This window comes from Suncus etruscus, chromosome 19 (assembly GCF_024139225.1).
Source record: "Suncus etruscus isolate mSunEtr1 chromosome 19, mSunEtr1.pri.cur, whole genome shotgun sequence".
Lineage (NCBI taxonomy): Eukaryota > Metazoa > Chordata > Mammalia > Eulipotyphla > Soricidae > Suncus > Suncus etruscus.
The window spans coordinates 9,325,150-9,456,515 of NC_064866.1; the positions used below are offsets into that span (position 1 = coordinate 9,325,150).

The 131,366-nt window shown below is 43.7% G+C and overlaps 2 protein-coding genes across 3 annotated transcripts; both read left to right on the forward strand.

Moving 5' to 3' along the window:
- The first annotated feature begins 40,315 nt into the window (after nt 1–40,315).
- DENND2C (DENN domain containing 2C) lies at nt 40,316–96,235 on the forward strand. 2 transcript variants are annotated; one of them, XM_049765671.1, is made up of 18 exons: nt 40,316–41,118; nt 50,253–50,389; nt 50,797–50,909; nt 51,702–51,872; nt 63,215–63,311; nt 65,792–65,836; nt 68,849–69,036; nt 73,205–73,314; nt 75,523–75,592; nt 75,934–76,011; nt 78,710–78,850; nt 79,726–79,874; nt 81,926–82,103; nt 86,328–86,369; nt 89,525–89,630; nt 90,600–90,836; nt 93,260–93,346; nt 96,152–96,235. In XM_049765671.1, exons 1-18 carry the CDS (start codon nt 40,316–40,318, stop codon nt 96,181–96,183), a joined length of 2,784 nt encoding a protein of 927 aa, XP_049621628.1. In that variant the 3' UTR covers nt 96,184–96,235. The 2 variants fall into 2 exon arrangements, with proteins under 2 accessions (XP_049621628.1, XP_049621629.1); XM_049765672.1 differs by lacking the exon at nt 51,702–51,872 and having other exon boundaries at nt 40,334–41,118.
- Nucleotides 96,236–101,669: 5,434 nt separating this feature from the next.
- BCAS2 (BCAS2 pre-mRNA processing factor) lies at nt 101,670–121,100 on the forward strand. The gene is made up of 7 exons (XM_049765805.1): nt 101,670–101,782; nt 102,506–102,598; nt 107,548–107,618; nt 110,034–110,195; nt 113,492–113,542; nt 116,121–116,201; nt 120,786–121,100. Exons 1-7 carry the CDS (start codon nt 101,690–101,692, stop codon nt 120,910–120,912), a joined length of 678 nt encoding a protein of 225 aa, XP_049621762.1. The 5' UTR covers nt 101,670–101,689; the 3' UTR covers nt 120,913–121,100.
- Nucleotides 121,101–131,366: the final 10,266 nt, after the last annotated feature.

Genomic DNA, 131,366 nt, shown 5'->3' on the forward strand with positions numbered 1-131,366 from the left:
AATGTATAGGTATGTTTGAGGAAACTGTTGTAGTCTGATATTATATGTTAGATCATGTTATATGTTATATGTTAGGGCTAGGAAGATAGCTTATTGGATGGCATGCGTGCTTCACATGAAGGATTCCTGAAATTGCTGAGAGGAACATCCCCCAACCCAGCACTACCTCTGGCGTACCTCCTAAATGTCCCTCCCAACCCAAAACAAAATAATTAAACAAAGCATATTGCAGTCACATTGGGATCACTTGAGATCCTGGAAAATAGGGACTGAAGGAAAAGTGTAGGCCCTATACTACCAGGGGTCTCTGTACAACATTTTGTGTCCCTGCCCTAGAGGAATCTTTTTTTGTTTTGTTTTGTTTTAGTTGTTTGGGTCACACGCCACAATGTTCAAGGCTTACTACTGACTTTGTACTCAAGGATCACCCGGACTTTGCCTCCTGCGGCCCCCAGGTAAATTGAGTTTGAGACCCCTGAAGGGACTTAGAATCAACTCCTGCCTTGCCAACTCAAGGTTACCAGTTCAAGTCCCACTGTCTTCCATGTGCTGTGTCTAGTCTTAGCTTCTCTGCTCTTAGAGCCTGAAGGTTCTGCTCTTTGTGATCTCCTGGTTTCAGCTGTCCCATGCCTTACCTTTCAATTTTGGGTCCTTACATGTTCTCACAGGGGTGAATACCAAAAATAAAGGGGTTTCACCTTCCACGGCCCTGCTGGTCATCCCCATTAACTTCGACAACTAGAGAGTACATGTGTGAGCCCTTCACGAATCTTCACCCTCTTTTGCCCACAATCACAGTCATGACCTGCTCTCAGCTAACAGACCTGAGATGAAACCTGTGTGCAGGCCCCACAGCCAGAGTGTGCAGAACAAGAGAAGAAGCTGGGGAGGGACTAAAAATTAATTTAAATGCTTAAAATTACTAAATAAGTTAATAAATATGGGGTTTTAGTGACTCGTTTTGAATGATAATTAAGATTTGAGGGCTAAAGAGAGACCTCAAAGTTAGAGTTTGGGTTCGGTCCCCTTGTATTGCAAGGTCCTCTAACTACCTCTGAGCAGCTCTGGGTGCAAACTTCAGTCATAGATCCAGAAGTAGTCCCTGAGTACCACCAAGTGTGGTCCTCCAAAATAAACCAAAACAGGAGCATATATATATATTGTTGGGCAAAATCTTTCATGATAAAATATGGGTTTGGCACTATAATACAATGAGTAGGGTTCTTGCCTTGCATGTGGCTGACCCATGATCAATCCCTAACATCCCATATGGTCCCCGAGCCTGGGAGGAGTGACCCCTGAGTGCAGAGTCAGGAGAACTCTGAGCGCTCCGAGCACTGTTGGATGTGGCCCCCCAAAAAATAAAAACCAAAACACTATAGAATATGGCAGTAAGGGTTTTAAGATTTTGAAGTGCAATATACATTATAAAACATATATAATAGTATATTGTATAAGTATATAATACAATATAAGCATACAATTTAAGTAGATTTTAAGTATATAATATACACATATATAATAAAATATCATTTAGGTAAAGAAAAATTATAAGTCAGAAAAGGTGAAAAAGAAATCTGCAGTTATCAACTAATGAAGAGTCTATATATTTTTATTTATTTGCTTGAAGGGCAACACCCACAGGTCTCAGGGCTTACTCCTGGCTCTGCACTCAGGAATTACTCTGGGTGGGATCAGAGACACATAAGGATGCTGGGGATTGAATCTGGGTTGGTCACATGGAAGGCAAAAACCTTACCCCCCAATCCAGGACCTAAGGTGGTTGGTTTGAATCCCGGCGTTCCATATGGTCCCCCGTGCCTGCCAGGAGCTATTTCTGAGCAGTCAGCCAGGAGTAACCCCTGAGCACCACTGGCTGTGCCCCCCCCAAAAAAAAATCTTACCCCCCTTTACTATTGCTCCAGCTCAATTCTTTCCCACCCTTCCCACCAGCCCTATTTTTTAACTTTTTTAACCTGAGAGGAACGTATTTATTTCCATTTTGAGCATGCTGAGTTTGAAGTGGCTATGGAGCCCTCAGATGGAGGTGTCAAGAGAGAATTTAGGGCCGAGAAGAGAAGGCTGAGATTGATGATAAAGATTTTGGAGTTTGGAAAATGTACACTGGTGAAGGAGAGGGTACATTGCCTGACTGAAATGCAAACTTTGTAACTATGAAAAAATAAAAACCCAACCGTGGGCTGGAGAGATAGCACAGTGGTAGGGCATGTGCCTTGCATGCTGCTGACCCAGGACGGACCTGGGTTGGATTGCCAGCATACCATATGGTCCCTCGAGCCTGCCAAGAGTGATTTCTGAGTGCAGAGCCAGGAGTAACCCCTAAGCGTGGCCAGGTATGGCCTCAAAACAAAAACAAACAAACCAACAAAAACCAACTGTATTGTAACTGATTTTTAAATAAAGTAATTAAAAAAGAAAAATATTCTTCAATATTAAAAAATATTAGTGGTGTTAGCCACTAAGTGGTCATTGAAGCTATAGGAGCAGAGCAACTGGCAAATTTCAGGCTCTGTTACCTGTGGCCACTTATAAAATTTGTGATAAAGGAAGAGTTTATGGCCCACATATGAAAGAAATCATTCTGTGTTTGTCCCTCACTCTCAGACAAGACCCAAGAGACCATCTATCGAGCTAAATTTATGAAGGCGGTGGTGAATGCAGTACCTTGGGACATTGGTGGAGAGACACTGAAATACTGGTGCAGGGTGTGGTGTTAGGACTTGGTATACCTAAAACTCTGTCCTCAATAGCGTTGTAAATCTTAGTGCCTTGGTAAATAATGGGGCAAATATATATTTTTTGTTTGTTTGTTTGTTTGTTTTTTGTTTGTTTGGTTTTTTTTTGGGCCACACCCGGCAGTGCTCAGGGGTTACTCCTGGCTGTCTGCTCAGAAATAGCTTCTGGCAGGCACGGGGGACCATATGGGACACCAGGATTTGAACCAACCACCTTAGGTCCTGGATCAGCTGCTTGCAAGGCAAACACCGCTGTGCTATCTCTCCGGCCCCCCCTCCAAATTTTTTTAATACAAAACAGAGATTACTAAACAGTGGAGAAAGGGAAGGAAAGAAATGAAGGGGTGGATTAGAGATGACATTTGGAAATTGGTGGAAGGTCTTGGGCAGTTTGATGTGTGTGTGTGTGTGTGTGTGTGTGTGTGTGTGTGTGTGTGTGTGTGTGTGTGTGTGTATGTGTGTGTGTGTGAAGGGTCAGTAACTTTGCTCATCAAAACCATTCAAGTTAACACTATTGTAACCATTTTACCTAAATACATTAATAACTTTTAAGTACAAAAAACAATTATTGCCATTTTATTATTTCCCACCTCCCTGCCCTTTTCTATTGTGGTGATGGTGATGGCTGAAAGGCTTTGGTTATGGGGTTCAAAAGGGGGGGGGGGTCATGCTTTAGTTGTGCTACTAGGGCACATGTTTTTGTGAGTGCTTTCCAGGGCCAGAACAATTTGTGGTCTCAAGGTTCAAATCTTGGGGTGCTTACCAGCATCGTCCACATTTGGCTGTGGTGAGCTGGAGATTGGCTATCTGTTGTGGCCTCAAAGATCCCAGATCTTGCTCTCTGCACCCAGGATGGAATTCAGTGACCTTCCACTTGCAAGGTAAAAACTTTTTTTTTTTTTTTTTTGGTTTTTGGGTCACACCGGCGGTGCTCAGGGGTTACTCCTGGCTGTCTGCTCAGAAATAGCTCCTGGCAGGCACGGGGGACCCTATGGGACACCGGGATTCGAACCAACCACCTTTGGTCCTGGATCGGCTGCTTGCAAGGCAAACGCCGCTGTGCTATCTCTCCGGGCCCAAGGCAAAAACTTTGACACTGAGGTATATTCCTTGACCCCCAGTTTTTGTTTTTTTTTTTTTAGTGCTAATTTTGTTTCATAAATTGTGATTGTAAAACAATGCAAGGTTTACTAAAAGGTCAAACCAGCTCTACATCCAAGTGAATCTCTCAAGTTCATTTCTATTTTACCTCTCAGACATTCACTTATTCCAGAAGAGTCTTGATTGAAGTATACTTGCTGTTCTTTATTAATTTTTTTTTGGTAAAAGTATGACAACACAAAAAAAAAAAAAAGTATGACAACACATTCCCAGGCTCACAAGAAAGGAGAATTTCTTTTGCTTTTTTTGTTTTGTTTTGTTTTGTTTTTTGGTCAAACCCTGGTGACGCTCAGGGGTTACTCCTGACTGTTCGCTCAGAAATTGCTCCTGGCTAGGGGGCACTATATGGAATGCCAGGGATTGAATCCAGGTCCGTCCTGGGTCAGCGACGTGCAAAGCAAACACCCTACCACTGTGCTATCGCTCTGATCCCAAGAAAGGAAAATTTCTAACCTTGACATTTCTTTTTTTCTTTTTTTTTTTTTTTTTTTTGTTTTTGGGCCACACCCGGCATTGCTCAGGGGTTACTCCTGGCTGTCTGCTCAGAAATAGCTCCTGGCAGGCATGGGGGACCCTATGGGACACCAGGATTTGAACCAACCATCTTTGGTCCTCGATTGGCTGCTTGCAAGGCAAACGGCACTGCGCTATCTCTCCGGGCCCTAACCTTGACATTTCTAACCTTTCCTCCTCTGTCCTGTCATGACTATGTCATATGTACATAGTCTGTTTACCTTGAATGAAAGTCTTAATGCATGTGATGCCTTTCACTTGCTCTCCTTGGCTAGTCCTTGGGCAATTGCAAACCTTTGTTTCTGTTCAGCCCATGAAGGTACCTCTCTGCCTCTGTGCCTTTTCTTGTTTTGGTTTTATTTTGTTTGTTTGTTGGTTGGTTGGTTAGTTTTTGGGCTACTCAGGGGCTACTCCTGGATCCTGTCAGAAATTACTCCTGGCAGGCTCGAGAACATGGAGGGAGGGACCATATGGGATGCTGGGGATCAAACTCCAGTAGGCCGCATGCAAGGCAGATGCCCTACCCTCTGTGCTATGGCTCTGACCCCTGTGCCTATTTTTTTTTTTTTACAAAATAACTTTGGGCTATCATAAATTTTAGATTACTAGTCAGTGTTTTCTGATGTTTCATTTGAGTAATCAACCTTATTCACTCCTGACTCCAAATTTCTTAATCTCATGGAGGTAAGGTGTTTGCCTTGCATGCAGAAGGACAGTGGTTCAAATCCCAGCATCCCATATGGTCCCCCGGGTCTGCCAGGAGCGATTGCTGAGCGTAGAGTCAGGAGTAACCCCTGAGTACTGCTGGGTGTGACCCATAAAGAAACAAACAACAGATTTCTTTTTTTTTTTTTTTTGGTTTTTGGGCCACACCCTGTGACGCTCAGGGGTTACTCCTGGCTATGCGCTCAGAAGTTGCTCCTGGCTTCTTGGGGGACCATATGGGACGCCGGGGAATCGAACCGCAGTCCGTCCTAGGCTAGCGCAGGCAAGGCAGGCACCTTACCTCCAGCGCCACCGCCCGGCCCCCAACAACAGATTTCTTAATCTATTCCCAAATTCATGTTCATTTTCAAAGAGTTAAAGTTTGATACCACTGAGAAGCTCACAAGAATATAGAAGAGCTTAAAAGCTTTTTTTGGGGGGAGGGAGGGACATTCAATGGTACTCAGGGGTTACTCCTGGCTCTGTACTCAGAAATCACTCCTGGCAGGCTTGGGGGACCATATGGGACCATATGGGATGTCAAGAATTGAACTCAGGTTCGTCCTGGGTCAGCTGCGTCCTACAGCTGTGCTATTAGTCCAACCCTGCATAGTACTTTGCTGCGCCCAAGCATTGAACTATCCAGACCTTATCTGCCTTTTATTTCTAGGAGTGGTCCTAGCCTACTTATTCATTGCTTGGGATCTCTCTACCCCCAAATTTCCCAATTATTAATAAAAATGTGTCTAATTTTCTAGGGTAGAGAGTAGAATATTTTTTCTTCAGAAGACCAAATAAATAACAGAATCTGTGTGCCATCCACAGTCTCTACCATAACTGCTCAGTTCTACACTCAAAAACCAGAGATTATATGTACTTTTCTGTTTCAATGAAAGTTTATTTATGGGCACTAAAATTTGGATATCCCATAGTTTTTACATGCCACAAAATAAATACTTTCCCCCCACCCCCGATCACTGCTGGAGATAGAACCCAGGGCCTCAACATACAAGTCAAATTAAAATATTAAATAAATTAAATCAGATTATTATTATTATTATCAAATTAAATAAAAAATAGTTAAAGCCAACAATTTGCTCAGAGGCCAAACAAAAGTAGGTGACAGATGGGTCACTGTTGGTCTACAGGTTGACTATAGTGCAGACCCTATTTTGAGGGTATTCTTAGGAGTACTTGGGTCTGTAAGTTTAGTTTTTAAAAATGGTATATATATATTTATTTTTTGGTTTTGGGGTCACACCCAGCAGTGCTCAGGGGGTTACTCCTGGCTCCACACTCAGAAATCACTCCTGACAGGCTTGGGGTACCATATGGGATGCCAGGATTTGAACCAATGACTTTCTGCATGAAAGGCAAATGCCTTACCTCCATGCTATCTCTCCAGCCTCTAAAAATGGTATTTTAAAGTTGCAGCTACTTCCAAATTTTAGTACATTTCTTTTTTTTTTTTTTGGTTTTTGGGCCACACCCTGTGACGCTCAGGGGTTACTCCTGGCTATGCGCTCAGAAGTTGCTCCTGGCCTCTTGGGGGACCATATGGGGCGCCGGGGGATCGAACCGCGGTCCGTCCTAGGCTAGCGCAGGCAAGGCAAGCACCTTACCTCCAGCGCCACCGCCCGGCCCCTTTAGTACATTTCTTTTTACTTGTTTTTTTGTTTTTGTTTTTTGGGAAGGGGATACCTAGTGTATCAGGAATCATTCCTTGCTATGCTCTGAGGTGCTTGGGATCATCCATATGCAAGGCAAGCACCCTACAGCCCAACTGCTGCACATTTTCATTTATCTTTCAGTTTTCATGTGAAGGCAATGTTTTGAAACATGAGGTTGAGAAATAACTTATTCTGTACAATGTCAGAGTTGCAAATAAGTTTGAAAATGTGCTTGAATCTTCAATCATTGTGACCTAGCAAGTAAAATAATGATTATTTTGCTCCAGTGAAAGTGGGGTCATTGAAAGCTGGGAGAAATAAAAGCAAAACTTCAGGGACAAAGGGTTGAAAACCGGATGGACTCTTTTGTCTTGTTTTCTTTTTGACTTGAAGGAATATTTTTATCCAGAGGAAAATAAAACATTAATTTTTCTTTGCTCCATTGGTGTTACATAGCAAGTCATAAGATTAGGGGGCCGGGCGGTGGCGCTGGAGGTAAGGTGCCTGCCTTGCCTGCGCTAGCCTAGGACGGACCGCGGTTCGATCCCCCGGCATCCCATATGGTCCCCCAAGAAGCCAGGAGCAACTTCTGAGCGCATAGCCAGGAGTAACCCCTGAGTGTCACAGGGTGTGGCCCAAAAACCAAAAAAAAAAAAAAAAAAAAAAAAAAGATTAAAGGATTAAGATAACAACAGTGAGATAAGAGAATGCCATTTAAAGGACTTTTTAAAATGTAACTCTGGGCTGGAGAGATAGCATGGTGGTAAGGCGTTTGCCTTGCATGCAGAAGGATTGTGATTCGAGTCCCAGCATCCCATATGGTCCCCCGAGCCTGCCAGGAGTGATTTCTGAGAGCAGAGCCAGGAGAAACCCCTGAGCGCTGCTGGGTGTGACCCAAAAACCAAAATAAATAAATAAATAACTCTGAAATATTGTTGCTCTTTTTTTTTGTTTGTTTAGTTTTGGTTTGGTTTTTGTTTGTTTTGGTTTGAGGCCACACCCAACTACATTCTGGGGCTATTCCCAGTTCTCTGTTCAGAGAACTAGTGATGTTGGCAGGCCCAGCAAAGACAGGAATTGAAACTCAGTTTTGAAGGAGAAAATTCAAGATTAAAAACAACAACAACACAACAACTTAGATTCCTGGAGACTAAGACTATATCTCAGAAGTACATGGTTTAGGGCCAGAAAGATAGCACACCAGTGGAGCGTTTGCTTGCATACGGCCAATCCAGGAGGGACTTAGTTTGATGCCTGGCATTTCATATTGTCCCTCAGCCTGCCAGGGACAATTTCTGAGTGCAAAGCCAGGAGTAACCCCTGAGCATCGCTGGATCTGGCTCCAAAATACCAATCAATCAATCAATTTAAAAAAAAAGTTAAAGAAAAAAAGGGGGGGGGGCGAAGCAATAGCGTAGCAGCAAAGTGTTTGCCTTGCGTACAGCTGACCTGGGTTCGATCCCTGGCATCCCATATGGTCCCCTGAGGCTGCCCGGAGCAATTTCTGAATGCTGCCAGATGTGGCCCCCAAACCAAAAATAAATAAATTAAAAAGAAAAAAGTATATGGTCTGCATGTGGAAGCCCTGAGTTGGATCCCAGGACCACATGGTTGTATGGACACCATCAGAATTTACTCCTAAAGACTTGGGTTAAGAGGAGCCATTAAGCCAAAAAAAAGTTTTAGATTTCTGCTTAGCCACTTTTAATATTCATTTTAAGGATTAATCTGTGTGTATTACATAAAGGATTTTTGTTTATATTGTTTTTGTTCCCTTTTTTTTTTGGTTTTGGGGCCACACCCAATGGCCCTCACTGCACTGCATTCAGAAATCACTCCTGGCAGGTGGGGGACTATATGGGATGCTGGGAATCGAACCCACGTTCATTCTGGGTTGGTCACGTGCAAGGCAAACGCCCTCCTGCTATGCCATCTCTCTGGCCCCATGTTTTTTTTTTTTTTTTGGTTTTTGGGCCACACCCGTTTGACGCTCAGGGGTTACTCCTGGCTATGAGCTCAGAAATCGCCCCTGGCTTGGGGAGACCATATGGGACGCCGGGGGATCGAACTGAGGTCCGTCCTACGCTAGCGCTTGTAAGGCAGACACCTTAGCTCTAGCGCCACCTTCCCGGCCCCCCCATGTTTATATTGTATTTAAAAATGTTAATTTACTGACTTCCACAGCTTTGAGTGATGACAAATCTTTACAGTATTAGAACATAAGAAAATGATTCATTTTCTTCAAATTTTAAATTCGTATTTGTCATAATACTGATTTTTTTCCCCATGTGGCTGTTAAAAATTAGGGTAGTAGTTCTTTTCTTGTTATTGAAGAGAACTTTTATTGCCTCTTCCCATTGTCCTAAAATAAAGCCAAAAAGAAAAAAAAATCTCAGTGTTTGGGATATTTTTGAATTGGTTACTTAGCAATATGAAACATAAATTTATATTTAAATGTTTCTCTGTATTCTTTGATACTCTGATTCAATAAAAGCCTATTAAGTTGATAATAATAGGGCCAGCTGGGAGGATATGGCTCAGTCTGCTCCACCAAAGTATTTATTGCAAATCCCCTTCTCCCTAATCTCCATTTAAACTGTCAGGGGAAACATGGAACAAAAGAGGCAAATGAGGTCAATGAGAAGAATGATCCATCCAGTCATCATCATCATATGACAGTTACCATTACAGTTAATTTATGTTAATGTAATTCAAGGTCAAGCCGACTCTAACAGAATTTTAGCTGCTCCTTGTAACAATAGGGAAACACTGGGTTTTATTTTTTGAGCTTGAAATGAATTCTTTGAGTACAGTATGTGTGGTGTTACAAGCTTTGGGTTTGTGTTTTTTTGGTTTTCTTGGTTTCTGGCAGCGCTCAGTTCCTCCTAGCTCTATCCTCAGAAATCACTCCTGGCAGGCACAGGAGACCATATGGGATGCCTGGATTCGAACCACCACCCTTCTGCATGCAAGGCAAACGCACTATCTCCATGCTATCTCTCCAGCCCCTTGGGGTTTTTTGTTTGTTTGTTTTTGGGCTACACCCAGTGGTGCTCAGGGGTTACTCCTGGCTGTCTGCTCAGAAATAGCTCCTGGCAGGCACGGGGGGACCATATGGGACACCGGGATTCGACCAACCACCTTTGGTCCTGGATCGGCTGCTTGCAAGGCAAACTCCACTGTGTTATCTCTCCGGGCCCCCCTTGGGTTTGTTTTGATTGCTCCTGGAAACCTTGCTCTGCAAGACCTCAAATTTGCAAGGCAAGTGCTCTGCCCACTGAATTGTATGTATGGCCCCAGATGTAATGTGCAGAGCACAGAGTAGGGAAGGTTTGGATTACATTTGATGGTGCTCAGGGGTTCTTTCTGGATCTGTGTTGAGGCAATCTGTGTCACTTCTGGTGGTGCTTGTGCCCAAGATGGAATCCAGATTGGCCAAGTGCAAGGCAAGCACCTAATTAAAAATAAATAAATCGGGGCTGGAGCAATAGCACAGTGGGTAGGACATGTGCCTTGTACACAACCAACCCGGGTTTGATCCCTGGCATTCCATATGCTCCACCGAGCCTGCCAGGAGCAATTTCTGAGTGCAGAGCCAGGCCTTAGTGTCTTCAGTTGTGGTCCAAAACCCAAAAAATAATTTAATTGATTCAAAACTAAACAAACAAGCAAATAAATTATTTAACTGAATCACTATGAGATACAGTTATAAAGTTGTTCATGATTGAATTTAGTCATAAGATGTCCAACACCCTTCACTAGTGTACATTTCTTGTTACCAATATTCCCAATTCTCTCTCTCTCTCTCTCTCTCTCTCTCTCTCTCTCTCTCTCTCTCTCTCACACACACACACACACACACACACACACACACACACAAGGCAAACACCTTAATCACTTCACTATCTCTGATTCCCCCCTTTCAAAACAAAACTATGTAGGTTTGGTTTGGTTTTGATAGTGCTGAGGAACAAATGTTCTACCACAAAATGTGCATTATTTGGAACTTCAACAGTAATTGTTCTTGAAGTGACCCAGAAACTTCTGAGCATGACTGGGGGGGGGGCATCTCCCCAATTAAAAAAAAAAGTATTTTTTAGAGTGCACAGATATTGTGTCTTTGAATTTTGATAAATTCAGCAGAAAATTTCAAAGTATTGTCTCTTTGTGATGCTCTGCCTCTGTTCTGTTGTCAACCTGGGACACTTCAATGATGCCTTTTTATTTATTTATTTATTTATTTATTTATTTATTTATTTATTTATTTATTTATCTACCTATTTATTTTTTGGTTTTTGGGTCACACTTGGTGGTACTCAAGGGTTACTCCTGGCTTTGCACTCAGAACTCGCTCCTGGCAGGCTCGGGGGACATATGCGATGCTGGGATTTGAGCCACCATCCATCCTGGGTTGGCTGCATGCAAAGCAAATGCCCTACCACTGTGCTATCTGTCCGGGCCCTCAATGATGCCATTAAGAGGGTTAGTGTCAAGCAGATCTTAGCTCAAAGCTTTTAGTTTGTTCAAGCAAAATAATAATAATAATAATAATAATAATAATACGGACTAATTTTTGTGTTGTTTCAATATCACTATAACTATTTGGGCATATTTATAGAACTTTTAAAGAGAGTGGCTGATCTTCATGAATCTTAAACTGGGAACATGTCAAAATACTTTTGATAATACTTTTCTTTTTTTTTTTTTTTTTTTTTTTTTTTTTTTTTGGTTTTTGGGCACACCCAGTGACGCTCAGGGGTTACTCCTGGCTATGCGCTCAGAAGTCGCTCCTGGCTTGGGGGACCATATGGGACGCCGGGGGATCGAACCGCGGTCCGTCTCCTAGGCTAGCGCAGGTAAGGCAGGCACCTTACCTCGAGCGCCACCGCCCGGCCCCCGATAATACTTTTCAATAATAGATGATAACATAGTAAGTGTGATTAGAAAGCAAAGGGCTGGAGCAATAGCACAACAGGTAGGGCGTTTTGTTTTGCACAATTCCCAGCATCCCATATGGTCCTCTGAGCCTGCCAGGAATCATTTCTGAATGCAGAGCCCCTGAGAGGTGCTGGGTGGGGGCCCCTAAGACTAAAACTAAAAAGTCAAAGGCTTCAATAACAGTGCCTCCCCAAGTTCACACTTCTTTTTTAATTGTAGAGTTCCTCAAAATACCTTCCCACACATCTAGTAATTAAAGCCAGTGAAGCAATATAACTAGTTGTGCCACATACTCTTGTTTCTTCTTCCTTTTTGGGGGGGAACTTAGAGGACAGGTAGAGTTACTATTTTATATATTGTAATGCATTGACATGCATAGACAAAGCTCTATTTCATGAATTCTTGAGTTATTAATTCTTTAGAGTTGCTCATTCTACTTTGGTGGCTTACTGAATAGCCAAGTTGGTTTTGGTTTTTTGGGCCATACCCAGTGATGCTCAGGGGTTGCTCCTGGCTATGCGCTCAGAAATTACTCCTGGCTTGGGGGACCATAGGGGATGCCAGGGGATCTAACTGTGGTCCTTCCTAGGCTCTGCGCCACCGCTCTGGCCCCTGAATAGCCAAGCTAAATATATATGTATGTGTGTGTGTGTATATGTACATATATATTTTTTTAACCTTACTTAATTTGTTTATTTATTTATTTTGGTTTTTGGGTCAGACCCGGCAGCACTCAGGGGTTACTCCTGGCTCTACGCTCAGAAATCGCTCCTGGCAGGCTTTTGGGACCATATGTAATGCCAGGATTCGAACCACTGTCCTTCTGCATGCAAGGCAAATAAACTCCCTACCTCCATGCTATCTCTCTCGCCCCTTAATTTATTTTCTATGTGACTTTTGGGCCAGGCCTTAGGGTTGACTTCTGGCCTTGTACTTGCAGGTACTTGAGGAGGGGCAGTTCTGGGGATCAAATTGGGCCTCCAACATGCAAAGCATGTGCTCAGCCCAATGAACTAGCTCTCACCCAATTAAGCCATCTCTTTGTCTCCTTAAAATATTTTATTATTAGGGCCAAGCAATAGCACAGAGGGTAGAGTGTTTGCCTTGCGTGCAGCTAACCCAGGTTCAATCCCTAGCACCCCATATGATCCCCTAGAGCCTGCCAGGAGTGATCCCTGAGAGCAGAATTGGGGTATAGACCCCCCAAAAATTGTTATGACTAAGTTTATTACACTATTTGCTGTGATACAGCAGTTTGAAGGGTAAGTTATAAAGAACTATTCAAGTCATATGGCATTTAAATTTTTGCAAGTTGAAAAGTAATCTCATTTGGCAGGTATATTCCGAAATAAGATTTGCATACTTAGCTGATATTTTTGGCAGCCGAGTGAGTGAATTCAATTTGCTTCTAAAAGACATTGTTGTGGCAAATAATATTTTTGCTCTAGGCACTTTTCAAACGCTGTTGCTACATCTGGAAGAGATTATTGTAATGAAGAGAAAATGTGGAGGAAATGTAGAGGAATCATAAAATCTCATTTCTCTGTCTTCAGACTTAAATGTGTTATTTTCCTGTCCTTGTAAGCATGAAACATGAATTTTGAAATTGGAGACATTAAAGAAAAACGTAAAGCTAAATGTTCCATTTATTTGATGTGAATAATTGATTTCAGCGTGTATTCCAAGAAGAAAATGAATTGTAGTTCATTCAATCTAAAGAAATGATTACATGACATGGCTTATCATTTTGTATTGAGACAAAAGAATTTCCATTGCTACAGCGGAAGAGTGTGGTACTATTTTTACCATCTACAACAGCTTATTGTTTCCCCTAGGTTTTTCAACCCTGACCCAATTTAAAGTAAAAGAAGAAAAAGCCTAGAGTGAACTTGTTCATAAGCGTAGAACATTGGAACACTGGACAGTGATAAATCTAAGTAGTTTCCAGATAGGAATTAATTCAGAAACAAAAATTGCCAATTGCTTTGTATTAAATCTTTTACAATTTATACATTATTTTTGAATATTTATTTTTGTATATTTATTTTTGAATTATAAATATATTTAAACAATGGCAAATCATATTTTGATGTTAACTTTTGTTTTACTTTATTACACGTAGTAGGGCTGTTTGTCTCATGAGACTTTCATTTATTTGTGGGCATGTGTGATGTGATTCTGGTTTGTTTGGGGGTTGCACTCCCATCTCTGTGCTTAGAGGACCATGTGGTATTGGCGCTCAAACCTAGAACCTCCAGCATGTAACACATATGCTAAGCCTGTTGAGCTACACTTCTGATCCTGAATTGTGATTTTATTTTTTATAGTTTGGGGAAAGGATTAGCGAGGGGAGGCCTAATGATGCTTAGCAATTTCTCCTGGCTCTGCATTCAGGAATCACTCCTGGCAATGGGGATATGGGATGTCAGGGAACAAACTCTAGTCATCACATGCAAGGCAAATGCCCTACCTGCTGCTCTATGACTTAGGCCCAGTATTGTGATTTTATTTATTTATTTATTTTGGTTTTTGGGTTACACCCGGCAGCGCTCAGGGGTTCCTCCTGGCTCTACGCTCAGAAATCGCTCCTGGCAGGCTCGAGGAACCATATGGGACACCAGGATTCAAACCACTGACCTTTTGTATGCGAGGCAAACGCCTTACCTCCATGCTATCTCTCTGGCCCCTGACTTCATTTCTTTAATGTTTTAATATTAACAGTTCTTATTCATTTTACCTCTATTATAGACATTGAAATTTTCTAAACATTTTTGTTTTATTTTTAGGACATTTTTCCATCCATTATATTTTTGATATACTTTATTTTTGTTCTAATAGCCCCGTACTACTAGTCTGTTCTCTACTCTTAATCTGCTTTTTGTTTTCTTCTCATCTTCAGATTTTTTTCTCTTCTCATCAGAGAGTAAGAAACTCTTTGCTCAAAGGGCGGGTAGTTTGTGTACAGGAAATCTATCCTTGCTTTTTTTTCCTCCACAATACTTATTTTTAAGCCTTTTTTTTTTTTTTTTTTTTACACTTAAACCATTGGCTTTTCCACACAGTTTATTTTCAGGGGATAATTGTGCTTGTCATTTCAGAGAAAAAATAGAAACTGTCAGAGAGGAAGTTTATCTTTATCAGAGGGGAAGGAGAACCTCTAAATCTACAAATTGACCTACATTCACTCTCTTTTTTTTACTCCTGATTACTTTTTTTTTTTTTCTTTTTTGGGCCACACCCGGCAGTGCTCAGGGGTTACTCCTGTCTGTCTGCTCAGAAATAGCTCCTGGCAGGCACGGGGGCCCATATGGGACACCGGGATTCGAACCAACCACCTTTGGTCCTGGATCAGCTGCTTGCAAGGCAAACGCCGCTGTGCTATCCATCCGGGCCCTCCTGATTACTTTCTATCCCAGTGTAAAGTTGCCCCACTGTCAACCAGTGATCATTCCCTTTTCTTTTCTTTTTTTTTTTTTTAGATACCTTTATTTAAACACCTTGATTACAAATATGATTGAGGTTGGGTTTCAGTCATGTAAAATACACCCCCCACCCTTCACCAGTGCACCATTCTCATCACCAATGTCCCAAATCTCCCTCCTCCCCAACCCACCCCCGCCTGTACTCTAGACAGGCTTTCCAGTTCCCTCATTCACATGGTTAGGATAGTTGTCAGTGTAGTTATTTCTCTAACTGCACTCACCACTCTTTGTGGTGAGCTTCATGTCGTGAGCTGGACCTTCCAGCTCTCCTCTCTTTTGTCTCTGAAAATTATTGCAAGAATGTCTTTCATTTTTCTTAAAACCCATAGATGAAGGAGACTATTCTGTGTGTGTGTCTCTCTCTCTCCCTCTGACTTATTTCACTCAGCATAATAGATTCCATGTACATCCATGTATAGGAAAATGTCATGACTTCATCTCTCCTGACTGCTGTGTGATACTCCATTGTGATATGTACCACAGTTTCTTTAGCCATTCATCTGTTGAAGGGCATCTTGGTTGTTTCCAAGATGAAAATAGCGCTGCAATGAATATAGATGATCGCTTTCTTTTCGATGTCCTTTTCTTTCCCTTTTAGGACTTGCTTTCCACACTTCTTTCTTTCCTTCGGATCTCTTCTACTAGTGTTTACACAGTCTTGTGTTTTTTTTTTCCCTTTATTTAAAAAAATTGACAAAACTTTCCTGGACCCCATGTTTATTATCAAATTCCTGTACAGCTGCAATTCTGTTGTGAACTTGCCTGTTTGGATAAACCCCAAGAAAGGGCAGCTTACAGTTGCTGTTTCCATTATTTTACCCATCTTTTTTTTTAATTCTGTGGAGGGGATGCCCTCACACAAGTGATGCTCAGGGGTTACTCTTGGCTATGCACTCAGAAATCACTCCTGGCTTGGGGGACCATATGGGATGCCGGGGATCGAACTGAGGTCCATCCTAGGTTAGGGCATGCAAGGCAAATGCCCTACCGCCTGCGCCACCACTCCAGCCCCTCCCAATAACTTTTTTTAAAAAGGTTTCCAGATAGAATACAGTAGGGGGGTACTTAGGTACTTGTTTTACACACAGTCAACTGTGGTTTGATCCTTGCCATCGTATATGGTCCCCACCAGCCAGTCCAGGAGTGACCCCTCAGCACAGAGCCAAGAATAAACCCTGGGTACTGCTGGGCTTATTCCTAGAGATAAAACCCAGGGTTTACACAGTCAAGATATGTATTCTATCACTGAATCGAGTTTCCAGCCCCTAAAATGATTTAGAACAGGGGTCTCAAACTCAATTTACCTGGGGGCCCCAGGAGGCAAAGTCGGGGTGATCCTTGAGTGCAAAGTCAGTAGTAAGCCTTGAACATTGGGGGGTGTGACCCAAACAACTAAAACAAAACAAAACTAAGAAAGATTCCTCTAGGGCAGGGCCACAAAATGTTGTACGGAGGAACGCAAACGGCCCACGGGCCGCAAGTTTGAGACCCCTGATTTAGAAGATCAGTATGCACTGTTGGAATTAAGTTTTTCAACCCCCCAAAAATAATAATAATAATTCAAGACTTAGGAATTATCTCAATGGGTTGACTATATGCTTTGTATGCACAAGGTACTTCAATCTCTGGTGCTACAAGTTCCCCCAGCACACAATTGACATTAGCTTCAGGTATGTCTCGAACCAAAAAGCAAACCAAAATATTACTAATACAAAATAAGTCAGTGCTAAACAAAACTTATGATGAATCCTCTTTTTTTTTTTTTTTGTTTTTTTTGTTTTTTGGGTCTCACCCGGCAGTGCTCAGGGGTGACTCCTGGCTCCATGCTCAGAAATTGCTCCTGGCAGGCACGGGGAACCATATGGGATGCCGGGATTTGAACCGATGACCTGCATGAAAGGCAAACGCCTTACCTCCATGCTATCTCTCCAGCCCCTGAATCCTCTTTTATAATTAATCATGATTTAAGTTGATTAAATATAGGAGAGGGGCTGAGGAATGTGGCTTAATTGTATAGCTCATGCCTTGCCTACATGAGGCTATGAGCTCAATCCCCCACTTTGTGTCATATCACTGAAACCCCAATATCGCTAGTATGATCCCTGGTGTCCAACCCCTGACAAGCTTGAGAGCCAAGTGTCTGGACTTCCAGACATCATCATAATAATAGCTGGATGTATTAGTAGGAACTACAAATTATCTGGAAGCTATATTTTGAGGATGACCTTGCAGAAATACAGGAGACTGTTTGGAGAACAGATAACAACTTCAACTGCCTTTTTTCTCTTGTTTATTGAGGGGCTTTGTTTTTTCCTTTAGGGTTTTTTGGTTGGTTTTTTGTTTGTTTGGGGGGGCACACCCGGTGACGCTCAGGAGTTTCTCCTGACTCTGCACTCAGAAATCGCTCCTGGACAGGGGGCCATATGGGATGCCGGGTATTGAACCTAGGTCTGTCCTGGTCAGCCATGTGCAAGGCAAAAACACCCTACCACTGCCCTATCTTTTTGGCCCTGATTTGATTTGGTTTTTGTTTGTCTGTTTGCCACACTCAGCACTGCTAAGGACTTTCTTCTGGCAGGGCTCTGGTGACCATATATGGTGCCAGGAATCAAACCCAGATCAACCTTGTGCCAGGCAAGTACCTTCCCTGTTATTCAAACACTCTGCCCCCTCTATTGTTTTTGCGTGGAAAAAAAAAAAGTCTTGTTTAACCAGCGTTGGTTAAGCTACCTTCAATTTTTGTTATCTGTTCCCTAAACTTAGGCTGAACTGAGAAAGTCAAATGGTCACAAGAGGTTCATTTTCAAAATACCCCTTCCTCTCTAGTGATGAATCTAAAGACTGTCCCAAGGAAGCTTGGCCCCATTCTCATTTCAGAAAAGGGGGTTAGACAGCCAGTAAGAGTTTGTTGTATAGTTTGCAAATGCACTTGATTGTAAGTTCCTTCCTTCCTTCCTTCCTTCCTTCCTTCCTTCCTTCCTTCCTTCCTTCCTTCCTTCCTTCCTTCCTTCCTTCCTTCCTTCCTTCCTTTTTTCCCACCTTCCTTCCTTCCTTTTTTCCTACCTTCCTTCCTTTTTTCCTACCTTCCTTCCTTCCTTTCTTCCTACCTTCCTTCCTACCTCCCTTCCTTCCTTCCTTCCTTCCTTCCTTCCTTCCTTCCTTCCTTCCTTCCTTCCTTCCTCCCTTCCTTCCTTCCTTCTTCCCTTCTTCCCTCCCTCACTCCCTCTCTCCTTCCCTCCCTTCCTTCCTTCCATCCTTCCTTCCTTCTCTTTCCCATACCCAGTGGTGCTCAGGGGTTATTCCTGGCTCTATGCTCAGAAATCACTCCTGGCAGGCTTGGAAAGACAATATGGGTGGCTGGGGATTGAATCCAGGTCAGTTGTGTGCAAGACAAATGCCCTAACCACTGAACTATCGCTCCAGCCCCACTCACTTTTATTTTCTGCATCTTTCCCTAGCTGTGCACAGATCTCTACCTCGTCAAACTTATTGAAACTTGCATGGTATCCAGTTCAGATATTCTGGTTTTGAGTAATAGTTTGTGTATTCCAAATAGGTACCCAATCTGGGATGAAAATCCAGATGAAGGTTTGCTTGTTGCTTCTTTTTGCCATTTTGCCTCTTCCCAAGAAGTGGCTAACCTCTCCAAACCCTACTCTGGTCCTCACAACTCACACCCACACCCCCTTCACCCCTTATCATTTAAGCTGTGCCCTTCATTCAGCACGGGTGCTAACATTTCATGCTGGCTGCTTCCCTGTGGGACAACTCTCTTCCTGGTTTGCACCCACACCTAAAACTCTGCGTCTGTCTTCTTATCTGCTCTAGAGTTCTGGGCCCCTGTGACTACATAGCATAAGATTTGGAGACCAGTTATTTATTTATTTATTTATTTATTTATTTATTTATTTATTTATTTATTTATTGGGCCACACCCGGTGATGCTCAGAGGTTACTCCTGGCTCTGCACTCAGAAATCACCCCCTGGCAGGCTGGGAGCTTATACGGGATGCCAGGAATCAAACTGGGTTCCTCCCGGGTTGGCCACATACAAGACATATGCCCGCCTACCACTGTGCTTTCTCTCCAGTCCCTGAAGTTTAAATTTTGGTGTGTGATTTGAAAACCTGAGAGCTTTGTCATCTAACTTTGTAACTTTAGATTGAGATAGGAACTTAGCTTGAACAAAGCACAGGAAATATTTTTTTAGGAAGAAGTGGTTAAGTTTGTAGTTTTAAATTCTTCAAAGGTACATCTTTTTATATAATACTGAAAAGGCAGGATACAATTATGCATACACTGTAATTGAAAGTGTGTAAAAATATGCTTATGAAAATAGGAAGGAGGAAATGTACCAAATATATCAGGACTGGAGGTGGTAGATTTGTAGGTATTTTCTATATTTTCAAAAATTCTAAAAAAATATATCTATATTAATTAATGACTTTTAAAACTCTAAAAGATTGGATTTTTTACATTTTTGTTTTGCTTTCAGTTTTTGAAAAAAAAATTTAACTTTTGAACTTGATGGAAATTAAGAATGTTGTTGCCTTCGTGTTTTAATGTTTTCTTAAGAAGCACTTAGCCAAGTTTGAGTGTGTGACCTAAAAGCTAGGTTGACCTCAGTTTTATTTTACCTCGGTTTTAAAGTTATTTGAAACTATTGTAAAGCTGAAAAGTTCTGTATAATTGGGTACCATTATTTTGTAGAGGTTTTTGAAAGAAGAATTTTATCAGAAAAGGGTAAAGTAAGTTTCTCTTTTATATAGATGATTACTAACATTTCTTTTATGTAATGTAAACTTCCAAGTTTCATACTGTTCTTTTACATCTCGTTTTCAGAACTGGGTCATTTTGTGAAACTTCCTCTTAGGATAAAACATTTCTCTGGACTGTTATACCTTAGTAGTTTTCAGAACTTAGCTATGAACGAGCTCTTTTTTATCTCCCTAGCTAGGACGCATATCCCTCTACTTCAGGATGTATTTTAAGCATGGGGTGTTTATCTTGAGGTTCCAGGCTCTTGGCTTGAGGTGGGTAGGAAGTACCTCACTCTTTTTTTTTTTTTTCATAAAACAGAAGGCTGCACCCTCTGATTTCTTTCAAGAGGGCCTTTCTGTTATCCTGCGCAATCCATAATAATTAATGAATTGTACTTTTCAGAGAGTCTTGACAAGAAGAATGAATTCACGATGGCCACTCCAGTTTATAAACTTCGCACTTTTCTTTCAAAGAAGGAGGTATTTGACTCCTATTGTTTTTTGCTTTGGCCTTTGAGGTCTCTGTTGCAACTCAGAGAAGACAGGAAAAGTTGTTGATGACATCCTGTTGTAGAAGCTGATATTATTGTTATGTCTATAAGGTGGGACTTACATTCACAAGCTTTGCAGTAAAATAGAACTAAACCTACTGACCTAACCAGTTTTATTTCAGCTTCCTTCTCCCTAAGAAAATAAAATGAGGGGCCGGGTAGGTGGCGCTGGAGGTAAGGTGTCTGCCTTGCAAGCGCTAGCCAAGGAAGGACCGCGGTTCGATCCCCCGGCGTCCCATATGGTCCCCCCAAGCCAGGGGCGATTTCTGAGCACATAGCCAGGAGTAACCCCTGAGCGTCAAATGGGTGTGGCCCAAAAACCAAAAAAAAAAAAAAAAAAAAAAAAAAAAATGAATAATAACTATCTATCAAGCTGTAGGAATTAAATATTATAATATATGTAGGAACTGAACCCAGGTCTTGGCACATGCAGTCATTAACTAGTAATGATTATCATTTAAAATATCACACTGCTGGGGTCAAAATTATAGTACAGCAGGTAAGGTTTTTGTTTGCCTTACGTGCAGCTAACTTGGGTTTGACCCACTGAACCCATAAAATCCTCTGGACCTGCCAAGAGGGATCCTTAGCACAGAGCCAGGAGTAAGCCCTGAGCACTTCCAGGTATGACCCCAAAACAAAACAAAATAAAATAAAATATCACACTTGTATACAAGTTTACCTCTTCTGCGTTTCTTGCTTTCGATAACTTTAGGTTTTATTTACTGGAAACATTAAGTTCTGATCATTAAAAATGTGTAAGGAAAATAAATGAGTAAGAAGTGGGTTAGTCTGTGAGAAATTCTTTGATCTCTGTCATGCTTTTTTATTTTATTTATATATTTTTTTAAATTTTGGGCCATACCCAGGGAACTCAGGGGTTACTTCTGGCTCTGAGCTCAGAAATTGCTCCTGGATTGGGGGACCATATGGGTCGTGGGGGATCGAACCAAGGTCCATCCTGGATGGGCTTCATGCAAGGCAAATGCCCTACTGCTGTGCTATTGCTTCGGGGCCTCTGTCATGCTTTTAGCTATTCTTAACTTATAGACTTCTTCATGAAAGAGAAGTGGTGATGTAGGTAATAAATAACATCTTTTGGATAATATCTTCTTTGGAAATATCTTTTAAATTTTTATATCATTATTTGTCCAAATACCCTCCTAAATTTATTTTTCTTTCTCTCTTTGGGCCATACCTGGCAGTGGTTAGGAGGCCCATTAACCTATTGGTGATTTCTGACCATTCTATGCAAAGACCAAAAGATTAACTGCTGCAACCAGAGCAGTGGTGCAAGTGGTAGGGCGTTTGCCTTGCACACACTGACCTAGGACGGACCTTGGTTTGGTCCCCCGGTGTCCCATATGGTTTCCCAAGCCAGGAGCGATTTCTGAGCTCATAGCCAGGAGTAACCCCTGAGTATCACCAGGTGTGGGCCCCCCCCCCAAAAAAAAAACAAGATGAACTGCTCAGATCCTGTAATACTTGGAGGTGCTCAGGATCTCTAGGGTTCACCTAATAATGTTTGAGTAAGACACGCACCCCAATAGCTGTATTGCCTCCTGTGCCCCTTTATTGGTTGTTGTTTGTGGTGGTTTTATCTGTTGGTCACATGCAGCAGTGCTCAGGACTTATTTCTAGATCTATGTTGAGGGGTCATGTCTGTTTGGACTCAAGGGATCATATAGGGGACCAGGGATTGAACCTGGGGAGGCCTGTATTGTCTGTATTATCGCTCCAGCTATTAACCCCCCCTTTTCAATAATGTAGATGTTTATCCTTGTCACCCAGTCACAAAATGAGCATTATGCTAAGTTGGGCCCCATCAACTATTATCCTCTCATTAAAAATAAAACTTAGGGGGGCGGGCAGTGGCGCTAGAGGTAAGGTGCCTGCCTTGCCTGTGCTAGCCTTGGATGGACCACGGTTTGATCCCCCGGCGTCCCATATGGTCCCCAAGCCAGGAGCGACTTCTGAGCGCATAGCCAGGAGTAACCCCTGAGCGTCACCGGGTGTGGCCCAAAAACCAAAAAAAAAAAATAAATAAAAATAAAAAATAAAACTTAGAGGGCTAGAGTGATAGCACAGTGGTAGGGTGTTTGCCTTGCACGCCAACCCCGACAGACCTCGGTTTGATTCCTGGCATCCCATATGGTCCCCCAGTGGCCAAGAATTGCTGGGAGAGGCTGCTGGCTCTGAGTACCAGTTGGGAGGTCCCCAAATTAACTACCCAAAGTTCCCATGATGTATTATAGCAATGGCTAAAACTGCAAAAAAAAAAAATTTTTTTTTTTGTTTTTTGGGCCACACCCGGCGGCTCAGGGGTTCCTCCTGGCTGTCTGCTCAGAAATAGCTCCTGGCAGGCACGGGGGACCATATGGGACACCGGGATTCGAACCAACCACCTTTGGTCCTGGATCGGCTGCTTGCAAGGCAAACACCACTGTGCTATCTCTCTGGGCCCTGCAAACATTTTTTGAAGAGTTTTATGTAGTGCTTTGCAATGGAGTGCTTGAAAAGTTTGTATTGTGTGTTATTCATAATAATAATGGCAGCCATTTATAAAATTAAACGTTTTTGTTTCTTCGCTGTTTTGGAACCATTTTTAGTTACTTATAAGGCTGTTTCCTCTGATAGCAGTGAATAAAAGGCTAATATCCTGTCGATGCTTGCTTTGAAGATTTGTTATTTAAAGAACAGACAACTAGATAAAAGTTTGAAAGGTAGAACCTTTGGACACTTGCTTTTTTCTTTATTGATCTACTTTTTGTTTGTTTGTTTGTTTTTGTTTGTTTGTTTTTGAGGCCACACCCATTTGATGCTCAGGAGTTACTCCTGGCTAAGCTCTCAGAAATTGCCCCTGGCTTGGGGGGACCATATATGACTCTGGGGGATCGAACGTGGTCCATTCCTTGGCTAGCGCTTGCAAGGCAGACACCTTACCTCTAGCGCCACCTCACCGGCCCCTGATCTACTCTTATATTAACCTAAAATATCTTTAGTTAAGTTCCTTAAAGTTTTATTTATTATTATTAATATTATTTTATTTAATTTGGTTTTTGGTTCACACCCGGTGGCACTCAGGGGTTATTCCTGGCTCTATGCTCAGAAATCGCTCCTGGCAGGCTCGGGAGACCATCTGGGATGCCAGGATTCCAACCATCATCCTTCTGCATGCAAGACAAACACCCTACCTCCATGCTATCTCTTTGGCCCCAAATCCATTAAAGTTCTATGCAAGATTTATTCCAGTAAGTTTTATTAAAACTTTGTCCAGAGACTTAACAAATTAAATGCTTAATTACATAAAGATAGGGGTCCCGGAGTGATAGTACAGCAGTGAGGCAACCTAGGGTCGATCCCCAGCATCAGAGTTGATTCCTCACGCCCTGCTCAGAGTGATTCCTTAGTGCAGAGCTAGGAATATGCCCTATGTACAGCCAGGTGTTGACCCCCATAAAAATTAGTATGGCAAAGTAAATAAATACAGCATTGCACAATGCTTTATAATTTACACTTTGTAATTGGCTTGTCCCATTTTTTTAATTAGCATTATTGACCATATATATGTTTGTTTTGTCATTTTGTTAGTGTTGCCCGGCACAACACATAGTAGCAAGGCTTAAACATTTAAAATATAATTAATGGGGGAGCTGGAGAGATAGCATGGAGGTAAGGCGTTTGTTTGCTTTTCATGCAGAAGGTCATTGGTTCGAATCCTGGCATCCCATGTGGTCCCCCGAGTCTGCCAGGAGCTATTTCTGAGCATGGAGCCAGGATTATCTTCTAAGCACTGCCGGGTGTGACCCAAAAACAACAACAACAGTAAACAAACAAACAAAAATATATAATTAATGGGGGGGGCAGAGAGATAGCACAGAGGTAGGGCATTTGCCTTACATGTAGCCAACCCAGGATGGATCTAGGTTCGATTCCCAGCATCCCATATGGTTCTCCAAAGCCAGGAGTGATTTCTGAATGCATAGCCAGGAGTAACCCCTGAGCATTACCGAGTGTGGTCCAAAACCTCCCCCTCCCCAAAAAAGATATATATTATTAATGAGGAAACAAACTCAACATTGAGGAAATTATGCCTACTTATTTAACTTATTCTTTGGGGTATATGGTGTTACTCAGTTTTGGTAGCAAAACCTAGGTTTTATTCTTGAAAGTTTATTGTTCTTTCAAGTATATTTTGATAACCACCTTAGTAAATTATAGAATACTATGAAAAGTTTTTAACTAACTTGTGGTTTAATATTTATTTATTTATTTATTTTTGGTTTTTGGGCCACACCCGGCGGTGCTCAGGGGTCACTCCTGGCTGTCTGCTCAGAAATAGCTCCTGGCAGGCACGGGGGACCATGTGGGACACCGGGATTCAAACCAACCACCTTTGGTCCTGGATCGGCTGCTTGCATGGCAAATGCCGCTGTGCTGTCTCTCCGGGCCCAATATTTAATATTTTAAGTCAGAATATTATATTGCTCTGGCAACAATTTGGGGGGGATTTGCTACTGGAGGTAGGTAGACCATGTAGAAGGCTTTTTTTGAGGGGAGGCCACACCCAGCAGTGCTCAGGGGTTACTCCTTGCTCTATGCTCAGAAATTGCTCCTGGCAGGTTCGGGCGACCATATAGAATGCTGGGAATCGAACTCGGGTTGGCTGCATGCAAGACACTCTACCCACTGTGCTATATAGCCCTGTGTGGGAGACAGACTTTATATCGTAATACAAGAACAACTCTAAAGGTTAAGTTAAGACTGCTGTAATGGGGATAGAAAGCAAGTGACATTCAGAAGGTGAGGTTAGTTTTGTTCATGGTTTTTGAGCTTTGTATCTACATCCTGCTGTTCTCTGGGCTTACTCCTGGTTCTGCACTCAGGGATTGAACTGGGATCAGCAAGATAAGCACTTTTGGTGTTATATTGGATTGAGTAGCATTATACTAGCACCCTAACTCAGATATATTTTGGTTTTGGGTCACACCCAGCGGGGCTCAGGGATTACTCCTGGCTCTGCGGTCAGAAATCACTCCTGGAAGGCTCGGGGGACCATATAGGATGCCGGGATTCGAACCACCATCCATCCTGAATTGGCTGCATGCAAGGCAAACGCCCTACAGCTGGGCTATCTCTCTGGCCCATAACTCAGATATCTTTTTTTTTTTTTTTTGGTTTTTGGGCCACACCCGGTAACGCTCAGGGGTTACTCCTGGCTATGCGCTCAGAAGTTGCTCCTGGCTTGGGGGACCATATGGGACACCGGGGGATCGAACCGCGGTCCGTCCAAGGCTAACGCAGGCAAGGCAGGCACCTTACCTTTAGCGCCACCGCCTGGCCCCATAACTCAGATATCTTAATTGTGAAAATAATGTTGTAGCTGTTAGTGGGCACGCAACTTTGCACAATATAAGTTATATATTATTGTATCCTTCCATGAGTTCTACTTACCAATAGTCTATTTTGACTCTATTTACAATAGTCTTGATCTCTTGATATTATATATATGTATATATATAATATATAATATTTAAGGCTTAGATTTATTAATTATTTATTTATTTTTTGTTTTTTTTTTTGGGGGGCCACACCTGGCGGTGCTCAGGGGTTACTCCTGGCTGTCTGCTCAGAAATAGCTCCTGGCAGGCACGGGGGACCATATGGGACACCGGGCTTCAAACCAACCACCTTTGGTTCTGGATCGGCTGCTTGCAAGGCAAACGCCGCTGTGCTATCTCTCCAGGCCCGGCTTAGATTTATTAAGAGTATTGGGCCGTTCCACTAGATAAGTTGTAGATAGTTGACTTAAGTTCAGTGATTGGTTCCTAGTCTTCGTTTTGTGTACCATGTTATATCATGATTTTTTTAAATAAATTATGTATTGTGGCTTCCCTTTTTCTTTTTTTTTTTTTTTTTGTATTTGGGACACATCTGACAGTGCTCAGGGGTTACTCCTGGCTCTGTGCTCAGAAATCACTCCTGGCAGGTTTGGGGGACCAGATGGGATGCTGGGGATTGAACCTGGGTCCGTCCAGGGTCAGCCGTGTGCAACCTAGGTTGGCTGCATGCAAGGCAAACAGCCCTACCGCTGTGCTATCTCTCCAGCTTCTTTTTTGTTTTTATTTTAATTAAATTTCTTTATTTCAAATGCTGTGTACAAAGATGTTCATAATACAGTTATTTCTGGTTTTCAATCCCATCCAATGTAATATTCCCTCCACCCTTAACGTTAGTTTCCCAACTTTCCCAAAGCCTGTCCCTTGGCAGGTACAAATAATTTACTTTGTATTGCTTGGTACAAATAACTGGCAATGAAATTATCCAAAAAAAAAATCTTCATTAAAAATAACTTTGTTGGGCCTGGAGAGATAGCACTGCGGCGTTTGCCTTGCAAGCAACCCATCCAGGACCAAAGGTGGTTGGTTCAAATCCCGGTGTCCCATAGGGTCCCCCGTGCCTGCCAGGAGCTATTTCTGAGCAGACAGCCAGGAGTAACCCCTGAGCACCACCGGGTGTGGCACAAGGAAAAAAAAAAAAAACTTTGTTTTCATGACTGAATCCCAACCACAATCATGTTTGTAATCAAGGTGTTTAAATAAAAATATTAATTAAAAAATAACTTTGTGAAAGTTGTGTTATCTTGCAGTGGAATCTTCATTGTCTGAAAGTCTGCTAAACTTTATATTGCCAGTAAAGCATACTTTTTTGTTGTTGTTTTTGTTGTTCCTATTTTGGTTGATTTTGTGTGTTGTGCTTGTGTAGCTTCTGTGAGAATTTCACGTTTAAATTTGGTGTCTATTCCTACTGGGTTCACGCAGTTCGCAACTTTGAGAATCTTTAGGCTTGGACTAAGGCTCACATATGGGGACAGTGTTAGTTTTGTGGGGACCCCCACTGTGATCAACTGTGAGGCTAGTATGTCTGTTTGTGAGTTTTGCCAGCCAGTTGTGCCTCTCTTTGGAGAGTTAGATGAATCTCTGGCATTGGCCGCTTTCGCAGACAAGGCAGAAAATACTGGATCATGACTGTGGCTGCGGGGACTTCTGGAAGTACAGAGACATAGAAGGAGGTGGCCTTACTTGGCTCCAGGCCTGGCTCCAAACTGTAGCCACAAAACCAGCATACCTGGAGTCTTGGCAGCTAGAAGTCCCTGCAGAAACTAGTGGAAAAGCAATGAAGTTGTGCCATTGGCATGGAGACAGTTGTAGGGTGAGTTTGTATGTTTTAAGCCCACAAGACTTGGTCTTAACCTGAACATCCCACATGCATAGTGTTAAGCTAGCTCTCTGGCCTCTACCAATGTTTCATAACATACCTGTTTCTTTTTGTTTTGTTTTGTTTTGTTTTTGTTTTTGTTTTTGGGCCACACCCAGTGACGCTCAGGGGTTACTCCTGGCTATACGCTCAGAAGTTGCTCCTGGCTTGGGGGACCATATGGGACACCGGGGGATCGAACCGCGGTCCGTCCAAGGCTAGCGCAGACAAGGCAGGCACCTTACCTTTAGCACCACCGCCCGGCCCACTATTTTATTATTAAGAATACAGAAGACTTGTACCATCTTAACAATGAAGGCCTTTTACCTTTTTAAATTAATATTGGCAACGATTTATCTTAAAACATTCAGAATCAGGAAATAAAGGCGGTTGACTTTTTTTTTTTTTTTTGGCTTGAGAAAACAATTAGAAATCTCAGTGGATCTGGCTACGATAGAAGAAAAACAAGTTGAAATAGACTTTCAAGATTTTAATAGTAGCTCTGATATAAAAGAAAGCCTTGTAAGGTTGGTCATTTGGTCTTCTCTTCGCTCAAATATTCTTACTTAGAAAAATATGCCATAAAGCTGGAAAGGACAGTACAGCAGGTAGGGTGTTTGCCTTGTCTGCAGCAAACCCAGGTTCTATTTCTGACACCCGTATGGTTCCCCAAATTCCCAGGAAATGACCTCTGCGTGTTGAGAGCCAGGAGTAAGCCCTGAGTACGGCTGGATGTGGCCTAAAAAAACAAATAGTGCAATAATATTTATCATGGTTGTTATAAGAATAAGGATAGGAGGAGTTAAATAAGTGAAAATGGTTTGTAATAGAAAGTGTTATGTAAATTTATAAAATGTTTTAGGTTTTTCTTCTTCTTCTTTTTTTTTTTTTTTTTTGGTTTTTGGGCCACACCCAGCGGTGCTCAGGGGTTACTCCTGGCTGTCTGCTCAGAAATAGCTCCTGGCAGGCATGGGGGACCATATGGGACACCGGAATTCGAACCAACCACCTTTTGTCCTGGATTGGTTGCTTGCAAGGCAAACGCCGCTGTGCTATCTCTCCGGGCCCTTCTCTGGCATTTCTTATGGTATCCCAAGCTCACTGGGACTCATTCCTAAATGTAGAACCAGGAGTAAGCCCTGAGTATAACTGAGTATGGCCCCAAAGTAAAACAAACGAAAAAGATGGAACTGGCAAGATAGTACAGGATACTAAAGAGTTGATCCCTGGACCATATTCAGTCTCCTAAGCAAGTATGGTCCCAACAAAGATGATTTGGTTGATTCATACTAAGAGCAAACTTTTTGTTTGTTTGTTTGTTTTGGGGTCACACCCAGTGACACTCAGGGGCTACTCCTGGCTCTGTGCTCAGAAATTGCTCCTGGCAGGCACTGGGGACTATATGGAATGCCGGGATTCGAACCACCATCTGTCCTGGATTGGCTGCGTGCAAGACAAACGCCTTACTGCTGTGCTATCGCTCCAGCCCCAAGAGCAAATTTTCTGAGTGTATTTTTGTTTTATATCATCTGCAAAAATTCTGTAAAATACTTAAAGAAAAATTGTCTACTAGGTAGGATTTTCTGTTTTGTTTTGGTTTGGTTTGGTTTGGGGCCATATCTGGCAGTTCTCAAGGTTACTCCTGGAAGGGTCAGGGAACCACCATATGGGATGCTGGGAATCGAACCCAGGTCACCCACTTTCAATGCAAGGGCCCTACCTGGTGTGCTATCATTCTGACCCTGCCAATTAATTCTAAAAAATGTATACATTTATGTATTTACCATTCCACTGGAGAAATAGAATTTTGTTTTCCAAAATGTACTCTTATATTTTTAGTATTCAGCTCCCTACCCTCCTGGTTCTAGTCAGCCACAAATTTACTTTCTTTTATTACAGATTAATTTTGTTTGTTCTTTAATATTTTATCAGCAGAAAAATGGTGTCTGTACTCTTTTGTTTCATCAACATTTTGAGACAGTCATGTTATTATGCATATCACTTGTTCCTTTTTTATTGAAAAATAACTCTTGTTATTTGCTTGGGGAATTTTGCTTGTTGACAGTTTGTCACAGTTTCAGATTAGAGATTTGGAGGGAACTCATACCCAGCTATACTCAGGTCTTATTTCTGACTCTGCGCTCAGAAATCACATCTGGCAAGGCTTGGGGGACCATCTGGAATGCCAGGAATCAAACTTGGGTTAACACGTGCAAGGCAATCGTCCTATCCATTGTACTATTATTTCTCCGTTATCTGTACTAATATACTACCATCCCTCAGATTTTTTTTTTTTTTTTTTGGTTTTTGGGCCACACCCGTTTGACGCTCAGGGGTTACTCCTGGCTATGTGCTCAGAAATCGCCCCTGGCTTGGGGGGACCATATGGGACGCCGGGGGTCCGTTCCTTGGTAGAGCTTACAAGGCAGACACCTTATCTCTAGCGCCACCTTCCCGGCCCCCATCCCTCAGAATTTAAAAAAAATGAAACTGCCTATTATTCATGTAAACGAATGTGTGTATGAACCTCTGTCTTCCTTTCCTATGGGACACAAGTGAAATCACTACATCATCTTGCAGTCATAGGCTAATTTTCCCTTCCCTTCTTTGTTGCTGCTGCTAATTGGATGACTGATGGCAGTACACTCCTTTTGTTCTCAAGCTCACATGTTTGGTTTGGTCATTACACAGACATTGGTAGCAGTATCTGTGGAAGTCACACCCTTTAGTTGTGGAGTTTGCACATACATGTTTGCAATGCACTGGAGATGGCCCCGTGGTTGGGCTGAAGATCACCAAAGGCAGGTTTGGGCAGAGAGCTAGAATAAGTGGTTGGATTCCTAGCACTCCAGAGTGACTCAAAAGAAAAAATAAAGTGTGAATCATACCCAATAAGTGGGGTGAAGGCAAGAATTAAACCTGTGGCCTCATGCCTGCAAGTGTCATAGTCTACCGTTGTGCCATTTCTTCAACCACGCATGTGCGGTTGTTTAAAAAATTTTTTTTCATGGGTTGTGAAGGAAGGAATCTTCACACTTTTTAGGGAGTGATTGTGGTACAGTAAGTAACATGTAGCCCTGAAACATGAGAACAATTGAGATCATGTTGAAACATGAAACATGAAATATGTTGAAACATGAAACATGAGAACATTTCAATACATTGAAAAGAGACTGGAGAGATAAATAGTACATAAATAGCTGGTTTGGTGCTTGCCTTATACATATCAACCCAGGTTTGAGTCCCCAGCATTTTATATGGCCCCTCACATCCCTCCAGAAGTACCTGAGTACAGCCAGATGTGGTCCACAACCCATCCCCTTCCAAAAAAAAAAAAAAAAAACCCTGCCTAATGATGTACCATATTACACTTGGGTAGTTTGAAAACATTTAGTAGTGATGTTATAGAAACCCTTATGAAGAGTTCTCAGAAAAGTAAGAACAGGGGCCGGAGAGATAGCATGGAGGTGGTAAAGCGTTTGCCTTTCATGCAGAAGGATGGTGGTTCGAATCCTGGCATCCCATATGGTCCCCTGAGCCTGCCAGGAGTGATTTCTGAGCGCAGAGCCAAGAGTAACCCCTGAGCGCTGCCAGGTGTGACTCAAAAACAAAAAAAAAAGAAAAGTAAGAACAAAATTGCTATACAACCCAACAAATCTACTTCTTGATATTTAATCAAATATTTAATTAAATTCTGCACACTTTTGAATCAAACAAATCATCTTTGTTTGGGGGCTATACCACCAGTATTTATTTTTAAAAACTTTATTTATTGATTCATTGATTGATTGGTTTCTGGCCCACACCCAGTGGAGCTCAGGGGCTACTCCTGTCTCTGCACTCAGAAATTGCCCCCGGCAGGCTGGGGAGCCATACGGGATGCTGGGAATCAAACTGGGTCCCTCCCAGGTCAGCCACATGCAAGGCATATGCCCCACCACTGTGCTATCTCTCTGGCACCTACCCACCAGTATTTAGGGCTTAGGATAAGACTATACATGGTCCAGGGATCAACTCTTTAGTATCCTGTCCTACCTCTCTAGCTATATCCATTTTTTGTTTGTTTTGCTTTGGGGCCGTACCCAGTTGTGCTCAGGGTTTATTATTCCTGGTTCTACATTTAGGAATCACTCCATGAGCTTGGGGGAGCATAAGGAATGCCAGGGATTGAACCTGAGATCAACCCCCATTCATTCAAAAGGACATACACACCATGGTTGCAGCAATTAACACAATAGTTAGGATGTGAAGTCAACCGTATGTCCAACGACAGATAAATAGATAATAGTAATGTGGTTTATATACAAAAAAATGTGTGGAACAGTCTAGAACTTCAAGGAGGGGCCCGGAGAGATAGCACAGCAGCTTTTGCCTTGCAAGCAGCCGATCCAGGACCAAAGGTGGTTGGTTCGAATCCCGGTGTCCCATATGGTCCCCCGTGCCTGCCAGGAGCTATTTCTGAGCAGACAGCCAGGAGTAACCCCTGAGCAATGCCGGGTGTGGCCCAAAAACCAAAAAAAAAACAAAAAACAAAAAAGAACTTCAAGGAAAGACAAAATCATGAAATTTGCAGCATTTGGCTATTTATGTTGAGTGAAGTAAGTTGGAAGATAACTTCAGGATAATCTCACTTATCTATGATATGTAGAATAAAAATAGGAAAAGAGAGGGGCCAGAGCAATGGCGCAGGCTGTAGGGCATTTGCCTTGCACATACTAACCTAGGACAGACCACGGTTCAATCCCCTGGCATCCCATATGGTCCCCGAAGCCAGGGGCAGATTCTGAGTACGTAGCCAGGAGTAAACCCTGAGCATCCCCGGTGTGACCCAAAAACCAAAAAATAAAAGATAAAAAAAATAGGACAAGGGAATGCAAGATATCAAAACTGGGGTTTATCTAGATGACTCCTGATTCTAGATTATAGAAATGAGAAGGAAAGGGAAGAAATGAAATCAAAGGTGGGGCAGGCAGAGCCAAAGTCATGCTTGAGCAAGTAGGGCCCTAGCCTTGCATGTGGCCAACCCAGGTTCAATCTCCAGCATCCCATATGGACCCCCAAACCTGCCAGGAGTAATTCCAGAGCTCAGAACTGAGAATGTATGACAGTTGGACTTGGACACACCCCTTGGATATCCCCACTGACATGACTGTTGAAACTGGACACGCCCCAGACATGTCCCCTTAGGAAGACACCCCTGTCATGCCAGGTATGAAAGAAAAAATGTGGACTGTTGGAGGGAGATAAAGCATCAGAGAGATGCTGCCAGCTTTGCAACTATTCCTCTCTCTCTCTCTCTCTCTCTCTCTCTCTCTCTCTCTCTCTCTCTCTCTCTCTCTCTCTCTCTCTCTCTCTCACACACACACACACACACACACACACACACACACACACACACGGGTCAGCACAAAGCCCTACCTATCAAATTTGCAACACAGGGCCCTGGCAGCGTTGGGTCTCTGCAGCCTGCAGCCCTGGCAGTTTTGGGCTTCGACAAATGCAGCCCCTCAGCCTTGGCAGCTTTGGGCTTCTGCGCTGGAGTAATCCCTGAGCGCCATTGGGAGTGGCCCAAAAACAAACAAAAAGAAATGAAGGGGGGAAGTAAGAGGAAGTGAACAGGAAGGAGCAGGACAGGAGTGAGAGGTCAGGGTGCTGTAAAGGTGTCATAACAATTTATCTAATTTTATCTAAACAGCCACAAAGCAAGAGAATCAAACTTAAAAATGTGCCCACCAAGGTTGGCATGGGAGGGAATCTGGGGACACTGGATTTCCCTAATAAATGTTGAGTGCAGAAATTTTCTCCCTTAATTCAGTTAGATGTCTTTCATATTTAGACCATGGTTTTGTTTTGTTTTGTTTTGCTTTTGGTTAGGAGTCCAAATTTTTCTCTTTTTTTTTCTTTAAATGTCATGGTTACAAGGTTGTTTATACTACAGTATTTTATTCTCACAGATAAAGTTTTTCGTTTTCTTTTTCTGATTTGTTTTGGGGGACCATATGGGACACTGGGGAATCGAACTGCAGTCCGTCCCAGGTTAGCATGTGCAAGGCAAACGCCCTATCACCTGCGCCACCGCTCCAGCCCAGATAAAGTTTTTCATGATTGAGTTACAGTCATGCTGTCTTCACCAATGTGCATTTATCACCACCAATAAACCATGTTTCTTTTGGCCAGGCAGAAACTCTTTAATTTGATGTAGTCTCATTTCTTTATTTTGTTGCCTTTACCATTGGCATCATATTATTTGAAGAAGCTTTTGAGAGCCAATCTTGGAGCATTCTACCCATATTTTCCTCAGTGTACTTTATAGACTCTGAGCTGAGCTCAAGGTCTTTGGTACACTTTTGAGTTAATTATTGTATAAACTGTGAAATATAAACCCAGTTTTAATTTTTTTTTCTTATACCTGGTTGTCCAGTTTTTCTAGGATTTTTTTTTTCTTTTTGGGCTACACCCGGTGACATTCAGGGGTTATTCCTGGCTATGTGCTCAGAAATCGCTCCTGGCTTAGGGGACCATATGGGACACCGGGGATCAAACCCAGGTCCGTCCTGGATCAGCCGCATGCAAGGCAAACACCCTACCGCTGCGCTATCGCTCCATCCCCTTTCCAGCACTTTTCAATCATTAGTTGAAAAGACTATCTTTAGCCCATTTCATGTTTTCAGCTTCTTTGTCCAAAATTAGCTGACCATTTCAAGGGTAAGAGTGATAGTAAAGCAGATAGAACTTTTGCCTTGCATATAGATAGTTTAGGTTAAATCTTAGGTACCCCATATGGTCCCCCAAACCTTGCCAGGAGTGATTCCTGAGCACAACAAAGTACTCACATTAGTCACAGCAAAGTAATTACTGAGCACAGTAAGCCTTGAGCACCACTGGGTGTGGCCAGAAAGCAAATCCCCCAAAATTAGCTAACCCCAGACATGGGGATTTCTCCTTGGATATTCAATTCTGAGAGTCTATCCATATTTTTGTACTATAAAAATTTGATTACTTTGGCTTTATAGTATAGTTTTAATTTATGTAAAGAGAAACTTCCCGGTTTCATATTTTTCTTTTTTTTGTTTTGTTTTGTTTTGTTTTTTTTGTTTTGTTTTTTTTTGTTTGTTTTTGGGCCACACCCTGTGACGCTCAGGGGTTACTCCTGGCTATGCGCTCAGAAGTTGCTCCTGGCTTCTTGGGGGACCATATGGGACGCCGGGGGATCGAACCGCGGTCCATCCAAGGCTAGCGCAGGCAAGGCAGGCACCTTACCTCCAGCGCCACCGCCCGGCCCCTCATATTTTTCTTTATTATTATTTTGTTATTATTGTTGTGTTGTTTTGGGGCCACTCCCGGCAGTGCTTAGAGGTTACTCCTGGCTCTGCACTCAGAAATTGCTCCTGGCTTGGGAAACTATATGGGATGCCAGGAATTAAACCCAGGTTTGTCCTGGGTTGCCATGTACAAGACAAACACCCTACCACTGTGCTATCTCTCCACCCCAGTTTCTTTTTTTGTTTGTTTGTTTTTTGGGGGGTCACACTCATTTGATGCTCAGGGGTTATTTCTGGATAAGTGCTCAAAAATCGCCCCTGGCTTGGGGGGACCTTATGGGACACTGGGGAATCGAACCACAGTGCTTCCATGACTAGCACTTGCAAGGCAGATACCTTACCTCTAGTGCCACCTCTCTGGCCCCTTGTCCTTACAATTTTTATCTTTTTCTTCTCAGTTGTACCCGTTCATACTTAATGTGCAAGTAGAGACTGCTCATAATTTTTTCTATACTCTCAAGGAAGAAGTGAATATTCTAATCTTGTCTGTAGTGAAGAAAAATGGAACCTCAAGAACCAGGGAGATAGTACAGGGGTGAATGCACTTGTCTTGCCCATGATCACCATGGATTCAATCCCTAGCACTGCATACAAAGTTCCCCCCAAATCCCACCAGGAGTAAGCACAGATGAATGTGGTGTAAAAAAACAAGAAACAAACAAAAAATAATAGAAAACTAGGATCTCAAAGATACCCTAAAATTCTTAGGAATCCCTTGTAACACTCAGAAGCAAGAAAAGTATTTTTTTTTTTTTTTTGGTTTTTGGGCCACACCCAGTGACGCTCAGGGGTTACTCCTGGCTATGTGCTCAGAAGTCGCTCCTGGCTTGGGGGACCATATGGGATGCCGGGGGATCGAACCGCGGTCCGTCCAAGGCTAGCGCAGGTAAGGCAGGCACCTTACCTCTAGCGCCACCGCCTGGCCCCCCAAGAAAAGTATTTTAAGGTGGCAGGAAATAAATGCTTGGTGAAGAGATGGGTATTAAAACATTATATAACTGAAATTTAAAAAATCAATCACTTTTCATTTTTGCTTTTTTGGCCACACCCAGTGATGCTTAGAGGTTATGCCTGGCTCAGCACTCAGGGGTCACTCCTGGTGGTGCTCAAGGGACCATATGGGATGCCAGGGAATGAATCTGGGTCAGCCATGTGCAAGACAAATGTCCTACCCGCGGAGTTATCGCTACAATTCCTCAACAACTTTATTTTTTAATAATAATAATATCTTTATTTAAGCATCATGACTACAAACATGATTGTAGTTGGGTTTTAGTCATAAAAAGAACACACCTGATGTTGGGGGGCACACATCTCATGGTATTCAAAGCTTACTCCTGACTCCTGGCTCTCATCTTTGTAATCACTTCAGGTGGGCTTAGGGAAGCCATATTGAATGCCAGTGATCAAACCTGGGTCCCCATCAAGAGAGCTACACAACAGCTTTTGTGTTTATTTTGTATTTTGGTTTTTTTTTTTGTTTACTTTTCTACACTCCTGAATTTAATTTTTTTTCTTTGCTTATTTGTTTGTTTGTTTTTGGGGGGGTCACACCCGGCAGCGCTCAGGGGTTCCTCTTGGCTCTACACTCAGAAATTGCTCCTGGCAGGCTCGGGGGACCATATGGGATGCCGGGATTCGAACCACCTTCCTTCTGTATGCAAGGCAAACGCCTTATCTCCATGCTATCTCTCCGGCCCCTATTTGTTTGTTTTGTATTTGGGCTATCACCAGCGTTCTTGGAGGCTATTCTTGGTAGGGCTCAGGGGCTTATATGTGGTGCTGAGTAACATCTACCACAATCACATGCAAGAAAATTATTTTCTCTTCGTGCTATCTCTCCAGCCCTTTTGTTTATTGTTGAAATCAGGGGAGAAATACCCACTTGTACTCAGGGATACCTCGTATCCACACTCTTGGGAGACCATATGTAGTGTTAGAAATAGATTTGAGTTGACTGCACGGAAGGCTTATCACTGTATTAAGTCACCAGTTCTAAGTTTAATTTTTTTTCTTTTTTTTTTTTTTTTTGGTTTTTGTTTTTTTTTTGTTTTTGTGTCACACCTGGCAGTGCTCAGGGGTACTCCTTTTTTTTTTTTTTTTTTTTTTGGTTTTTGGGCCACACCTGGCATTGCTCAGGGGTTACTCCTGGCTGTCTGCTCAGAAATAGCTCCTGGCAGGCACGGGGGGACCCTATGGGACACCGGGATTCGAACCAACCACCTTTGGTCCTGGATCGGCTGCTTGCAAGGCAAACGCCGCTGTGCTATCTCTCCGGGCCCAGGGGTTACTCCTGGCTCTGCACTCAGAAGTTACTCCTGGCAGGCTTGGAAGACCATATGGGATGCTGGGATTCAAACTGCTGTCGGTCCTGGGGTGGCCACTTGCAAGACAACAGCCCTACCACTGTGCTATCTCTCCAGCCCCTAAGTTTAATTTTAAAGTTTTTTAACAGTCAGGGGCCAAAGCGATAGCGCAGTGGTAGGGCATTTCCCTTGCACAGCGCTGACCCAGGATGGACCTGCGTTCGATCCTCAGCATCCCATATGGTCCCCCAAGCAAGGAGCGACTTCTGAGCGCATAGCCAGGAGCAACCCCTGAGCATCACTGGGTGTGGTCCAAAAACCAAAAAGGTTTTAACAATCAGTTGTGGGTTTTTTTTGTATAAGATCTTCACCAAAATTTGTTTGCTAAGTTAGTCTTCTAACAAATGTGCTAAGTTGTGTAATTAAATGTTGATAAAAATTCTGATTAGCATTGCTTCATCAAATAGAGAGAGATAGACAGAAAGACAGACAGACAGAAAGTAAGACAGACTGACAGAACTGGGCCAACACATTTTCCTGCCTGTTAATCAGGGCCACACAGACAAAGCTCACGGAAGGATGACCCCTGCCTCAGGAAGCTTTGAATCAGCTGCTATTTATAGCTTATATGTAGCCAAGCTTCATATCAGGTCTTGGCTCAGCAGGAAAAGTTTTCTGCCACATTTTACATTTGAGGAAACGGTTTATGGACCTCATTGAGTGAAGTTTCTGTGTGAAAGGAAGAATGTAACATGTGATGGTATTTCTGCTCATTTGAGCCAAGGGTGTGGAAAGTTGGGCAGAAATGTGGAAAGCTGTGTCAGGGACAAAGAAGTTTTTTTACATATGAAACAACTCGTGGTTTGTGGCACCTAGAGTGTCTTTAATATCATGTATCTGGGGCCTGGAGAGATAGCACAGCGGTGTTTGCCTTGCAAGCAGCCGATCCAGGACCAATGGTGGTTGGTTCGAATCCCGGTGTCCCATATGGTCCCCCGTGCCTGCCAGGAGCTATTTCTGAGCAGACAGCCAGGAGTAACCCCTGAGCAATGCTGGGTGTAGCCCAAAAGAAAAAAAAATCATGTATCTAGTAAATTTGTGCTGTGATACTAATGGAAAATAAAGATATATATATATATAAAATATTATTCCCAGGGACTGGAGAGATAGCATGGAGGTAGGGCGTTTGCCTTTCATGCAGAAGGTCAATGGTTCGAATCCCGGCATCTCATATGGTCCCCTGAGCCTGCCAGGAGTGATTTCTGAGCATAGAGCCAGGAGGAACCCCTGAGTGCTGCCAGGTGTGACCCCCCCCCAAATTATTCCCATATAGGTCAGAGGGAAATAAGCTACTGATATATTTCCAGATTAATGGCCTCTTTTCTGAATGTGCTCATATACTTGGGGTTTTCTGTTTATTTTGCAAGCAGTAGAGCATCTACTTTGCATCTGTGAAGTCTTCCAGTTATTGTATTTCTAAATATGTATACTTTTTTTGTTTTGTTTCATTTTTTGGGTCACACCCGGCAGCACTCAGGGGTCACTCCTGGCTCTACATTCAGAAATTGCTCCTGGCAGGCTCCGGGGACCATATGGGATGCCGGGATTTGAACCATCCTCCTTCTGCATGCAAGGCAAATGCTCTACCTCCATGTTATCTCTCCGGCACCAAAATATGTTTATTTTTTTATAGTACTCTATTCTTGTTTCATTAATAGAAAGTTTCACAAATAATCAATTTATTACTGCTGCCTTACTGTGAATAGGACACTTGTCTTATGTGTGGCCAACCCTGCCCTGGTTTGATCCCCATTATCCCCTCTGATCCCCAAGCCCTGCTAGGAATAATTCCTGAATGCATAGCCAGGAGTGACCCCTGAGCATCACCAGGTGTAACCTTCCCAAAAAGAATCAATTTGGAGACAGAGCAATAGTGCAAAAAGTAGAGCATTTTCTTTGCATGTGGCTGGCCCAGATTCAGTTTCCAGCATCCCATATGGTCTCCTGAGCAAACCAGAAGTAATTTCTGAATAAAGAGCCAGGAGTTACCCCTATGCACAGCCAGATGTGGGCCAAAACCAAAAAACTAAAAAAATCCATTTTTAAATAATATTATATATAGTGAAATGCTATAATCTCTTATAAAACATTATTTTGTAATGTTTGGGAAATTATATAAGGCAGAACATTGAATCTGGGGGCCAGAGAGATAGCACAGCAGTAGGGCGTTTGCCTTGCATGCAGACAATCTGGGAGGGACCCAGATTTGACTCCTGGCATCCCACATGGTCTCCCCAGCCTGCCAGGGGCGATTTCTGAGTACAGAGCCAGGAGTGACCCCTGAGCACCACTGGGTGTAACCCAAAAACAATAAATAAAGTTTAAAAACAAAAACAACATTAAATCTGACCATTTAAGAAATGCCATGAGTAATATTTTCTCCATAACATTGCTTCCATCACCATCTTTTTTGTGTGGGGTCCCAAACCTAGAAATACTCAAGTGTTACTCTTGACTCCGCACTCAGAAATAACTCTCCTGGCCGTGCTCAGGAGACCATATGGGGTGCCCAGGATTGAACCTGGATCAGCCTTTCTGACCCCCTAGGCCACCATCTTAAGTTTTTCTCTCTGGGAGCTGAACACTTGTATTGCTTGAGTGAGGCCTGGGTTCCAAAACCAAGGAATGAGCTACAAAATAATTACAATTTCTTTTCTTCTTTCCCTAGGTCTATTCCCAATAAAATCCCAGCTCCTCTCCACAAGGATTGATGACCCCAAACGTTTTCCAAAGAGAGATTTCTAAGTTAAAGATGAAAGAAATCGGAATTGTTTGATGGACAGAATAATCCTACAGGCTGGTAACTTGGAATGGAATCTTAAGAAAATTAACTCATGCACCCAACGGGGAACATGGATGTTGGTTTTTCCCGGTCTGCTGTCCAGACACTATCTAGGAGCCACTGCAAAAATATTAAACAAAAAATTTCTCAGTGGGAAGGAAGAACTAATGGCTTATCTGCGACGGACAAGTGTCACCCCAAGGATTTTGGGGTGAGGTACAACCACTGTCGTCAAGAGATTAAGAAGAATCCTATTGCTGAGGGAAGGAGCAAAAAAATAGCTATAAGCAACTCTCAGAATGAAGATGCCAAAAGTCGTGATCAAAGTGAAGATGAGAGCGAGAAGCAGGCATCTGGGGGGGCAAATATCTTTAAAAATGAGTCGGATTCCACTTGGGTTTGTTCGCGGGTCAAACAGATTGAGGGCTGGAATGAAGTTGTTTTGGATCCAGAAACTTCCTTACCTCCAGGAAACTTCTATACCTCCCAAATATTGTGGAAGAAAATAGAAGCTCTTTCTCCTGACAAAGTCTGCAGATTAGCTCTAGAGCCCTGTGACTCTTCAGATAAAGGCCTGGATTTCAGAGTTCTCAATGGTTCATCTGGAATAACCAAGAGTTTGGAAAATATTTACTCGGAACCTGAAGGGCAGGAATGTGGCCTTTCTATAAATCCTCTACCCAAACCTCGGAGAACATTCAGATATTTGTCTGAGTCTAGTGTTATGCCTCATAAAGAAAGACACTGTGACAGGAAATACTGTGAAAATAATTCTTGTGCAGAGGCGCCTTTGGCCTCTTCTCAGGAACCTGTACCAAAGAAGTATGGTGGGAAAATTAGGGGACGCTCTAAAAGGTAGGTTTTTAATTTGATCGGTAATGATTTGTATTTTCCATACAAAAGTATTGACCTTTCTTTCTTTCCTTTCTTCCTTCCCTCCTTTCCTTCCTTCTTCCTTTCTTCCTTCTCTCTTTCCCTCCCTTCTTTCTTCCCTCCCTCCTTTCCTCCTTCTCCCCTCCCTCTCTTCTTTCCCTCCTTGCTTCCTTCCTTCTTCCTTCCCTCCTTCCCTCTCTCCTCCCTCCCTCATTCCTTTACTCCCTCCCACCCTCCTTCCCTCTTTCCCTCCCTCCTTCCTTTCTTCCTTCATTCCCTGCTTCCTTTCTTCACCTCCCTCCCTCCTTTCTTCATTCCCTCCCTCTAACTCTTCCTTTCTTCCTTCTCTCCTTTCTTCCTTTCCCTCTTCCCTCCTTCCTTCCTTCCTTCCTTCCTTCCTTCCTTCCTTCCTTCCTTCCTTCCTTCCTTCCTTCCTTCCTTCCTTCCTTCCCTTCTTCCTTTCTTCCTTCCCTCCTTCCCTCCTTCCTTCCCTTTCTCTCCCTCCCCCTCTCTCTTCATTAATGCTCCAGAGACTTTGTGCTAGGGATGGGACCCCAAGGTGCACCCTAACCTCTGTGCTATCTCCTTGGTCCCTTTTCCTTTGCTTGTCATTTTCATTTCTATTTTCTTTCATGAGTTATGGTCGTAATTTGATTGTACAGGTGCTGATAAACCCATGGGGGAGAATACAAGAGGTCGTAGGAGTGTAGGTAAAAATCTAAGGTGATCTCCCACATCAGCGCACCAGAAAAGCTCTCGTTTTATAGCTTTCAAAATATATAGGAAGTCAATTTGTGACAATGAATTGCTACATGTTTTTTTTTATCAGAATTGCTCATTTTATTACAATATTCAATTTAATGCCTTTTTAATTGGATCATTGATTTAACATTTAACTTTTCTTATTCTAGTAGAGGACAGCCATATGCATCTTTTGTGAGTGTTGTACTCAGTGCTGCATGTTGGGAAGTTTGTCTTTTTTTGGGGGGTGGGGGGGGCACACCCGGCAGCACTCCAGGGCTACTCCTGGTTCTATGCTCAGAACTCGCTCCTGGCAGGCCCAGGGGACCATATGGGATGCCAGGATTAGAACCACCGACCTTCTGCATGCAAGGTAAACGCCTTACCTCCATGCTATCTCTCCGGCCCCAGTTTGTCTTTTTTTTTTTTTTGGTTTTGGTTTTGGTTTTGCTTTTTGGGTCATGCCCAGCAGCACTCAAGGGTTACTCCTGGCTGTATGCTCAGAAATCGCCCCTGGCAGGCACGGGAGCCCATATGGGATGCTGGGAATTGATCCACCGTCCTTATTCATGAAAGGCAAAAGCCTTATCTCCATGCTATCTCTCCGGCCCCAGTTTGTCCTTTTTGAAGAGAAGCTCTTTTAGTGCTTCTTGCCAAACTAATTTCAAGGCTGTTAAATTCCTAAGCTGTTGTCTTTCCATGAACTCTGTCGTTTCTTCACATCTGAATGACAATCTAACTGGATAAATTTTATTGCTGAGGTGTTTATTTTGTGGTTGTTTGGTGTTCATTTTGTTGAGGTTTTGTATTATATATCCTGCCCTAACTTCTGGCTTATAGAGTCTTATTTGATTGATTTGCTGTATATCTTGCAGGCTTTCTTATGTATAAAAGTTCCTTTTAAGATTTTCAATATTTTGCCCTTATATTTGGATGTTTTTCATTTTGAGTATAATGTATCTTACAGTTTTCCTAATTGGGCCTATTTTCTTTTTTTTTTTTTTTTTTTTTTTTTTTTTTTTTTTTGGGTTTTTATTTTTTATTTTTTATCTTTATTTAAACACCGTGATTACAAACATGATTATAGTTGTATGATTACAGTCATGTAAAGAGCACCCCCCCTTCACCGGTGTAACATTCCCACCACCAATTTCCCAGATCTCCCTCCTCCCCACCCCCCTACACCTGTACTCGAGACAGGCTTTCTACTTCCCTCATTCATTCACATTTTATGATAGTTTTCAGTGTAGTCATCTCTGCAACTGCACTCATCACTCTATGTGATGAGCTGCATGTCCTGAGCTGCACCTACCAGCCCTCATCTCTCTTGTCTCTGAGATATTGTTAAAAATGTCCTTCATTTTTCTTAAAGCCCATAGATGAGTGAAACCATTCTGCGTCTTTCTCTCTCCCTCTGACTTACTTCACTCAGCATAATAGATTCCATGTACATCCATGTATTGGAAAATTTCATGACTTCATCTCTCCTGATGGCTGCATAGTATTCCATTGTGTATATGTACCACAGTTTCTTCAGCCACTCATCTGTTGAAGGGCATCTTGGTTGTTTCCAGAGTCTGGCTATTGTAAATAGCGCTGCAATGAATATAGGAGTAAGGAAGGGTTTTTTGTATTGTATTTTTGTGTTTCTTGGGTATATTCCTAGGAGTGGTATAGCTGGATCGTATGGAAGCTCAATTTCCAGTTTGTGAAGGAATCTCCATATCGCTTTCCATAAAGGTTGTACTAGACGGCATTCCCACCAGCAGTGAAAAAGAGTTCCTTTCTCTCCACATCCCCGCCAGCACTGCTTGTTTTCCTTTCTTGTGATGTGTGCCAATCTCAGTGGCGTGAGGTGGTACCTCATAGTAGTTTTGATTTGCATCTCCCTGACGATTAGTGATGTTGAACATCTTTTCATGTGCCTTTTGGCCATTTGCCTTTCTTCTTTTTCAAAGTGTCTGTTCATTTCTTCTCCCCATTTTTTGATGGGGTTAGTTGTTTTTTTCTTGTATAGTTCTGTCAGTACCTTGTAAATTTTGGATATTAGCCCTTTATCTGATGTGTATTGGGTGAATAATTTCTCCCACTCAGTGGGTGGCCTTTGTATTCTGGGCGCTATTTCCTTTGAGATGCAGAAGCTTTTCAGCTTAATATAGTCCCATCTGTTTATCTCTGCTTCCACTTGCTTGGAAAGTGCTGTCTCCTCCTTAAAGATGCCTTTAGTCTCAATGTCCTGGAGTGTTTCACCTACATGTTGTTCTATATACCTTATAGTTTCAGTTCTGATATCAAGGTCTTTAATCCATTTGGATTTTACCTTTGTATATGGTGTTAGCTGGGGGTCTGAGTTCGCTTTTTTGCAAGTGGTTAACCAGTTGTGCCAACACCACTTGTTGAATAGGCTTTCCCTGCTCCATTTAGGATTTTTTGCTCCTTTATCAAAAACAAGGTGGTTATATGTCTGAGGAACCTTCTCTGAGTACTCAAGCCTATTCCACTGATCTGAGGGTCTGTTTTTATTCCAATACCATGCTGTTTTTATAACTGTTGCTTTGTAATACAACTTAAAATTGGGGAAAGTAATGCCTCCCATATTCCTTTTCCCAAGGAGTGCTTTAGCTATTCGAGGTTGTTTGTTGTTCCAGATGAATTTCAGAAGTATTTGATCCACTTCTTTGAAAAATGTCATGGGTATCTTTAGAGGAATCGCGTTAAATCTGTACAATGCTTTTGGAAGTATTGCCATTTTAATGATGTTGATCCTGCCAATCCATGAGCATGGTATGTGTTTCCATTTCCGCGTGTCCTCTCTTATTTCTTGGAGCAGTGTTTTGTAGTTTTCTTTGTATAGATCCTTCACATCTTTAGTCAGGTTGACTCCAAGATATTTGAGTTTGTGTGGAACTAATGTGAATGGGATTGTTCTCTTAATGTCCATTTCTTCCCTATCATTATTCGTGTATAAAAAGGCCATTGATTTTTGTGTGTTAATTTTGTATCCTGCCACTTTGCTATACAAATCTATTATTTCTAGAAGCTTTTTGGTAGAGTCTTTAGGGTTTTCTAAGTAGAGTATCATGTCATCTGCAAACAGTGAGAGCTTGACTTCTTCCTTTCCTATCTGAATTCCCTTGATATCTTTTTCTTGCCTAATCGCTATAGCAAGTACTTCCAGTGCTATGTTGAATAGGAGTGGTGAGAGAGGACAGCCTTGTCTTGTACCAGAATTTAGAGGAAAGGATTTTAGTTTTTCTCCATTGAGGATAATATTTGCCACTGGCTTCTGGTAGATGGCTTTGACTATATTGAGAAAGGTTCCTTTTATTCCTATCTTGCTGAGAGTTTTAATCAAGAATGGGTGTTGAACCTTATCAAATGCTTTTTCTGCATCTATTGATATGACCATGTGATTTTTATTTTTGTTGTTGTTTATGTTGTGTATTATATTAATAGATTTACGGATGTTAAACCATCCTTGCATTCCTGGGATGAAACCTACTTGATCAAAGTGAATGATCTTCTTGATGAGGCACTGGATCCTGTTCGCCAGGATTTTGTTGAGGATCTTTGCATCTGTGTTCATCAGGGATATTGGTCTGTAATTTTCTTTTTTGGCAGCATCTCTATCAGGTTTTGGTATTAAGGTGATGTTGGCTTCATAAAAGCTATTTGGAAGTATTCCTGTTTTTTCGATTTCATAAAAGAGCCTGGCCAGAATTGGTAGTAGTTCCTCTTGAAAGGTTTGAAAGAATTCATTCGTGAATCCATCAGGGCCTGGGCTTTTGTTTTTGGGTAAATTTTTGATTACAGTTTTAATTTCCTCAATAGTGATGGGGGTGTTTAGATATGCTACCTCTTCTTTATTCAACCGTGGAAGGTTATATGAGTTCAGAAATTTATCCATTTCTTCCAGGTTCTCATATTTAGTGGCATAGAGTTTCTCAAAGTATTCTCTGAATACCCTTTGAATCTCTGCAGTATCTGTAGTGATCTCCCCCTTCTCATTTCTAATACGCGTTATCAAGTTTCTCTCTTTCTTTTGCTTTGTGAGTTTTGCCAATGGTCTATCAATCTTGTTTATTTTTTCAAAGAACCAACTTCTGCTTTCGTTGATCTTTCGGATTGTTTTTTTGGGTTTCCACTTCGTTGATTTCTGCTCTCAGCTTTGTTATTTCCTTCTGTCTCCCTATTTTTGGGTCCTTTTGTTGAGCACTTTCTAGTTCTATTAGCTGTGTCATTAAGCTACTCAGGTAAGCTCCTTCTTCCTTCCTGATGTGTGCTTGCAAAGCTATAAATTTTCCTCTCAGTACTGCTTTTGCTGTGTCCCATAAGTTCTGATAGTTTGTGTCTTTATTGTCATTTGTTTCCAGGAACCTTTTGATTTCCTCCTTGATTTCATCTCGGACCCACTGGTTATTGAGTATGAGGCTGTTTAACTTCCAGGTGTTAAATTTTTTCTTCTGTGTCCCTTTGCAGTTCACATCTAACTTCAGAGCCTTGTGGTCAGCAAAGGCAGCCTGCAAAATGTCTATCTTTTTTATTTTATGGAGGTATGTTTTATGTGCCAGCACATGATCTATCCTGGAGAATGATCCATGTACATTGGAAAAGAATGTGTATCCAGGTTTCTGAGGATAGAGTGCCCTATATATATCTACTAGGCCTCTTTCATCCATTTCTTTTTGCAGGTCTAGTATATTTTTGTTGGGTTTCCATTTGGTTGACCTATCAAGTGTTGACAAGCCTGTGTTGAGGTCTCCCACAATTATTGTGTTATTATTGATATCCTTCTTCAGATTTGTCAACAATTGTATTAAATACTTTGCTGGACCCTCATTCGGTGCGTATATGTTTAGGAGAGTGATTTCTTCTTGCTGTACAAATCCCTTGATTAGTACATAATATCCATCTTTGTCCCTTACAATTTTTCTGAGTATAAAGTTTGTGTCATCTGATATTAGTATGGCCACCCCCGCTTTTTTAAGGGTGTTGTTTGCTTGAATGATTTTCCTCCAGCCTTTGATTTTGAGTCTATGTTTATTCTGACTATTCAGGTGTGTTTCTTGTAGACAGCAGAAGGTTGGCTTCAGTTTTTTGATCCATTTCGCCACTCTGTGCCTCTTAACTGGTGCATTTAGTCCATTGACATTGAGAGAAATAATTGTCATGGGATTTATTGCCATCTTTGTGTAGAAGTTTGGTGTGTTTTTTGTTCTGTCTTGTTTTTAGAGTAGATCTTTCAGTTTTTCTTTTAAGGCTGGTTTTGAGTCTGCAAAGATTTTGAGCTGTTGTTTATCTGTGAAGCCGTGTATACATCCGTCAAACCTGAAACTTAGTTTTGCTGGGTGCAATATTCTTGGCGAAGCATTTATTTCATTGAGTTTTGCCACTACGTCCCACCACTGCCTTCTGGCCTTGAGTGTTTCTGGTGACAGGTCTGCTGTAAATTTCAAGGATGCTCCGTGGAATGTAATTTCCCTTTTCGATCTTGCTGCTTGCAGTATTCTATCTCTATCGGTGGGTTTCATCATGGTGACTAGGATGTGTCTTGGGGTGTTTCTACTGGGGTCTTTTTTAGCTGGTACTCTTCGGGCATGCAGGATTTGGTCACATGTTTTCTTTAGCTCTGGTAGTTTCTCTGTGATGATGTTCTTAACCATTGATTCTTCCTGAAGATTTTCTTCTTGGGTCTCTGGAACTCCAATGATTCTGAAGTTGTTTCTGTTGAGCTTATCAAAGACTTCTATTTTCATCTTCTCATATTCTTTGAGTAAATTTTCCATTGTCTGATCATTTGATTTGAGGTTTTTTTCTAATCTCTTCTGCTGTGTAAAGTTGTTATGCATCTCATCTTCTAAAGCACTAATTCTATCCTCAGCTGCTGTTAACCTGTTGGAAAACTCATCCATTATGTTCTTCAATTCGTCTATTGAGTTTTTCAGACCTGTTATCTGATCTGATATTTCAGTTTGGAGTTTTCTGATTTCTGTCTTCATATTCTCTTGATTTTTATTAGTGCTCTGATTTATACTTTCTTTGATATCTGATAGCAACCTCCATATTTCGTCTCTAAACTCCATTTCTGAAAGACTGCTTAGGTAGTTGGTCGTTGTTGGGTCATCAGAGTTTCCATCTTCATTCTCTATGGTTGAAGTTGGTCTGCGTAGTCTCCCCATTGTCTCGCTTACGCTGTGGGTTTTTCTACGTGTTGTGGTGGTACTCATTGGCGAGGTGGAGTGCGCGGCCGCGAAGCGCAGCGGAGCGGCCGCGCTCCGGCCCCCAAACACTCACCTCAGCCGAGGCAAGCCGTCAGGGGATGCCTGGGGAGGCCCCCAAGTGTCTGCCAAGCAAAGAAACCAGCACAATCCACAACTCCAACAGAAAACTCACAGCCCCAGCGAGACACGCCTTGAAGAGATTAATGCTGAATCAGGTCAAAGTTCCCAGGTTGATGCAGGCTGGGGGAGGTCCCAAAATGTCTGCCGGGCCTAGGGGTCCAGCAGTCAGCCTGATCTGCAACTCCGGCCCCCAAACACTCACCTCAGCCGAGGCAAGCCGTCAGGGGATGCCTGGGGAGGCCCCCAAGTGTCTGCCAAGCAAAGAAACCAGCACAATCCACAACTCCAACAGAAAACTCACAGCCCCAGCGAGACACGCCTTGAAGAGATTAATGCTGAATCAGGTCAAAGTTCCCAGGTTGATGCAGGCTGGGGGAGGTCCCAAAATGTCTGCCGGGCCTAGGGGTCCAGCAGTCAGCCTGATCTGCAACTCCGGCCCCCAAACACTCACCTCAGCCGAGGCAAGCCGTCAGGGGATGCCTGGGGAGGCCCCCAAGTGTCTGCCAAGCAAAGAAACCAGCACAATCCACAACTCCAACAGAAAACTCACAGCCCCAGCGAGACACGCCTTGAAGAGATTAATGCTGAATCAGGTCAAAGTTCCCAGGTTGATGCAGGCTGGGGGAGGTCCCAAAATGTCTGCCGGGCCTAGGGGTCCAGCAGTCAGCCTGATCTGCAACTCCGGCCCCCAAACACTCACCTCAGCCGAGGCAAGCCGTCAGGGGATGCCTGGGGAGGCCCCCAAGTGTCTGCCAAGCAAAGAAACCAGCACAATCCACAACTCCAACAGAAAACTCACCTTTTTTTTTTTTTTTTTTTTTTTTTTTTTTGGTTTTGGGCCACACCCTGTGACGCTCAGGGGTTACTCCTGGCTATGCGCTCAGAAGTTGCTCCTGGCTTCTTGGGGGACCATATGGGAAGCCGGGGGATCGAACCGCGGTCCGTCCTAGGCTAGTGCAGGCAAGGCAGGCACCTTACCTCCAGCGCCACCGCCCGGCCCCATTTGGGCCTATTTTCATTGGGACCAGTACATTCTTTTTTTGTTGTTGTTGTTTTGTTGTTTTGTTTTATTGTTGTTGTTGTTTTTGGGCCACACCGGGTGATGCTCAGGCTTTGTGCTCAGAAATTGCTCCTGGCAGGCATGGAGGACCATATGGGATGCCGGGATTAGAACCACGATCCATCCTGGATTGGCTGCATGCAAGGCAAACACTCTGCCACTGTGCTATCTCTCCGGCCCTGGGATCAGTACATTCTTAATTCATTCAGGGCATGAAGACCTCGGTTTCATTCTATGTTTATATCAGTATCCATTGAAGACATGGAATGTGCTTTGGCTTAATGCTTTTGATTGATTTTCTTGTTTCTTTTTTTGTTTGTTTGCTTGTTCGGGCCACATCTGGTAGTACTCAGGGTTTAATCCAGGGATGTGCTCACTCTGTGCTCACTTTTAGCCAGCTTGGGGGACCATATGGATTGGCAAGGATCAAACCCAGGTAGCCCATTTGAGACAAGCTAAGCTACCTACCTATTGCTCAGGTTCAGCTTCTGATTATCTTATGGACACCAATATCATTTATTAATCTTAGTTACCTAATAAAATAGCATTGTTATTTTGTATACAAGCCATTACCAATTTCTAGCATATCAACTTACTTACATTTTGGGAAGAATCCTACATAGAGATGCTCAGGGCCTGGTAGGTCTGGGTTGCAGACAGGAAAGGGACCAATCCAGGACTTGTGCCAATATCCCCTACTTCTTTTCTTTTTTTTGGGGGGGGGTTGGGCCACACCCGGCGGTGCTCAGGGGTTACTCCTGGCTGTCTGCTCAGAAATAGCTCCTGGCAGGCACGGGGGACCGTATGGGACACCGGGATTCGAACCAACCACCTTTGGTCCTGCATCGGCTGCTTGCAAGGCAAACACCGCTGTGCTATCTCTCCGGGCCCAATATCCCCTACTTCTATCACAACAGTTCAGAGTCCAGTTTTAATATAAAATACAATTTTAAAATCCCTCTCCTTTCTTTAAGGAAATCCTTTGAATTTGAGGATATTCAGCACTTTCGAAGTCGGAACACACAGAAGATTCATGAAGAGCTTGGGAGAAATTCTGGGTCGGCACTTTATTACACACACTCTGAGGACAATATCTATGAGGATATCATTTGTAAGTGTCCACAGACTGTGTAGATAAATTTCAGAAGTATGTATTTGGTGGAAACCTTAACTGTAGGATGATATTTTGTTTTATAACATATAGGGTGGTCAAAAAATTTTTTTTCTGATACGGAGAATTTGTATAAATTCTTTTATTCATTGCTGAATTTTTTTTGGGGGGGTGTTATTGAATCTTACCAATGGTTTAGTGGACTGCTCAGGTCAGAAGAGAAGTAGACCAACACACTAATATTTTGAGTTTTAGTTTGGTCAAATGCCATTAATTTTGAGATCTACATTCCTTTAGCAATGTAGAATAAAGATTTAGTCATGTTTTTCTTTCTCTTCCCCACTATACTTTCTTTGTCTCCTTTTAACTGCACTTCTTTTGAGTTATTTTTTTTATTATCTTTCAAGATCCCAATAAAGAAAATCCATATGAAGATATTCCATTGCAGCCTTTTCCCATGTGGAGATCTCCTTCAGCATGGAAACTCCCACCCCCTAAGACTACTTTCAAAACACCTAAGGTACAACTTGAGAATTGATATAAAAGCACACGAGAATGTTATTTACTATATCTACACAAAGTTTTAAATGGTGTGATAGCACAGTGGTAGGACTTTTGCCTTGCACTCAAACAACCTGGGACTGATCCGGGTTCAATTCCTGGTATCCCATATGGTCCCCTGAGCCTGCCAGGAGTGATTTCTTTTTTTTTTTTGGGGGGGGGGTTGGAGGTGGGGGAGGTCACACCTGGCAGTGCTTAGGGGTTACTCTTGGCTCTGCACTCAGAAATTGCTCCTGGCAGGCTCAGGGTACCATCTGGGATGCTGGGGATTGAACCCCGGGTCTTTCCCAGGTAGGCCATGTGGAAGGCAAATGCCCTACTGCTGTACTATCACTCCAGCCTCAGTGTTTCTGGGAATTTGACTTAGTATAATGAAAGTTTGAATTAGAAAGATGGGAAGCTGCTTTGCAAATAGTTGTGAAAAATTACAATGTTCTTGGAACTGGAGTTATAAAGTACAGCAGGTAAGGCATTTGTCTGGCAAGTAGCCAACTTGGGTTTGATGCCTGGCATCCTATATGTCCCCCTGAGGATGCCTGGAGTGATTCTTGACTGCAGAGTCAAGAATAAATAACTCCTTCCTGCCCACTGCTGGTTGTGCACCCCTTAACAAAACATTGCAGTATCTTCACTTGAGATGTTTTTGAAGGAAAGATAAAGATTTGTCTGGAATAGCTTTGACCAATGTTTGAGGGCTCAGATGTTAATGATATGATTTACCCTGGGCAGTTATATCTTCTCTTGTTTTAAGCTTCCTCCCAAGCCCCAATTTCTTTACCGGAAGACTATGGAGTTGAAGAACACGCAAGCATATTTACGCTCCAAGTTCTCGAAGGATACCACTCTGCCTGTGACTTTGACTGAATGGAAGCATTTCCGAGCTGGAGAAATCACATGTAGAAAAAAGAAAAATGTTCCAAGGGTAAGAACTTCAGGACATTAAGAAAAATGAAAGACATTTTTTGCATTAATTCTCAGAGACAAAAGAGTTGAGGGCTGGAAGGTGCAGCTCATGACATGAAGCTCACCACAAAAAGTGATGAGTGCAGTTAGAGAAATAACTACATTGAGAACTATCCTAATAATGTGAATGAATGAGGGAAGTAGAAAGCCTGTCTCGAGTACAGGTGTGGGTGGGGTGGGGCGGAGGGAGATTTGGGACATTGGTGGTGGGATTGTTGCCCTTGGTGAAGGGGGGTGCTCTTTACATGACTGAAATCATACAACTACAATCATATTTGTAATCGCGGTGTTTAAATAAAGATAATTAAAAAAAAAGAACTTCAGGACCTTGGCCATTTTCCATAGTGAAAATTAAGACGACTGAAATTCAAATAGGTTAAAACTGACCTCCTGAAGGGCTAGAGTGATAACACAGCACATAGGGTATTTGCCTGGCCCACCTGACAGACCTGGGTTTAATGCCTGACATCCCAAATGGTCCCCGAGCACTGCCAGGAATGACTTTCTTGGTGCAGAGCCAGGTGTAATCCCTGAGCACCACTGGGTGTGGCCCCCAAATAAAAACAAAACAGCAAACAAACCCGACCTGCTGATAGTAGAAGATGCAGAAAGCAGATTTAAGTTTTCAACGTCTCCTGGAAGAAACATTCATGAATGGCTTTTTTTCAAGATTATGTTAATTGGTTGGGAATATTAATTTTAAATAGAGGGTATTAGATTAGTGACCAAAAGAGCTCAAAGAACTAAGTACATGTGTTGCATATATATATATATTCTACATCTGGCACCACTTGGTCCCCTCAGCAGCTCCAGGAACCCCCACCACCACTAGGTTTTCCCTCAAAACAAATAAATAAAACCAAATTTTCACTTGAAGATAGCTCTATAATTTTATAGGCATTCTATTAAGTTGGCTCTCGTTTACAGGTTTTCTTTGTTACCCCAAATTAGAACATTCCTATTTGGGATATATGACTTATGAGTTATTTTGGGGTCTTGGAATGCTTTATAGTTAATTTATATGGGAAAAAATTTTTTTTGGTTTTTGGGCCACACCTGTTGACGCTCAGGGCTTACTCCTGTCTATGCACTCAGAAATCGCTCCTGGCTTGGGGAACCATATGGGATGCCAGGGGATAGAACTGTGGTCTGTCCTAGGCTAGCGCTTACAAGGCAGACAGACGTCTTACCTCTAGTGCTACTGCTTCTGCCCCTATGTGGGAAATTTTTATGGGAAAACTTTTTAGCAGATCAAATCATTATTTCTCTCTCAACCAGAGTCTCAGAGTTCCCTTTGGCTCCTTGAAATATCTCAAAGGACCCACAGGTGAAAAACATGTAAATTGGAGGCAGGAGGGAGGTGACACACCAGGAAGCTTGGGAGCTTACAGGGAGGGGAGGGTAACATTGGAATAAAAAAAGATCAAAAGTGAGTCATAAAACAGGAAAAATATAAAAAAACGTGGGGCCAGAGTGGTGGCACAAGTGGTAGGGTGTTTGCCTTGCATGCGGCTGACCCTGGATGGACCACAGTTTGATTCCCCTCATCCCATATGATCCTCCAAGCCAGGAGCGATTTCTGAGCACAGAGCCAGAAGCAACCCCTGAGCATCACTGGGTGTGCCCCCCCCCCAACAAAAAAAAATCAAAAAATGCTCTTCAGATACCCTACCCAATCATACCAAACAGAAATACTCTGGTTTTGGATAGTAGAGATACCTATATATATAATTGCTGAGTGAATTCAGATTTGTGCCTGAGTTTATTTTCAGGTGTTTTTATTGTTTGTTGTTATTGTTTGGGGGGGCAGGGTGCAATGTCCAACATAATCAAGAGTTACTGTTGGCTCTGCACTCAGGAACTAATCTTGCTGGTGCTTAGCGAACCATATGGGATGCCAGGGATCAAATTCTGGTCTGCTATGTGCAAGGCAAACACCCTACCTATTGTGCAATCCCGAATTTATTTATTTTATTTTTTTATTATTTTTTGGTTTTTGGGCCACACCCGGTGGTGCTCAGGGTTACTCCTGGCTGTCTGCTCAGAAATAGCTCCTGGCAGGCACGGGGACCATATGGGACACCGGGATTCGAACCAACCACCTTTGGTCCTGGATCGGCTGCTTGCAAGGCAAACACCGCTGTGCTATCTCTCCAGGCCCCCGAATTTTTTTTTTCCGAATTTATTTTTAATGACAAAAATTTCTATGCAGAGGAATAAAAGTAAAAAAGAAAATTGGCAGATACTTTGCAATATAAATGGTCAGCAATTAACCATATAAATCGCTTCTTTTGAGGGAGAAAAATCATTCATTCTACAAGTGACTATACTAGATACATTGGAACTAACCCTAGGGAATTGGGGTTGTTTATAGATAGATATATTTCCTTCGAGGAGAGACAGTTAAGAAATTTCATGAAAAGGTTATTAGATTCTGGGGCTAGAAAATACAGGTGAATTCATAAAATACATTTTTAACAGTGTGAGGCCCTACATGAGGTCTATGTTGCTGCTTCACCTCCCAAATACAACTAGATGTCGTCCTGGTGGGCTCCAGGTGTTGCTTAAATTGTCCTTTATTTTTTTAAAGTATGCTATTCACCTGCCATATAATTTACTCACTGAATTCAGGCAATTCAAAATAAATGAAGTCTATAATTCAATAGTTTTTTTTAAATAGTAATACTAAAAAAATCAGAAACTAAAGAATTGCTTAGCATTATGCATTAGTAGCCCTCTTTGCTGATAAATTGTTCTAGTACAACAAATCAGATTTCCACTTAGCCCAGAAATAGCAGAGTGAGGGACCGAGCAGTGGTGCAAGTGGTAGGGTATTTGCCTTGCCCATGCTAGCCTAGGACAGATCTGGGTTCGATCCCATGGTCCCCAAACCAGGAGCGATTTCTGAGCACATAGCCAGGAGTAACCCCTGAGCGTCACTGGGTGTGGCCCAAAACCCAAATATATATAAATGTAATTTTATATATGTATATATTATTATGTCATATAAATGATACTTAATATTAGTAATTTAATATTTAAATAAGTATTTTAAATACCTCTGCATTTGAAACATGTTCCTTCTATGATTACAAGGTGACATGGACTAATTCTGCCTTTTCTAGTACTTTCCTAAGGGTTGTGGGGAAATGAGGCAGAAGAAAACTGTAATGAGCTCTTTGAAGGTCAGGTCTGAGGAAATGACTTTGAGCATTTCTACTTCCGTGACCCTCCTTGGATTAAATCGTATTCCATTTTTCATAGAAATTTTGGCTTTGGAGTGTCTTCAAAAACAACATTCCACAGGGAAGAAGGTTTCATTTATTTCCCTGTGGTGATTAATTAGTACTATCCCTGGAAGGAAAAATTGCTTTTATAGTTTGAAAATCACTGATGTAGTCCATATGCCTCTCCCCACCCTTCCTTTCCTTTTCTACTGTGGAAAACTATGTGGGATTGTCTACTACCTCGATTTCCTAATGTTTTCTATCATTTGTGGTAACCACAGCACCATGGTTTTTATCATTTCTTAAGAAAAATGATATTCTGGGGCCGGTGAAATAGCACATCGTTAGGGCGTTTGGATAGACATAGGTTCAATTCCCGGCATCCCATATAGTCCCTCAAGCAGAGTCAGGGGTAACCCTTGAACAACGCCAGGTGTGGCCCAAGAACCAAAAAGAAAAGAAAAACAATATTTGGTAGTGCTTTCTGAAAGTAGAAGTTAAGGTAGTTGTTTCTCTGACTGATAACTAAATTTTAAATATTTTCACTTTACAAATATTAATCTGGGCTGGAGAGATAACATGGAGGTAGGGTGTTTGCCTTTCATGCAGAAGGTCATTGGTTTAAATCCTGGCATCCCATATGGTCCCCGAGCCTGCCAGGAGCAATTTCTGAGCGTAGAGCCAGGAAGAACCCTTGAGCGCTGCCGGGAGTGACCCAAAAACCAAAAAGAAAAAGAAAAAGAAAGAAATATTAATCTATTCAATTTTCCCTTACTTTTCTTTTTTTTTTTTTTTTTTTGTGGTTTTTGGGTCACACCCGGCAGTGCTCAGGGATTATTCCTGGCTCCAGGCTCAGAAATTGTTCCTGGCAGGCACGGGGGACCATATGGGACGCCGGGATTCGAACCGATGACCTCCTGCATGAAAGGCAAACGCCTTACCTCCCATTCTATCTCTCCGGCCCCTTCCCTTACTTTTCTTTTGAGACTTCTACATAAGTTTTATTTAACTTTTCTTTTTCTTTTTTTTTTGGGGGGGGGGGGGTTGGGCCACACCCGTTTGATGCTCAGGGGTTACTCCTGGCTAAGCGCTCAGAAATTGCCCCTGGCTTGGGGGGACCATATGGGACGCCGGGGGATCGAACCATGGTCCTTCCTTGGCTAGCGCTTGCAAGGCAGACACCTTACCTCTAGCGCCACCTCACCGGACCCTAACATTTCTTTTAAGACTCTTAAATAATAGATTCTGATTCTTTGGCTTTCAGTATATGTATTACAAAAATCTTTTTTCTACAATATTTTATCATGTTGGGGCCCGAGCAATGACGCAAACAGTAGGGCATTTGCCATGTATGCACTGACCTAGGACCTAGTTAACACGCTAGTCTGGGATAGACTGCGGTTGGATCCTCCAGCGTCCCATATGGTTCTCCAAGCCAGGAGCAATTTCTGAGTGCATAGTCAGGAATAACCCCTGAGCATCACTGCCTGTGGCCCAAAGAGCAAAAAAAAAAAAAAAAGCAAACAAAAAAACCCTGATATTTTATCTTGCTATGTTAATTATTCTTTTCTGTAGCAGCCTTCAAAATAATCTGCAGGTTTTAAAGCATTGTTTTCTTTCTACATGTTTCTGAACATAGCCACTGAATTATTTTTAATTAAAAATTTTACTTAGGGGACCCGAGAGATAGCATGGAGGTAAGGTGTTTGCCTTTCATGCAGAAGGTCATCGGTTCAAATCCCGGCGTCCCATATGGTCTCCCGTGCTTGCCAGGAGCAATTTTTGAGCATGGAGCCAGGAATAACCCCTGAGCACTGCCGGGTGTGATCCAAAAACCAAAAAAATTTTTACTTAGGAAAAAAATAAGGGCCGGAGAGATAGCACAGCGGCAAGGCATTTGTCTTGCATGCAGCCAACCCAGGAGGGACCCAGTTTGATTCCCAGCATTCCATATGGTCCCCCCAACCTGGCAGGGGCAATTTCTGAGTGCAGAGCCTGGAGTAACTCCTGAGCACCACTGGGTGTGACCCAACAACAAATCAATCAATTAATGAATCAATAAATAAACTTTAAAAAAAAAAAGAAAAAAGAAAATAAATATTATCAATTTAGTTCATTTTTCTAGAATGAATACTCTCCCTTTTTTTTAATAACACTTGAATGTACTTTTGAGTTTGCTTTTTATATGCAATATAAGGCTGATACGTTCTGTCATTACTTAGCCCAAACACATGTTTACTTCTAGATCTTTATTAGAGTCCTTCATACCTTTCGTGTTGGATTTTCTTATTATTTTTATCTTTAGTTTCTTTTGTGGGGTAAGAATTTGGGGCCACAATACTTGAAGAATCCACCAGGCTCCAAGCTCGGATTGTTTCTTAGTGAACTGGGAAGACCAAATAGTGCCAAAAATCGAAGCTGGGCCTCCCTTATGCAATGCCTATGAACTTGCCCTTTGACCTTTCTCCCAGGTCCATCTCACTTGTTTTATTCTAATGATAGTATTTCAAAAAACAGTGAACGTTTTTCAAACATAGTCAGCTACGAAAATCTCAGAAAGAACAAATCCACCCAAAAAAATAAAATCCACTCAAAAAGGCACGAATAACCTACATCTTGAAAGCACATGTTTTTCACATGTTGTTTTTCTGACATTGGATTGATTCCATGTTTGTGTGCTGCCAGGATTGCTAAGGAAACAAAGACAAAAGAGAGAGAAAAATAAGAGCCTTTTCTCAAGCAACTTTGCTAATTGTTTTATGTATTGCTCCCAACAACTTTAATTTGGGGGTAGTAAAGATGTTGGGTACGAATTGTTTAAAAAGTTGGCTTTTTAAAAATAAAAGGAAAATATGAAGAAAGTATTCAAGTATTCCTTGAAAAAATATCTAACCTTTAAACTCAGACAACAGAACTGAGGTTACCAAAGAGAGAGGAAGACAAGGCTGCCAGGGTAGAGGGGTCCAGGGACTTTGGTAGAGAGATACTACTATTTAGGTTGAGGAATTGTTATGGTAAAGATTTTAAAGAGGTGTAAAGTATCATCCCTAAAACATATACTGTCTTCTAAACCAATGTTACTTCAATTAAAAGACTAGAATAGGGGCAGGAGCAATAGCACAGTAATAGGGCATTTCCCTTGCCTGCGGCCAACCTGGAATGGACACTGGTTCGATTCTCAGCATCACTTATGGTCCCCGGAGCCTGCCAGGAGCGATTTCTGAGTACAGAGTCAGGAATAACTCCTGAACACGAACTTAAGGCTTACTCGGGATGAAATCAAGGGCAAATCCATGCATGCTCAGCAACCTGAAATAACCAAATTCTTTTTCTTTGTTTATTTGATTTGGTTTTGAGGCCACATCTGGCAGTGGTCAGGGCTTACTTCTGGCTCTGCACCCAGGCTCTACACTCCTGGCAGGCTCAGAGAACCATGTGGGATGCCAGAAGTCAAATCCACGTTGGCTGCATGCAAGGCAAAGACCTTCCCTGCTGTTTATTCTCTGGCCCCAGTGTCCTCAATTTTTCCTTTCCTTTCCATATAATTCCCACTAAAATATAATTATAGTAATAATAACAAAAGTGAAAAATTAAAAAGTGGCTTTTCATCAGCTTTAAGTTTTTCTGTTTTGGGGCCCAAATGATAACAAAGTGCTTTGCAAATGGTCAACCAAGGATTGACCCGGAAGTGATCCCCTGCATCCCATATGGTCCCCCGAGCCTGCCAGGAGCAACGTCTGAGTGCAGAGCCAGAAGTAACCCCTGAGTGCTGTTAGGTATGGCCCCCCAAAAACAAAGAAAACAAAACCAAGTTTTTCTGTTTTTACCCCAGCATGTGTGTGTGTGTGTGTGTGTGTGTGTGTGTGTGTGTGTGTGTGTGTGTGTGTGTGTGTGTGTGTGTGTGTGTACCAAGTGATACTAGGATTACTAGGATGAGGGGCTCTGGGGCCATCTGACCAATTGAGAGTACTAGGACCCCAGTTTATAATGTTGCTCAGACACTAAAGTGCCTGAGTCTACTAAAATCACCCCAGCAGTGATTAGGGGAATTTGCTATCCCTGGAGATAGTCGGGAAGCTAAGTGATACTAGGAATTGAACCCAGAGCGGACACATGCAAATCACGTACCCTAACTCCTGTACTAACTCCCTAACCCCAAATAGAGTGATTTTTATATTTAAGCATGTTTGAGAAACTCCTATTTTATGATGTTAAAATAATTTTTTTTCTTATGAGTGCTTCCCCTAACAGAGATAGTGTATTCCCATCAACAAAATAATGCTCTAAGTCTGTCAAGACTTTCCTTGTCAAGAATTCCTATAATAGGGGCTGGAGAGATAGCATGGAGATAAGGCGTTTGCCTTGCATGCAGAAGGTCGGTGGTTTGAATCCCGGCATTCCATATGGTCCCTGGAGCCTGCCAGGGGCGATTTCTGAGCACAGAGCCAGGAGTAACCCCTGAGCGCTGCCAGATGTGACCCAAAAACCAAAAAAAAAAAAAAATTCCTATAAGCATGGGGACCGGAGCGATGGCACAGTAGTAGAGCATTTGCTCGCACGCAGCTGACCCAGGACAGACCTGGGTTCGATCCCCGGCATCCCATATGGCCCCCCAAACCAGGAGTGATTTCTGAGCACATAGCCAGGAGTAACCCCTGAGCTTCACTGTGTGTTTCCCCTCCCCCAAAAAAAAATTTCTATGAGCAGAGAGAGTGGGGCTAGAGTGTGGTGGAAGGAAATGAAGAAATGGTGCTATGGTAAATTGCCTGCCTTGATGCCAGGTTCGATCCCCAGAACTTCTATATGGTTCCATGAACATGCAAGGCATGACCCCTGAGTGCAGGACTAAATCTGAGTACCTCTGGTGTCTGAGTACCTCAGCAGTAATACTGAGTACCTTTGGGTGTAGCCCAACTCCACACACACACACCCTCTAAGAGATGGATTGGAAATGACAAGAAGTCAGTGGAGGGCCTTGGACACTTTGATGGTGACAATGGATGGCAACTGGATATCAAAACCATACATTTCAACACTAATGTAAATATGTGACCTAATCTACAGTATGTATTTTATTTATTTATGGAGAGCAAAAGTAACTGGTCCTCACCCTGCCTTCCTGATGAATAGATCACTTCCTGCTCTGGGCAAGCAAAAACTTGAGTCCAATTGTACAGATTTGGTCACGGAAACACTCTAGACTACACTGGCCATGTTTCCTGCATGTTGTACCATGGTGTGACAGGAATCTCGTTAAGAACTTGTGCTGGCTCTTAAGAAAAAAAAAAGGAGATTGTTTTTTACCTGTTACCTGGACTTTGAATTAGGACAGATATCAATCAATGAGAGATAAATTTAGAATCAAAATGGAAATTTTATTTTAAATAAAATTCATCTTCGGGGCCGGAGAGATAGCATGGAGGTAAGGCGTTTGCCTCTCATGCAGGAGGTCATCGGTTCGAATCCCGGCGTCCCATATATGGTCCTCCCGTGCCTGCCAGGAGCAATTTTTGAGCCTGGAGCCAGGAATAACCCCTGAGCACTGCCGGGTGTGACCCAAAAACCACAAAAAAAAAAAAAAAAAAAAATTCATCTTCACATGGAAAACTATTAATAAAATTAATTTTTTGCCACCCAGTGACGCTCAGGGGTTACTCCTGGCAATGAGCTCAGAAATCGCTCCTGGCTTGGGGGACCATATGGGACACCAGGGGATTAAATCTTGGTTCATCCCAGGTCAGCCGCATGTAAGGCAAACGACCTATGGCTTGCGCCACTGCTCAGGCCCTTAATAAAATTAATCTTTTATTTATTTATTTATTTATTTATTTATTTATTTTTGGTTTTTGGGTCACAGTTGGCAGTGCTCAGGGGTTATTGCTCCTGGCAGGCTCAGGGGACCATATGGGATGCCAGGATTTAAACCACTGACCTTCTGCATGCAAGGCAAACGCCTTACCTTAATGCTATCTCTCTGGCCCCAAAATTAATCTTTATATATCATATTTTATATCATAGCTTCAGGATTTGGGTTTTTTTTTGGTCACATCTAGCAGTGTTCATGGGTTATTCCTGGCTCTGCACTCAGAAATCACTCCTGGCAAGCTTGAGGGGGCCATATGGGATGCCAATATCAAACCTGGGTCTACTCCAGTTCAGCCACATGGAAGGCAAATGCCCTACCACTGTGCTATCACTCCAGTCCCTGTTTCATTCTTTTTGTTTTGTGGGCCACACCCTGTGCACTCAGGGGTTACTCCTGGCTCTGCACTCAGAAATTGCTCCTAGCTTGGGGGACCATATGGGACACCAAGGAACCAAACCGTGGTCCATCCTAGATTAGCACGTACAAGGCAAATGCCCTACCACCTGCACCAACCGTTCTGTACCCCTTGTTTTATTTTTTTAATTACTTTATTTAAACACCATGGTTTCAAGGTTGTTCATAATACAATTGGGGTCTTTCCATAGTTACAAAGTTGTTCATGACAGATTTTCAGTCATTCAATATACAGCACCCTTCACCAGTGCACATTTCCACCACCTATGTTCCCCAATTTCTACCAGCCCTCCCCTGCCTATCTCTGAGGCAGACATTTTCTCTCTCCTCTCTCTCTCTTCTCTCTCTCTCTCCTCTCTCTCTCTCTCTCCTTCCCTTTCAATTTTTCCCATCTTAGACACTGTGGTTTGCTATGTTTTTACTGTGAGGTATAGGGTTAACATTCCTATCACTTTATCTTCTTTCAGCACCCAATTCTTACCTAGAGTGAACATTTCCAACTAGTGGTCCCTTCTCTGCCTTAACTCTTCTCCCCTGTTATTTGCAGCAACCTTCCTCCCATGGACTACTAGTCCTTTTGGCCCTCATCTCTATTATATTTGGATAGTATTACCATTCTATCTTTTTGTGTATATCCTACAAATGAATGTGATTATTCTATGTATCTCCCTCTCCCTCCAACTCATTTCTCTCAGCTTAATACTCTCCATATTCATCCATGTATAAGCAGATTTTATGACTTTATTTTCCCTAACAGCTTCGCAGTATTCCGTTGTGTAGATGTACCACAGTTTCTTTATCCACTCTTCTGTTATTTGGCATTTGAGTTGTTTCCAGATTCTGGCTATTGTGAATAGCGCTGTGATGAACATAGGAATGAAGAGAGCTTTTCTGCATTGGGCTCCTAGGGTTTATTCCTAGAAATAGTATTGTTGGATTCAGCAATAAAATTAATCCTATATTGACATTGATTGCTCTATTTTGAAGCTAAATATCTTGGCGCTCTTAATTTGTTTAAGTTTTTGTTTGGGTCTGGAGAGATAAAACAGTGGGTAAGACATTTGCCTTGCAAACAGCCAACTCAGGTTTGCTTTTAGGCATCCCATATAGTCCCCTAGCCCCACCAGGGGTTATTCCTGAGTGCAGAGCTAGAAGTAACCCCTGAGGTTACCAGGTGTGACCCCAAAAAGCTTTTTTAGTTTGGAGGATTACCTGGGGGTGCTCAAGGCCTATTCCTGGCTCTGTGCTAAGAGTGATTTAGTGGTGCTTGGGGGCTCAAATTGAGGTCATCAGGAAGAAATGCAAACTTCTCCCCTTGTATTGTCTCTTCAGTCCCAAATCTTGGCTTTTTTTTTTTTTTTTTTTTTTGGTTTTTGGTTTTTGTGCCACACCCGGCGGTGCTCAGGGGTTACTCCTGGCTGTCTGCTCAGAAATAGCTCCTGGCAGGCACGGGGGACCATATGGGACACCGGGATTCGAACCAACCACCTTTGGTCCTGGATCGGCTGCTTGCAAGGCAAACGCCGCTGTGCTATCTCTCCGGGCCCGATATTTTTTTTTGTTTGTTTGTTTGTTTTTTTTGGACCACACCCGTTTGATGCTCAGTGATTACTCCTGGCTAAGCGCTCAGAAATTGCCCCTGGTTTGGGGGGACCATATGGGATGCCGGGGGATCGAACCGCGGTCCTTCCTTGGCTAGCGCTTGCAAGGCAGACACCTTATCTCTAGCGCCACCTTGCCGGTCCCAAATCTTGGCATTTTAATATGTATTTTTCTGGTGTTTTTTTTTTCCAGTTTGTATTGAAAATAGAAGACATATTTGAATCTAAAAGAGGGAAGAAAAGGATAAAGTTACACCCTTACAATGGAAAAGAAGTACCACCTTCAAAAGGTAAGAGTTGTTTTGGGTGTCTCTAGCTATCAGTGTATGAGGGTAGAATTATTATATAATTTATTGTTAATGTCTGTTAATTTTTGATCTTCTTTTCTGATCATCCCACTTTTCATTGTTTTGTTTTTGAGTCACACCCGGGGATTACTCCTGGCTCTGCACTCAGAAATAGCTCCTGGCAGGCTCGGGAGACCACATGAAATGCCAGGAATTCAACCCAGGTCTGTCTTGGGTCAGCTGTGTGCAAGGCAAAGGCCCTACCACTGTACTATCACTCCGACTGTTTTTTTTTTTTCTTTTTTTTTTTTTTTTTGGTTTTGGGGCCACACCTGATGGTGCTCAGGGGTTACTCCTGGCTCTGAGCTCAGAAATCTTTCCTGGCAGGTTTGGGGGACCATATGGGATGCTGAGACTCAAACCCATCTCCGTTCAGGGTTGGCCACGTGCAAGGCAAACACCCTATTGCTGTGCTAGCTCTTCGTCCCCTCCAATTTTTCTTTTAATTTTTTTGGGGGGGCCACACCCGACGTTGCTCAGGGGTTACTCCTGGCTGTCTGCTTAGAAATAGCTCCTAGCAGGCACGGGGGACCATATGGGACACCAGGATTCGAACCAACCACCTTTGGTCTTGGATCGGCTGCTTGCAAGGCAAATGCCGCTGTGCTATCTCTCCGGGCCCTCTTTTTTTTTTTTTTTTTTTTTGGTTTTTGGGCCACACCCAGTGACGCTCAGGGGTTACTCCTGGCTATGCGCTCAGAAGTCGCTCCTGGCTTGGGGGACCATATGGGACACCGGGGGATCGAACCGCGGTCCGTCCAAGGCTAGCGCAGGCAAGGCAGGCACCTTACCTCTTGCGCCACTGCCCGGCCCCTCCGGGCCCTCTTTTAATATTTTTAATGTTTTTTCTTTTTGTGGTGTTGGCATCTGAACCTAGAGCCTCACACATATAAGACAAGTTCAACCACTAAGCTACATCCCAGCCCCAAGAAATGAAAACATTGTTTAGCTTATGTCCACTGAAGAGACTTGATACTCAACTTGTCCTAATATAACAAGCTCAATAGATTTATTCTTCTGATGCCTAGATAAAATTTATAGTGTCTGGATTCTAAAACTAAGAAGCTTTCAATATCCATAAAGAATTATCAGAATTTTCTTCAAAACTTGGGCTAGATCTTCAACTTAGTTGTTTATAAGTAGAATTTAGCAACGGACAACAACAGCCAAGTCAGTTATGCACAAGAAATCTTTCATATTTTTGCAGACTTACTTGGTAATATCTCCTAGATGTTCATGTTTTCTTTAACTAACTAGAGAACCATTGTTTGTTCTCTGTTTCAATTTTTTGTTTAACTAAGTTGATGTTTTACCTTTCATACCTCCTTTGGGAATGTAGACAAGTATATGCAAGTAGAAGTCATAAGCATTCGGAACTAGATTTTTAAAAACAAATCTGACCTGAACTCAGGGCCAGGAAGATGCCCAGGTGCTGGGCACATGCCTAGCATGTGTGAGATCGTGAATTTGATTCACAGCATTGTGAGTTAACCCTCGTGGTCCCTGAACTCAATTATGGAATCAAAGTATTACTGAAAGTAAACCTTAATTGTCTCTCCCCTCAGCACCAATGGAAGTGGCCCATTTTTTTAAAAAAACAGGGGCCGGAGAGATGGCATGGAGGTGGGACTTGTTTGCCTTGCATGCAGAAGGTCGGTGGTTCGAATCCCAGCATCCCATATGGTCCCCTGAGCCTGCCAGGAGCGATTTCTGAGTGCAGAGCCAGGAATAACACTTGAGCACTGCTGGATGTGGCTCAAAAATCCATCAATCAATAAAATAATATAAATAAAGTTAAAAAATGAATTGGGGTTAAGAGGGGACTTGAGGGAGATAGAGTGTGGAAAGAGGCTACAGTAGAGGAAATTTCTTCTTTGAATTTTTTTTCTTTTTTTGGGCCACACCCAGTGACACTTAGGGGTTACTCCTGGCTATGTGCTTAGAAATTTCTCCTGGTGGGCCCAGAGAGATAGCACAGCAGCGTTTGCCTTGCAAGCAGCTGATTCAGGACCAAAGGTCGTTGGTTCGAATCCCGGTGTCCCATATGGTCCCCCGTGCCTGCCAGGAGCTATTTCTGAGCAGACAGCCAGGAGTAACCCCTGAGCAATGCCAGGTGTGGTCCAAAAACCAAAAACAAAAAAATTGCTCCTGACTTGGGGGACCATATGGGATGCTGGGGGATTGAACCACAGTCCATCCTAAGTTAGTGCGTGCAAGGCAAAAGCCCTACTGCTTGTGCCACCACTCCAGCCCTTTCTCTGAGCTTTTTATTCTCTTTCACCAACCTCAGTGGTTTGAAACCAAGCTAAGCATCCTTCTGCAGTGCAATTCTTCACTAAAACCCACCCCCCCTTGTTCTCTGTCAGTCTTGCACACCTCCTACGGTTGAACAAGACAAATGGAAACTCCTTCTCTCTTTTCAGGCGAAACCAGTGGGAACGAAAGTGATGGCGAGTACCTGCCCAAGAGTGAGTGAGTCAGCAGAGCTGCACCCTTTTTTTAGGGTGATTCTGGGTGGAGGTGGGGTGGCACCAACTTGGGTCCTTCAGCGCTTTTTCTTCGCGTGAAGTTTCATTTCATTGGTGATCATAAGAATGTGTTGAGATATGAGAAACGAAACAGAAGACTGTCAAATGGTTGACAGCATGAAAAATCTTCGACGGATGAGCCAAGCAAACCAGTATCACTCTTTATGATGGAATGTTCTAGGGCAGAGGCAAAGCTGCATGTTCAGACATAGATACCCCTGTTTTCCAGCAGCCAAAACAGTGTATGAATCATCCCACAGACAAATACTGAACTTCAGAGATCTGATTTTTCACAGTCACTTTTGTAGTTAGTTGGTTTTTAGGACTCTGACATCAGAACTGTAGCATAAATCTGTTTATTATTTATAAAGATTTTATTATAAAGTTATGAAAACTTATTATAAAATTCTTATAAATAAAAAATATAATAAGCAATACATATATAATAAAAATAAATATAATGAATATATAAAATATAATTAAATAATTCTTTTATTATGAAAGAACTGTGCTGTTTTCTGTGAATTACAATCTGGTTACTAGAGAGATAGGACAGAAGTTAAGGCACTTGCCTTGTATGCTCTGACTGTGGGTTCAATCCCCATCATCAGATATGGTCCCCCCATACACTGCCAGGATTGGTTCCTGAGTTTCACCCAGTCAAAAAGATAGAGAACTGGGGCCAGAGCAGTGGCACAAGCACTAGGGCATTTGCCTTGCACATGCTAACCTAGGACGGACTGAGGTTCGATTCCCCGGCGTCACATTTGGTCCCCCAAGCCAGGAGTTATTTCTGAGCACATAACCAAGAGTCTTCACCAGATGTGGCTCAAAAAGAAAAAATAAAATAAAGAACTGATGAGATTAGTTTCTGTTTAACTGACTGACATAGTGAAATGGAATAAAAGCAAAAGATGAATTATGCAAGCAGGGCAGTTCTAAATGTGATGCTCCAATCTTTTTTTTTTTTTTTTTTTTGGTTTTTGGGCCACACCCGGTGACGCTCAGGGGTTACTCCTGGCTATGCGCTCAGAAGTCGCTCCTGGCTTGGGGGACCATATGGGACGCCGGGGGATCGAACCGCGGTCCGTCCTAGGTTAGCGCAGGCAAGGCAGGCACCTTACCTCCAGCGCCACCACCCGGCCCCCTGATGCTCCAATCTTATGATTTTTCATCATGTGCTCCCCCCCACTGGCTCGAATTGCTTTAAAGTCTGACTGTCACTGAACTGACAGTGAAACTTGAATCATCCTGGGTTTCAGTCTGGATGTGTAAAATGACTCATTTTGTTCTGATGCCCCGAGAATCAGGAGCTAAACTTTAATTCACTTTGACTGGCTAGAAGTAAAATTTTGCTAGGGCAGTAAATATTCGACATAATATAAATGTTTTTTGGTTTTTGGGGCCACACCCGGTGACACTCAGGGATTACTCCTGGCTCTACACTCAGAAATCGCCCCCGGCAGGCTCAGAGGACCATATGGGATGCTGGGATTTGAACCACTGTCCTTCAGCATGCAAGGCAAATGCCCCACCTCCATGCTATCTCTCTAGTCCCTCATTTTGTTCTTTTGAAAAACAGTCTACTGCTAGATTATTTTTCCATCTGACATTTAGCACAATTTATGAATTAAACAATTTCCTTTATTAGTAACATATGTCAAGGAGAAACAAGAGAAAAGGAGTTGCTTTTAATAGGAGGATGATTTTTGTTCTTAATCTTCTGAAACTTGTTCCTTTATATCTTGACCTTCTGTTGAATTCAGTTCTTTTTGTTTTTGTTTTTGGGCCACATTTGGTGATGCTAAGGCCGTCCTTCTGCATGCAAGCAAATGCCCCACCTCCATTCTATCTCTCAGGCCTCTGAATTTTTTTTTTTTTTTTTGGTTTTTTGGGCCACACCCGTTTGACGCTCAGGGGTTACTCCTGGCTATGTGCTCAGAAATCGCCCCTGGCTTGGGGGGACCATATGGGACGCCTGGGGATCGAACCGCGGTCCGTTCCTTGGCTAGTAAGGCAGACACCTTACCTCTAGCGCCACCTTCCCGGCCCCAGGCCTCTGAATTTATTCCTTATAGGTAGTCTCTCACCTCTCCAAGATTGCAGCAGTGGTAGTTGTTGTCAGGCCAGTGCTTTCTCCTAGCATTCTCCAATGTGTAGTCTGGAGTTAAACCATAAAGATATGGTAGCATGAGAAATTTGTTGGGGCATATGAAAATACCAGTTGGGGTTCAGAATATTGGTCCACCTATAGGGACCCCCAGATTCTTGTGTAGATCTGCACCCCCACATAGGCCGAAGGTCATAAAAATAACAGATATGGGGGCCAGGCGGTGGCGCTGGAGGTAAGGTGCCTGCCTTGCCTGCGCTAGCCTAGGACGGACCGCGGTTCGATCCCCCGGCGTCCCATATGGTCCCCCAAAAAGCCAGGAGCAACTTCTGAGCGCATAGCCAGGTGTAACCCCTGAGCGTCACAGGGTGCGGCCCAAAAACCAAAAAAAAAAAAAAAATAATAACAGATATGATTGTGTGGCAGGTATTGTTTAGACAACATCAATTCAGCAGCAGGTGAGTGAAGATTACTACTGTATTGTTGGGCATCTCCAGATGCTATTGTGAAGCTGGAGCTATCGAAGTAAAGCAGGGTTTTGAATTCGAATGCTCTGAGATAGGGGCCGGAGAGATAGTACAGTGGTTAGGGCATTTGCCTTGCAGGCGGCCAACCATGGACAGACCTGGTCTGATTCCCGGCATCCCATAGGGTCCTGCAGCCTGCCAGGGGCGATTTCTAAGTGCAGAGCCAGGAGTAACCCCTGAGCACTGCTGGGTGTGGCCCAAAAAACCAATCAATTAATCAATAAATAAAGTTTAAAATAAAGTACAGAGATATGTGTGTTTTATATAAAAAGGAATAACAAAAACAACAAGCTCCAGTGTTTGACTTTCTCACAGATCGTCACAAGCGCTTGGCACAACTACAGCAGTCTTGCAAGAGGAACCCTCACTACCAGACCTTAGAGCGGGACCTCATTGAATTACAGGAACAACAGTTGTTCGAACTGTTTGTGGTGGTGTCTCTGCAGAAGGATTCATCAGACATAAGCTTCAGTCCTCAGGTGATCCAGCAGTTCCCTAGCAAGGTAGGTGCAAGGAACATAAAAACAGAAAGGTACTAAGGCCAGAGAAGTGGTGCAAGCGGTAGGGCATTTACTTTACACGCGCAAACTTAGGACGGACTGCAGTTCGATTCCCTGGCGTCCCATATGGTCCCCCAAGCCAGGAGCAATTGCTGAGCGCATAGCCAGGAGTAATCCCTGAACATCACCAGGTGTGGCCCCAAAACAAAAAAATTAATAGACTTTTGGTGCCAGAGTAATAATAACACAGATCCAGTACTTGCGTTGCACATGCGTTCAATACCTGGCACCAACATATGGTGCCCCAAGTCCTATTTGGACTGATCCCCGAGCGCAGAACCCTAGGAGTAAGCCCCGAGTTCTGCCCAAGTATGTGCCCAAACAAAAACCAAAAATTGACTTTAAAGAATTGATGATTTACAGCCATAGTAATAACAGTTTAGAAGAATTAAATTTCCCATAGAGAAGAAACGAATCGCCCCAAAACACACCCACTTTGGGTCAGTTTAATGTTTGTAGAAAGAATTCAGGAGTCTTAGACTGTTTCCGGTACAACCTGAATAGTGAATCAGAAGAATGGATGAACACAGTTCAATTTGGCAGTGATACAGAAATATCTCTAGACAAGAAATGGGCATTGGGGCTGGAGAGATAGCACGGAGGTAGGACATTTACCTTGCATGCAGAAGGTTGATGGTTCGGATCCCGGCATCCCATATGGTCCCCCAAGCCTGCTGGGGTGATTTCTGAGCACAGAGCCAGGAGTAACTCCTGAGCCCTGAGCGCTGCTGGGTGTGACCCAAAAACTGAGAGAGAGAGAGAGAGAGAGAGAGAGAGAGAGAGAGAGAGAGAGAGAGAGAGAGAGAGAGAGAGAGAGAGGGGCCAGAGCATGTGCCTTGTATTTGCCAGGGGCATTTGCTTAATATGTAGCTAACCTGGGTTCAATCTCTGGCATCCTATATGGTACCCCAAGCATGCCAAGAGTCATTTTTTGTTGTTGTTTTTGGGCCACACCCAGCAGTTATTTCTGGCTCTGCGCTTAGAAATTGCCCCTGGCAGGCTCGGGGATACTATATGGGATGCCAGGGATCAAATTGGGATCCTTCCCTGGTCAGCAGCATGTAAGGCAAATTCCCTAACCGCTGTGCTATCACTCTGGCCTCTAAGAGTAAGTTCTGAGTGCAGAGCCAGGAGCAACCCTGAGCACTGCCAGGTGTGCTCCTCCCCCAAAAAAGATTAAAAAATGATAAATTGAGGCACTTTTAATTTAACGAAGGACATTTTGGATTAAGATCATCTGTTGTGGGGCCGGAGAGGTGGTGCTAGAGGTAAGGTGTCTGCCTTGCAAGCGCTAGCCAAGGAAAGACCACGGTTTGATCCCCCGGCGTCCCATATGGTCCCCCCAATCCAGGGGCGATTTCTGAGTGCTTAGCCAGGAGTAACCTCTGAGCATCAAATGGGTGTGGCCCAAAAAACCAAAAACAAAGATCATCTGTTGTGGCAAATTGAATGAATATAATAGAATTTGATATTACTGAAATTTTGTTAAAATGCTTTTCCATTTTATAAGAGGTTGATATCGGGTAACCCAGCATGACTATTCTTTGTTCTAGAAATTAAAGGGTGAATGGGGCCGGAGCGGTGGCGCAAGCGGTAGGGCATTTGCCTTGCACGCGATAACCTAGGCTAGACTATGGTTCGATTCCCCGCGTCCCATTGCAAGCCTCCAAGCCAGGAGCGATTTCTGAGCACATAGCCAAGAGTAACCCCTGAGCATCACAGGGTGTGGCCCAAAAACCAAAACCAATAAAATAAAAAATAAAAAGAAACTAAAGGGTGATTGCTTTTATTTGTTGCAGGAGGCCAATTTGGTGATTATTCTTCAGATTAGATAAATTAATCTACATGTTTGCTCAAGGATGACCCTGATTTTGTGCTCAGAGGTCACTCCTGGTGATGCTCAGGAGACCATATGGAATCTGGGTTAACTGCATTCAAAGCAAAAGCCCTACCTGCTATACTATTGCTTCAGCCCCCAAAATTTTCTTTTTCTTTTTTGGCTTTTGGGTCACACCCATCAGTGCTCAGGGGTTACTCCTGGCTCTAGGCTCAGGAATCGCCCATGTCAGGCACAGGGGACCATATGGGTTGCCGGGATTCAAACCACCATCCTTCTGCATGAAAGGCAAACGCCTTACCTCCATGCCATCTCTCTGCCCCCCCCCCAAATTTTCTTTTAAAGTATAATACCAAACTCACACTAAGGGTCTTCCATGCTAAAATTTACAGGAAATTGAAAACCAATAATTAGGGACCTAAGATTATATGGTAAGAAATGATTATGGGGTGGGCTCTAAAATAGTATCTTTTCTAAATCACATTCAGATGTCTTTTTAGTCTTAAAAATAAATTGATTTGGGGCCGAAGAGATGACATGGAAATAAAGTGTTTGCCTTGCATGCAGAAGGATGGTGGTTTGAATTCCGGCATCCCATATGGTCCCCTGAGCCTGCCAGGAGCGATTTCTGAGTGCAGAGCCAGGAGTAACCGCTGAGTGCCCATCAGGTGTGGCCCCATCACACACATGGCCAGGTGTGACCCAAAAACCAAAAAAAAAGAAATATATATATATTCGAGCCAGAACAACAGCTCAGTGATAGGGCATTTGCCTTGCATGCGCCCAACACCTGATGAACCCTGGTTCAATTCCCAGCATCCCATATGGTCCCTGAGCCTGCCAGGAGTGATTTCTGAGTGCAGAACCAGGAGTATCCGCTGAGTGCCCATCAGGTGTGGCCCCAAACTTCAAACAAACAAATTGATTTGATGGGGCTGGAGCAATAGCACAGTGGGTAGGGCATTTTTGACTTACAGGTGGCCAACCCAGGTTCAATCCCCTGGCATCCTATATGACCCCCTGAGCCTGCCAGGAGTAATTTCTGAGCACAGAGACAGGAGTAACCCCCTGAGCACCACTAGGTGTGGCTCAAAAATCAAAGAAAATTAAAACATTGATTTGAGGGCCAGAGCAATAATATAATGGGGTAGGGTGCTTGACCCAGGGTCAATCCCTGACACCCTCTGTGATCCTCCTATCTTACCCAGTATTGATTCCTGAATACAGAGATAGATAGGTAGGTAGAGAGGTCGATAGATTTGATTATTGATTAGAAAATGTCTTTTTTTTTTTTTTTTTTTTTTTTTGGTTTTTGGGCCACACCCGGCAGTGCTCAGGGGTTACTCCTGGCTGTCTGCTCAGAAATAGCTCCTGGCAGGCACGGGGGACCACATGGGACACCGGGATTTGAACCAACCATCTTTGGTCCTGGATCGGCTGCTTGCAAGGCAAACACCGCTGTGCTATCTCTCTGGGCCCATCAGAAAATGTCTTAAGCTGATAAGGTTTCTGCTATTCATTACATTATAGAATCTATTTTATTTATGATTCATTAAATTATTTGTTGCCATTCCGTATGTGAACCTTGAATTAAATGTCTAGATAAGAAACTGTTTTGGGGGGACTGGTATGAGAGTGCAGCAAATAGTGCAGCAAACCTTGCACTCAGCTCTTCTGGGTTTGAATCCCGGCATCTACGTTGTTTCCCAATACCACCAGGAGTAATTTCTAGTGCAGAGCCAGGAGTAACCTTTGAGCACAGTTGGGTGTAGCCAAAAAAATGAACTTTTCAGAAGGTCGAGATATATCAGTTACAAGGGTTAAAGTGCATGTCATACATGCAGCTAACTGGTTTAATCCCGGGCACCACATGTTCCCCAGAGCATCTCCAGATTAGACCAGGTGTGACTTGAAGGTTCCAGATACAACTCTGCTCTGGGTAATCCCTGGAGCACTGGAACTGAGCCCCCCAAAACTGTTTTAATTATCTCTTATATTAATTTTTAAAAAAGATTTTAAATTATCTCTCATATATCAGGTTATGGGATTTCTACAAGGGCTTTCTGGATAAAAATAGGATCTTTATTCTTTGTAACTAACTCTATGCAGTAGTCATTACCAGTTTTAACTTTCTATTTCATTGAACAACCCAAAATGAGGTTGAGACATATCAGAGAATCTTTTTCCCAACACTAGGCTGAGTTTTTTGTTTTTTGTTTTTTGTTTTTTCCCTAAGGCTGTGAAGTCTAATAAAACCCATTTTTCTCTATTCAGGGTGACCATGGCTTTAAGCAATCCAAAGACACTGAAGAGAGACTCAAAGTTATTCCTAAATTTTGTTTTCCTGATTCAAAGGACTGGGTGCCAACTTTCGAACTCAAGAGGTAAGAGGTGGGAGCCAAAGGAGAAAAACAGGGGTTTAAGGTTTTGCTTTGCATGCAGATGACCCCGGTTTGATCCCCAGCACCCCCTGTATTCAGCCCCCCAATCCCTCCAGGACTGATCACTGAGTATAAATCCAAGAATATGCCCTACCTCTCAAGCCTGATGTTGTGTTGTCAGTCTCTTTCTCATTGGCCTGGCCACTGCTCTGTGGTTGGTTACTTGTCCTCCCATCTCCCTTGTCTGCAAAAAGCTTAGTTTAGAATATTTGGTAGGGGGGCCAGAGTTTGCCTTGCATGCAGAAGGACAGTGGTTCGAATCCCGGCATCCCATATGGTCCCCAAAACCCGCCAGGAGTGATTTCTGAGCATAGAGCCAGGAGTAACCCTTGGGTGTTGACCCAAAACAAACAAATGAACAAACAAAAAAGAATATTTGGTAGGGGCCAGAGGTATAGCACAGTGGTGGGGCATTTGCCTTGCATGCACTTGACCTGGGAGGGACTCAGGTTTGATTCCCATCACCCCATATGGTCCCCAAGTTTGCCAGGTGATTTCTGAGTGCAGAGCCAGGAGTGACTCCTGAGTGTCTCTGGAGGTGGGCCAAAAACCAATGAATCAATTAATCAATACATCAATGAAGTTCAAAAAAATCTATACATCATTTGGTAAAGTCACAGAGGTAAATAAAAAGCCAAAATTATAAGTTACTGGATTTATGATTTAAATATATTGTCATATTCCTTTCCCATCTTTATTTTTATCCCATATGCTCTTTTGTTTTGTTTTGCTTTTGGGCTACCCTGGCTCTGGGCTTAAAAATCTTCCTGGCAGGCTCAGGGGAGGGAGGGACCATATGGGATGCCAGGAATCGAATCCGGGTCTGTCCTGAATCAGCTGCGTATAAAGCAAATGCCCTTCTGCTGTGCTATTGCTCCGGCCACAATATGTTCAAATTTTAAATACATTTTTAAATGTTTTTTGTTTTTGTTTTGTTTTGTTTTTTTTTGGGGGGGGCACATCCAGCAGTGCTCAGGGGTTACTCCTGTCTCTGCATTCAGAAATCGCTCCTGGCAGGCTTGGGAATCTTATGAGATGCTGGGAATCAAACCAAGGTCCCTCCTGGGTCAACCGGGTGCAAGGCAAATGCCCTACTGCTGGGCTATCTCTCTGGCCCCCTAAAATGTATCTTTTTTAAACTTTATTTATTTATTGACTGGTTGATTGTTGGGCCACATGCAGTGGTGCTTAGGGGTTACTTGTGGCTCTGCACTCAGAAATCACCCCTGGCAGGCTGGGGGACTATATGGGATGCCGGGAATTGAGCTAGGTACTTCCTGGGTTTACCATATGTAAGACAAATGTCCGATTGCTATGCTCTCTCTCTCGACCCTTCTCCTATCCCCCAAAAATAGCAATTGTAAGGGAAAAGTGTATTCTTGAAATCCTTTATAGTTTAGGATTGGAGAAATAATACAGTGTGTGGGGCACTTGCCTTGCATACAGCTGACCTGGGTCCAGTTCTGGCACCCCAGGTCATCCCACCAAACCCATTAGAATTGAGTCATTCCTAAATACAGAGTCAGAAGTAAGCCGTGAGCTCTTCTGGGTGGGGAAAAAAATCCTTTACCACCTACCTGCAGTTTAACTAGATTGGATATTCAACAAAAGGAAAACAGGTTTAATTAATAACTGAACTGGGCCAGAGTGATAGCACAGTGATAGGGTGTTTGCCTTGCACACGGCCAACCCAGGACTGACAGGACTATAGTTTAATTCCTGGCATCCCATATGGTTCCCTCCTAGCCAGGAGCAATTTCTGAGCACAGAGCCAGGAGTAACCCCTGAGCGCTGCCTGGTGTGACCCAAAAACCAAATAATAATAATAATAACAACAACAACTGAACTGGGTCAAGGACTCAGGTTTCTTGCCTTGTATAAATTATCCCCTGCATTTGTTCCTGGCCCTATTTTTCTCCTAGTACCAGTGGTCCTGAGCACTGTTGGAGAGAGCATCCCCCCCGGTAAACAGTCCAAAAGCAGGAGGCAGCAGAGGCTCTTAACTGTTCTCTCTAGGAAAGAATGTGACATGAAATAGTAGTAAATGAAATATTGAAGCTTTCTTTCGCTCTCAGATGACAAAGTAATGGCTGTTGGCTGCCAATTGCCAAGGCAGTCATCTGGATCTCAAACTGTTGATTACTTTTTCAGTGAAACCTTCTCCTTCGTCTTAACTGGAGAAGATGGGAGCCGATGGTTTGGTTACTGTAAGAAACTCTTGGTAAGTACCAAACTCAGGGTGCAGGGAGGGCCAGATGAGGAACAGTAGACAGATTAAGAATTTCAGGAATGGGGGGGGGCCACAAAAAAAAAAAAAGAATTTCAGGAACAGGGCCGGAGAGATAGCATGGAGGTAAGGCATTTGCCTTGCATGCAGAAGGACGGTGGTTCGAATCCTGGCATCCCATACGGTCCCTGAGTCTGCCAGGAGCGATTTCTGAGTGTGGAGCCAGGAGGAACCCCTGAGCACTGCCGGGTGTGACCCAAAAGCCAAAAAAAAAATTTTTTTCAAATTAACAGAGCCTTAGGCTGCATAATCTTTTCTTTGCTATTTTTTATTAGCCAGAAGGCAGAGGAAAGCGACTGCCAGAGGTTTACTGTATGGTCAGTCGCCTCGGCTGCTTCAACCTGTTCTCAAAGGTGAGTAGAAAATGGCCTGTGAAAACGATGGTCTCTGAGATACTTTTTTGTTTTGTTTTGTTCTTGGTCCTACCCTATGATGCTCAGGGGTTACTCCTGGCTATGCACTCAGAAATCACTCCTGGCTTGGGGGACCATATGGGATGCCGGGGAATCGAACCGCGGTCCATCCTAAGTTAGTGCATGCAAGGCAGATGCCCTACCAATTGTGCCACTGCTCCGGCCCCTGGTCTCTGAGATTTTGAGTACATTTAGGGGTTTTCAGATGGCAGTGTTAAGTTATATAAGCTTTAACAGCTTACTTTAGACACGGCTCATCAGTCGTTTAGAACACGAGTTTGAGGGCTTAAACTCATCTCTCTCTCTCTCTCTCTCTCTCTCTCTCTCTCTCTCTCTCTCTCTCTCTCGTCCACAAGGGATTGCTAGGTCATCCTCATTTTTATTTGTGGACAATACTATCTTCTGTGTGTGGAAGGGGCAGCAATGATGGGATAGGGGACAGGAGTAGTCTTAGATGCAATTTCATGTTTTTTTCTGTATATTCTCAAAAAATAAGGTATATTCCCAGGAGAGTGTTAATTAAATTTGTTCTTTTCCATGAGTGGGTTCTGTAGGATAAATAAGTTTGGGAATATTTGATGTTTTCTAAAACCCCAAACTCCAGTATCTTACTTACTCATAGTGCCACCTTCTTTGCTTTCACGTTAGTGAAATGAAAATATCCTCTTTTAAAAATAAAAAAAAATTTAAAGCTAAAGCAATAGCACAGTGGTAGGGCATTTGCCTTGCACATGGTCGACCCTGGATGGACTCAGGTTTGATCCCCGACATCAGGTCCCCTGAGCCTGCCAGGAGTGATTTTTGAGTGCAGAGCTACGAATAACCCCTGAGTGCTGCTGGGTATAGCCCAAAAAAAAAAATGTTATTTAAATTAATTTTCATAGGAGGTGGTAGAAATATGGTGTTACTAATGACTACTTATTGGTTATACATGTTTATGTCATAGATAGATTGAAGCAATAGGCTTCATGCCTCACCAGGGATGATTTACTGAGCTCAGAGCTGGGAATAAGACCTGGGCAATGCCAGGTGTGACCCAAACAAAAGTTAAAGAACAGTTTAAAAAAAAAAAAAAGAAGTTCGTGGGCCCAGAGTGGTGGCACAAGTGGTAAGGTGTCTGCCTTGCCCGCGCTAGCTTGGGATGGACCATAGTTCAATCACCTGGCATCCCATATGGTCCCCCAAGCCAGGAGCGATTTCTAAGCGAAGAGCCAGGAGTGACCCCTGAGTGCCACCAGTGTGACCCAAAAACAAAACAAAACAAAACAAAAGGTAAAGTGATCTGCATGATACCCTATCAGTATTGTAAACCACAGTTTTGTAAACCACAGTACTATATTGGAAGTGTGTGAGGGGACTGAGAGACTGCCAAAAAAAAAAAAATGATGCCTGCCATTTTAGGCCGGGGCTAGGAAGCAAACAGGGGACACTGGTGGAGGGAAGCAGATACTGGTAAAAAGAACTGAGCTGGAACATTTGTGAAATTCAATCATGAATAACTTTGTAGCTGTAATTCATAGCGATTCAATTTTAAAAACAATTTTAAAATCAGCAGGGGCCGGAGAGATAGCATGCAGGTAAGGCATTTGCCTTACATGCAGAAGGTCAGTGGTTCGAATCCCAGCATCCCATATGGACCTCTAAGCCTGCCAAGAGTGATTTCTGAGCATAGAGCTAGGAGATACCCCTGAGTGCTGCTGGATGTGACCCAAAAACAAAAAAACAAAAAACCAGCAACAACAGGGGCCAGAGAGATAACGCAGTGGTAAGATGTTTGCCTTGCACACAGCCAACCCAACCCAGGACAGACCTAGGTTCCATTTCCGGCATTCCATATGGTCCTCTGGTCACCACCAACAGTGACCTCTGAATACTGCCAGATGTGGCCCCAAAACAAAACAAAACAAAAATTTGTAAAAAAAAAAAAATATATATATATATATATATATATATCTTTAGTATTTTCTTGTTTTTGTTTTTGGGGGGGTGTTTCGGACCACACCCATTTGATACTCAGGGGTTACTCCTGGCTAAGCACTCAGAAATTGCCCCTGGCTTTGGGGGGACCCTATGGGACGCCGGGGGATCGAACTGCGGTCCTTCCTTGGCTAGCGCTTGCAAGGCAGACACCTTACCTCTAGCGCCACCTCGCCGACCCCATATCGTTAGTATTTTCAAATCTATTGGTGTCATATTGCCAGAGAGAAAGTACAGCAGGGTAGGGCATTTGCCTTGCATGCCAGGTTTGATCCCTGGCATCCCATATGGTTCCCCCAATCCCACCAAGGAGTGATTCCTGAGTACAGAGCCCAGAGTAACCTCTGAACATAGCCAGATGTGACTGAAAAAAAAAATATGTGTGTTATTTTCAAGTTTGTGCACTCATTTTGGCAGTTCTATTAGTAGAATCGTTTTCGTTGTATTTTGAATTGAGTCTATAGTAAAATAATATGTTTTACACTCATGGATTCTTTTTGTGGGAGTGGGTGGGAGTTTGGGCTTTATCTCTGTACTCAAGGGCTAATCCTGGCTCTGTGCTCAGGAGTCATTTCTGCTGGTGCTAGAGATTAAATTGGGTTGTCCTCATGCAACAGTTTCCTTAACCCCAATATTGTCACTCTGGTCTCTGTGCTCATAGATTCTGGATGAAGTCGAGAAGAGAAGAGAAATGTCTCCGGCCCTCGTGTGCCCATTCATGCGAAGTGTCATGGAGGCTCCTTTTCCAGCTCCTGGACGTACCATCACAGTTAAGAGCTACCTCCCTGGGGCTGGAGATGGCGTAAGTTATTCACTCATTTCGGAAAGGTTTGTTGAGGGGCCAGAGTGATAGCACAGCAGTAGGGCATTTACCTTACACACGGTTAACCCGGGATGGACCTGAGTTCGATCCCTGGCACCCCATATGGCCCTCCCAAACCAGGAGCAATTTCTGAGCGCATAGCCAGGAGTAACCCCTGAGCACTGCTGGGTGTGACCCAAAACCCCAAAATACCCCCCAAAAAAGAAAAGGTTTGTTGATCCTCAAAAACCAAAAAGGCAAAAAAAAGGCATTTTTTTTTCTTTTCCATAAACTGGAAAACATATTTTAGTTCTACAAAGCACCAGAGAAATATTCAAGTTGTTTTAAGAGACTGATTACCCTAAAGCTAAGAATCAAGAATTTCCTACCATGGATTGAATCCTTTCTCAATGACACATTATTATGCTATATGTATTAAGTATGTACTTATATGTTAAATATGTAAATTGATCACATTTGTGATAATCAAGACTTATCATATACATATCCATTCAAATAGACTTATGCCTACTTTTGTTGGTTAGAGTAAAGGGTTTTTACTAAAAATTTATCATACACACATACCACACAAGAAATCAAGTTTCTTGGGCAGGAGAGATAGCTTGGAGGTAGGGCATTTGCCTTGCAAGCTGAAGGACAGTGGTTCGAATCCCCGCATCCCATGTGGTCCCCCATGCTTGCCAGGGGCAATTTCTGAGTGCAGAACCAGGAGTAACCCCTGAGTGCTGCCAGGTGTGACCCAATCCCCCCCCCCAAAAGAAAGCAATGAAAGAATGACAGGATCCATCATTCCATAATGGAACTGGGGATCCTTTCCAACCTCACACGCCCTGATTTAGATCCTTGTCTTTTAGTCAATTGAACTCTGCCGACCTCTGGACTCCCGACTGGAACACGTTGACTTTGAGTGTCTCTTTAAGTGCCTGAGTGTGTGTCATCTCGTCCGAGTCTGTGCCTCTCTCCTTTTGGAGCGGAGGGTGATCTTTGTTGCCAACAGTTTAAGGTGAGACCTAAGTGAAATAGGTCACTGCTGCTGGTGTCCTATTTGTTTTTCATTATTAGAAGGTTTGGGCATATTAAAGACCTTAGAGTCCCAAATCTTTTACAATGTGAATGGTTCCAAATGGTAATAACCCAATCACATCTGCTTTTGGCTGTAGCATGACTCCTGGGAGATGTCATAAATTTGCTTTCCTAAATACATTTTGCTTCAAGTGTTATTTAAATTAGGGGCTGGAGCAGTGGCGCAGGTGGTAGGGCGTTGGCCTTGCATGTGCTAACCTAGGAGGACTGCAGTTTGATCCGCCGGTGTCCCATATGGTCCCCCAAGCCAGGGGCGATTTCTGAGCACATAGCCAGGAGTAACCCCTGAACATCACTGGGTGTGGCCCAAAAACCAAAAAAAATTATTTAAATTAGTTATTGTAGTGATGGTGTTAGCTCAAAGGGTGGAGTGCAGGCCCTGCAGACTGGGTTCAAGGCTTGGTACGGCATGGTTTTCTGAACACAGAGTGAGGGGTCGTCCCTGAGCACTGCCAGATTACTCTTGCCTTCTAAGTACAGGCTAATTTTTAGCAGTATCAGGTCAGGAGAAGAGCTGAATTTGGATTTTTCAGTACATTTAAATGGAATAAAATGTTTTTAAAAAATGGAATTGGATCACTGGTAAAATTCATACTTCTCATATTTAGAGCCCTAGGTTCAATTCCAAGCATGAAAATAAATAAGGAGGGGCCAGAGAGATAGCACAGCAGTAGGGTGTTTGCTTTGCATATGGCTGACCTGGGAGGGATCCGGTTCAATTCCTGGCATCCCATATGGTCCCCCAGCCTGCCAAGGGAAATTTCTGAGTGCAGAGCTAGAGTATGACTGGATGTGGCCCAACAATCACTCAATCAATTAATAAATACGTAAAAAAAATAAAAGAAATAAATGATCTATGGGGCCTGGAGAGATAGCACAGCAGCGTTTGCCTTGCAAGCAGCCGATCCAGGACCAAAGGTGGTTGGTTCGAATCCCGGTGTCCCATATGGTCCCCCGTGCCTGCCAGGAGCTATTTCTGAGCAGACGGCCAGGAGTAACCCCTGAGCATCGCTGGGTATGGCCCAAAAACCAAGAAAGAAAGAAAAAAAGAAAGAAAGAAAGAAAGAAAGAAAGATGGGGCCGGGCGGTGGCGCTACAGGTAAGGTGCCTGCCTTGCCTGCGCTAGCCTAGGACGGACCGCGGTTCGATCCCCCAGTGTCCCATATGGTCCCCCAAGCCAGGAGCGACTTCTGAGCGCATAGCCAGGAGTAACCCCTGAGCGTCACCGGGTGTGGCCCAAAAACTAAAAAAAAAAAAAAAAAAGAAAGAAAGAAAGAAAGAGAGAGAGAGAGAGAGAGAGAGAGAGAGAGAGAGAGAGAGAAAAAGAAAGAAAGAAAGAAAGAAAGAAAGAAAGAAAGAAAGAAAGAAAGAAAGAAAGAAAGAAAGAAAGAAAGAAAGAAAGAAAGAAAGAAAGAAAGAAAGAAAGAAAGAAAGAAAGAAAGAAAGAAAGAAAGAAAGAGAAAGAAATGATCTATGGTTATAGCATCAGTTTTGAATTCTTTTTTTGTTTGTTTGTTTGTTTTTTGTTTTGGGGCCACACCTGGCAGTGCTCAGGGGTTACTCTTGGCTATCTGCTCAGAAATAGCCCCAGGCAGGCACCGGGGACCTTATGGGACGCTGGGATTTGAACCAATGACCTGCATGAAAGGCAAATGCCTTACCTCCATGCTATCTCTCCTGCCCCCAGTTTGGAATTCTTTTTTTTTTTTTTTTTTTTTTTGGTTTTTGGGTCACACCCGGCGGTGCTCAGGGGTTACTCCTGGCTATCTGCTCAGAAATAGTTCCTGGCAGGCACGGGGGACCATATGGGACACCAGGACTCGAACCAACCACCTTTGGTCCTGGGTCGGCTGCTTGCAAGGTAAACGCCGCTGTGCTATCTCTCCGGGCCCAGTTTGGAATTCTTAACAAAATACCTGAAACATGGCAGTCCTTGGTTGTATGTGACACTTTTTGTTCTCATCTGTCTAGCACCCTGTCAAAATGTGGCCATGCTGTCGTCGCCACACTATATCCGTTCACGTGGCAACACACTTACATCCCAGTCCTGCCAGCATCCATGATTGACATTGTCTGCTCTCCTACACCTTTCCTGATCGGGATCCTGTCTTGCTCCTTACCACAGCTCCAAGACCTGCCCATCGAAGAGGTGAGATGGGGGAAATGGCAGTATGAGGAGATTGGAATGTTGGCAATCAAAAACTAGTGATTTCTTTTTGTTTTGTTTTTGGGCCACACCCGGCTTTGCTCAGGGGTTATCCTGGCTGTCTGCTCAGAAATAGCTCCTGGCTGGCACAGGGGACCACATGGGACACCAGGATTCGAACCAACCACCTTTGGTCCTGGATCGGCTGCTTGCAAGGCAAACACCGCTGTGCTATCTCTCCGGGCCCCAAAAACTAGTGATTTCTAAAGCTAGAAAAATAGTACAAGGTAGCTAGAGTGGTAGCACAGTGATAGGGCGTTTGCCTTGCATGCAGCTGATCCAGGACAGACCTAGGTTCTATCCCTGGCATCCGCCAGGTGTGGCCCTAAAGAAAAAAAGAAAAGAAAAGAAAAAAGTCTAAAGGGTGGATAGAGCACTTGCCTTGCAAGTGCACTCCAAAAAAATAAAGCAAAAAGAATACTTGCCTCACACTTGATCAACCTATGCTATGTCCCTGGCATCACATGGCGTCTCCCAAGCACTGCCAGGGTGATTCCTGAGTACAGAGCCAGGAGTAAGGCCTGGGCACTACTGGTCGTAGTTCAAAATCAAAAACAATCAGAATTACCTGCAGTACTATCTCCCAAACCCCCACCCATATATATATGTAAATATTGTTGTATATATAAACAACAATTATCCCCCACCTCTGACAACAGATAACCTCTGTCTTGACTCTCAAAGTGTTTTGTGATTTGTTTTTCTTTGTAGTTTTATAGTCTAAGCATGTATCTCTAAGTTATATCATTTAAGTTTTTCCTGTCTTTTAGCTTAATATGAATAGGTAACTGGACATAGAGGATGAAAACACACACACACACACACACACAAAAGACTCATTGTGAGTCTGGCATCTTTTCTTAAGTAACATACAGTGATTTACAACATTATTATGGGTTTGTGGGATTTGGGGGTGTTGTTTTTTTGTTTTTGGGTCACTTCCAATCATGCTTAGGACATACTTCTAGTCCTGTGCTCAGGGATCACTCCTAGAGGGGCTCAGGCATTTGAACTGTGGGAGGTCAAACCTGGACCAGACTCATGCAAGATAAATGTTCTACCCACTGTACTATCACACCAGCCCCCTCAACAGAGAATATTTTTTTATTTGTCTGATTTGTTTTGTTTTGTTTTTATTTTTGGGATCACAAGAACTGGCACTCAGGCTTTACTCCTGACTACACTTAGAAATTAAATTACTCTTAGGGACTGAAGAGATAGCATAGTGGTAGGGTGTTTGCCTTGCATGCTGCTGACCCAGAAGGGATCTGGTTCGATCCCCGCTCGTCCCATATGGTCCCTCAAGACAGAAGTGATTTCTGAGCTCATAAAGACAGGAGTGATTTCTGAGCCCATAGCCAGGAGTAATCCCTGACACTGGGTGTGACCCAAAAACCAAAAGGAAGGAAGGAAGGAAGGAAGGAAGGAAGGAAGGAAGGAAGGAAGGAAGGAAGGAAGGAAGGAAGGAAGGAAGGAAGGAAGGAAGGAAGGAAGGAAGGAAGGAAGGAAGGAAGGAAGGAAGGAAGGAAGGAAGGAAGGAAGGAAGGAAGGAAGGAAGAAAGGAAGAACCTGGGTCAGCCGCATTCAAGGCAAATGTCCTAATATGGTTTTAAATGGGATTGCCCTTTTCTATAATTTTTATTGCTATAACATACTTTACAGGACTTGAATGATAATGCCCATCACTAGAATATCCATATTTATCCATCTCAACCTCTGTTGTGTTCTTTCTGCCTCCCCGCCCTCTTGGCAATCTCAGTTCCACCATCTGAATCTGAAGCTTTGGGGGCTGGAGAGATAGCACAGCAGTAGGGCATTTGCCTTGCATGGTGCCGACCTGAGAGGGACCCGGTTTGATTCCCAGCATCCCATATGGTCTCCAGCCTGCTGGGCGAGATTTCTGAGTGCAGAGCCAGGAGTAACCCTGAGTGCCACTGGGTGTGGCCCAAAAACCAATCAATCAATCAATCAATCAATAAAGTTAAAAAAAAAAGAATATGAAGCTTTGTTTCTGTTTCACACTCTGTGCTTACTTTGTTTCTTTTATGCCAAATATGAGTGCTAGCAACAAATATTTGTTTTTCTCTTTATTTTTTGTTTTGTTTTTGTTTTTGTTTGTTTTGGGGCCACACCCAGTGCTGCTCAGGGGTTACTCCTGGCTATGTGTTCAGAAATCACTTATGGCTTGGGGAACCATATGGGACGCTGAGGATCCAACCCAGGTCCATCCTGGATCAGCCACATGCAAGACAAACACCCTACCGCTGCACTATCACTCCAGCCCCTTGATTCATTTTTTTAGTCTATCTCTATCCAGGACCATGTTGTAACATATGTATTGTATGCATATTGTAACAAAAACAAGACTTCATCTTTCCTTATTGCTGAATAGAACTCCATTGTGTATAAATTCCATATCTTTATTCACTCAGCTGTGTTTGGACTCTTGGTTTGTTTCCAGATCTTGACTATTTAAGTAGTATTGTAGTGAACAAAGGTAGGCATATATTTTTTCAAATTACTGTTTTTGTTCTTTGGATAGATAACTAGGAATAGACTTGCTACATCATATGGTAGCTCTATATTTATTTGGTTTTTTTTTTTTTTTTTTGGTTTTTGGGTCACACCTGGCAGTGCTCAGGGGTTATTCCTGGCTCCAGGCTCAGAAATTGCTCCTGGCAGGCACAGGGGACCATATGGGGCGCCGGGATTCGAACCGATGACCTCCTGCATGAAAGGCAAACGCCTTACCTCCATGCTATCTCTCCGGCCCCTTATTTGGTTTTTTTTTTAATATTTTATTTAAACACCTCAATTGCAAACATGATTGTGGTTGGGTTTCTGTCATGTAAAGAACACCCCCCATCACCAGTGTATATTTTTTTTCAGTGTATACTTTTTTTTTTTTTTTTTTTTTTTTTTTTGTGGTTTTTGGGTCACACCCAGCAGTGCTCAGGGGTTACTCCTGGCTCCATGCTCAGAAATTGCTCCTGGCAGGCACAGGGGACCATATGGAATGCCGGGATTCGAACCGATGACCTTCTGCATGAAAGGCAAACGCCTTACCTCCATGCTATCTCTCCGGCCCCCAGTGTATACTTTTTTAATGGGGGAACTCTCTAGATTGTTTAAGTTTGAGCCTTTCTTTTTTTTTTTTGCTTTTGGGCCATATTTGGCTGGACAGTGCTGAGAGGTTACTCTTGGCTCTGCACTCAGAAAAGTACTCCTGTTAGGTGCTCACATACACTTCTGCCCTGGAAGGGTATTTTTTTAACATAATCATAAACAAAGTATTTTATTGAGGATCTTTAAAAATAGCTTTCTAGGGGCCAGAGAGAGAGCACAGTGGTAGGGTGTTTGCCTTGCACTCAGCTAACCCAGAACAGACATGGATTCGATTCCCAGCATTCCGGTTTGATTCCTAGCATCCCAATGGTTTCCCAACCTGCCAGGAGTCATTTTTGAGTGCAGAGCCAAGAGTAATCCCTGAGCGCTGCTGGGTGTGGCCCAAAAAGTAAACAGTAAAACAAAGCAAATCATTGCAATTTCTTGAATACTTGTAAGATTATAAAAGATTATTAAAATATAGCTCCCTGGTATCAGCAAGTAAAATGTTCAAATTTGCTATTATTTATTCCTTTGTTGTTGATGGTGGTGGTCATATTCAAGTGGTGCTCATAAGTTACTCTCTTCTCAGTGCTCAGGGGTCACTCCTGGCAGTTCTCAGGCTATGTGATACTGTAGATCAAACCTGAATTTCCAGCATGCTTCAAAGCATGTCTCAGCCTATTGAGTCTTGCCCTAATACCAGCAATTTATTTGCTGATAGGTTGATGCCTTCGCTTTCTTCTTTTATTCTTTTGAGAGGGTGACCTCCCAGGCACTGCTCAACAGATATAGGAGCCCCTCCCATTGATTCTCAGCACAGCAGGCTGGAGAACCAGGGGTTCAAACCAGGGATCAAACCAGGGTCAGCAGCTTGCAAGGTCTATTACTTAACCCAGGTCCTAGCTCTTTGACCTTGGTGCCTTAACTTTAAATGGGACAAACTAATCTGTTCAAATTTTTTACTATCTCTAGAAAATCCAAATATTCCTGACCTAGCCCTAGCTAATGTATTTCTCTGTGAGTCTCTTGTCTAACTTGTTTGGCTCCTCTGTCCTGTAGGTGCTGATCGTGGATCTCTGTGCAGACAGGTTTTTACAAGAGGTGAGTGACACGGGTTATGATTATATAATGCTTGAGTGTAATGGAACAGAAAAAAAATGTGAGAATGCTTAGAAAAGATGATTCAGTTTTAGTTCCTACATACACATGCGTGGCACTTGGTTATTTTATACCAGATGGACCTGAAAATACGGCTTGAACTTGAAGCTATTTGTTTTAAAGCAGGAAGAAGGAAACAGATTAGATGTCCTTCTGAAAGGAGGTAAACTGCCCTTCCAAATCCAGAAGGGTTTACAGATAAGCCTGTAATTTAATTAAATATTGCAAGCATTAATTATTTAACATGGATTATTTCTAGATAATTTATTAGGCTGTCAGGACCTGAGGATGAATTCAACACAGTTTGGTTCCTCAGGCCTTCTATTCTTGTTTGTTTGTTTGTTTGTTTGTTTGTTTTTTGGGTTTTGGGCTATTACCCAGTGAGGCTCAGGGGTTACTCCTGGATGTGTGCTCAGAAATTGCTCCTGGCTTGGGGGACCACATGGGATGCCGGGGGATCGAACCAAGGTTCGTCCTAGGCTAGCGCAGGCAAGGCAAATGCCTTACCGCTTGCGCCACTGCTCCAGCCCTGGAAAAAATATAAGCAGAAATTTAATAAACACAAAGATTGCTTCAGTGTATCTGGATTTAACATTTTCTAAGTGACCACATCGCTCAATTCAAGAACTATTTGAGTCAATAGTGTCATAATATTATTTATTCATTTATTTATCCTTGCCATTTTTGGTTTTTGTCAGAACAGGCCACGCCTAGCTGTGCTCAGAATTTAATTTTGGTCTGGTTGATGTTCAGGGGCTCATATGTGGTGCTGGGGATAGAACTTCAGTCGGCTGCATGCAAGGAAAGTGCCTTACCCCCTGTACTATTTCTCTTGTTCTTCCTTGTTTTGTGTGTGTTTTTTAGTCCATATTTAACCAATCAACACATATGTATTGAACATCTAATAGAAATTCAACTACACCTATCTTGTATTGTCCAGTAGAGCAAAACCAAAATAATCTACCTTATTAAAGTTTGAACTCTTGAATGAATGTTTTTCTGTCCTGTAGATAGATACCCAAAAGAGGGATCTCTGGGTCAATTTTAAGTTTACTGAGACCTCTTCATACTAATTTTCATAGAAGTTGGACTAGGCAGCATTCCACCACCAATGGAGGAGAGTTCCTATCTCTCCACATCCCCGCCAACAGAGATTATTCTCAGTATTTTTAATATGTGCCGTTCTCACTGGTGTAAAATGATATCTCATTGTCTTGATTTGGATTTCCCTATTGATACGTGATGAAAGCATTTTTTTTCACGTGTCTGTTGGCCATCTGTTGGTCTTCCTCAGAGAAGTGTCTGTTCATTTCTTCTCCCCATTTTTTGAAGGGGTTTTTAGGTTTTGTGGAGTTAACCTTTGTGAATACTTGGTTTATCCTTGATATCAAACCTTTATCTGATGTGTTGAGTGCAAAAATGATCTCCCATTCAATGAGTTGTCTTCTAATTTTATCCTGTGTTTTTTTTTTTTTTGCCATACAGAAACTTTTTAATTTGATGGAGTTGGTCTTATATAAGGCAAGATGCTTCATGGGAGGGACATCTTGTTTTTAAAGCAAAAGATTATTTTCTGGGGCAAAGAGACAACACAGCCTTAGAGCATTTGCCTTGCATGCAACCAACCCTGGAGACAGTAGTTCGAATCCCCATATTCCATATGGTCTCCCCCTGCCCCATGCCTGCCAGGAGCGATTTCTGAGCAAAGAGCCAGGAGTAACTCCTGAGCACCACTAGATGTGACCCAAAAACCAAAAAAAACAAACAAACAAAAAAAAAAACCAAACAACAAAAAACTTTTTCTTTCTATTTTTCCCTAACTTTTGCTCTACTTACGCAAAATAAATAAATAAATAAATAAATAAATAAATTCTGCCACCCTATATTTTCTTTTAGATGGGAGTCCTTTTTCTTAGAACCTTAGGACATAAATTTTTTTGTTTTACCTCAGATTTCAGCATTTTTCTATAAAAATAAGAAGGAGAAAAAAAAAAAAAGGACAGGGGCCAAGTGGTCTCGGATGTATTGGTGAAGATCATAAAGGAAAGAACCAAATATCTAAGCCAAAATCAACATCAATGGACTCAAGAGACCCAAAATTGAACGATCTAAACTTTAAATGGGCCTGTTATACTGGCAAGCTGGGAGGCAAAGTGTGGGGGTTAAGTTATCTCTGGGAACCAGGTGAAGGGAGGTCGACACTATTGGTGAGATTGGCCCTGATTCACTGTATGTCTAAAACCTACCTATGAAAGACTTTGTAAATCACAATGGTTTCAATAAAATTAAAAAAATGTAAAGATAGGGCCCGGAGAGATAGCACAGCGGCATTTGCCCTGCAAGCAGCCCATCCAGGACCTAAGGTGGTTGGTTCAAATCCCGGCATTCCCAGGATGGTCCCCGGTGCCTGCCAGGAGCAATTTCTGAGCAGATAGCCAGGAGTAACCCCTGAGCGCCGCCGGGTGTGGCCCAAACCCTCCCCCAAAAAGTAAAGATATAAATGCATAAATATAAAAATACAAGATATAAATGCGATAGAAATTTTAATGTATTCATGATGTGGAGAATAAAAGAGAGAATTCATTATAAGTAAATTATTAATTCATTATAAGCTGACTTAGGGGATGGGAGCAATAACACAGTGGGTAGGGTATTTGTCTTGCACATGGCCAACCCAGGTTTGATCCCCAGCATCCCATATGGTCCCCCAAGCCTGCCAGGAGTGATTTCTGAGTGCAGAGCCAGGAACACCATTGGGTGTGGCCAAAACACACACACACACACACACACACACACACATATATATATATATATATATATATATATATATATATATATATACACATATGTATAAATATAAATGTGTATATGTATACAGAGAAAGAGAGAGTTCTCTTAGGGGCCAGAGCAATAGGCAGTGGGTAGAGTAGATTGTCTTATACCAGGCCAATCTAATTCAATCTCTGGCGTGGGCCCACACCCACACCAAAAATAATAATAATAATAAAGTCCCTTGTGAAATTTAAGAGTCCTGGAAGAGAATATATTTTGAGTTTTCTTCTCGAAGTTCACAAAGAATTTCAATTTTTTCTTTTGAGGTATCTGACGAAGATGAAATTCTGCCGCCCAAACTCCAAGCTGCCCTCACGCAGATTTTGGATGAACGAAATGAAATCTTAGCCCAGGAGCCGAATTTTTCACAAGGTAGGAAACAAGTGACCTGAGTCCTTCCCATCAAGGCCATAAATATTTCCTAGAGGCCTAGCAGTAGTTGGTATTCCTACCTGTGTCTCAAAAGCTATAGGATCCACTTCCTTGCTGATGCTGAAAAGTTTCATTTCCAGGGCTGGAGAGATAACACAGTGCTAGGAAATTTGCCTTGCAAGAGGTCGACCCAGGACCGACAGTGGTTTGATTCCCAGCAACCTATATGGTTCCCCGAGCTTGCCAGGAACAATTTCTGAGCACAGAGCCAGGAGTAATCCCTGAGCGCTGCCGGGTGTGACCCAAAAACAAAAACAAAAACAGAGCAGTTACAGATGTGAAAGCCACACTGAAAGATGTAGCAAGGACATATGGTGGGAAATGAAGATAAAGAGATAAGCTTTTTGCTTATATTTGGTGGCCACACCCAGAGTTTCCCCAGGTTTATTCCTGGCTGTGGCTGAGGAATCACTCCTGTCAATATTCAGAAGATCATACGCAGTGCCAGGACTTGACCCTGGGTCAGCTACATGCAAAACAGATACCTTACCTGCTATACTGTCTTTCCAGCCTCCAACTTTTGGCTATATTTCAGGCCATAGGGAATGGAGGAAATATAAGAATGAGAATTCCTGGGGGCCAGAGAGATAGCATAAAGGTAGGGCATCTGCCTTGCATGCAGAAGGATGTTGGTTCGAATCCCAGCATCCCATATGGTCCCCCGTGCCTACCAGGGGCGATTTCTGAGCATAGAGCCAGGAGTAACCCCTGAGCACTGCTGAGTATGACCCAAAAACAAACAAAACAAAAAACAAAAAACAAACAAAAAAAAGAATGAAAATTCCTGCTTATTTGGTGAATTATCAATTTGATTTCCTTGGCCTATGTCTACAACCAGACCCAGTGTTCATATTAACACAGAATTTTAAAAGCTTTTGTTTGCTTTCCTTTCCTTTTGCCATTTTATAGATGTGACTCTCAACTCGCTGGTGTCCGAAGCCTTTGTCAGGTTTTTTGTGGAGCTGGTGGGACATTACTCCTTACACATGATTGTCACCGAGCGTGGGGATCGAGTATTCCAAAGGGAGCCCTTCCGAAAATCCCACACCTCCCGCAGCGTTCGCCACTTCCTAGACCTCTTCATGGAAACCCAGATGTTTGCAGGATTCATCCAGGACCGAGAGCTTCGGAAAAGTGGGGTGAAAGGTCAGTTTTATCACAACTATTTCCCTTTATGGTTTTTGTTTGTTTGTTTTTTGTTTTGGGGCCACACCCAGAGTGTTTGACTCTGAGCTCAGAAATAATTCCTGGCAGGTTTTGGGGCTTATTTAGGGTGTCAGGGATGGAACCCAGGTTGGCTGCATGTAAGGCAAATGCCCTACCTGCTGTGCTATTGCTCCAGGCCTTCTTCTCTATGTTTTTTTTTTTTTTGATATATATATCAGGGGACCCCTCAACCAGTGCTCATGTGGGCCCTTTCAGTGTCTAGCTCTGTCGGCTGAAGAATTCTGTACTTACCACTTAGTGATGCCTTTAAGTCACCAAGGCCTCACCCTCTGGTGCTCAGGGGACTAAGCAATGATGAGGATCACTCCCAGTGTCTCTGCTTCCAGACTTGTGCTTTGATTTTTTATTTTATTTTATTTTTTATTTTTTTGGGTTTTGGGTCACACCTGGCTCTATGCTCAGAAATCGCTCTGGCAGGCACAGGGAACCATATGGGATGCCGGGATTCAAATCATTGTCCTGCATACAAGACAAATGCCCTACCTCCATGCTGTCTCTCTGGCCCTGCTTTTTTTTTAAGCTATTTCCCCAACTCCTCCATCTGTGGGTAGTGAATATTTGAAAGGTTTGAGAATAATACAAGTAAAAACATAGCAGAGTGCAATAGGGATTAATATGTAACTCAGGAGAAGTTATTATTTAGTGGTACTGTTTTAACTAGGAAAAATTTAGTAGGGGCCGGAGAGATAGCATGGAGTTAAGGCTTTTGCCTTTCATACAGAAGGTTATTGGTTCGAATCCCGGCATCCCATCTGGTCTCCCGAGCCTGCCAGGAGCGATTTCTGAGCGTGGAACCAGGAATAACCCCTGAACGCTGCCAGGTGTGACCCAAAAACCAAAAAAAGAAAAAAGAAAAAAGAAAGAAAGAAAGAAAGAAAGAAAAGAAAAGTTTAGTAATGAGTATATAATTTTAAATAAATAAATATATATATATGGTTTTGTTTGTTTTTGTTTTGGGAGCACATCCAGTGGTGCTCAGGAGTTACTCCTGGCTCTGTGCTCAGAAATTGCTCATGGCTCGGAGGGGGCAGTACATAAAGGATGCCAAGGATCGAACCCAGGTTCATCCTTGGTCAGCCACATGTACAGCAAATGCCCTAGCACTGTGCTACCACTCCAGCCCCTACATATGTTTTTTTGTGTCTGTTTGTTTTTGTGTATTTTTCTTTTTGTTGTTGTTGTTTTGGGGTTACACCATAGGAACTCGGGTTCCTCCTGGCTCTGCACTGAGAAATCACTCCTGGCAGTCTCAGGGGACCGTATAGGATGTCAGGGATCAATCCCAGATCCATCCCAGGTCAGAAGAGTGCAAGGCAAATGCTCTACTGCTGTGCTATCACTCCAGCTCCTACACATATATTTTTCACAGTAATAGGGTTTTTTTGTTTGTTCTGGGATATCTTTTTTTTGTGGGGGAGGGCAACACCTAGAGAAGCTCAGGGGTTACTCCTTGATCCTAGTGGTGCATGGGGGATCATATAGGATGCCAGGAATCAAACCTAGGTTTTCTGCATAAAAGACAAATACCCGGGGCCGGGCGGTGGCGCTGGAGGTAAGGTGCCTGCCTTGCCTGCGCTAGCCTAGGACGGACCGCGGTTCGATCCCCCGGCGTCCCATATGGTCCCCCAAGAAGCCAGGAGCAACTTCTGAGCGCATAGCCAGGAGTAACCCCTGAGCGTCACAGGGTGTGGCCCAAAAACCAAAAAAAAAAAAAAAAAAAAGACAAATACCCTACCCACTTTACTATCACTTAGGCCTCCCTGTTCATTCCCTTTTTTGGTCTTTTGTTTATTTGTTTGTTTTTGTTTTTGGGTCACACCCAGCGGTGCTCAGGGGTTCCTCCTGGCTCTACGCTCAGAAATCGCTCCTGATAGGCTCAGGGGACCATATGGGATGCCGGGATTCGAACCACCGTCCTTCTACATGCAAGGCAAATTCCCTACCTCCGTGCTATCTCTCCGGCCCCTGGACTTTTTTTTTATATAGACCATTCCCCACAAATGTGATAGGTCAAAGGTGATAGCTCATTGTGTTTTGGTTTGTATTTCCTGGTAATCTCTTATGCTAAACACTTTTTCATCTACCTGCTAAGCTTCCTGTAAGTCTTCTTTGAGGAAGTGTATCTGTCTCCTCTCCCCCAATTTTGATGGGATTTGTATAATTGGGGGAGCTGCCCTATATCTATAGGTATTAGCCCTTTGTCAGTGTATGGTATAAATATTTTCTACCATTCAGTAGAGTATCTTTTATCTTGAGTTTCTTTTGCAGAATCACAGAGTTCAGTTGGTTTTTCCAGTCGTGAGTGTTGGCCAGTTTCACCAACATGAGCTTTTTTTCCTTAGGTTTGTTTGAGGTCCGGGCACTCCAGTATTTGGAAACAATTCCTGAATCTGAACCCAGTGGGGTAAATAAAATTTTGCGGAGTCTTGGTGAGTCAATTTGCATTCCTATTTAGATAAATGAGACAGCAGTTGGAATGATAGTACAGTGGGTATGGTACTTGCCTTGTACATGGCCTACTGGGATTTGATCCCTGAAACCCTATACGGTCACCAGAGCTCACCAGGAGTAATTCCTGAGCACAGAACCAGGAGTAAATGATGAGCACTACAAGGTGTGGTCCAAAAACCTAAAATAAATGAATAGATGTGGCTGAAAAGCATTGTGATCAGATCAATATTATATACTCAAGTAGATTTAGCAGAAAACATGGCCTTGGGGGCCGGAGAGATAGCATGTAGGTAAGGTGTTTGCCTTTTATGCAGAAAGTCATTGGTTCAAATCCCCGGCATCCCATCTGGTCCCCTGAGCCTGCCAGGAGCGATTTCTGAGCGTGGAGCCAGGAGTAACCCCTGAACATTGCCAGGTGTGACCCAAAAAACAAATAAAAAAAGATGGGGCCGGGTAGGTGGCGCTGGAGGTAAGGTGTCTGCCTTGCAAGCGCTAGCCAAGGAAGGACCTCGGTTCGATCCCCCGGTGTCCCATATGGTCCCCCCAAGCCAGGGGCGATTTCTGAGCGCATAGCCAGGAGTAACCCCTGAGCGTCAAACGGGTGTGGCCCCAAAAAAAAAAAAACAAAAAACAAATAAAAAAAGAAAAGAAGGGCCCGGAGAGATAGCACAGCGGCGTTTGCCTTGCAAGCAGCCGATCCAGGACCAAAGGTGGTTGGTTCAAATCCTGGTGTCCCATATGGTCCCCCGTGCCTGCCAGGAGCTATTTCTGAGCAGACAGCCAGGAGTAACCCCTGAGCACTGCTGGGTGTGGCCCAAAAACAAAAAAAAAAAAAAAAAAAGAAAAGAAAAGAAAAAGAAAACATGGCCTTTTGGGGCCAGAGTGATAGTACAGAGGGTAGGGCACTTAGCTTCCATACAGCTGACCTGAATTCCATCTGCAGCTATTGATATGGTCCTAGTAAGCCCACCAGGAGTGATTCCTGAATGTAGAGCTGAGCACTGACAGTTTAATTGGCTTTTTCAGTCTTTTTAAAAAATTTTGGGGGTCATACCCGTCAGTGCTCAGGGGCTACTCCTGGCTCTATGCTCAGAAATTGCCCCTGGCAGGCACAGGGGACCATATGGGATGCTGGGATTCAAACTACCATCCTTCTGCATGCAAGACAAACGCCCTACCTCCATGCTATCTCTCAGGCCCTGTTTTTTCAGTCTTGAATGTACAAATGTTCACTTGTGAATGGTATTGTACATCGAATGACTGAAACTCAATCATGAACAACTTTTTAACTGTGTATCTCATGGTGACTCAATTAAAGAATTTATTCTAAAATAAAAATTAAAAATATAGGGACCAAAGCAGTGGCGTAAGTGGTAGGGCGTTTCCTTTGCACGTGCTAACCTAGGAAAGACTGCAGTTTGATACCCTGGCATCCCATATGGTCCCCCAAATCAGGAGCAATTTCTGAGTGCATAGCCAGAAGTAGCCCCTGAATATCACCAGGCCTGACCCAAAAAGCAAAAAAATAAATAGAAATAAAAATGTATAGAAATGTTTACCAATATTTTCTAATTTTGAGAATTTTATAGAAACTGACACATTTTCCCAGAAAGTTATTTAGTATACAACATCTGCATATAGTTTTAGGCTGTTTGTGGGCCTCTACTTCTTCTAAACCTACAATGGACTCCAAATTTAAAACTCCTGGTTGTTTTCCCCATTTTTTTTTTTTTTGGTTTTTCGGGCCACATCCGTTTGATGCTCAGGAGTTACTCTTGGCTAAGCACTCAGAAATCACCCCTGGCTTGTGGGGACCAAATGGGATGCTGGGGGATTGAACCACTGTTGTTCCTTGGCTAGCGCTTACAAGGCAGACCTACCTTATCTCTAGCGCCACCTCGCTGGCCCCGTTTTCCCCATTTTTTGATGAAGTGATGTGATTCACAATAGTATCATTGTTTTATATTTTCTTTCTTTTTTTTTTTTTTGTTTATGGTTTTGGGCCACACCAGGTGGTGCTCAGGGGTTACTCCTGGCTCTGCACTCAGTAATCGAGCCTGGGTCTGTCCCAGATCCGCCACCTGCAAGGCAAACACCCTACTGCTGTGCTATCACTCCGGCCCCTATTTTATATTTTCAATACTGTTTCACCACTAGTATTAGTAATCTCCACAACTGTTCTGAGCTCCCTTCTTCTACCTCCTCAGTTCATTGTTTTTTTTGTTTTGTTTTGTTTTGTTTTTGCTGCCTTAGTTCATTGTTCTGTTGCAATATCTCAAGGAAAACTGTCTCCTTTTTTTGTGGGGAGCTACCCCTAATGGTGCTACCCCGATTCCCAGCTTAATACTCATGCATTGCTTCCAGCAGTGCTAGAAATCAAACCCATGCCTCCACACCAAGCATACATTCCAGCCCTTGGTGCTAGGTGCTCTCTGCCCAGCCAAAAATTCAGGGCTTATGGGGACCAGAGTGATAGCTCAGTGGTAGGTCATTTGCCTTGCACACAGCCAATCTAGGATAGACAGTGATTCGAATCCCAGCATCCCATATGGTCCCCCGTGCCTGCCAGGAGTGACTTCTGAGTGTAGAGCCAGGAGTTTCCCCTGAGCGCCACTGGGTGAGACCCCCCCCCCCAAAAAAATTTGAACCGATAGCATAAGGTGGGAGCTTCCTCATGACTGTTCTGAATGACTGTGTTGTTAATTCCTTGCCCCAGATCATGCACAATAAATTAAAAAATGAAAAAAAATGCACTAGTGACTTCACTCTACTTCTCCCTTCAGGAAGTAAAATGAAATTTCTGCAGAAGAAATGAGTTGACTGTCTCCATCCTAAAACAGAAAGTGCCAAAGGAAGCCTTATTTTTTGGAAGAGTCAGAATGCCTGGAGTATTCTACAAAATCCTGGTGCTGCAGCAATCACAGAGAATCGCAGAATCTCCTGAGATTTTCCTGCCACTGTAGTTATCACTGGACAGCTGTTGGGAATAGTCTGGAAAAACAATGTTCTCTTTATTTTGCCTCTGATATTTTTTTTAAGATTTCCCCTTGACCTATGTTGTTGTGTTGGCTGGGGGTTGCACACTTGTCCATGGTGCTGAGACACATGAGATATATGTTTATGAGGTTCTTTTTCTCTTAACTCCAGTATCCAGTACAGTTAGGCTGCAGTAGTCACTGGGGGCTGCACACTTGGCTGTGCTCATATTTTGGTTTGTAGACTACCAGGGTGACATACATTAGTCATAGTGCTCACAGACACTTGAATATGGGACGTTGGGGGGGCCACACACCTTGTTCCAAAGAATGGGGTTCCAAGTGGTAGAGGCCCCAGCACTGTATTTAGTGGGCGTGGGATGGTGCCAGAGAGAAAATTCCTGACCTCACACTCATCAGGCAAATTCTTTGTCTCTTCACTATCTTTCCAGTTTTTCCTCAAGTGGCCTTTTCCATTTGATTCTTGGATTCATTTTTATTCTTTGTGTTTTGTGTTTAGTCAGCAAAGAACCTTGTCATTTACAAGAGGAAGAATGATATTGCACTTACGAAATTGCCATATGATGAACACAGTGCATTAGATACTGGAGGCAAGATAGACGTTGAGAGCCTCTCACATACATGATTATCATCATGAAGATGATGATGGCAGCTTTGAAGCAAAGGAACATGCTCACATGTGTCTTTTTTATTTTTTTGAGGTGCTTATGAGAATCTCACTTACTGGAAATATCTTATTGAATCTCATCAAAGTAAACATCTCACATCTTCTTCACATATGTGCTACTGAATAGTTTGTCCTTGTATCCATGTAAAACTCTGTGGAAAATGTCCATTCAGGGACCTGAGAAATTATTGTTTGTGTGTGTTCACTATATGCCCTGCATTATACTTGTCATCTTATTTTTTGGGGGTGTGTCGGAGTGGGGGGGTGCAGGTCACACCTGCAATACTAAGAAATCACTCCTAGCAGTGTCAGGAGATCATGTGGTGCTGGTAATTAAATCCAGGGCCCTTCAAATGAGGCCATCAGCCACATTCCTGAATCTTAAAAGGTACCTAGAAGAAACTAGAATTTAAGTAGGTAAAGATTTCACCGAGTTATTTAACAGAGCCAAAACTGAAAGCTATAACGATTGCTAAACCAAAAGATGAAGTTGATTTGTTCTGCAGATGGAATTCAGCATCTGAGATTACAGCTACTGAAAAAGTTTTCTTTTGGAAATGGAGGTGTTAACCAGGTTAATCCTGGTTCTGCACTCAGGATTCACTCCTGGAAGGCTGGGAAGACCTTATGGGCTGCCAGGCAAGCACCTTACCTATTGGGACTGGTTTCTCCGACCCCAAAAAAGTTTCATTGTAAGCTCTGCTGTACCAGAGCCATCACTCAGCTCAAATAGTAGGTACCCTGAGTTCTGTCTTGATTATCCTTGGGTTGCTGGACTTCTTGCTCTATTTAAGAGGGAATTCGGAAGATGACTATTTCCTGGGCCATCATCATCTTGATCTCTGATACCTAAATTGGTAGTGGTGATTGGAAAGACTCAGAGAAGGTGCAATTTTCAATGATAAATGTTCCCCAAAATGTCAAACCCCCTCCCCTGGATCATTTTAACTGGCATACAAAATTACAAACTTGACAAAACCGTTTATTAGAACACAATTTGTTGATTTGACAATGTTGTCATTCCAACTCGTTCATTCAGGGTCATGTGGTATCCTCTGAAGCAGACAACATTAAAGACCAGTAGAATTCCTATCGCTGTGGGCCAGGAAAGTTTGAGCTTCTTGCTTTTAGAGAGTGTTTGTTATTGGGGCAGGAGCAATAGTAGTGGGTAGGGAGCTTGTCTTGCATAGGGTCAACCTGGTATTGATCCTTGGCATCCCATATGTTCCCCCTGCTCTACCAGGAGTAATTCCTGAGTGTAGAGCCAGGAGTAAGCCTTGGTATTGTGTGACCCAAAGAGTTTGTGAGCAGCTTGTTACAGTGGGGCTCCTGAAGAACCTCACATATACCCTACCCTCCTGCCCCCAAGATCTCTGAATTCAGACACTCCAACCTGGAGGGAACAGTACACAGAAATCTAATGTCTATAGATGGACCAGGCTGAGGGGTTCTAGGGCAGTGGATGGGTCCTGCCAATCTTTGACAAGACCTTTGCTACCATGGTTGGGGCATGGATGGGGGAATAAGATCTCCCTCAAGCTGCTTTCCTTTTGGTCGGTTTTGTTTTTGTACAGTATTATGTGTTCCAAATATGTTTGTAAAAGAATTGCTCTATTTGTATAAAATGTTGTTTACAGATCTTTTCATGAATAAATATTTTAAAACGGTCTTGGGTCTTTGAATGGATTTTTTGTTTTTAACTTCTAAAGCCATTTAGAAAAAGATATTTTTAAAGCCATTATTTTAAAAGAACTGTAATGGGGGCCGGGCAGTGGCGCTAAAGGTAAGGTGCCTGCCTTGCCTGCGCTAGCCTCGGACGGACCACGGTTCGATTCCCCCGGCGTCCCATATGGTCCCCCAAGCCAGGAGCGACTTCTGAGTGCATAGCCAGGAGTAACCCCTGAGCATTACCGGGTGTGGCCCAAAAACCAAAAAAAAAAAAAAAAAGAACTGTAATGAGCACTTTTGAGAGTTGAATTTTAGCTATGTATTTCAACATCCATCCATCTCATTTCCAGTCCTCCCATCCATACTCCATTACTCATCCCCATCTGCAACTTAACTGGCACATAAAGAAGTTATGTGGGTTGGTTTGAGATCTCATGTTTTCAGTGTTGATAGCAATACCACTTTCCCACATAATCTTGGGGTGAATTTGAATTTGTTCTTGGGCCACACCCAGAGGCACTCAAGGGGTTACTCCTGGCTCTTAGCTCAGAAATAGCCCCTAGGAGACCAGAGAGATAGCACAACAGTAGGGCATTTGCCTTGCATGCTGCCTACCCGGGAGGGACCAGTTGGATTCCAGCATCCTTAATGGTCTCCAAGCCTGCCAGGGGCAATTTCTGAGCGCAGAGCCTGGAGTGACCCCTGAGCGCTGATAGATGTGGCCCAAAAACTAATCAATAAATCATTCAATAAATAAATAAAGTTTTTTTTTAAAAAATCGCCCCTGGCAGGCTGGGGGACCATATGGGATGCTGGGAATCAAACCCGCGCCTGTCCCAGATTGACTGGGTGTAAGGCAAATAAATGCCCTACCATTGTGCTATTCCTCCAGCTCCAAAAATATAAAGTTCTAACTCCTTGTCAAACTGCCACCAGATGGAAGCAAATAAAAGAAGCACAAGAGGGACCAGGGCGGTAGTACAACAGAGAAGCCACTTGCTTTGCATGCAGCAGGCCTGGGTTCAATCCCCCAGCATCCCATATGGTCCCCAGAGCCTGCCAAGAGTGATTCCTGAGCTTAGGGCCAGGAGTAACCACTGAGCACCACCAGGTGTGACCCAAAACCCTAAATAAATAAATGTAGATGGAGAGAGACCAATCAAACCAATTTCTAGATCTAGTTCTTAAAAAGTGCTTTGAACTCCCTTGCAAAATTTCTGACAGACAGCTGGCTTGTGGAAATTAAATTCCACATAGCAACAAATGCAATGTGTAAAAACTGAATTATCTGAGATCCTAGTTTTATATTTTTTTAAATGAAAGACTTCTAAATTTAGGGATATTATCACGTAGGTAGACATTGGGAGATTTTTAAGAGATTAACTATTAGGAGCTGGAGCAATAGCACAGCCAGCGGTGGGGCATTTGCCTTGCACAAGGCCAAATCTGGAAGGACCCGGGTTCAACTCCCAGCATCCCATATAGTCCCCAAAGCCTGCCAGGAGTAATTCCTGATCTCAGAGCCAGAAGTAACCCCTAAGCACCACCGGGTGTGACCCAAAAACCTAAATAAATAAACAAATATACATACATAAATAAATGTAGGTGGAGAGAGACCAATCAAACCAATCCCTAGATCTAGTTCTTAAAAAAATGCTTCTGGGCCGGCGAGGTGGCGCTAGAGGTAAGGTGTCTGCCTTGCAAGCGCTAGCCAAGGAAAGATCACGACTGTGGTTCGATCCCCCGGTGTCCCATATGGTCCCCCCAAGCCAGGGGCAATTTCTGAGCGCTTAGCCAGGAGCAACCCCTGAGCATCAAACGGGTGTGGCCCGAAAAACCAAAAAAAAAAAAAATGCTTCCAAGTCTCTTGCAAAATTTCTGACAGAAAGCAGGCCTGTAGAAATCAAATCCCAAATAGCAACAAATGCAATGTGTAAAAATGGAATTATCTGAGATCCTAGGTTTTTTTTTTGTTGTTGTTGTTGTTTTGTTTTTTTGTTTTTGGGCCACACCCGGCGGTGCTCAGGGGTTACTCCTGGCTGTCTGCTCAGAAATAGCTCCTGGCAGGCACGGGGGACCCTATGGGACACCGGGATTCGAACCAACCACCTTTGGTCCTGGATCGGCTGCTTGCAAGGCAAACGCCGCTGTGCTATCTCTCCGGGCCCGAGATCCTAGTTTTCTGTGTGTGTGTGTGTGTGTGTGTGTGTGTGTGTGTGTGAGAGAGAGAGAGAGAGAGAGAGAGAGAGAGAGAGAGAGAGAGAGAGAGAGAGAGAGAGAGAGAGAGAGAGAGAGAGACTTCTTTTTTTTTTTTTTTTTTTTTTTGGTTTTTTTTTGGGCCACACCCTGTGATGCTCAGGGGTTACTCCTGGCTATGCGCTCAGAAGTTGCTCCTGGCTTCTTGGGGGACCATATGGGATGCCGGGGGATTGAACCGCGGTCCGTCCTAGGCTAGCGCAGGCAAGGCAGGCACCTTACCTCCAGCACCACCGCCCGGCCCCGAGAGACTTCTAAATTAAAAAAAAAAAACAGGACTTCTAAATAAATAAATAAATAAATAAATAAATAAATAAATAAATAAATAAATAAATAAATGTAGGGGAGAGAGACCAATCAAACCAATCCCTAGATCTAGTTCTTAAAATAATGCTTCCAAATCTTTTGCAAAATTTCAGACAGACAGCAGGCCTGTGAAAATTAAAACCCTAATAGCAACAAATGCAGTGTGTAAAAACTGAATGTGTGACCCAAAACCCCTAAAACAGCCAAAAGCAACAAAATAAATAGGAACTAGGCCTCAATTGACAGCAAGCCAAGCCAGGCTGTCAAGTCTGCCCAAAACAAAGATGGAAAGGCGGGCAAGCGCGCCTTCTAACCTCGCAACTGCGCATGCGCCAGGGCGCGTCGCACGTCGACGTGTTGGCGTCATCAGCAGGCGCCGGCGCGTGGGCGGCCTCCGCGCAGGCGCAGAAGGCTGGTGGGCGGCCAGCATGGCGGGCACAGGGCTGGTGGCTGGGGAGGTGGTGGTGGACGCGCTGCCCTACTTCGACCAGGGCTACGAGGCGCCCGGCGTGCGCGAGGCGGTGAGTGGGGGCGTCTGGGGTCCCCAAAATCCCTGGGGGGGGTTGAGAGGGGCGCCCCAGATTGCTGCCCCCATCCAGGCAGAATAGAATGAATGATTCATTTGACACAATTGAATTGTACTAATCATAATGACATAATAGGATCAATAGATAATAAACAGATGTGCTACCTATGATAATGAATTATGAGTATAATGGGATTGTAAGAGTGATCATTGTGTTATCTATTTAATCAGATATGATTCAGATCAGTTAAATACATCATGGGACAGCATCTGTTATGATCATTCAGATAACATAATCATGTTGATCAGGATGCTATAATGTGATTGATATGATGCTGCATTTAGAATACGCTATCTATGATAATGCATTATGAATATCACATGATTGTAATAGTGATCAATATGCTGCCGGGTGTGACACAAAAACCAAAAAAGATAATATATTATACAGAATGATGATGATGATGAAGATATTATCTCTTTTTTTTTTTTCTCTTTTGCTATTTTTTTTCTTTTCTGCTTTTTTGGGGCCACATCTGGTGACACTCAGGGGATTTACTCCTGGCTCTGCACTCAGAAATCATTGCTCCTGGCTGGGGGGACCCTATGAAACACCAGGGATCGAACCCAGGTTCATCCCATATTAGGACATGCAAGGCAAATGTCCTATCGCTTGTGTCACTGCTCCAGCCTCAATCATATTATTATCTCTTCTTAGGCTGCAGCGCTGGTGGAGGAGGAAACCCGCCGTTACCGACCCACCAAGAACTACCTGAGCTACCTGACTGCTCCGGATTATTCTGCTTTCGAGGTAAGGGTGATTCGATGTCTCAGGTGGTAGATGAACCTGGATTCCAATGAGCCTTAACTACAGAGAAGTGGCATGGAAATACACTTTTTTTTTTTTTTTTTGGTTTTGGGGCCACACCCGTTTGACGCTCAGGGGTTACTCCTGGCTATGTGCTCAGAAATCGCCCCTGGCTTGGGGGGACCATATGGGACGCGGGGGGATCGAACCGCGGTCCTTTCTTGGCTAGCGCTTGCAAGGCAGACACCTTGCCTCCAGCGCCACCTACCCGGCCCCGGAAATACACTTTAATATCAGTTGTGTGAGCATGCAACATTGCTACATACAAAAATCATGCAACAAAATAAGGGGGGGGGGGCAGAGAGATAGCACAGTGGTAGGGTGTTTGCCTTGTAAGCAGCTGATCCAGGATGGACGGTGATTCAAATCCCAGCATCTCATATGGTCCTCCATGTATGCCAGGAGCGATTTCTGAGCACAGAGCCAGGAGTGTGGCCCAGATATACAATCAATTAATCTTCCTTAAGGGGTCAGAAATGCAAAATGGAGCAAGGAAAGCCTCTTCAACAAGTGGTGTTGGAGCAACTGGTCAGCCACTTGCAAAAAAGCGAACTCAGACCCCCCCCCCCCCAGCTAACATCATGTATAAAGGTAAAATCCAAATGGATTAAAGATCTCGATATCAGGGCCTGGAGAGATAGCACAGCGGCGTTTGCCTTGCAAGCAGCCGATCCAGGACCAAAGGTGGTTGGTTTGAATCCCGGTGTCCCATGTGGTCCCTCGTGTCTGCCAGGAGCTATTTCTGAGCAGACAGCCAGTAGTAACCCCTGAGCACCGCCAGGTGTGGCCCAAAAACCAAAAAAAAAAAAAAAAAAAAGACCTCGATATCAGATCTGAAACTATCAGGTATATACAACAACACGTAGTTAAAATACTCCATGACGTAGAGACTAAAGGCATCTTCAAGGAGGAAACAGCACTCTCCATACAAGTGGGAACAGATAAACAGATGGGACTATAGTAAGCTGAGAAGCTTCTGCACCTCAAAGGAAATAGTGCCCAGGATACAAGAACCACCCACAGAATGGGAGAAGCTATTCTCCCAATACCCATCAGACAAGGGGATAATAGCTAAGATATACAAGTTACTGACAGAACTTAACATTTAACCCCATCAAAAAATAGGGAGAAGAAATGAACAGAGTCAGGAGTGACCCTGAGCTTTGCCAGGTGTGACCCAAAAACCAAACCAAACTAAACAAAAAAACATGAAAGCTCACAAATATTCTCTCTCTTTCTAACCATTTTATGCCTTGTTGTTATGTGTACAAGTTAGCTGTTCTTTGACAGCAGCAAAACAGGCAAGGCCCTCTCCCTCTTCTGGGCTTCTTACTCTGAGACCCGCAGGAGGGCTTTATGGGTCTCCACAGCCTACTGTACAAAAATGTGTGCATGCCTTCCCAATGCTAGTTCCTTGTATAAGTTCTCAAGGGATCCAGCTTGATAAGTTTTAGTTTAAAACAAATGAACTTGTTTTGTAATATATTAGCTATGGGATGGGTATGTAGCTCAGTGGTAGAGCACAGGTTTTGAGGCCCAGAATTTGTGTCCTCTCCCCTTTTAACACACATAAGCACACCGTGCATGTTGTATGTGTGTAAATGGTGAATATATTGTCTGTGTGTAAAGTCTAAGTTATTGAGCCACTAGAGGGCGTCCTTGGTATCAAAGTAGCTTATTAACCTTGTGTATGTGAGTGGCAAAAGGAATCAACACTAGCCTGCTCATCACTGAAGGTAAGCCTCGGTGACAGATTTGGCAACAATAAAATGTTATCACACAGGAACCAAAAATGAATTAATCAAATATGGTGTTTCTAATAGATTCCCCTTTTTGCATTTCTCAAAAGGGAATTCCCACTGAAAAACATTTAAGGAGCCCTGAAATAAACAAGTTATTACCATTTCAGTGTTAAGGCTAGATGTGCACCCATTTCTAAAACAGTTTAGTTCACATGTGATTGGAGTTTTCCCCTGATTACAGGTAACAGTTAATTAATTAATTTATTTATTTATTGGGCTCAGGGGTCTCAAACTCGTGGCCCGAGGGCCGTTTGCGGCCCCCCATACAACATTTTGTGGCCCTGCCCTAGAGGAATCTTGTTTTGTTTTGTTTTGTTTTAGTTGTTTGGGTCACACCCCCCATGTTCAAGGCTTACTACTGACTTTGCACTCAAGGATCACCCCGACTTTGCCTCCTGTGGCCCCCAGGTAAATTGAGTTTGAGATCCCTGGTAGGGGGATAGCTCGATGGGAGATTACTTGACTTTTGCGTGAGAGACCTTAACTTGTTTCTCAACAGTAAGGAGAGGTAGCTATTAAAATAAAGCCTAGTAGAAATAACTTGTTTATTTGGGAGCCACTACCTATGATGCTCAGATATTACTCTTGGGAGTAACTTCTGCACTCAGGAATTATTCTTGGCAGCTTCAGGGGACCATTTGGGATGTCAAGTATTGAACATGGGTTGACTGTATAAAAAGCAAGCACCTGGGGCCGGAGAGATAGCATGGAGGTAAGATGTTTTCCTTTCATGTAGAAGGTCATTGGTTCGAATCCCGGCATCCCATATGGTCCCCCATGCCTGCCAGGAGCAGTTTCTGAGCATGGAGCCAGGAATAACCCCTGGCACCAAAAACCACACACACACACACACACACACACACACACACACACACACACACACACACACACACACAGCAAGCACCTACCTGCTGACTTATTTCTAGCCCCAGAATAAACACTTTTATTTGTTTGTTTTGGTTTTGGAGCCAGGAATAGCACTGCCAGGTGTGACCCAAAAACCGCACACACACACACACCACACACACACACCCACACACCCACACACACACAGCAAACACCTACCGACCCAAAAACCGCGCGCGCGCGCACACACACACACACACACACACACACACACACACACACACACACACAGCAAGCACCTACGTGCTTTTATTTGTTTGTTTTGGTTTTGGGACCAGAGGTTACTCCTGGCTTTGCAGTTAGAAATTACTCCTGGCAATAATAATAACAATAATAATAATAATAATAATAATAATAGTGATAAAGCGGGGCCGGAGAGATAACATGGAGGTAGGGTGTTTGCCTTGCATGCAGAAGGTTGGTGGTTCAAATTTCGGCATCCCATATGGTCCTCTGAGCCTGCCAGAATCGATTTCTGAGCATAGAGCCAAGAGTAACCCCTGAGCACTGCTGGGTATGACCCAAAAACCAAAAATAATAATAATAATAATAAAGAAATTACTCCTGGCAGGCTCAAGGAGGCCCCATGGGATGCTGGAAATTAAACCTGGCTTGGCCACATACAAGGCTGTTTGCTATGATACCTGGCCCAGAGTAATCTTTTTTGTTTTGGGGCCACACCCAAAGTCACTCAGGAATTATCCTGGCTCTGCACTCAGAACTCATGGGATGCTGGGATCGAACCTGGGTCAGCCATATGAGTTGCTTCGATCTCAGAGTAACATTTTTTTTTAAGTTGCTTATGTGTTTTTGCAGTGATGTGGAGAGGGTTGGACACAAGTCAGACCCAAAAGAGTTCAAGTCAGAGAAACATGTTCTTCTAAAATGCTTTCTCCTTGTCAAAAGAAAATAAAAACAGACCTTGTACTTTTTTTCAATATTACCCAAGTAATGATGTTTACACGGGAGCTAAGTACTGTAATGCTTCCTTGAAAGTTTCTTGTAAATGTATTTAGATACAGACTTTCTTTTAATAGTTTTAGAATGATTATTGAGGAAAAACTGAGCAGAAACTGTTCTGGAAAAAATAATCTTGTCTTTATAGCATAATAGCCACCCTGTGTTTATCTTTTGAATGTTAAGAAAAACTTCGGTGGTAATACAGTTTAATGAATATCCACTGAGATATTCATTCGTTATACGGAAGGTAGGGTGTGTTGTGGCTGAAAACAAAAATGGTTTCAGAACCCTTGTCTTATTCTGACATGCTGCCTGAGACTGAGAATTGCTCCATTTATTAAAACATATAAAAATTTGGGGCCGGGTAGGTGGCGCTGGAGGTAAGGTGTCTGCCTTGCAAGCGCTAGCCAAGGAAGGACCGCGGTTCGATCCCCCCGCGTCCCATATGGTCCCCCCAAGCCAGGGGCGATTTCTGAGCACATAGCCAGGAGTAACCCCTGAGCGTCAAACGGGTGTGGCCCAAAAACCAAAAAAAAAAAAACCAAAAAAAAACATATAAAAATTTATTGAGGTTTTGGTTTGTTTTTTTTTTTTTTTTTTTGGTTTTTGGGCCACACCCGTTTGACGCTCAGGGGTTACTCCTGGCTATGTGCTCAGAAATCACCCCTGGCTTGGGGGGACCATATGGGACGCCGGGGGATCGAACCGCGGTCCTTCCTTGGCTAGCGCTTGCAAGGCAGACACCTTACCTCCAGCGCCACCTACCCGGCCCCAAAGCTGATTTTTTTTTGTTTTTGTTTTTGTTTTTTATTGAGGTTTTATAGTTTACAATGCTGAAGAATGATGCAGTATTTTTTTTCTGTAGACCTTTTAATTTTTGTTTTATTTATTTTTGTTTTGGTATCACAAGTGGCAGTGCCTATGGACTAACCCCTTTTCTCTTTTCGGGCACTCCAGAGGTACATGGGAATCATGCAGTAGTCTATCTGTATTGTATAGATCTTGTCCCACTGTACCATCTCTCCTGCCCTGCCATCAGAGCCCTTTGGAATATGGAAAGCATATGTATGTCCTTTTTTGGCATTTAACCAAGAGAAGACCGGGGAATGGGGTGTGGAGAAACTATTCCATAGAATGGTTAATATAAAATATAAACTCATTTGTTCGGTGACTGCTATTTTCTGATAAGACTTTGGAAGTAATTGTTTTTTCTCTGTCCATCAGACTGACATAATGAGAAATGAATTCGAAAGATTGGCTGCCCGACAACCAATTGAATTGCTCAGCATGAAACGGTAAGTCCTACTTTTTGATTCAGCTGGGCTCAGATCGCTGTTTTTATTTGTTTACTTAATTTAATTTATTGGTAAAATTGTAATGGTCACATTAAAGCATTCTGTTTGTTATTTTATATAGTCCTCCACAGCAATTGGGAAATAGTGCATTGTAATGGAATTTACATTTGAGAATTCCTCATTAGTCACCTACATAGACTGAAACCCAAGTGGAGCCAGAGAGATAGTACAGCGGTAAGGCGTTTACCTTGCATGCAGAAGGTCGGTGGTTTGAATCCTGGCATCCCATATGGTCCCCCGAGCCTGCCAGGAGCAATTTCTGAGCGTAGAGCCAGGAGTAACCCCTGAGCGCTGCCGGGTGTGACCCAAAAACAAACAAAACAAACAAACAAAAAATGATCCCAAGTTACTCTTACACAGGACACATCAGTAAGAGAGTAACACATAGAAAGACACTGGCCTCTCTCCCTTTTCCTGCTCCTTAGTACAAATTTTCTCCTTCCTTGGGCAATGGTGGGGAGTTGGGGAATCTTTACTACTTTATCTGAAATAGAGAATTGGATTTTTTTTTTTTTTTTTTGGTTTTTGGTTTTTGGGCCATACCCGGCGATGCCCAGGGGTTACTCCTGGCTGTCTGCTCAGAAATAGCTCCTGGCAGGCACGGGGGACCATATGGGACACTGGGATTCGAACCAACCACCTTTGGTCCTGGATCGGCTGCTTACAAGGCAAACACCGCTGTGCTATCTCTCCGGGCCCGAGAATTTGAAATTATTTAACAGTGGAAGTTTCTTTCTGCTCCATGAATAGAATAGGAGAATAGGAGAAATAATACACAGCCTGGACTAGAGTTGTTCGAGAGAACTGAATTCTCCATAGACAATAGAAGTGAGGCTGGGAGGACCAGCCCATGATAGGAAGTTTTGCCACAAAGAACACCAAACAACTACCATGACAGTGATAGTTGGAACTGGTCACTCTGGACAAGAACTGGGTGCTGGGTGATAAGTGATAGGCCTGGCACCCCTCATTGACAATAGTACAAATCACAGTGTCAGAAAGGAAGGGAGATAGCATAGTGATAGAACGTTTGCCTTACACGTGGCCAACTCAGGACTGACGGTGGTTCGATTGCTGGCATCCCATAGGTTCCTTCCAAGCCTGCCAGGAGTGACTTCTGAACACAGAGCCAGGTGTAACTCCTGAGTTCCTCTGGGTGTGGCCCAAAAACAAAATAAGAAAAAGAAAAGAAAGGAACGGAAAGAGGGAGAGAATGCCTTCCCCAGAGACAGGCAGTACTGGGGGGGAGTGGGAGTAGGAGAGAAATGGGGGACATTGGTGACGAAAAAGTTGCACTGGTGAAGGGTGGTGTACATTCTGTGACTGAAACCCAACTATGAACATTTCTGTAACGATAGTGCTTAAATCAAGAAATTATTATTGAGGGTCCAGAGAGATATTTCAGTGGCAGGGCGTTTGCCTTGCACACAGCCTCAAATCCTGGCATCCTGTATGCTCCCCTGTGCCTGCCAGGAGCGATTTCCGAGCAGAGAGCTAGGAGTCACCCCTGAGTGCTGCCAGGTGTGGCCCAAAACTCAAAAAAAATTATCAGTCCAGAGCGATGGCATAGCGGTAGGTCATTTGCCTTGCATGTAGCTGACCTAGGATGGACCTTGGTTTGAACACCAGCGTCCTATATGCTCCCCCAAAGCCAGGGGTGATTTCTCAGCATATAGCTAAGAGTAACCCCTGGGCATTACCGGGTGTGGCCCAAAAAACAAATCCAAAAAAAACATATATCATGGGCCCGGAGAGATAGCACAGTGGCGTTTGCCTTGCAAGCAGTTGATCCAGGAACTAAGGTGGTTGGTTCGAATCCCGGTGTCTCATATGGTCCCCTGCCAGGAGCTATTTCTGAGCAGACAGCCAGGAGTGACCCCTGAGCACTGCCGGGTGTGTCCCAAAAAAACAAAAACAAAAAACAAAAAAAATAAAACATATCACCACCGTGATATATAAGCACCACCGTGCTTAGGGCTGACTCTTGTCTATGTTCAGGGATCACTCCTGGAACCATATGGAGTGCTCAGGATCGAACACAAGTTGAGAGGGTGGAGCAATAGCACGGTGGGTAGGGCATTTGCCTTCGCCTGGCTAACCCAGGATTTTGGAGTTTTGTTTTCTCTTTAACAGTGTTTGATGTTTGGAGATCCAGTGGTGCAATCGGTTAGCATGCAGTATTTAAACCGCAGTACATGCAGAACATTTTTTTTTTGGTTTGGGCCACACCCACTGGGGGTTACTCCTGGCAGGCTTGGGGACTGTATGGGATCCTGAGGATCGAACCTGGGTTGGCCAAATTCTAGGCATTTGAAGAGAAGTGTGTGGTTTTAGTCTACTGTTGTTTCATTTCAGATATGAACTTCCAGCCCCTTCCTCGGGACAGAAAAACGACATCACTGCCTGGCAAGAATGCGTGAACAATTCTATGGCCCAGTTAGAGCACCAGGCGGTTCGCATTGAGAATCTCGAGCTGATGTCGCAACATGGATGTAATGCCTGGAAAGTCTATAACGAGTAAGAAGCCTTTGTGAAAGTCTACCTACTCACCCACAGCTTTGCTTGGTTTTCTTAGTGTGGGAAGTTGAGTAGGGGAGTTGGGTTAAAAATTAAATAGCTGGGGACGGCAAGGTGGCACTAGAGGTAAGGTGTCTGCCTTGCAAGCCCTAGCGTAGAACAGACCGAGGTTCAATCCCCCGGCGTCTCATATGGTCTCCCCAAGCCAGGGGCAATTTCTGAGCACATAGCCAGGAGTAACCCCTGAGTGTCAAAAAGGTGTGGCCCAAAAACAAAAACAAACAAAAAAATTAAATAGCTGGGGCCGGAGCAGTGACGCAGCGGTAGGTTGTTTGCCTGCACAGTCGGACTTAGAATGGACCACAGTTCACTCCCCCAGCGGCGGCCCATATGGTCCCCCGAGCCAGGAGCGATAACTTCCATCTAACTTGCGTAACACTGGGCTAGAGTCCTGAATTGATGCCCAAGTTACCCTGGAGGTCTGTATTAACAATTTCGTGGTATGTTCTGTAAGCTGACTTCTGAATATGAATTAGAAAATACTGTGCCATTTCTTCTAAGGGAAATAATATGCAGATGAGTATGTAGATTAAATTCTTACCCGATTTTTGTTTCAGTTTGGGTGCCCCATCCAGCAGTGTTCAGGGCTGACTTCTGGCTCTTCACTCAGGGATCACTCCTACTGGGCTGAGGACCATATGTGGTGCTAGGGATCAGATTTGCTGGGTTAGGGGCCGGAGAGATAGCATTGAAGGTAGTGTGTTTGCCTTGCATGCTGAGTGACGGTGGTTCGAATCCCGGCATCCCATATGGTCTTCCGAGCCTGCCAGTAGTGATTTCTGAGCATAGAGCCAGGAGTAGCCCCTGAGTGCTGCCAGATATGACCCAAAAACCCAAAAAAAAAAAAAAAGTGCTGGGTTAGCTGCTTGCAAGACAAGCTCACTATCACTCAGGCCCTATCTTTAGTTTTATTTAGTTCTGATTCCCTATTTGTAAAAATTTATGACTGGCATCTTTGAATCCTAAAATCCCAAGAATTTCGGGAGAAAAGACCACTGAACCTCATTACAATGTCAAAAACATAGCATAGGCTGGAGAGATAGCATGGAGGTAAGGCATTTGTCTTGCGTGCAGAAGGACAGTTGTTCGAATCCCGGCAGCCCACATGGTCCCCCGAGCCTGCCAGGAGCGATTACTGAACGTAGAACCAGGAGGAACCCCTGAGTGCTGGTGGGTGTGACCCAAAAACCTAAAAAAAGAAAGAGTCTTGATTTATATTTAGTCTAAAGGAATTTAGTAGTAGAGATTGAGTAACTCATATTAGCGAGCAAGAAATTTTTTGTTTTGTTTTGTTTTGGGATTTTGGGTCACACCGGGCAGTGCTCAGTAGTTACTCCTGGCTCAGAAATCGCCCCCAGCAGGCACGGGGGATCATATGTGATGTTGGGATTCGAACCACCGCCTGCTGCATGCAAGGCAAACACCTTACCTCCATGCTATTTTGTCAGCCCCATTACAAGCAAGAAATTTGAATTACAAGATAAGTCAGGAAACTATTGATTCTGAGGTAGAGATAGTGGATCCCATGGGACTGGAGCATATAGTACAGCATGTAAGAATTGACCTTGCGGGCCCGGAGAGATAGCACAGCGGCGTTTGCCTTGCAAGCAGCCGATCCAGGATCAAAGGTGGTTGGTTCGAATCCCGGTGTCCCATAGGGTCCCCTGTGCTTGCCAGGAGCTATTTCTGAGCAGACAGCCAGGAGTAACCCCTGAGCACTGCCAGGTGTGGCTCAAAAAAAAAAAAAAAAAAGAATTGACCTTGCAGCAGTCAACCCAAATTTGATCCCCAGCATCCTCTGAAATTGACCAGGATTGATCCCGAACACCAAATACCAAGAAAAGTTCACTCAACACTGTAGGATAATGTATGCTGGCACTGTGTTTGTGTGTGTGTGTGTGTGTGTGTGTGTGTGTGTGTGTGTGTGTGTGTTTTTATTAGGAAATTGTTAAAAAAAAAAAAGGGGGGGGCGGGGAATGATAGCACAGTGATAGGGTGTTTGTTTGCCTTGTACGCTGCCAACCCGAGACAGACCTGGGTTCGATCCCTAGCATCTGGTATTTTCCCCTAACCCTGCCAGGAGCAATTTTTTTTTTTTTTTGGTTTTTGGGTCACACGCAGCATCACTCAGGGGTTCCTCCTGGCTCTACGCTCAGAAATCGCTCCTGGCAGGCTCGGAGGACCATATGGGATTCCGGATTCGAACCACAGACCTTCTGCATGCAAGGCAAATGCCCTGCCTCCATGCTATCTCTCTGGCCCTTTCTAGCTTCTTTATGAAAAAAAAAAAAAAGACAGTAAAAGTTTAAGAAATCGGGCCCGGAGAGATAGCACAGTGGCATTTGCCTTGCAAGCAGCCGATCCAGGACCAAAGGTGGTTGGTTCGAATCCCGGTGTCCCATATGGTCCCCCGTGCTGCCAGGAGCTATTTCTGAGCAGACAGCCAGGAGTAACCCCTGAGCATCGCTGGGTATGGCCCAAAAAAACAAAAAAAAAAAAAAAAAAGAAAAAAAAGTTTAAGAAATCAAAATATCAACAAAGTACCTGGCTCTTCGAGCATTTACTGTGGATAGCAGCTATAGACAGACTGCAGCTGTAACACCTGTGTTACCTTGACCCAGTTAATCTTTGCGAGCTTAATTTCCTTGTGTATGGGTTGTGGATAATCACGCCTAACATTCCTGAGAATTAAATCCACTGATGTTTGTGGAATCATGGGCTGTTTGACACAGGGAGATCAAGGAGAACTATTTCTTAGAAGTACTTGTATCAGGCCCGAGAGAGAGCGCAGCGGTAGGGTGTTTGCCTTAGACGCTGAAGGATGGAGGTTAGAATCCCGGCATCCCATGTGGTCCCCCGAGCCTGCCAGGAGCGATTTGATTGCTGAGCGTGGAGCCAGGAATAACCCCTGAAAGCTGCCAGGTGTGACCCGAAAATAAAAACAAAAAGAAAGAAGTACTTTTATCAACTGAATGTTTGCTTTTTTTTTTTTTTTTTTTATACTTTTTTTTGGGGGCCACACCCATTTGACGCTCAGGGGTTACTCCTGGCTATGAGCTCAGAAATCGCCCCTGGCTTGGGGAGACCATATGGGACGCCGGGGATCGAACCGTGGTCCGTCCTACGCTAGCGCTTGTAAGGCAGACACCTTACCTCTAGCGCCACCTTCCCGGCCCCTGAATGTTTGCTTTTACTTGTAGCTCTGTAACATGAGTATTTTGTCTTTTATTTCTTAGAAATCTCGTTCATATGATTGAACATGCGCAGAAGGAGCTCCAGAAGTTAAGGTAAAATATTTTTCCCCTCTTTAGAATAAAAATCAAATAACAGTTTTTAGTAGAGTGTACAGTAAAGCCAACAAACAGCCTGTAGTGGATCTGGCGTTGGATCGCCCTACACCCAGTGGAGGAGAAAGAGATCTCAACCAGGTCATTTGAATATATACATTTTCAGACAGTAAAAAGATACTTCCAGAGGTGCAGCACATTGTTGAATTTTTTTTGGTTTTTGAATCACACCCGGTAGCGCTCACTCCTGGCTCCACGCTCAGAAATCGCTCCTGGCAGGCTCGGGGGACCATATGGGATGCTGGGATTCAAACCAATGACCTTCTGCATAAAAGGCAAACGCCTTACCTCCATGCTGTCTCTCTGGCCCACATTGTTGATTTTTATTTGGGGAATTTTGTATGGTATCTGGGGGAAAGGTTGGGGCTATTAGACTGATAGTACAGTGGGTAGAGCATTTATTTGCCTTGGCACTCGCACCTGACCCAGATTTGATCCCCTGCACTCTCTATGGAGCCCAAACAACTCCTGGAGTGATTTCCTGAGTGCAGAGTCAGGAATAACCCTTGCACAACTCCAGGTGTTGCCCCGAACCAAAAGAAAAACAAATCGATCTTAACCTCTCTCTGCCATGTCTCCTCCTGCTGCTTCTTGCTGAAACCCTTTGAATACAGTCTTTCCTGCACCTCAGAAAAAACAAATGAAAAGCATAAATTGAACTTAAGGCCTCGAATATGGAAGGCAAATGATCTCCCACGAATCAGGCCCTGCCGTGTCTGCTCTGTGTAAGGAAGCCTGAGTTCTCTGAGCACTGCTCATGTGACTTAGATTGGTTTCTTGCTATGTATGCATATATAGCCAAGAGGCTGGAAGAATACCCCTCAAAAACTGAATAGTTATTAGTGGGAAGCTACACATGTGGCACCTCTGATTTTGGGTTTTTTTTTTTTTTGGGGGGGGGGGTCACACCCGGCAGCGCCCAAGGGTTCCTCCTGGCTCTACACTCAGAAATTACTCCTGGCAGGCTCGGGGACCATATGGGATGTCAGGATTTGAACTGCCTTCCTTCTGCATGCAAGGCAGACACCTTACCTCCATGCTTTCTCTCTGGCCCCTGGCACCTCTGATTTTAATGTATGTTTGGATCTGTGTTTTCATGAGCATGTCTTATGGAATTGTTGTGTTCTATTTGGGGGGCGGGGGTTGGATTTTAGTCTACATCCAGCGATGTTCAGGGTCTCCTCCTCACTCTACTCTCAGAAACTAGTCCTGGCAGGCTTAGAGGACCATACGGCCTGCTGGGGACCAAGCCCAGGTCGCCCTACGTATGCGTGGCAGGCACTTGCCCCACTCTACTAGTTCTCTGGCCCTCTTGTTTTGCCTTTGGGGACCACCTTCAGCAGAGCTCAGCAGTTACTCCTGGTGGAACAAACCCAGGACTGCCACGTGCAAGCAGATGCCCCACCTGCTATACTATATCTCCAGCCCTTGTGAAATTCTATGCGGATGAAAGTTTTTCTTGCCTTCTTTGGTCACATAAGAGGATTGTTTGTTTGGGGGTCACACCTGGCTGTGCTCAGGGCTTACTCCTGGCTCTGTGCTCAATCATTGTTTCCAGAAAGCAAACCTGGGCCAGATGCATGCTGTGTCAGAAATTGAACTGACAGTGGGTGCTTCAAAACTGAGTATTAAAAAGTGAACCCGGGCCTGGAGAGATAGCACAGCGGCATTTGCCTTGCAAGCAGCCAATCCAGGACCAAAGGTGGTTGGTTCGAATCCCGGTGTCCCATATGGTCCCCCGTGCCTGCCAGGAGCTATTTCTGAACAGACAGCCAGGAGTAACCCCTGAGCATTGCCGGGTGTGGCCCAAAAAACAAAACAAACAAACAAAAAAAAACTATGTACTCTCTCTCACTGGGCCCCTCGTTTTGTTTCCGGGCCATTCCCTGCCGTGCTTGGGTCATGTGCAGTGTCGGGAGTTGAACCTGGGCTTCCGGAACACAAAGCTCTTTTGCCCTTTCTGTTTGTTTGGGGCCATACCCCAGTGCTAAGGCTTATTCCTGGCTCAGGGATCACCCTTGACAGGGCTCGGGAACCACACAGGGTGCCAAAGATCAAACCTGGGTCAGCTACATGCCAGTTCAATACCATATATCTCTGGCTCCTAACCTCAGCCAGGTAAGCTGTTTCCTTGGCCTCTGTTTAGGAGATTTTTAAATTTAAAAAAAGTGGGAGGGGTTGGAGGGTGGTACAGCCGCCGTAGAGCATTTGCCTTGCATGTAGCTGACCTAGGACGGATCACGGTTCAATCCCCATATGGATCACGGTTCAAGTCCCATATGGTCCCCCAAGCTAGGAGTGATTTCTGAGCACAGAACCAGGAGTAACCCCTGAGCGTCACCGGGTGTAGCCCAAAAACAAAAAAAACAAACAAACAAAAAAAAAGAAACTGGGAGAAAGTTAATTCCTGGAATTAGTATATAACTGCTGCTTTCAAGGACTTAAGCATGTATTGATTGATGATCTGTTGATTTTTCTCTTGCTAAAATGCATTTGTTGTATAAATAATTCTGTCCAGGAAGCATATTCAAGATTTAAACTGGCAGCGGAAAAACATGCAACTCACAGCTGGGTCTAAATTAAGAGAAATGGAGTCCAAGTGAGTATCCACCGTTTCATTATTTTACTATTCTTTACAGTGCTCAGTACATTGGTGAGGACTTATAAGTCAGAATAGAACTTCAAACTCCAGTTCCTGTTCATGTAATTTCTGTACCCTTGACATATCTCCATCATTCTGCATAGACTTTTTTGTTGTTGTTGTTTTTGGGCCACACCCGGTGACGCTGAGGGGTTACTCCTGGCTATGCTTTCAGAAATTGCTCTGGCTCAAGGGACCATATGGGACGCCAGGGATTGAACCCAGGTTCTCTGAGGCGTAGAGCTCTGGGTTCTAGTGCCTGTGCCACAAGAAATAGAAGACGAAGTAAGGCATTTCAGTGGGCATCTCAGGTTTTGTCTCTGATCTTCCCCTTCCCCTTAAGGGTGTTCTTCTAAAGCCTTGGGCTTATAAACAAACCAAACCAGAAAGTGGATTCATTCTTAAGAGTTGCAGTTTTCGGGCCCGGAGAGATAGCACAGCGGTGTTTGCCTTGCAAGCAGCCGATCCAGGACCAAAGGTGGTTGGTTCGAATCCCGGTGTCCCATAGGGTCCCCCGTGCCTGCCAGGAGCTATTTCTGAGCAGACAGCCAGGAGTAACCCCTGAGCACCTCTGGATGTGGCCCAAAAACCAAAAAAAAAAAAAAAAAAAGAGTTGCAGTTTTCAGAGAAGGGGAAGAGACCAGTGATGAAAACGATAATTATCAATATTCGAAACCCTGGTAAAAAAAAAAAAAAAAAAGGGCCCGGAGAGATAGCATAGCAGTGTTTGCCTTGCAAGCAGCCGATCCAGGACCAAAGGTGGTTGGTTCGAATCCCGGTGTCCCATATGGTCCCCCGTGCCTGCCAGGAGCTATTTCTGAGCAGACAGCCAGGAGTAACCCCTGAGCACCGCCGGGTGTGGCCCAAAAACAAAAAACAAAAACAGAAACAAACAAAAAAAAAGAGTTGCAGTTTTCATTCATTTTTATTCCCTTAAATAGGACATAAGACATTTGCTTTTCCACCTTTTCCTTCCCTTACTGTTTCTGTGCTGACTGGGGCTTCCTTGTTAGGGTCTGCCTTCTTCAGTTGTGCACGTACCACTGAGGGATCCCCTTTTCTGGGAATAGGTTCACCCATCTTTTACTGGTACCCTTGGAGTATAGAGCCCACACCTAGCTGTGAGGAAACCAAAAATTGCTTAAGGTGACAGGTCACAGACAGCAGAGCCCTGCCATGCCAGCATCAGGACTCCCCGCCTGAACTTGCCAGGCTGACATTTTCTAAGCCACTGAATTATCCCCTGGCCAACCCATTTTTGTTTCTTAGTTTTTTTATGTTTGAGTTTTGGATTTTTGCTTTGTTTTCTTTTTTAATTTTTTATTTAAATGATTGTGATTTTAAAAGTTATTCATAATTGGGTTTTAGACATACAGTATTTCAGGACCACACCCACCACCAGTGTTAGCCTCCCTCCTCCAATATTCCCAGAGTCCTATGCCACCATCCCCTCCCCAGCCTGCCAGCAAAACAGACACATTTTAAAGTTTGGGTGTTAGAGTTTCATGATTTCATTGTTGTTGACTCTAGCTTGGACATTTAGTTCTGTCCTTTCTTTTTTGTTTGTTTGTTTTGGTTTTCGGGTCACACCCGGCAGCGCTCCTGGCTCTCTGCTCAGAAATTGCTCCTGGCAGGCTCAGGGGACCATGTGGGATGCCGGGATTCGAACCACTGCCCTTCTGCATGCAAGGCAAACACCTTGCCTCCATGCTATCTCTCTCGTCCCAGTTCTGTCCTTTCTTTTTTGGTTTTTGGTTTTTGGACCACACCTGGCGGTGCTCAGGGGTTACTCCTGGCTCTATTCTCAGAAGTCGCTCCTGGCAGGCACGGGGGACCATATGGGACACTGGGATTCGAACCAACCACCTTAGGTCCTGGATCAGCTGCTTGCAAGGCAAATGCTGCTGTGCTATTTCTCCGGGCCCAGTTCTGTCCTTTCTTAACACCACCAGTGCATCTGACACTTCCTTAGCTCCTCTCTCCCATCATTTCATATGTGTCTTTCTCCTCCACTCTGTTTCACCTTTCTTGGTTTTTGTTTGTTTGTTTTTGTTTTGTTTTGTTTTGGTCACACCCAGCAGCATTCAAGGGTTATTCCTGGCTCTATGCTAAGAAATCGCTCCTGACTGACTCAGGTGATCATATGGGATGCTGGAACTCAAACCAAGATTTGTTCTGGGTCAGCTGCATGCAAGGCAAACGCCCTATCGCTGTGCTATCTCTCCAGCCCCAACCTTTCTTGTTTTTATTAAAGTTTTATGGCATAAAAGTTTATGGATGGGGCCGGGAAGGTGGCGCTAGAGGTAAGGTGTCTGCCTTGCAAGCGCTAGCGTAGGACGGACTGCGGTTCGATCCCCCGGCGTCCCATATGGTCCCCCCAAGCCAGGGGCAGGCGATTTCTGAGCGCATAGCCAGGAGTAACTCCTGAGCGTCAAACGGGTGTGGCCCAAAAACCAAAAAAAAAAAAAGTTTATGGATGAGGGACAAATCACTGTGGTTTACATAGTTGCTCATAATACATTTATTCCTGCTGTTCCATGTTCTAACACCAATCTCACCCAGTGTAAAATTCCTCCACCATTGTCCCTGGATTCCCACCCATTCCCAAGCATGCCCCCTTGGCAGACACGAAATAATTGACATTAAATAGCTTGTTTATAACTAAGTGGTAAAGGAATTAATCGGGGAAAAAACTACAAGAAAAGAAAATTTGTGAAAATTACTATATTGCAGTGCAATCCTTGTCATTGTCTAGCAGGGGTCCTCAAACTTTTTAAACAGGGGGCCAGTTCACTGTCCTCAGACCATTGGAGGGTCTGACTATAGTAAAGACAAAACTTATGAACGAATTCTTATGCACACTGCATATATCTATTTTGCAATGAAGAAACAAAACAGATACAAATACAATATGTGGCCCATGGGCCATAGTTTGAGGACCACTGGTAAAGGTTTGCTAAGCTGTTGCTAGTTACTAATTCTATTACTGGTTTTGTTATCCTTATGTGGCTTTGATGCTACTTTGACATCAAGTTTGGTGTGTTACTATTAGGATGTCAGTATTGAAAAATTTGGAGGTGTCGTTTTGTGCTGCCATGCATGTACCAAGAATTCTTTGTTCTGTGCCAGAGAGCTAGCACAGCGATAGGGCATCTGCATTGCACATGGCCCATCTAAGAAAGACAGTGGTTCGAATCCCACCATCCCATATGGTCCCCCGTTTCTGCCAGGAGCAATTTCTGAGTGCAGAGCCAGGAGTGTTACCCCTGAGTGCCGCTGGGTGTGAAGAAAAAAAAAAGAATTTTCTGTTCCGTGGCTGATATGGCTGCAGCTATGGGGTGTGGCTGTGACTACCAAGGGTTATAGAAGTATGAAAAGGTGGGAGAGGGGAGTAGGCACTGCCCACAGTCTGACAGAGCCCTGGAGATTTCAGCCCAACTACCAGTGAACCTGGAGTTTCTGGCCAGTTAGGCAGAGATCAGTAGTAAAGCAGCAAAGTTGGGACACTGGCATAGTAGAAATTATAACCTTTTGTTTTGTTTTGGCCACACCCGGTGACACTTAGGGGTTCCTCCTGGCTCTGCACTCAGAAATCGCTCCTGGCAGGTTTGGGGGACCATATGGGATGCTGGGATTCGAACCACCGTCCATACTGAATTGGCTGTGTGCAAGGCAAACTCCCTACCGATGTGCTAGCTTTCCGGCCCCAGAGATTATGGTTTGTGGATGCTATCAAGGCTTCCACAAGGAAGGGACTTGGCCTGCCCCTCCTAAGAATGCCCCAGTTTTCAACTGCAAGGCTAGGCTAATATACCCAAGATTTTTCATTGCTTGTTTTACATCCTTTAAGAATAAAATAAATCCAGGGGCCAGAGAGATAGCATGAAGGTGGAGTGTTTGCCTTGCATGCAGAAGGTCGGTGGTTTGAATCCTAGCATCCCATATGGTCCCCCGAGCCTGCCAGGAGCAATATCTGAGCGTAGAGCCAGGAGGAATGCCTGAGTGCTGCCTGGTATAACCCAAAAAAAAACTAAAAAGTAAAATAAAATAAATCTGGATCTGGCCAATAAGCAGACAGGGTAAGGCATGGCCTCCCAACATGTTTTTTGATTCTTGTAGGAGGAGGACTCCAAATTTCCTTAATAATGCATTTCTGTTTTTTCTTCTTCGCTGACATCCTTTTTTATTTTATTTGGAGGAGGCCACACTCAACAACAATACTGAGATTCCTCCCAGCTTAGTGCTCCTGATTAGTTCTAGCAAGGTTCAAGGAACCATGTTGTGCATAAGCTCAAATCCTGGGCTCCAACATGCATACAAAGATATGCTCCAGTTTTCCCCCCACCCCTTGGTTTTTGGGCTGCCCCCACTTCGCTCAGGACTTAACTCCTGGCTCTCTGCTCCAGGTTCACTCCATAGGCCCCCAAAATAAAACAGAAAAACCCTGAAAGTTGCTATTACAGCCCAAGCTGAAAGTTTACGTACAGTAATCTCTTCGTTGAGAAATTTCAAACCGTGTTTCGTTTTTTATTGCTTCCGTAGTTGGGTCTCTCTGGTAAGTAAGAACTATGAGATTGAAAGGACTATAGTACAGCTAGAAAATGAAGTCTTTCAAATGAAGCAGCAGCATGGAGAAGCAAACAAAGAAAACATCCGGCAAGATTTCTGAGAAGACAAGTGAATTTGTCTTGAGAGAAATCCACGTTCCTGCTTTCCTAGAAGACCAAGGAAAGATCTGGGCTGTGAAGAACAACAGAGTCTTGTGGAAAGCACAACTGTTAAATGTTTCGAAACCAAGAGATGTGTGAACTGTTACTTTCCGGTTTTATATTAGCAGATATAAAAACTTGAATTTGATTTCTGTTTCTTTTGGTTGTTTTTGTTTGCTTATGTTTTTGTTTTCCAGGATGAGGCTTTGAGCCTTAAAATTTCGGTGATTTCAAAGTAAATGTGTTTTAAACCAACTTTATATCATAGAATCAATTTTTTTGTTTTGGGAGCAGGTTTGGGGCCTCACCCAGCAATATTCAGTGATTTTGTGGGACAAGATAGCAAACTACTCTGGTCAACTACATGGAAGGCAAGGGCCTTATCTGTGTGGTTTCTCCAGCCCCTGTCCGAAAAAACAACAGCAGCAAGATCCTGTTGTTTTTTTTTGTTTTGTTTTTTTGTTTTTTTGTTTTGGTTTTTGGGCCACACCCGTTTGACGCTCAGGGGTTACTCCTGGCTATGTGCTCAGAAATCGCCCCTGGCTTGGGGGGACCATATGGGACGCCGGGGGATCGAACCGCGGTCCTTCCTTGGCTAGCGCTTGCAAGGCAGACACCTTACCTCCAGCGCCACCTACCCGGCCCCAAATTCAGCTCTTTTTTTTTTTTGGTTTTTGGGCCACACCCAGTAACGCTCAGGGGTTACTCCTGGCTATGCGCTCAGAAGTCGCTCCTGGCTTGGGGGACCATATGGGACACCGGGGGATCGAACCGCGGTCCGTCCAAGGCTAGCGTAGGCAAGGCAGGCACCTTACCTTTAGCGCCACCGCCCGGCCCCAAGATCCTGTTATTGGAGGAATAAAGATCTGAAACAGGGACTGGAACAATAGTACAATGTTAAGACACTTTACTTGCAAGAGGCCAGCCTGGATTCCTTCTCCAGCACCTCCTATTTCCCCAATCCCCTCCAGGAGTTATATTTCTGAAAGCAGAGCCAGGAGTAATACCTCAGCTTTGCTAGGTGTGGCCCAAAAATAACAACAACAAAAAAGAGGGTAGAAGAGGGGCCGGAATGATAGCACAGCAGTAAGGTGTTTGCCTTGCATGTGGCCAACACAGGACAAATCCCAGCATCCCACGTGGTCCCCCCAAGCCTACCAGGAGCGTCTTCTGAGCACAGAGCCAGGAGTGTGACCCAAAAACCAAAAAAAAAGAAGAGGGTAGAAGAATGCCTTTTGGGCAGCGCTCAGGGGTTACTCCTGACTATGTGCCCAGAAATCGCTCCTGGCTTGGAAGACCACATGGGACGCCAGGGATCAAGTCATGGTCCTTCCTAGACTAGCGTGGGCAAGGCAGATGCCTTACTGCTTGCGCCACTGCTCTGGCCCATGCCCGTAGCTTTTATAGCACCAAGGTCTTACTGGCCCAAGATTCAATTACTGGTAGCTGATAGCTAATGTGACACCGCTGTCCTGTTGAAGGGCAGTGCCTGCAGAAATGGGTGCTTGTACCAGTAACAGCTGTCCAGCTAGCTGGGTGAATTTTGCATTTGTCAGCAATAACCTGATGGGCAGGACTCCCTCCAGGCATCTGCTTCCTGCTGCTACCTCTGGAATACTAGCAACCTTGGAAATGACCACTCTCCACTGTGACTTGGGACAATTAGACTCTGTCCTACGTACTGCCAGTTCCTAGAGAGTTATCTTTATGCAGCTAGCTCCTGGGTAAAGTGCTCTGAGAAAGCAACACAAGAAAATTATTAAACTATTCCAAGGATTGGTGGCTAGTGTAAAATATAGGTAGGACACTTGCCTTGCATGCAACTGGCCTGGATTCCATCCTTGGCATCCCATATGTCCCTTGAGCATCACCCCTGAGCACTGCCGGTGTGGCCCCAAAACCAAACACTTTTCCAAGGAGATTGGTGAAACGCTATCCAGAATTTTACCCATACATCCTTAATAGAGGCAGCTAATTCTTATAAAAAGCCAATCGATGGGGCTGGAGTGATAGCGCAGTGGTAAGGCATTTGCCTGACCCAGGTTGGACCTGGGTTCAATCCCCAGCGTCCCATATAGTCCCTCAGGCCAGGAGCAATTTCTGAGCACATAGCCAGGAGTAACCCCTGAATGTAACATGTGTGGCCCAAAGACAAACAAAAATGGTCATTTGCTGGGCTGGAGAGATAGCATAGCTATAAAGTGTTTGCCTTGTGCTTGACCAATAGAGGACAGATGGTGGTTCAAATCCCAGCATCCCATGTGGTTCCCCGAGCCTGCCAGGAGTAACCCCTGCGTGTCACCAGGTATGACCCAAAATTCAATAATAAAAATAAATAATAATAATAATGTCATTTGCTTTAGCATCAAAATGAAACTAAGACAATAAGTTAATAACTATTGATTATAGTAACTAAACCCTGAAGGTAGAACATGGCTAATATTTCCCATAGCAGGTCAGTCTGTTCTGTTTCAAGGCATATTGTACTTGTGGGATTTGGGGAACCTTATGAGGTACTGAGGATTGAACCTGATCAGCTGCACACAAGACAAGTAACACCCACTGTACATCTCTCTGGCCTGGCACCCCATCTCTGAAATTGAACAACTGATACTAGGGACAAAAAGAACTGAACAAGCATAATAGAAAAATCTCAGGGCCGGAGAGATAGCATGGAGATAAGGCGTTTGCCTTGCATGCAGAAGGTCAGTGGTTCGAATCCCAGCATCCCATATGGTCTCCCCAGCCTGCCAGGAGCGATTTCTGAGCATAGAGCCTGGAGTAACCTCTGAGCGCTGCCGGATGTGGCCCAACACCCCCCCCCCCCACACACACACACACACACAAAATCTTTCCTGGGGCCTGAGTGATAGCACAGTGGAAGTACACTGGTCACGCAACTGAAGATTGCAGGTATGCTAGTATTTGGGCTGACTTTTTTTTTTTTTTTTTTTTGCTATTTTCTTCACCTTCTTCTTGGTCCCCACTCTGTTTTTGTTTGTTTTGGGGGTGGGTTTTTTGTTTTTGTTTTTGTTTTGTTTTGTATTTGAATTACACCCAGCAGGTGGCGCTCAGGGGTTACTTCTGGCTCTTCGCTCAAAAATCACCCCTGCAGGCTCAGGGGACCAGGAATCAAATCCAGGTCGGTCCTGGGTCAGTCACATGCAAGGCAAATGTCAAACCACTGTGCTATCACTCTGGCCCTGGTCCCCACTTTCACTTACAGAAACCCTGGCAGCCAAAATCACACCCCACAAAAGCTGAAATACCTCCCAAAGAGCTTGTAATTTCTGGACTGTGCAGCTATCCGTGTGATCATACAACACAGTGATGGCTTTCACTAGCCATCGCTATAAGAACACACCAATTTAAACTTCAGTGACTCTAAAGCCTCCTAATGTTCAGAAACAAAACACAGAAATTAACAACAAATCATTTTACAAATCTTTCTTTTGTTTTCTTTGTTGTTGTTGTTTTTTGTTTGTTTGTTTTTGGGCCACACCCAGCATTACTCATGGGTTACTCCTGACTCTTCACTCAGAAATCGCTTCTGGCAGGCTCGGGGGACCATATGGGATGCCAGGGATTGAACCCAGGTCTGTCCCAGGTAGTCTGCATGCAAGGCAAATCCCCTGCTGCTGTGCTATCTTCTGGCCTCACTTCACAAATCTTTTAACCATGACTCAAAGACCTTATTATGAGATATATTGATTTTCACAAATTTCCTTATTGCTGCACTTTTTTTTTTCATAATTTCATTACCACTTACCTGTAAACAGGCAGTATAAGATATATTATTTCATACCTGCCGACAGAATAGGATTGGCAATGGATGAGAATCTGGGGACAGTGGTACAGAGAATATTTGTTTTTTGGTACAGAGAATTTTAAATTGCTGGTGGGATTGGTCTTAGAACTAGTGTATTATGAGCAACAATGTTAACACATGTTCTTTAAATAAAGTAATTTATGAAAAAATAAATAAACCTGGCGGGTGTGAGAAATTATGAAGTTGCATATTCTCCTGAAGTCCCCTGATTGTAAACTACGAGTTCTAGGCTTGTGCAAGGAAACATTTGATAAGGAAGCACAAAGCTACTAGAAGACATGGAAGCTAGCAATTTGTAGCTAGTCATTAAGCCCAATTGTCATGATCCTATTAGACATAGTTCTTAGTGGTGATGGTTCAAATCTGAATTTTTTTTTCAAGAAAAATAAATATGTCTAGGGGCCAGAGCAATAGGACAGTGGTAGGTCGTTGCCTTGCACGCGACTGCCCAGGATGGACCTGGGTTTAATACCCTGGTGTACCATGTGGTCCCCCGAGCCAGGAGCGATTTCTGAGCACATAGCCAGAAGTAACCCCTTGAGCGCCACTGGGTGTGGCCCAAAAACCTAAAAAATAAAAGAAAAATAAACATCTCTAGTGACAAGGTTTGAGGCTCATAGTTTTAGATACTCTATGATCAGCTATAATAAAATTGATATATTTTGTTTGTTTGTTTGTGGGTCATGCCTTGCAGTAGTCAGGGGTTTCTCCTGGCTCTACACTCAGAAATCGCTCCTGGCAGGCTCGGGGACCATATGGGATGCTGGGATTCGAACCACTGTCAGACCTGGGTTGGCTGCGTGCAAGGCAAACACCTTACTTCTGTGCTATCTCTCCGGCCCCATTTGATATCTTTTAAATATAGGCTAGTCACTTCTCGGTATAATGTTCTATTTGGGTAGGGCTGGAGTGATAGTACAGTGGGCAAGGAGATTGCCTTGCCCCTGAATGACCTGGGTTTGATTCTCAGCATCCCATTTAATCCTCTGAGGCCACCAGATGTGATTTTTTGTTTTTTTGGTTTTGGGGTCACACCCGGAAGCACTCAGGGGTTCTTCCTGGCTTTATGCTCAGAAATCACTCCTGGCAGGCTCGGAGGACCATATGGGATGCCGGATTTGTTTTTGGTTTTTTTTTTTTTTTTTTGGTTTTTGGGTCACACCCGGCAGTGCTCAGGGGTTCCTCCTGGCTCTATGCTCAGAAATTGCTCCTGGCAGGCACGGGGGACCATATGGGACACCGGGATTCAAACCACGGGCCTTCTGCATGAAAGGCAAATGCCTTACCTCCATGCTTTCTCTCCGGCCCCCAGATGTGATTTCTTAGTGCAAAGCCAGGACTAATCCTTGAGCATTGCTGAGTGTGGCCCAAAAACCAAAATAAATAAATCAAGATAAATAAAATGTTCTCTTTCATACGAGGGTTGAAAAGCAAAAACAAAATGAGAAATATAAAATTTCATCCTGAATAGTAGTACAAACTCCCAGTATTTGTCCAAATTCACTATAAAAAGGATAATTGGGCCCGGAGAGATAGCACAGCGGTGTTTGCCTTGCTAGCAGCCGATCCAGGACCAAAGTTGGTTGGTTCAAATCCCGGTGTCCCATATGGTCCCCCGTGCCTGCCAGGAGCTATTTCTGAGCAGACAGCCAGGAGTAACCCCTGAGCAATGCCAGGTGTGGCCCAAAAACCAAAAAAAAAAAAAAAAAAAAAAAAAAAAGGATAATCATAGTTCTTACTATATCAGCCATCCTTGTGGCATAAGAGACTATAGTAAAATGAGCACATCTTCTTATGTTAATACCAACTAACCAATCCTAATTGGTATAATTACTACTTTGCTATTTTCTTCAAGTATTCATTATTACTGACTACATCATCACAGCACAGGATATAATTTATTCTTTGGCAATATGTCAGCTGCAGATCCAGCATGTTCAATGCATGCTTCCCTTCACATGAATTTTTGTTGTTATTTGGTTTGGGGTCATATCCGGTGATGCTCAGGGGTTCCTCCTGGCTCTGTGCTCAGAAATCGCCCCTGGCAGGCTCGGGTGACCATATGGGATGCTGGGATTCAAACCACCATTGGTCCTGGGGTCAGCGGGCAAGGCAAACACCCTACTACTGTTCTATCTCTCACTTAGTGCAGTGTAATCCGTCTACTTTCAGCGTTTAAACTTGGTAATTTCACTGAGCACTGAATATTATTTGTTTCTTGGAAGGAAATGAAAGATTTGGGCCACATCTATAAGTGTTGAGGGATTGAATTTGGGTCAGCCTCATGCAAAGCAAGCTCACCCCTACAATTTCTCTCCCACCCACTCTGGTGCTTTTGAACTGAAAAAGAGCCATGCTCTTAGCAGAAAAGCCATTTAGAAATTTGTTAGGGAGGGTTGCTGAGGTCATTCCCTTTACAGAAGTGAAGGAAATACTGAAACTATGATGTCATTGAACTATGATGTCATTGAACTAAAGCCACTGGACTAAGACGATACTCGGGAGTTTGGGGAACTGTAGTCGAGACACTATTTGTCAATGTTGTCAACCCGGTACTGAACATAAGCTGCTCCTAGTGAAGCAGGTGGTACAACACTGGACTGACTCTCTTCAGCAAAGGCCAAGTTCCAGGATAGGAATGAGTCGGTCCTTCTGGCCCTCATCTCTATTGTCTCTGTATATTATTACAACAATGTCTTTCATTTTTCTTTTTTTGTTGTTTTTTTTTGGGGGGGCCACACCAGTTTGATGCTCAGGGGTTACTCCTGGCTAAGCGCTCCTGGCTTGGGGGACCATAAGGGACACCGAGGTCCTTCCTTGGCTAGCGCTTGCAAGGCAGACACCTTACCTCTAGTGCCACCTCGTCGGCCCCTTTTATTTTTCGTTGTTGGTTTGTTTTTTTTGTCATTTTTCTTAAATTCCATAGATGAGACTATTCTGTGTATGTCTCTCTCCCTCTAACTTATTTCACTCAGCATAATAGTTTTCATGTCCATCCATGTATAGGAATATTCATGACTTTGTTTTTCCTGACAGCTGCATAGTATTCCATTCTGTATATGTACCATAGTTTCTTTAGCCATTCATCTGTTGCCAGGCATCTGGATTGTTTCTAGATTCTGGTTATTGTAAATAGCCCTGCAATGAATATAGGTGTGCAGAAGGCATTTTTGTATTGTACTTTTGTGTTGCTAGGGTATATCCCTAGGAGTGGTATAGCTGGATCACATGGAAGCTCAATTTTCAGTTTTTGGAGGAATCTCCATATTGCTTACCATAAAGATTGGACTAGATGGCATTCCCACCAGCAGTAAATGAGAGTTCCTTTCTCCCCACATCCCCATCAGCACTGGTTGGTCTTGTTCTTTGTGATGTGTGCCAGTCTCTGTGGCATGAGATGGTACCTCATTGTTGTTTTGATTTGCATCTCCCAGATCATTAGTGATATGGAAACTCATCAGTTCTATTTCCTCTCCTCTGCATTATAAGAACTACCCAACACGGACTCCCCTCAACAGTCTAGAAACCCTCCTTTTTATGCATTCCTAACAGACCCTTAAATTCAGTCAGATTCATAGATTCACTCCCTTATTTCTGCCCACCCATTTCCTCTTTGTCTATATCCCACCCATTGCCACTCTCCACACAAAATTAGCTCCTTTCACACAAAATTAGATTCGAGCTGAATTTTCTTCCTTCTCAGGATTTGCAGTTCAAAGGTTATCCCAGAAGTTTCGCCTCTTGTGGCTGGAGCAATAGCACAGTGGTAGGGCTTGCCTTGTACAAAGCTGACCAGACCTGGTTTGACCCAGGTTTTATCCCTGACATCCCATATTGTCCCCCAAGCCTACCGGGCGCAATTTTTAATACAAAGCCAGAACTAACCCCTAAGCACCTCTGGGAAGGTGGAAGGGAGGAAGGGAGGGAGGGAGGGAGGAAAGGAAGGAAAGGAAGGAAGGAAGGAAGGAAGGAAGGAAGGAAGGAAGGAAGGAAGGAAGGAAGGAAGGAAGGAAGGAAGGAAGGAAGGAAGGAAGGAGGGAGGGAGGGAGGGAGGGAGGGAGGGGGGAGGGAGGGGGGGAGGGAGGGAGGGAGGGAGGGGGGAGGGAGGGAGGGAGGGGGGAGGGAGGGAGGGAGGAAGGAAGGAAGGAAGGAAGGAAGGAAGGAAGGAAGGAAGGAAGGAAGGAAGGAAGGGAAGAAATGAATGCAAAGAAGAAAGGAGGAAAGGAAGGAAGAGAAAGAAGGAAGGAAGGGGGAGAGGGGAAGGAAGGAAGGGAAAGAAGGAAGGAAGGAGGGAAAGAAGGAACGATGGGGGGCCGGAGAGATAGCATGGAGGTAAGGCGTTTGCCTTTCATGCAGGAGGTCATCGGTTCGAATCCCGGAGCCCCATATGGTCCCCCGTGCCTGCCAGGAGCAATTTCTGAGCCTGGAGCCAGGAATAACCCCTGAGCACTGACGGGTGTGACCCAAAAAACCACCACCAAAAAAAAAAAAAAAAAGAAGGAACGATGGAAGGAAGGAAGGAAGGAAGGAAGGAAGGAAGGAAGGAAGGAAGGAAGGAAGGAAGGAAGGAAGGAAGGGAAGGAAAGAGGGAAAGAAGGAAGGAAGGGAGGGAGGAAGGAAGGGAAGGAAAGAGGGAAAGAAGGAAGGAAGGGAGGGAGGAAAGAAGGAAGTAAGGGAAAGAAGGAAGGAAGGAGGGAGAGAAGGAAGGATGGAAGGAAGGAAAGGCAGGAAGGAAAGAAGGAAGGAAGGAAAGAAGGAAGGAAGGAAGGAAGGAAGGAAGGAAGGAAGGAAGGAAGGAAGGAAGGAAGGAAGGAAGGAAGGAAGGAAGGAGAGAAGGAAGGAGGGAGAAACACCTTATTACAAATGATTTCCAGTGGGGTTTGGTGTGTGTGCAAAATGGGTGTTTGGTTGGGGCGTGGTTTGTGTGTGAGGCTACTTGGGTATATTGCTTATGTGTGGAATATGATTTATGTGTAGGTATGATATATGTGTAGGTGGGTGTATTTAGTGTGTTGTGGCACATGTGTGTAAATGGGTGTGGCATGTGTGGTGAGTATATATGGAATGGCCTGTGTGAGTGGTATGTGAGTGGATGGGTGTGGTGAATAACTGTATGGTACGGGTGTGGTGTGGGGATATGCGTGGTGTATATATGCATTCCTTAGTGCAGAGTCGTGCCTTTTATGTTCCCAAGCCAGCTACAGTCTTAGAGTCTATAGACTCCAGGGACATGGGGCTCGAGAGATAGCAAGCACAGAGGTAGGGCTTTTGCCTTGCACGCGGCCAACCCAGGACAAATGGTGGTTCGAATCCCGACATCCCATTAGTCCCCCATGCCTGCGAGGAGCGATTTCTTTTTCTTTTTTTCTTTTTTTTGGGGGGGGGGTTTGGGCCACACCCGGCGTTGCTCAGGAGTTATTCCTGGCTGTCTGCTCAGAAATAGCTCCTGGCAGGCACGGGGGACCATATGGGACACCGGGATTCGAACCAACCACCTTTGGTCCTGGATCGGCTGCTTGCAAGGCAAACGCCGCTGTGCTATCTCTCCGGGCCTGAGGAGCAATTTCTGAGCACAGAGCCAGGAGTAACCCTGAGCCATGCTGGGTGTGACTCAAAAAATAAAAATAAAAAAAGACTCCAAGGACAGAGTGCAACTTCTTTTTACAGACGACTTCACAGGCTCTGGAAGGTAAGTAGCAACCTCCTCCGAAGTCCCACATTCCTTTGTACCTCTTTGATGGTGTTTATTGCTTGCTTTTATTTTAATATGAATTCTCTTCCTGCTTTACCAGTCCTCATCTCTCTTTTATGCAGTATTTCTTGGTGTTTCAGACAGCTCTGTTGGGTTCCTAACCTGAGCCATCCATTCTTACAGGCTTTAATTACAAACAACAAACCAGATGATTCATCAAACTCTCCCTTAAGCTGTGGTCTTTTCAGCAGTACCCACACAACTCCTTCCACATGTTCTGCAAAGTTCTCAGGCTCAGGGGCCGGAGAGATAGTTCGGTGGTGGGGATTTGCCTTGCAAGCAGCAGATCTAGCACGGATGGTGGTTCGAATCCCGGCATCCCATATGGTCCCCTGTGCCTGCCAGGCGCAATTTCTGAGCACAGAGCCAGGAGTAACCCCTGAGTGCTGCTAGGTGAAACTCAAAAACAAAAAATAAATTTTTTTCAGTTTGTCCCTGGCTTCAGGAATCCTCATAGACCAGAGGTCACCCACTTCTCTTCATTTGCATTAGTATTCACTACCACTATCATGAGTTCAGGGCCTCCTTTCCTATTTTTTTTAAACTTTATTGATTGATTGATTGATTGGTTTTTGAGCCACACACGGCAGCGCTCAAGGGTTACTCCTTGCTCTGCACTCAGAAATCACCCCTGGCAGGCTGGGGGACCATATCGGATGCCGAGAATCGAACCGGGTCCCTCCGGATCAGCTGCATGCAAGGCATATGTCTTACCGCTGTGCTCTCTCCAGCCTCTCCTTTCCTATTTTTGATTGGAACATTTCATCTTCTTTATTGTTCTTTTCATCTGTTTTGTTTGTTTTTTGTTTTTGTTTTGTTTTGTTTTGTTTTTT

Excerpts from the sequence above, each read along its gene's own strand:
- DENND2C (XM_049765671.1), top strand. The coding sequence starts at position 40,316 with ATGCACCCAACGGGGAACATGGATGTTGGTTTTTCCCGGTCTGCTGTC. Across the intron at positions 75,593-75,933 it reads GTTACTGTAAGAAACTCTTG|CCAGAAGGCAGAGGAAAGCG; the intron begins GTAAGTACCAAA and ends ATTTTTTATTAG. Across the intron at positions 89,631-90,599 it reads GGAGCCGAATTTTTCACAAG|ATGTGACTCTCAACTCGCTG; the intron begins GTAGGAAACAAG and ends GCCATTTTATAG.
- BCAS2 (XM_049765805.1), top strand. The coding sequence starts at position 101,690 with ATGGCGGGCACAGGGCTGGTGGCTGGGGAGGTGGTGGTGGACGCGCTG. Across the intron at positions 113,543-116,120 it reads AAGGAGCTCCAGAAGTTAAG|GAAGCATATTCAAGATTTAA; the intron begins GTAAAATATTTT and ends AATTCTGTCCAG. Across the intron at positions 116,202-120,785 it reads TTAAGAGAAATGGAGTCCAA|TTGGGTCTCTCTGGTAAGTA; the intron begins GTGAGTATCCAC and ends TTGCTTCCGTAG.